We start from the raw sequence: 144,179 nt of genomic DNA, 5'->3' as shown, positions 1-144,179 counted from the left end.
TGATTATTGGAATCGCAATCCACCCGCGGCTGTTAACATGTTAAATCTCTGACAGTGGCATTTAACTCACGCTTCCGGGAGTCCTAAGCCCCGCCCATCAGTGACCCCGTCACGTGATCGCGGGTCACCAATGGGTGGGCATGACAACTCAGGGTCTGCAGCAGACGCCTGTGGATGTCATGTCTCAATTGCTATGAGCGCCACCTAGAGGTCAGCGCTCATAGCAAGTGAGCATTTCTCCTGCATACAAGCGATCTGCTCATCGCTTGTATGCAGTAGAAGCAATCAGACAACTGCTGCTTCTAGTCTCCTCTGGAGACTATAGAAGCAAGCAGAAAGTGTAAAAAAAAAAGTTTTTAAAAATATTAAAAAAATAAAAAATATATAAAAGTCTAAGTCACCCCCCTTTCGCCCCATTCAAAATAAAATATATATATATAAAAAAAAAAAACACATACACATATTTGGTATCGCCGCATTCAGAATCGCCCGATCTATCAATATAAAAGAAGAACTAATACAATCAGTAAACGGCGTAACGAGAAAAAAATTTTAAACGCCAGAATTAAGTTTTTTTTGGTCGCTACAACTTTGCAATAAAATGCAATAACGGGTGATCAAAACATCGGATCTACCCCAAAATGGTATCAATAAAAACGTCAGCCCGGCACGCAAAAAATAAGCCCTCACCTGGCCCTAGATCCCAAAAAATGGAGAAGCTAAGGGTCTCGGAAAATGGCGTCATTTTTTTTTGTTTTTTTAGCAAGCTTTGGATTTTTTTTTCACCACTTAAATAAAAAAGAACCTATACATGTTTGGTGTCTATGAACTCATAACGACCTGGAAAATAATGATGGCAGGTCAGTTTTAGCAATCTGTGAACGTGGTAAAAAAAGGACCCAAAAAACAACTGTGGAATTGCATTTTTTTTGCAGTTTCACTGCACTTGGAATTTTTTTCCCATTTTCCAGCACACGATATGGTAAAACCAGTGATGGTGTTTAAAAGTACAACTCGTCCCGCAAAAAATAAGCCCTCACATGGCCATATTGAACGAAAATTATAAAAGTTCTGGCTCTGGGAAGAAGGGGAGCAAAAAAGAAAAACACAAAAACAGAAAGACCCATGGTCGTTAAGGGGTTAACATATTTCACAGGAAAGCACTTTCACTTTCGTTTTTGAACGTTTTATTGTGAGCCTGTAAAAGTGGCTTAATAACTCTGACCACATTGTTGACAGCACTGACCTGGGGGTCAGAAATGCTTCCAGGGGCGATCCCCATGCTGTCCCCATGTCATTTGAGCACTGTCACTATCGTTTTGGGCACTTTTTAGGCTTTCTACAGACTGCCGGGGGAGCCGCCGCAAAAATGTTCGGGTCTCCCATAGACTAACATTGGGCTCGTTGCTCGGGTCGAGCACCCGAGTATCACAGTGAGCTCGGCCCGAGCTTCGAGCACCCGAGCATTTTAGTGCTCGCTCAACACTATCTACTACCTGTGTCTTATTTAATTATGTAATTTTGTAATTGTACCTAATAAAATATACCCTCATTACCGTTAGTTCTCCGTTTTTTCCAATTTTTTGATAGGTCAAATATGTAGGGGGATAGTCTCAATGTTTTTAAATACTATTCCTAATTATATGTAGGTTGATGGTCTCAAATAATAGTGTTGTCCAGAGGCAAACATCCAAAGTGCTTTGGCACAGAAACAATGGATCATTATAATTTCTTATCATAATCACTTCTCACCGCATTGCTATGCTGATAAAGTGCTATATATATTGATAATCCTTTGAGTAGACTAATTTATGGCTTATAACTCATACGTCATTGAGAATGTATTAAAATACCTTTAGTGGTTTGATGTTGATTGACTTTGACTGCAACTATCTAGAATTCCAGTGTAGCGGAAATAATACATGTCTGACCCACTGATCACCTTTATAGACATGGCCACATCTGGGATCAGGGCTGTCACCAGGAATTTCAGGGCCCCATACTGGCAACATTTTCAGGCCCCCTTGAGACTCTGCCCAGGCTCCACCCCAGCTCCGCCTCCACCCCTCGAAACTTCCACAGTCCCACCTCCAATTCTTGGAAAAACTCCACTTCTCTCACCAATCACACAAAATAACAGTTCCCATGAAACACCATATACATAGCCATCAGATTTTGTTTTGGCCAAAAGATTTTTTATGCCGCCACCACAACAAGGTAGACTCTTTTGTCCGGGCCCTACTCTGCTCTAACCAATTAAACATTTTTTAAAATATCCAATACTCTTTTTAGGTATATTGGTATATTTTTATTTATTTTTCTTTAAGGGAATGTGTCGCAAACATTTTTTAAAATGACCAATAATACCACATACAAGGCATAAAAACTGTCACACCATGACCAGATCACATATTACCACAACATAGTGACCAAATATTACAATACTGATTATTAATAAAAACACAATGCTAATATTACCTTAAGTGTCATTATACACAGGAGCTCTATATATGGTGTAGAGTGTACAGGTAATACAGGGATCACCAGTGACATACACCAGAGCTCTGTATGTAGTGTCAGTGTACAGGTAATACAGAGATCACTGGTGACATACACAGGAGCTCTGTATATAGTATATAGTGTACAGGTAATACAGGGATCACCAGTGACATTATACACAGGAGCTCTGTATATAGTGTCAGTGTACAGGTAATATAGCGATCACCAGTGATGTTATACACAGGAGCTATATATATATAGTGTCAGTGTACAGGTAATACAATGATCACCAGTGCCATTATACACAGGAGCTCTGTACTTGGTATACAATGTATAGTGCAAGTGTACAGGTAATACACTGACTCACCGGTGACATCTCTAGTTGAAGTCCTTCACCTTTGCTTTTCTTCATCAAGCGCAAAGTGCCATCACTTCCTCCAGCCAGCACTTGCCTCTGCATAAAATAACACAGTTATCTAGAACACCGCTTCCAGAACACCTTACCCACTTTTTCCCCATCGTCTACGCTACGCAGCTGAATACAGACGTGCACCTGCCATTAATATATAATTAGTTATTATGCAACCCACCATTCCAAATATAAATTGTAATCCACCACTGCACTCCCACTAACAATAAATAGCCACGTTCCCTACCCAATAAATATATCAATTAATTAGAGCCTGTACTCTTTCCCCAATTCATTACCAGTCACACTCCTGCATCCTTAACGCCCCCTATTCTGTACCTCCCGTTCCCCCCGATTCATTATCTTTACATGCCCCCCTCTGCCTCAATTCATTATGTCATGTCCTCTCTCTCTCCCATCCCCACTTCATCATCATTTTTACTCACCCCCATCCTCCAGTCTCAATTCATCATTTGCTCCCCCACCCTCAATTCATTATCATTTGCTCTCCCCATCCCCAGTCTCATTTCATCATCCTTTGCTCTCCCAAACCCTCAATTCATTAGCATTTGCTCTCCCTCACCCTCAATTCATTATCATTTACTCTCCCCCATCCCCCAGTCTCAATTCATCATCATTTGCTCTCCCACCCCACCCCACTAACAATTCATCATCATGTGCTCTCCCTTCCCCCTCAATTCATTACCATTTGCTGTACCTCACCCTCAATTCATCATTTGCTCTACCCACCTTCCCACCCTCAATTCATCATCATTTGCTCTTCCCCCACCCTCAATTCATCATTATTTGCTCTTTCCACCCTCCCCCACCCTCAAATCATCATTTGCTGCCTGCACCCACAATTCATCATTTACAGTCCCTCATCCCCCACCCTCAATTCATCATTTTCTGTCCCCCACCACCAATTCATCATTATTTGATCTCTCACCCACCCTCAATTCATTATCATTTGCTCTACCACCCACCCTCAATTCATTATCATTTGCTTTCCCCCACCCCCAATTCATCATTATTTGAGTTACCCCTCCTCAATATATCATCATTCACGGTCCTCTGCCCCACACCCTCAATTCATCATCACTTCCTCCCCCCCCCAAGCTTAATTCATTTTATTAAAAAAAAAAGTTTTCATACTTACCTGTCACGATCCCCTGCAGGCTCAACTCCACTTCTAGTGTCCTCCTGTAGAGTGGCTCCTGTATATGTCAGTGCATACGGGATGACGTCATTGCGTACACACAGTCACCAGCGCGTCAAAGAAGAGGGGGAGGGACTCCCTTGGAGCTGCACAGCTGTTCAGTGCAACTCAAAGGAAGGCTCTCTGCACTGAGATGTGCGCCCTCGATGGTGGTGCTCTGGCACACATTATGTTATTATACCCTGGGGCCCAGTGAGCAGAAGCACAAGAGGGTTGGGCTGGACTTGGGCACCTCTTTACTTTACTTCTGCAGTAATACCCTTATGGGCTGTAACAGAATTTGTACAAACTTAGCTATTACAGGGCAGACTACTTATGAAATTTTTTAGAGAGCTTGTCTCATCTTCTTAAATGGGTACAATTGCAAAGTATGTGTAAAAACAATCAACTCTGCATTTTACTTCTTCTTAAATATCCTCTACGTTCCCGAGAATGGTGGGGGCTATTCAGAGGAAATGTCCTGTGTACATGTACTCTAAGTTTCTAGGCGTGTATTTTCGACTTTGTGCTGTCCATGTATAGCACAGACTGACACAGACCAATGTCTATATTCACTAAATTCAATGACACATATGATAGAGTAACTGGTGTTATATATGAGGGGAGATTAACATATTCTCCAGCATGTTATATGTTGGGGGTTAAATCACCAAAAGGGAGTGTTTTTTTGTGAATGACCATTGTGAAGAGTGGGAGGTCATTCACCATACTTCTCCAATCAGGAGAGTGTCTGAGCTTTAAATAGCCAGCCTTGACACTCAGGTGTGTTCAGTACATGGAGGCTAGCTCCAGAGAGGAGCTCGTGTTTGTTTGTGGTAAACTGAACCGTGTGGGTCTCTATTGCTGATCCTGAGTGGCCAGACCCAGGCCGGGTGCAAGGACTTTGCTGGACACTTTCTTAAGTTTGTTTTGCCTTTATGCCAGATGGGTTACGTTTATGTTTCATGAACTTTGCTTTGGTTTATGCTACTAAATAAACAAACTGAAAATTTAAAAAGACAGTGTCACTTGTTTACCTCTGCATACAGCCAAGTAAGTCGCTTTACCACAGTTGGTGTGAGAGTGCGTGCAAGATTCCAGGAACACGTGTACCTGCCACAGAGACAGGTGGATGTCCTGGGTAAAGGCTGCCAGCCAGCCATAGAAGTCTGACAACATGGAGGACCTGCTTAAGCATCTGCTGCGGTACAGCAGGTGCAACAAACGCAGAACCATCAGCAGCAAGCGCAGTTCCAGCAGCAGCTACAGCAGCATCAGGAGCAGCTACAGCAGCAACAAGAGCAGGAGCAGCTGAGTCAGCAGGTACAGCAGGAGACAAAAACTCCTGATGCGACAGATGGAACTCCTAGCAGGGGAGATCCATGGTAGGACAACCGCCCCACCCCCAAGTCCAGGTGATGACTCACACGTCAGGAAGACAGTAAGAAGAGAAATACAAAAGATGACCCCGGGGGATGACATTGAGGCATTCCTGACTGTGTTTGAAAGGATGGCGGAGTGGGAGAGATTACCTCCAGAGCAGTAGGCAGAGCTTCTGGCACCATATTTAACAGGGGAGCCATAGAAGGCCTATTATGATCTGGCTTTGCAAGACGCAAAGGAGTATGCCAAATTAAAAACAGAGATATTGGCACGCTCAGGAGTGACTATGTCTGTCAGAGCACAAAGGGTCCACCACTGGGGGTATGCTGGTGACAAACCACTGCGCTCAAAGATGTTTGACTTACTACATCTAGTCCAGAAGTGGCTGCAGCCAGAGTCTTCCTCTCCTGCCAAGATGGTTGAGCGCGTGGTGATGGACAGGCTCATCCATTCCCTACCCAGGCTGGTAAAGACCCGGGTTGCCAAGGCGACCCTCGGAATGCGGACGACCTCGTGGGCCTGTTAGTGAGGTACCAAGTGGTCGAAAAATCCCCGGTGAAACTTGACATAGTCAATTCCCCATACTAGAGTACCTAAAGAGGGGCGGTCTCACCACGTAAGGATCTAGAGTCACAAACGGGGGTTATCTCAATCCCACTCAGGGCCCTGCAAAGACTGCTGGGAGGGATGTGGTGTGTTGACGATGTCATAGTCCTGGACACATAGCCGCCCGGTGCCATATATCCCCTGAACCAATGGACTGCAGCCTAGGCCGGTGTTGTTCCTATTTTGCCTATCTGGCCTGTAGCGTGGATGGCCAACCTGGTGAGGGGCCACAGGCATGTGCCATCTCCATTCATGGAGTGATAGTGCTTGAACTATTGAACTCAGGGAGTCAGGTGACTCTGATCAGTGCTACCCTTCCCCACCAACTGATCCCTGTCAAAACTGTGGGCGTTCGTTGCATACATGGGGATGGCAAGGACTACCCGGTGGCCAGATTGTCAGTGGGAACAGACTGTGTTGTCCAATCTCACGAGATCAGGGTGGTCAAGGACCTGATACATCCCGTCATGTTGGGGCGCGATTTCCCATTGTTCTGTGACTTGTGGGGGAAGGGAATTGGACTGAGTCATGTGAACAAAAGCCCGGTCCCTAGGGAAATACCCCTGTCGACAACTGACGTAGATGAGTTCCCACTGTGTCCTTGCCGGTGACAAGGACGAGACTGTGACCGAGGAGACCGACCTCCCAGATTTAAAGGTGCCCAGAGAGAACTTTGGGTCTGCTCAAATTCGGGACTTGACCTTAAAGGGGGCGTGGGACAATATTACTGTCTGTAATGTGGTTGCTCAAGAGCTGAGGGTAGACACCAAGTACCCACACTTCAAAGTTCAGGACGAATTATTGTATCGGATGACCAAACCAAGGGGTGATGAGGTAGTGGAGCACCTGTTAGTTCCAGGGCCATACCAATGGAGGGTATTAGATATGGCCCATTCACATGTTCAGTGGGGACACCTGGGGGTCGAGAAGGCATCAGGAGAGGAAATTGAGGAGGTTTTATTGGCCAGGGTGTTATTGGGAGATCCTAAACTATTGTAGGTCCTGCCCCACATGCCACATAACCACCCCCTCTCCCCACTTCCGTAGTCCTTTAATCCCACTACCTGTGATCAAAATTCCCTTTGAGAGGATTGCCATGGACCTAGTAGGGCCCTTAATTAAATCGGCACGGGGCCACCAATACATCCTGGTGGTCATGGACTATGCGACCTGGTACCCGGAAGTGGTACCACTAAGGAGCTCACCGAATAGGAGCATAGCCCGGGAACTGGTCCATATATTTGCCAGGACAGGCCTGACGAAGGAGATACTAACGGACCAAGGAACCCCATTCATGAGCAAGGTAATGAAGGAGCTGTGTAAGGTGACGCGCCCCTGGGCCTGCTGTGTCGCGCAGCGTCTCGCGCACGGGGGCTTACCCGGAACCGGATCAGATGAGGGTTGTAGTCTCCGAGTGGCGGGGACCCGGTCCGTGCCCAGGGAGTCAAACTCAGTGTGTGGCAGTCTTGATAGATGTTATTTGAGTGTCGACTACGCCACCCGTTGATTTGCAGCTATGGAGCTGCCGCTGCAGGGCAGACCGCTGAGGCCGGTGTAGAATTGTGCAGCGTGATAGTATAACCCCCAACGGGAGGGGTATGGCCTCAGGGCAGCCGACGTGGAAGATGGGGGTAGCAGGAACCACTCAGAGACGGTGCGGTGTAATTCAGGGTCTTTACTGGTAACAACGATAGACCCTCCCGGAGTACTTGCTAGCGAACGGGGCCTGGTCAGTCCTTGAGCAGATGGGATCTCCCCTGGCCAGGCGGAATTGTAGGCCTCCCAAACTGACTGTACTCTTCTGGCTACCTTGCTAGAAGCGGATATAAGTAGCCCACGTCCCTGAGTGTACCGTGTGGTGCTCACCCGTATGGCCGGTGACTCGGGGCCTTCTATTGGCTTCCGCTCCACGATGGCGGTGCTGGTCCCACACGTGTGACCGTGCCTTCGGGTTTCTGGGCCTGAGGACCTGAAATCCCCTGCCGGTCGGCTTCTGCTGCTGGGTAAGAGTTAGTCCCCACAGCCTCGGACGCCGGGTCCGGTAAGAAAGCTTCTCAGTCAGGGCGAGCTCTGCAGCTGCCAGCCCCTGACTCGTAGTAGTATTGCTCCCACTGAGCTCCAGCTGTTTCTTCCTATGACTGTCTCTTGTCTCTACTCTCCTTGACTCCTAACCCTGCTTCAGCCCCGGGTTTATCTAGGGGAAGTTCTTCCCCTCCCAAGACTGGGCAGGAGGTGTGGCATGCACAGGATCCCTGACCAAAGGACCTCCCACCTGCTCTCAGACATAACATCTCTATCACTGTGGCAACCAGACCCCTGGGGTGTCACATAAGGTCCTTCAGATGACCCAGCTGTGAACCTCCATTTACCATCTGCAGACAGATTGCCTGTTGGAGCGCTTCAATAAGACCTTAAAAGCGATGCTCAAAAAGGTCATCAAGAAGGATGGTCGTGACTGGAACTACCTGCTACCATTCCTGCTCTTCTTGGTCAGAGAAGTTCCTCAAGCCTCCACTGGCTTCTCACCATTTGAGCTCCTTTATGGCGGCATGCAAGAGAACTCTTGGACATTGCCAAGGAAACCTGGGAAGCCAAGGTCACGCCCCACCAGAGCATCATTGAACATGTTACACAGTTGCAGGAGAGAATTGTGAAAGTAATGCCTATGGTGAAGGCACATCTCCTCCAGGCACAGGTGGCCCAGGCAAGGGTCTATAGCCGATCAGTGAGGCTGAGGCAGTTCCAGCCTGGGGACTGTGTTCTGGTTCTAATTCCCACAGTCGAGAGCACGTTTCTGGCCAAGTGGCAAGGCCTGTATGAGGTGGTGAAGAAACTCAGCAAAGTTTATTATAGGGTCCTCCAGCCAGGCTGAAGAAAGCCGCACCACATACAGTACAGACCAAAAGTTTGGACACACCTTCTCATTTAAAGATTTTTCCGTATTTTAATGACTATGAAAATTGTACATTCACACTGAAGGCATCAAAACTATGAATTAACACATGTGGAATTATATACTTAGCAAAAAAGTGTGAAACAACTGAATATATGTCTTATATTCTAGGTTCTTCAAAGTAGCCACCTTTTGCTTTGATGACTGCTTTGCACACTCTTGGCATTCTCTTGATGAGCTTCAAGAGGTAGTCACCGGAAATGGTCTTCCAAAAATCTTGAAGGAGTTCCCAGAGATGCTTAGCACTTGTTGGGCCTTTTGCCTTCATTCTGCGGTCCAGCTCACCCCACACCATCTCGATTGGGTTCAGGTCTGGTGACTGTGGAGGCCAGGTCATCTGGCATAGCACCCCATCACTCTCTTTCTTGGTCAAATAGCCCTTACACAGCCTGGAGGTGTGTTTGGGGTCACTATCCTGTTGAAAAATAAATGATGGTCCAACTAAACGCAAACTGGATGGAATAGCATGCCGCTGCAAGATGCTGTGGTAGCCATGCTGGTTCAGTATGCCTTCAATTTTGAATAAATCCCCAACATTGTCACCAGCAAAGCACCCCCACACCATCACACCTCCTCCTCCATGCTTCACGGTGGGAACCAAGGCATGTAGAGTCCATCCGTTCACCTTTTCTGTGTTGCACAAAGACACGGTGGTTGGAACCAAAGATCTCAAATTTGGACTCATCAGACCAAAGCACAGATTTCCACTGCTCTAATGTCTATTCCTTGTGTTCTTTAGCCCAAACAAGTCTCTTCTGCTTGTTGCCTGTCCTTAGCAGTGGTTTTCTCGCAGCTATTTTACCATGAAGTCCTGCTGCACAAAGTCTCCTCTTAACAGTTGTTGTAGAGATGTGTCTGCTGCTAGAACTCTGTGTGGCATTGACTTGGTCTCTAATCTGAGCTGCTGTTAACCTGCGATTTCTGAGGCTGGTGACTCAGATAAACTTATCCTCAGAAGCAGAGGTGACTCTTGGTCTTCCTTTCCTGGGGCGATCCTCATGTGAGCCAGTTTCTTTGTAGCGCTTGATGGTTTTTGCAACTACACTTGGGGACACTTTCAAAGTTTGCCTAATTTTTCGGACTGACTGACCTTCATTTCTTAAAGTAATGATGGCCACTCGTTTTTCTTTACTTTTTTGCACTGTGCGATCTATACACTAACTTTCAGTTATTTGGGTATTTTTCTTGTCTTTGGTTTCTCTCTGTTTAATGGCCTAAAATTATGTTAACTAAATACCCTTTATTATTTATTATTATTTTTGCACTGTGCGATCTATACACTTACTTTCAGTTATTTGGGTATTTTTCTTGTCTTTGGTTTCTCTCTGTTTAATGGCCTTGTGTGAACATGCATTTACATTTTGCATGCACATCAACTTACGTTTCAGTTCAGACCTTCAGGTTTTTTCTTTACTTAGCTGCTTTTTTCTTGCCATAATACAAATTCTAACAGTCTATTCAGTAGGACTATCAGCTGTGTATCCACCTGACTTCTACACAACACAACTGATGGTCCCAACCCCATTTATAAGGCAGGAAATCCCACTTATTAAACCTGAAGACTTTTGGTCTGTATTGTATATCAGATATATCAGAGATCGGGAACCCGTGGAAGTTCCTTGCTTGAAAGTCGCTACCGAAGACAAGGTGGAAGATGTCACAATAGCAGAGACTCTATCACCGGCCCAGAAGTAACAGTTTCAAGAACTGCTACAGCGGAATCGTGACCTGTTCTCAGAGTTGCTGGGGCGTATGCAGGTGGTAGAGCATGATGTTTTAACAGAGTCGCATGTAAGAGTGAACCTGAAGCCCTACAGGATTCCTGAATCATGCCAGGAGGTGATCTCATCCCATGTGAAAAGGATGTTAGACCTCGGCATGATAGAGGAGTCAAAGAGTGGGTGGTCGAGTTTCATCGTTCTCGTGCCAAAACCCAATGGGGAATGGAGGTTTTGCAATGGCTACCGTCGGCTGAATGAGGTATCCAAGTGTGATGCATACCCGATGCCCCGCGTCAATGAACTCATCGAGAGGCTTGGACCTGTGAGGTATATTACCACTCTCGACCTGACGAAGGGCTATTGGCAGATCCCCATGTCCCAGAGGGCCAAGGAGAAGATGCCGTTCTCGACACCTGATGGGTGTTTCCAATACACCCAATTGCCTTTTGGACTGCAGGGGGCCCCAGCCACTTTCCAGAGGGCCATAGATCGGATCCTAGCCCCACATTAGAAGCATCCTGCAGCCTACCTTGACAATATTGTAGTCTTTAGCCCAGACTGGGCTAGTCATCTGCCAAAGGTACAGGCGATTCTGGATGCTGTGAGGAAGTCGGAGTTTACTATAAATTCGAAAAAATGTGCCGTTGGAAAGGAGGACTCCAAGTACTTGGGCTATGTCGTCGGGAGAGGCGAAATTAAGCCACAAGTCAATAAAGTCGAGGCAATTCAGAACTGGCCGCAACTACTCTGCAAGAAGCAAGTGGGAGCGTTTCTGGGAATTGTGGGGTATTACCGGCGGTTTATCCCAAATTTTGCCATGGTGGCGGCACCACTTACGGATCTCCTCAAAGGCACTAGGTCAACGATGGTGAAATGAATGGATGAAATGGAGACGGCATTTCAACAGCTGAAGCAGCCGGTCCTGATCGCACCAGACTTTGAGAAGGAATTCATGGTCCAGACAGATGCTTCAGAAGTTGGCCTAGGAGCCGTGTTCTCTGAAGAGATAAATGGGGAAGAACATCCCATTCTCTATCTGAGCCGGAAGCTCTCTTCCTGTGAGAAGAACTACGAGATAGTGGAAAAAAAGTGCTTAGCCATAAAATGAGCCGTAGATACACTGATATATTACCTATTAGTCCGGAAGTTCAAGCTCGTGTCAGACCATGAACCCTTTGAGTCTTAGGCCTCCAGGACTTTAATTACCACGTGGAACATAGGCCCGGGAACTTACACGGAAATGCTGATGCCCTCTCTAGAATTCCCAGTCTGGTGTCTGAAGGTGCCCAAACACCCGGCTTTGGGCAGAGGGGGGGGGATATGTGACAGAGTCACTGGTGTTATATGTGAGGGGATGTATGTTTAGCTACGGTTGCTAGCCTTAGCGAACTGAACCTACAACTATTCTCCAGCATGTTATATGTGGGGGGTTAAATCACCAAAAGGGGGTGTTTTTTTGTGAATGACCATTGTGAAGGGTGGGAGGTCATTCACTATTCCTCTCCAATCAGGGGAGTACATCTGCTACCAGCACATTTGTGGAAACCTTTTACAGTTAGCAAAGTAGACGTTGGGGCGGATTGTTTCAATAAGCTGGGACACAGCATACAGTGCTGGCCAAAAGTATTGGCACCCCTGCAATTCTGTCAGATAATACTCAGTTTCTTCCTGAAAATGATTGCAATCACAAATTCTTTGGTATTATTCTCTTCATTTAATTTGTCTTCAATGAAAAAAACACAAAAAGAATTGTCCTAAAGCCAAATTGGATATAATTCCACACCAAACCTAAAAAAGGGGGTGGACAAAAGTATTGGCACCCTTTGAAAAATCATGTGACGCTTCTCTAATTCGTGTAATTAACAGCACCTGTAACTTACCTGTGGCACCTAACAGGTGTTGGCAATAACTAAATCACACTTGCAGCCAGTTAACATGGATTAAAGTTGACTCAACCTCTGTCCTGTGTCCTTGTGTGTACCACATTGAGCATGAAGAAAAGAAAGAAGACCAAAGAACTATCTGAGGACTTGAGAAACCAAATTGTGAGGAAGCATGAGCAATCTCAAGGCTACAAGTCAATCTCCAAAGACCTGAATGTTCCTGTGTCTTCCGTGCGCAGTGTCATCAAGAAGTTTAAAGCCCATGGCACTGTGGCTAACCTCCCTAGATGTGGACGGAAAAGAAAAATTGACAAGAGATTTCAACGCAAGATTGTGCGGATGGTGGATAAAGAACCTCGACTAACATCCAAACAAGTTCAAGCTGCCCTGCAGTCCGAGGGTACAACAGTGTCAACCCGTACTATCCGTCGACGTCTGAATGAAAAGGGACTGTATTATAGGATACCCAGGAAGACCCCACTTCTTACCCCGAGACATAAAAAAGCCAGGCTGGAGTTTGCCAAAACTTACCTGAGAAAGCCTAAAACGTTTTGGAAGAATGTTCTCTAGTCAGATGAGACAAAAGTAGAGCTTTTTGGGAAAAAGAGTCAACATAGAGTGTACAGGAGAAAAAAAGAGGCATTCAAAGAAAAGAACACGGTCCCTACAGTCAAACATGGCGGAGGTTCCCTGATGTTTTGGGGTTGCTTTGCTGCCTCTGGCACTGGACTGCTTGACCGTGTGCATGGCATTATGAAGTCTGAAGACTACCAACAAATTTTGCAGCATAATATAGGGCCCAGTGTGAGAAAGCTGGGTCTCCCTCAGAGGTCATGGGTCTTCCAGCAGGACAATGACCCAAAACACACTGGAGACTTCTAAGGTGGCCAGCAATGAGTCCAGACCTGAATCCCATAGAACACCTGTGGAGAGATCTCAAAGTGGCAGTTCGGAGAAGGCACCCTTCAAATATCAGGGACCTGGAGCAGTTTGCCAAAGAAGAATGGTCTACAATTCCAGCAGAGCATTGTAAGAAACTCATTGATGGTTACCGGAAGCTGTTGTTCGCAGTTATTTTGGCTAAAGGTTGTGCAACCAAGTATTAGGCTGAGAGTGCCAATACTTTTGTCCGGTCCTTTTTTGGAGTTTTGTGTGAAATGATCAATGATTTGATTTTTTTTTCATTCTCTTTTGTGTTTTTTCCTTGCAAGCAAATTAAATGAAGAGAATAATACCAAAGAATTTGTGATTGCAATCATTTTCAAGAAGAAACGGAGTATTATCTGACAGAATTGCAGGGGTGCCAATACTTTTGGCCAGCACTGTATTGCCAAGTGTGAGTCCTCTCCTGGCAACACATCTGCAACCATCATCGATGATTTTACGTAAAATGTTGTCCTGATTCATTATAGGTAAATATTTAAGGATAATTATTTTTATTTCATTAAATTGAGGGCTATTAGCAGCTGAGAATGTAATGGGAGACAGTGTGTTAATAGTCGGAGGGGGATCCTTGTATAGTAACTGAGATCTGAATTTGCTGGCAATGTTATTGAAAGCATGTTTAACATTGAGACTATTGTAGCCTCGATTAATTAATCTTTTGCTGATAATTTCACTTTCTTGAGTAAAGGCACTGTGTGTGGAGCATACAGTGGGTATGGAAAGTAATTCAGACCCCTTTAAATTTTTCACTCTTTGTTTCATTGCAGCCATTTGGTAAATTCTAAAAAGTTCATTTTTTTTTTCTCATTAATGTCCACTCTGCACCCCATCTTGACTGGAAAAAAAACAGAAATGTTTGCAAATTTATTAAAAAAGAAAAACTGAAATATCACATGGTCCTAAGTATTCAGACTCTTTGCTCAGTATTGAGTAGAAGCACCCTTTTGAGCTAGTACAGCCATGAGTCTTCTTGGGAATGATGCAACAAGTTATTCACACCTGGATTTGGGGATCCTCTGCCATTCTTCCTTGCAGATCGTCTCCAGTTCCGTCAGGTTGGATGGTGAACGTTGGTGGACAGCCATTTTCATCTCTCTCCAGAGATGCTCAATTGGGTTTAGGTCAGGGCTCTGGCTGGGACAGTCAATAATGGTCACAGATTTGTTCTGAAGCCACTCCTTTGTTATTTTAGCTGCGTGCTTAGGGTCATTGTCTTTTGGAAGGTGAACCTTCGGCCAAGTCTGAAGTCCAGAGTAGAGATGAGCGTTGTTCTACTCGAACTGTTCGCCAATCTCAAATTCGAGCTGTTTTTGGCGGTGTTCGAGCCGTTCGGCGAACACGAACAATTTGAGAAAAATTCGGCTGTTCGAGGTTCTGTTCGATAACTGTTCGTGCACCAAAATCATAACTGGATTTTTTCTCAGTAATGATGAAAATTAATGTTAATACGCAGTTTGAGTGTACAGCGGGGTGGGGGGAGGGGCAGGGGATGGATCTCTGCAGGAACAATGAAGATCTCCATTTTTTTTTTCTCTTTCCCGCATTTACAGTGGGGAGGTGCAATCTGTCAGCCTATCAGCAGCGCACACACGGAGCGAAGTGCTTTTTTTCACACAAGCAAGGGTATGTGTCATTGGCAGTGTATGTCACATGTCCTTGCCCTATAAGACCAAGCCATTTTCCCCGTCGCCACCATTTTCTCACTGCTGCAGCTGCGTGTTAGACGGCACCGCTGTTGCTGTGTGCGCTATACCTTGTTAATTTCAAGCCAATTTTCGCACAAATCTACAGATAGCTTGGGAGTAGGGAATAGTTGTGATTGCAGTCCTTTTAAGGACTAGGTTACAGCATTTCCTACGACTTTTATCAGGCAGGTCTGTGCTCTTAAATAGATAGATTGTGGGAGTAAAGACTAATTGTAATTGGAGTCCTTTTCAGGACTAGGTTACATCAGTTCCTATCAGTTTTTGCCAGGCAGGTCTGTGCCAGTGCTGTGCAAGTTTTTTTCACAGCATTTGGCTGAATCTAGCAAAGCTAATCCTTTTTGGCCTATTGCAGAGTGTGTTAGTCAGTGGAGTAGCCTATCTGTTTTGCAAGATATACCACCTGTGTATAGAATACCAATTTTTTTACTGCACCTAGTGAAGTAAAATCTTTTGGGCATAGCATCATTCTATTAGTCCATCTATACTGACCTCCATCAGGTTGCAAATTGAATATAATTTTTTTCTGCATCTAGCTCTGAAAAAATATTGGGCTTCTAGCTGTGTGTGGGACTTGTTGTATTAGTCCATCTATACTGACCTCCATCAGGTTGCAAACTGCATATATTTTTTTCTTCATCTACCTCTGAAAAAATATTGGGCTTCTAGCTGTGTGTGGGACTTGTTCTATTAATCCATCTATACAGACCTCCATCAGGTTGCAAACTGAATATATTTTTTTCTGCATCTACCTCTGAAAAAATATTGGGCTTCTAGCTGTGTGTGGGACTTGTTCTATTAATCCATCTATACAGACCTCCATCAGGTTGCAAACTGAATATATTTTTTTCTGCATCTACCTCTGAAAAAATATTGGGCTTCTAGCTGTGTGTGGGACTTGTTGTATTAGTCCATCTATACTGACCTCCATCAGGTTGCAAACTGAATATATTTTTTTCTGCATCTACCTCTGAAAAAATATTGGGCTTCTAGCTGTGTGTGGGACTTGTTCTATTAATCCATCTATACAGACCTCCATCAGGTTGCAAACTGAATATATTTTTTTCTGCATCTACCTCTGAAAAAATATTTGGCCTTCTAGCAGTGTGTGGGACTTTCTCTATTAGTCCATCTATACTGACCTCCATCAGGTTGCAAATTAAAAATAATTTTTTTCTGCATCTAGCTCTGAAAAAATATTTGGCCTTCTAGCAGTGTGTGGGACTTTCTCTATTAGTCCATCTATACTGACGTCCATCAGGTTGCAAATTGAATATAATTTTTTTCTGCATCTAACCCAGCCAATAGTTTTGGCCTAATACCACAGTTTGGCCACTCAGCTCTGCTCGGTTCCCATCCATTGTTTTTTTGTGCAAACAACTCCAGAGTTGTTAATTAGTTAACCACCAAAATGAGTGGAAAAAGGCCTGCTGCTGGTGGAAAGGGGAATAGGCGTGTTGGGAAGGGGAAAAAAGGTTGTGTCCGTGGGGTAGGTGTTAAAGCAACAGTAACATCTGCAGAAGAAAGACCATCTTCCAGCCAAACTAAAATGTCTACTTCTTTTAGCGGACAATGTGATAAGATCCCCTTCTTACGGCCACGCCAATCGCTACAAATTCCAGATGAGGCACAAAAACAGCAGGTGCTTCAACGGATATCAAGTGCTCCTTTAAGTGGGCTCTCCTCCACATCAACTTCAACATCACAAATACTCCAGTCCTCAAAGGTGTCACCCCAATCGCACTTGCTTCCTCACAGCTCCCAAATCTCCAGCTGCCCATCTGAGTATGAGGTAGAACAGATGGTTGAGTCTGCAGAGCTGTTTACTCATACTATAGCCTGGGAATCAGAGGTCGACTCCAGCGCTTCTGTGAATCCAGACGAGGAAATGATCTGCACTGATGCCCAGAATCTTTATGAGTCGGATCCAGGACCAGACGCAGAAGGTTCTGACCATAATGTAGACTCTCATTCCCAAACTGTAACTCCTGTTGGTGGAGACAATGAGGAAGACGATGATAAGACTCAAATACCTGATTGGAGCGACAACTTTAGTTTTTTGTCAGGGCAGGAACAGGTTGGCTCTGAGGACGACGGGTGTGATAACGCACAGGGTGATGATGATGAGGTTGGAGATCCCACTTACTGTCAACCCACAGTCAGCCAAGAGATGAGGTCAGCAGAGGAGGTGGAGGAAGATGCTAGTGACGACGAGGTCAGGTTGCGCCTTCCTGGACAGAGACGTAGTACTGGAAGCACGTCAACAACTGCATCCTCAAACACAACTCTGCCTCTCACCACAAGTCGTGGTGGCTCTTCAGGTCGCATGGGTGCTAAGCCTTGCATAGCCTGGGCATTTTTTCAGATCGATAAAGATGACCCAACTCGTGTTATCTGTAACATTTGTCAGCAAAAGCTAACTAGAGGCCAAAAAATACATAGTTTGAGTACTTCATGCATGAACCGGCACATGGACATGAAGCATAAGTTGCAGTGGGAAGCTCAGTGTGCTACAATGCGGCCTAGCCGGCCGGACCAACCACCGTCTGCCATATCTTGTGCATCCGCGGCCTCTTCATCCTCTGTGACTGGGGGGACAGCAGTCACACCTGTTTTGGGGCGCAGACCTGCCACCTCTTTACCCGCAACAGCCAGCGTGATTGGCAGGTCATCATTTTCTTTGGAGGTGGTAACACCAGCTGGTGTTGAGCGCTGTCCGACATCGATAGCACCACCTTTGGATCAAGGCAACCTAACATGTCCGCCTGCATCTTCCTCACAGACCGGCAGTTTGCCGGGGACACCCTTATCAACCCCGTCTAAGCACAATAGCCAGCCCTCGGTCCCTCAGATGTGGACAAGTAAAAGACCATTTCCTCCTAGCCATGAGAAAGCTAAGAGGTTGAATTTCACCATCTGCAAGTTCTTGGCTACAGAAATGCTGCCTTTCCGCCTGGTGGACACAGAGGATTTTCGAGACCTTATGTCCGTCGCAGTGCCCCAGTACCAGATGCCCAGTCGGCACTACTTCTCAAAGAAAGGTGTGCCTGCGCTCCACCAGCATGTCGCACACAACATCACCGCTTCTTTGAGAAACTCTGTGTGTGACAGGGTGCATTTCACCACAGACACTTGGACGAGTAGGCATGGACAGGGGCGTTACATGTCGCTGACTGGGCACTGGGTAACTATGGTGACAGCAGGACAAGGGGCTGCTGTCCAAGTCTTGCTGTCCCCACGAGTTGTGCGTCAATCCTCTTTATGTCAAAGTTCCTCCACTGCTTCTGCCTCCTCAACCTCCTCTCGGTCTTCCACCTGCACCCAAAGCCTGTCTGGTCATGCCACAAGCTTTCTAACTGCGCAGAAGGGATCCTGCACACCTCCTTACTATGCTGGCAGTAGGGCTCAACGTCATCAGGCGGTTTTTACATTGAAATGTCTGGGAAATGTGAGTCACACAGCTGAGGAGTTGTGGTCAGCTCTGGAGAACCAATTTCATGAATGGTTGTCTCCAATGGACCTGAAACCAGGGAAGGCCGTGTGCGACAATGCTGCAAACCTGGGTGCGGCCCTTCGCCGGGGCAATGTCACACACGTGCCTTGTATGGCTCACGTGTTGAACCTGGTTGTCCAGCAATTTTTAGCCCACTATCCCAGACTAGATGGCCTTCTGCAGAGGGCACGGTCGCTGTGTGCTCACTTTCGCCGTTCGCATCCCGCAGCTCAGCGACTTACATCTCTACAGAAGTCGTTGGGCCTGCCACTTCACCGGCTAAAATGCGATGTGCCTACCTGGTGGAATTCAACTCTGCACATGTTGCAGCGACTGTGGCAGCACCGACAAGCCCTGGTGCAATACGTTCTGACGTATAGCCTGGACCAACGAGATCCAGAGGTGGGGCAAATCACGCTGGAGGAGTGGTCTCAGATCAGGGACCTATGCACCCTTCTGCACAGTTTTGAAATGGCGACGAAGATGTTTAGTGCTGACGATGCCATTATCAGCATGACTATTCCGGTGATTTACATGCTGGAGCACATGTTAAACAGAATTCGGAGTCAGGTGGTGGCACAAGAGGAGGTGGAGGAAGTAGAGGAGGAGGAGTTGTATGCGGAAGGGCTAACATCTGCAAGGTCCAGACGGTCAGCAGCACCAAGGCGGCAGGCATGTGAGGGTGGGGGAGATGGTTTTACCAGGGCGCATGGTAGCAGCCAAACTAGTGAGGAAGGTGCAGGAGCCCAGGAAGAAGTGGAGGACGAACTGATGGAAGACGCATCAGATGAGGGAGACCTTGATCACATTTCTGTTGTGCGAGGTTGGGGGGAGAGGACAGAGGAAGGAAGCATGATTGTTACCTCGCCACCAACACAACAGGGACTTGGTGCTCCTGGATGCGCAACACACATGAGTGCCTTCTTGCTGCACTACCTGCAACATGACCCTCGAATTGTGAGAATTAGAAATAATCCTGACTACTGGGTTGCCACACTGTTAGATCCCCGGTACAAAAGTAAATTTGCAGAAATTATTCCTGCCATAGAAAGGGATGCACGCATGCAGGAGTATCAGCAGAGACTGTTGCAGAATCTTACATGTGCTTTTCCACAAAATACCAGTGGTGCACGTAGTGAATCTCACAGTTCCAACTTGCCAACCGTGGGACCGTCAAGTGTTCAGCACTCAAACCGTAACAGAACCACAGTATCTGCTGGTAACATCAATTTTTCGGAATCATTTCACCACTTTTTTAGCCCATCCTTTGCAAGGCCACAGGAGACAAGAAGTCTGACACATAGTCAACGCCTAGAGACGATGGTACAGGAGTATCTCCAAGTAAACATTGAAGCCATGACTGTGTCACTGGACCCTTGCTCTTTTTGGGCTTCCAATCTGGATAAATGGCCGGAGCTAGCCACTTACGCCTTGGAGATCTTGTCATGCCCCTCAGCCAGCGTTCTGTCTGAACGTGTGTTCAGCGCTGCTGGTGGTGTGCTGACAGATAAGCGCACGCGGCTCTCCACTGATAATGTAGACAGACTCACGTTCATAAAGATGAACAAATCATGGATCCGAAACGACTTTTCTACCCCTGTGTCATCCTGGGGAGAGTAAAAGCTTGATGATTGGTTAAAATCACCCTACCAACCGTTTTAAGCTTTCAAATTACTAATCATGTTTATCTGTATCTTGGCTGGAAAATAATTTGGGCTTTGTAGCAGTGTGCAGCACTGATTCTATTAGGCCATCTATAATAAGCTCCACCAGATTTAAAATTACTAATCATGTTTATCTGTATCTTGACTGGAAAATAATTTGGGCTTTGTAGCAGTGTGCAGCACTGATCCTATTAGGCCATCTATACTAAAGCTTCACCAGATTTAAAATTAATAATAATTTTTAGCTGCATCTAGCCCGGAAAATAATTTTGGGGCTCCGAGATGCGCAAGACACATAAGTGCCTTCTTGCTGCACTACCTGCAGCATGACCCTCATATTGTCAGAATTCGAAGTAATCATGACTACTGGGTTGCCACACTCTTAGATCCCCCAAACTTTTCGATCAACCTTTTCATTTTAATAAAGACCAAAAAAATGGTCATTTTTGAAATTATAAGCATTAGCAGGTTGTTAGAAACTGAAATCAAACAGTTTTCAACTCAAAACTTTATTCTAGGTGATGTTACATTTTCACATAGGACCCCTTGTTCGAAAGGAGCTTCTGAACTCTCTCGTCCATTGAATTTGTCAGGTTTTGGATGGTTTCTGCTTCAATTGTTTTGCATGAGGACAGAATACCAGAGCTGTTGCTTAGATGTGAACTGCCTCCCGCCATCATAGACACTCCTTTTAATGATGCTCCAAAGGTTCTGAATGGGGTAGAGGTCAGGGGAGCATGGGGGTCACACCATAAGTTTGTCCCCTTTTATGCCCATATCAGCCAGAGATGCAGATGTTTTATGTGCAGCATGAGATGGTGCATTATCATGCAGAAAAATGATCTTCGTGTGAAATACACGGTTCTTCTTCTTGAACCATGGCAGGAAGTGCTGTTTGAGAAAATCCACATACATTATGGCCTTCATCTTTAGCGCCTTCAGGGATCCTAAAGGGGCCGACAATCTCTCTCCCCATGATTCCAGCCCAAAACATTACTCCACCTCCTCCTTGTTGGCGCTGTAGCCGTGTTTGCGTGGGGTGTCCATCAACCAGCCATCCTCCACTCCATCCATCTGGAACATCGAGCGCTGCACGGCACTCATCCGTGAACAAAACAGTTTTGAAATCAGTCTTCATGTAATGTTTGGCCCACTGGAGCCGTTTCTGCTTGTGTGAAGTGGATAGAGGAGGTCGACAGGATGGCGTATGCACAGCTGCAAACCTCTGAAGGACCCTGCATCTTGTTGTTCGGGGGACGTTGGAGGCACAAGCAGCTTCAAAAACTTGTCTGCTGCTATGACGAGGCTTTTTTGCCGCTGCTCTTTCAACCTGACGTAATTGCCTGTAGGAAAGAGTCCTCAATTTGCCCTTATCAGCACGCACACGTGTGTACTGTGAATCAGCTACATACTTCTTGATTGCCAAGACACTTCATCCTGATCATCGCACAATGTTGATTGTAGTCATGCCTTGACCTAAACACTCCACAATTTGTTGCTTCTCAGCAGCCGACACATCCTTTTTCTTTCCCATTTTGGCAGAAAATGTAGGCTGCTTAATAATGTGAGACAGCCTTCTTAAGTAGTCTTGCCTTTCATTGGACACACCTGCCAAACTAATTAGCACAGGTGTCTGCAATTGCTTACAGTGATATAAAGAGCCCTGACACACATCACCATCAATGAGTTTAACTGACAAACAAACAAATTCTTCCCTTATCACTCCTAAACACTTTTTGCATAATAATTTGGAACACAGTGTACATGTGCTTTTCCACAAAGCCCCAGTGGTTCACATAGTGAATCTTACAGTTCTAACTTGCCAACCGTGGTCTGTATGGAGTTGTTCAATAAAGGGCCCAAAATTAAGATAACATAGATGGGAGAGGTCTCTATGAATAGGAATTCCTAAGTATTTGATACCCTGTGAGGGCCAGGCAAAGGGAAAGTTGGACTGGATGGAATCCTATATGGATTTGGGGAGGGAGACATCGAGGGCCTCAGACTTCGCTGCATTGATTTTAAAATTTGACCATGTAACAAAGTGATCTATTTCAGCCATAACAGCATGGATGGATATATGTGATTGAGTGATATATACTAGGACATCATCAGCAAATAGAGAGCACTTGTACTCGGTGCCTCCCACCTCAATCCACCTAATATTGGGGTTATGGCGAATTGATGAGAGCAGGTGCTCCGTCACTAGGATGTATAAGAGAGGGGACAGAGAACATCCCTGCCTTGTCCCATTGGTGATTGTGAAAGGTGATGAAAATGTTCTGACGCGCCCCCTGGGCCTTGGGACACCCGGAGCCGGTCCCTTTTTGGTGGATGCTGGTGGTTGTAGTCTCCGTGGCGGCGACCCGGTTCCGTGGCTCAGGGCGGTCAAACCAGTGGCGGAACTATTTATGTGGTTTTGATGTTTAAATGTCCGACTACGCCACCCGTGGATTGCGGTCAGAGTGAACCGCCGCTCCAGGGCAGACTGCTGAGGCTGGTGTTGTGGGTGCAGCAGAGCGTAGCATAACTCCCCACGGGAGGAGTATAGCCTCAGGGCAGTGTATGCGGAGGATGGGGGTGATGGTGCAGGGCAGCAGCAGTAACAACACGGAGTCAGTGATGCAGTCCAGGGCCTTTACTCACAGTTCTTATTATCCAGACCACGTCTGCAGGTAACGGCTGCCCACGTCGTACTGTGCTCACCAGGTGAGGGGCTCAGACAACTCCCAGATAACTTTGGAGCGCTTCACAGGACCCCCTTTGTGTGTCCTTTGTCTGGCCTTTCTTACCAACCCTTCTGTCCGGCTGCCTCGGGCCTCCTCTTGGTAAACTTGGCGCCAGTTTCCCTGACCCTATGTGGTGCCTTCCTAGCGGGTGTAGCGAGGGGCTGCGCCACATAAAATGTCACAGCCTCCTGTTTCTAGCTGAGGGTCGTTTCCTGCCTCCACTAGTTTCGGGGACCGGTCTCCCCCTTTGGCCTGACCCCTCCACGCAGGTGGATTCGGGCGTGCGGTGGCGACTCGCCCCTCCGCACCCCTGGGATCCCTTCGTTCCTCGTTCCTGGAGCCTTCTCCGCTCCTCTTCCTTCCTTCTCCCTCTTCCAGGCCTGGGCCTCTGTTACTAGGCCCGCCTCCGGAGCAGAGCTCATGCAGAGCCCCTGCTCCTTGCCACTTCTGCTCAGGCTTCTCTGCACTGAACTAAGATGGTGCCCACCTTTTATACTCCCTTCTCAATGCACCCAGGAACTGCTTCCTCCCTGCTCCTGCACTACAGGGTTCCCCTTCCTCAGTGTTCCCTCCCCCCACTCCAGCCAGGGACAGGGACTGTCGTGCCCATCTCAGGGGCATATTGGTCGCCCTGCCCCACGGCAATGTGGTGTAATGCATGCAGGTGTCGGGTCCTGATCCACACTACATCCTTACCTGAGAGTGAGATATCACACCTCTGGGTGAGGTGCAATACCTCTGTAGCAACCGAGCCCTCAGGGTGCTACAGTTCCATTTATCTTCAGCCTAGGTGACGTATTGCGATACAGGGCCGTGATTTTGGCTATAAAAGGGTCCCCTAGACCCCTACCCCAAGCTTTTTAAGAGAATCATATATGGCGTGCCAGGAGACTCTATGGAATGCTTTCTCAGCATCCAACGAGAGTATCTAATTACAAATTTTTAACTGCATCTAGCCCAGGAAATACTTTGTGCCTAGTAGCAGTGTCTGCTAGTCAGCGGATTATCCCGGCTGTTAAGCAAGCTACACCACCTGTAGTTTGGACACTTAATTTTTTCAAAGGAAATGCTTCGGGACCACGGGATACTTAGTGAAGAGCATCAGGAGGCACCCCAAGGCATAGGGGCTGGGACTGGCAGTAGGATGCCTTGCGGTGGACAGCCGAGCTCGATCCTTATAAAAGCTTTTTAACTGCAGCAGCTTTAGTGGACGCTACTGGAGCTGGAATTACGCGGCTGCTGGCATGAGACTTGCCCTCCAATAGATCCTTGTAAATGGATTTAAAGTGTATTCATTCAAATTAGAGAGACAATTTAAATTAAAAAGCTTAGAGCTGCCTCCACCACAGGGGGGCTCGCTCGACCCACCAGCGGACAGGCACCAGTATTGGTAGAGGGGGGCTGGCCGTCAGGGTTCACCGCGGCTCTGGCACGGGCAGGAGCGGACTGGCCGTCTCGGCTTCTCACTTTTTGGATTTTAGAAGGGCATGACATGCCTATATCTGTGTCTCCCCCTCCTTTTACTCCTCCACCTCTTTTCTTTTCGCATGACTATATGTACTTGTCACTTTTCCATGTGTTAGTTGTGTCTTCTGAGCAGTTTGTCAGCTTTTGGACACCTTTGAAGGTGTTTTCTATGCGTTTTTGTTTGCCTGCCATTGGTTTTAACGGTGTTCTAAGGTGTTCGACGAACAGTTCGGCGAACACACGGGTGTTCGACGAACCGAACTCGAACACTACGGGGGTGGCTCAACACTACACACGACCATGCCTGGATGTAGGTTCAGCGGTCTCAGTCACAGATCTGCCTGCTCTTTCACAGCTGTCCACAACTCACAAGCAGTGTGAGGTTTCTCACCTAAGCTTATGAGTGGTGGATGCAGTACTGCGGTGCGTCCAGCTTGTAACTGATGTGGTGATATAGGAGATGGAGGCTGAACATGAGGAGAAGGAGGAGGAGGATGCGCAGGAGCTGTACACTGTGGGGGCAACTCTGACTGACATAGGGCCTGCAATCCTCGGTGTGGGGAGGATGTGTTCTGTCCCAAGGTCCGACTGGGTCCCGGCTTCAACTATGTTTACCCAGTGTGCCGTCAGGGAGATGTACTGTCCCTGGCCACAAGCACTTGTCCACGTGTCCGTTGTCAGGTGGACTCTCCCAGTAACTGCGTTGTTGAGGGCACGGCAGATGTTTTGGGACACGTGCTTGTGTAGTGCGGAGATGGCACACCGGGCAAAATAGTGTCGGCTGGGGACCGAGTACCGAGGGATGGCCACCGCCATAAGGTTGCGGAAGGATTCCTTCTCCACCAGCCTAAAAGGCAGCATTTCCAACGCAAGCAGTCGTGAAATGTGCGAATTTAGGACTGTGTCCTGTGGGACATCGGCTGCGAATTTCCGCTTTCGTTCAAAGGTCTGGGATATGGACAATTGAACGCTGCGGTGGGACGTGGACGTTGATGCTGTTTCTTGAGAAACTGCCATAACAAGTGAAGACTGAGAGGAGGGGGCATCTTTGCATGCAGTATGGACAGGGGATTGCCTTGCACACACAACAGGTGGTTCTATTGCACGCGCAACAGCGGAAGAAGCAGTGGTGACACCCGCTGACACTGGTCGTGGACCCTGGGGTTCACCTCACAAAAAGTCGGGTGCTTTGCTGCCATGTGCCTGATCATGCTGGTGGTGGTCAGGTTGGTAGTTTTGTCACCCCTGCTGATGCTGGTATGGCAGGTGGTACAAATGGCCTTTTTGAGGTTATCAGCAGAGTCTTTAAAAAAATTCCAGACTCTGGAAGACCTACCGGTTGTACTGGCATCGTCCCTCGTGTGGGTGTTACTGGGAACTGTTGCCTGCCTTCTGTGTGAGCCACCACACTGCTTCTTCCTGCTTGTTGGGGTACTCTGCCTCCCTCACCCTGTGTGCTGCTGGCCTCGCTCTGCATGTCCTCCTGCCACGTTGCGTCAGTTACTAGATCATCCACCACCTCCTCCTCTTCCACTTGCGCACCACGATCCTCCTCCTCACTTTCTGGCAATTGTGTCTCGTCATCATCCACCTCTTGTGACAAATTGCCAGCGTCGACTTCCTGTGGCCGTGGCTGTTCAAATATTTGGGCATCGCTACATGGGATCTCCTCTTCCACCACTTCAAGCGGAGTAGGCGAGGGGCACAAATCTGGAAATGGACCAGTGAACAGCTCTTCAGAGTGTCCAAGTGTGGGATCAGTTGCTGTCTGACGACACTCGGCATGGTGGGAGAAAGGAGCATCAGGGTGAGGAGGAGTATGCGGTCGAGACTCACAGCTACTAAGATTTGACCGTGTGGAAGACAGACCGGTGGTGGTGGTGCCCAGGTAACTGGAAGTATTATCTGCTATCCAATTAATAACCTGTTCACACTGATCACTTCGCAATACTGGTGTTGTTCTGTGCTTCCCTAGTAATTTGGTCAAGAAGTGGGAGCGAGAAGATGTGGCAGTTGGTTGTGGCATATTTTCACCTTGGCCACGGCCCCGTCCTCTGCACGCACCATCACCAGAACGTCCAGTTCCACGTCCCTTGCCACGCGCCTTGCCCATTGTAAAGGAAGTAAAATAGCTTAAACTCGCACTATCGATGTAAAAAGTGTAATAAAAAGTAGATTAGAACCGTGGAAGAGGAAAACCACAGTTCTATTCCTCTGGCCTACACCCGACTCTTTTAAAGAATCTGAACAATCAGGGAGAAACTATTACTGTTTTTCTTCACGGAAAAAATACCATAAGCTGAATAATAGAGATTTTTTACAGTGGAATGGCAAAACCACAGTTATTGTTTACTGGGGTATACCAGACAATTTTAAATAGATCTATTTGCCGCTGAACAGTGAGCGACACACTCCAACTGTTTTTTTTAGGTAAAAATGGCCCAAAAGTGGATAATACAGAGGTTTGAACCGTGGAACTGCAAAACCACACTTCTATTTCTCTGGCCTACACCAGACTATTTTCAACAAATATATTGGTGTCTGAATAATCAGGGAGACATTATTACCGTTTTTCTTTACGGAAAAAATACCAAAAGCTGGATAATAGAGATTTTTTACCGTGGGACGGCAAAACCACAAAGTTCTGTGGGTTCTAGAGTCCGTCTCATGCTACCAGGAGTGTGAAAGCACAACCAACTGTAACATACCTGGCGGCGTCCTTGCATAGTGGTCCATCTCCCACTGTGCACGAGCGCGCACTTTATCTCCAATCCAGAATGTCTCTCTGGCTTCCCTCCATGCTGTCTGTTTGCTTCTGTTTCTGCTGCTTAAGGGCAGCGCCTGATCACTTCCAGCTTTTTGTACCTGCTGCAGGCACACCCCTTGTGCGTCCTCAGCCTATTGCTGTCTGTCACCTGGTATTTAACCCAGCTGCTCCAATGAATCCCTGCCTGAGCATTGTGTTTCATTCAGTGTGCTCTTTCACTCTGAATGTCCTCCTAGCCTGTTCCTCCCGCCTTCTAGGGGCTGCATACCTAGACCTGCTCATGTATCTTGCTACTGTGTCTGTTCTTGTCTGTTTACTCTACTAGCCTGTTTCCTGTGTTTCTCTATGTTCGTACCTTTCCTTTCTCTGCAGAGTCTGAACTCGTACCTAACTCCTGCTCGTTGTCACTGTACTTCCATTTGTGAGTTTGTGGTCCACTCGCTACTTCACTGTAAGTACCCTGTGGGTATCTGGTTCTGCCTTTCCCTTCCTGCCTGTTCCGTGTGTACAGAGCCCTGTCCCCCCTGCTCTGCCTCGCTCACCGCTCCGGCGGTTCTAGCCTGCTCTGCCTTGCTCACCGCTCCGGCGGTTCTAGCCTGCTCTGACCCTTTGCTCACTGCTCCGGCGGTTCTGGCCTGCTCTGACCCTTTGCTCACTGCTCCGGCAGTCTTGCTCCGCTCTGACCCTTTGCTCACTGCTCCGGCAGTCTCGCTCCGCTCTAACCCTTTGCTCACTGCTCCGGCAGTTTCGCTCCGCTCTGACCCTTTGCTCACTGCTCCGGCAGTCTCGCTCCGCTCTGACCCTTTGCTCACTGCTCCGGCAGTCTCGCTCCGCTCTGACCCTTTGCTCACTGCTCCGGCAGTCTCGCTCCGCTCTGACCCTTTGCTCACTGCTCCGGCAGTCTCGCTCTGCTCCGACTACTCTTGCTCACCACTCCAGGTGGCCTCATCCTGCTCTACTCTCACCCACCGCTCCAGGCGGCCTCGTCCTGCTCTACTCTCACCCACCGCTCTAGGCGGTCTCGTCTTGCCCTGCTCTCGCTCACCACTTTGGGCGGCCTTACTCTGCTGTGTTTGTCCGCCACATCTGTGGTTCTGTTCCTGAGTCCCAGTGTGTACTGGGTCCTATCCCACCTGTGTTCCTACCTGCTAGTGCCTCCCTGTCTGCACTCTAGCCGTGCTTGTCTGTACCCCCCTGCCTGCATACCTGCCTGCCTGCATACCAGTCGTGCCTGCCTATACCCACCAGTCTGTGTGCCAGCCTAACCAGTCTGTTCCTGTATTCCCCTATGTGGGTCAACAGCCGTGTCCGGGGTCTGTCCTGGAGTAGCACCTGGTCCCTCTGCTCGGTTCCTCCTTGGTGCACTGGCGTCGTATGCAGTCGTGCGACCCTGGTCGGATCGGGTGAATACCTAGTTACGCCCCTCCAGGCATTCACTCTCCGGCACGGTCCAGTGGAATCACACGCACACGCCGCTCAGCCCGGGCGTGGGCATTACACCAACATTCAAAAGTAACCAAAACATCAGCCAGAAAGCATTGGTACTGAGATGTGGTCTGTGGTCCGTACCTGCAGAACCACTCCTTTATTGAGGGTGTCTTGATAATTGCCAATAATTTCCATCTATTGTCTATTCCATTTGCACAACAGCATGTGAAATTGATTGTCAATCAGTGTTGCTTCCTAAGTGGACAGTTTGATTTCACAGAAGTTTGATTTACTTGGAGTTATATTCTGCCGATGTTTATGGGGTTGCATTATGCTACTACTATGGATGCCTGTGGGCTGCATTATACTACTACTAGTATGGATGTCTGTGGGCTGCTTTAGACTACTATGGATGTCTGTGGGCTGCATTATACTACTATTGTTAACTATGGGTGTGCATTATACTTTATAGATGACTATGAGCTGTGTAGTATATTATATGGAGGACTATGGAGAGTTGGTTTATACTTCTATGTATGCCCCTGGTGAGCAGGGGTGGATTAAGAATAGCCAGGGCCCCGGGCAGTTTAGAAGGCGTGGGCCCCCACCGGTACCTGATGAATCACGTGACATGTCACATGATTCCCGTTGATAAAGCATGTGATATGTCATGTGAGCAACACACAGGTGGTTTGGTACATACCTATAGATGGAAAAGACCGAAAGCAAATTTTTCCCTTGTGCACAGTGCTACGCATAACATAGCGCTAAACAAAATATAGCAGGGTGGGAGATCAATTTTCCCAAGGGGCCACATTAGAGACCATGACTGTTATGGAGGCCAAACCAATAGGCTGAATTTAATTCTGCTCAATATTAATATATTAAATTATAATTAATTGTATGACCTAATATTGAGCAGAATTAAGTATGCTGACATCCCACTATATACAGTATGGGCCCCAACGTAGCCACCTGGGTGCAGTACAGGGCCTCAACGTAGCTCCCTGGGTGCAGTATGGGGCAGCACAATCATACATGCACATAGTCACACAGGGGGTACATTGGGAAGCAGTCACTCACCATCCCCCGGCTTGTCTCTGGTCCAGGTCCTCTCTGGTGGTAAGCACGCAGCAGTGCAAGCCAGGTGCACACTACGTAACGTAATTTCTGTAGACACGGCCACGCACAGGGCCGTGTCTGCTATCTGAGGATAGCTGCTGGGGGGGAGGGGAGTGGCCTAGGAGCTGCAGGGGGGGGGGGCCTAGGCGCTAAAACAACCTAAAGCTTGCTGTGACACTGGTATTGGCGCCCTTTACATTAATTTAGTATGGAAACACATTTTGACTTACCTGTGGTAAATCACAAGAGAGATTCTCCTGTGATTAATTGTTGGGCCCATGTGACATGAATTAGCCAATGAATGATGATGTCAGTGTTTTAAAAAGCCAAAATGGTAGGCCCTGTTCCTTTGTCACAATGGTGAAGACAAAGGGGCTGTGAAGACATCAGAACTGCTATTAGCAAACACAAGACTTCCAAAGGGTATAAGGCCATCTCCAAAGACCTTGGTATCCCAGTTTCAGCGCAATGTTAAGAAGTTTGCCAAGCGTAGAATCGTCAAGAACCTCCCTGGACGTGGGGGGAAAGAGGAAAATTGATAAGCAATGTCTTCGAAGGTTGGTGCGAATGGTGGAAAAAACACCACGTCAAAACATCCAAAGACCTGAAGGCCAACCTGGAACAGTCTGGAGTCATGGTTTCAACAAGTACCATATGCCGCACACTAAACCAAGAAAGGCCAAGGAAGAAACCATTTCTGATGAAAAGACAAAAAGGAACGACTAACCTTTGTAAAGAGTACCTTGACAAACCACAATACTTCTGGGAAAATGTTCTGTGGACAGATAAAACAAAAAGTCATAAGCTACTTACCGGTAACGGGATTTTTTGGAGACCATGACAGCACCACCAGAGAGGGGATCCGCCCACCAAGGACAGGAAACCTACAGGCTTAAAAGGGGGGGCCCTCCCTCTCGCCTCAGTTTGGATTACAGAGCATTGAGAGGACCGCCAGGTTAGTAGACATAGCAAAACAATCATAAAAATAACATTTTTATACAACACCACTAAGTGAGAAAAGGTTGTAATTAATAGATGAGGAGTGCTCCCATAAGGTGAAGGGAGGGAATATAAGGGTGCTGTCATGGTCTCCAAAAAATCCCGTTACCGGTAAGTAACTTATGACTATCGGTCGACCATGACAGCACCACGAGAGAATTGCAGAGATGAAAAAGTCTAGGGAGGGACCACAGCCTGGAGCACCCTTCTCCCAAATGTGAGGTTGGATGAAACACCCAAATCCAGTCTATAGTGCCTATAGAAGGTAGATGGAGAAGCCCAGGTAACAGCCTTACATATGTCTTCCATCGAGACACCAGTCTTCTCCGCCCATGAGGTTGCCACCGCCCGGGTAGAGTGAGCCTTCAACCCCTGTGGCGCTTCCTCACCGCTGGAGACATAGGCTAGAGTAATAGCCTTCCTGATCCACCTAGCTATGGTGGATTAAGTAACCTTAAGCCCCTTCCTCACCCCTTGGAAGGAGATAAATAAGGAACTATCTTTACTGAAGGCCTGGGTGACCGACAGGTACTTAATCACACATCTTCTAACATCTAAGGTATGGAACTCTGCTTCTTTTTGGTTACTTGGATTAGGACAGAACGAGGGAAGTATTTCCTGGAGTCTATGGAAACGGGAAACTACTTTAGGGAGATATGCCGGGTCCCTTCTAAGAATTATTCTATCGTCCAGGATTTGAGTGAAAGGTGGGGCTGAAGACAGAGTCTGGATATCACTAACCCTTCTAGCTGATGTTAGAGCTATTAGAAGCGCTGTTTTAAGGGAGATGGACTTAAGAGATGCCGACTCTATTGGTTCAAAAGGTGAACCGGTTAATGCTTTTAGAACTAAATTTAGATCCCAGGGTACCAAATTGCTTTTGATAACCGGTCTGGATCTAAACCCAGCTCTGATAAAGCGAGAAATCCAGTAATTCCCTGCCAAGTCACAGTTATATAGAGCACCTAAGGCAGAGACTTGGACTTTAAGGGTGCTTGTCACCAACCCCATCTCGAGGCCCTTCTGTAAAAATTCTAAAATTTTACTAATTGGAGCTCCCGTACCAACTGTAGAACCAGAGAAAGATTCAAAATTTTTTTTACAAGTTATAGCGTAAATCCTGGTCATGACAGGTTTTCTACTATGCATTAGTGTAGTCACTAGATCTCGGGAGAATCCTTTGCGTTCTAACAGGGACCTCTCAAGTTCCCCGCCATCAAGTGGAGGCCAGGAGCTTGAGGATGGAGTATCGGACCCTGGCTGAGGAGATCCGTGATTTCTGGTAGGACCCAAGGATCGGAGATGGACATGTTTCTCAGGCATGAGAACTAGGGCCTCCTGGGCCAAAAGGGGGCGACCAGAACGACCCTCGCCTTGTCTTCTCTGATCTTTCTTAGAACCATGGGAAGGAGATTGAATGGGGGGGGAAGGCATAGGCCAGACTGAAATCCCAAGCTATTTGGAGAGAGTCTACTGCCATGGGGTTTTCTCTGGGATTTAGGGAGCAAAAGGGCTTTGTCTTTCGATTTAGCCTTGTGGCAAAGATATCTACCACCAGAAGACCCCATTTCCGGACTATTAGGAAAAAAAAATATATATCCTGCTTTAGTTCCCATTCGCCCTGTCTCAGAGAAAAACGGTTTAAGTAGTTTGCTTTTACGTTTTCTTTTCTTTTGATGTAGAGGGCCGTTAAGGAAAGGAGATGGCATTCCGAAATCCAGGTGGCTCAAAAGGCTGGTACCGATTTGGAGGAAGGACCCTTCTCAGCCGGGGGATCATCCCTGGAGGCTGCAGATTCGTCCATCCTGCTGGAGCCATGATGACTGGACTTAGACGCCGAACCTCGTTTTCCTGAGGACCGGGCATTACCAGAAACACGCGGGCCATGCACCTTTTGGGACTCCCCAAACCGCCGCTGAGATGGTGGAGATGGCGGCTGCTCAACTTGCTGCTGCAGTAGCTGCTGCTGTTGTTGCTGTTCACTATCAAACTCCATGATAGGGAGAATGAAGCTGGGAAGCCCTGAACAGTGGTGCCTGGCCGGTTAAATAGGCCTTGATCCACCCCTCCGCCACCAGATTTCAATCAAATTCCTCTTTTTTTTTTTTTTTTTCCAGTACCTTTACAAAGAGAGACTATGAGGTACAGACACCCTATAAAAGCACTACAAGGCACAGGGAGATACTATGAGGCCCCATTAGGTACTAAAAGGCACTGTGAATCGCTATACGGCACTATGAATGCACCATAGGGCACTATGGTATGCTATGAGTCACTATGATATGTTATGCTATGAAGAGCCATAAGGCGCTATGAAGTGCTATGAGGCACTATAAAGCACTATGAGACGCTATACTCCACTATGATGTGCTTTGAGACACTAACATGCGTTATGAGGCACTGTGAAGCGCTATGCGGCACTGTGAAGCGCTATGTGCCACGACGCACTATTAAGTGACATGAAAAGCTATGCCATGAGGCACCATGCTATAATGTGCCGTAAGGCACCATGCCATGATGCGCCGTGAGGCACCATGCTATGATGCGCCGTGAGGCACCATGCTATGATGTGCTGTGAGGCACCATGCTATGATGTGCCAAGAGGCACCATGCTATGATGTACCAAGATGCGTTATGAAGCGCTATGCTATGACGCACTATGATGTGCCATGAGGCGAGGCACTATGATGTGCTATGAAGCGCTATGCTATGATGCACTATGATGTGCCATGAGGTGCTATGCTATGAGGCACTATGATGTGCCATGAGGCACTATGATATGCCATGAGGCGCTGTGAGGCACTATGATGTGCTATAAAGCGCTATGCCATGACGCACTATGATGTGCAATGAGGCACTATGATGTGCCATGAGGTGAGGCACTATGATGTGCTATGAAGCGCTATGCTATGATGTGCCATGAGACACTATGATGTGCTATAAAGCGCTATGCTATGAGGCACTATGATGTGCTATGAGGCATTAAGATGTGGCATGAGGCACTATGATGTGATATAAAGAGCTATGATGTGCTCTTTGTGAAGCGCAAAGAGGCTTTATAAGGCACTGTGCTCAGATTTATATTTAAAAGAGTAATCCATCTGAATGAAGGATAAACCTTTCCTTTGGGTGGTAAATCTCAATTGTCAGACTAGCCCCACCCGAAGGAGCCAACTGATGAGACGCAGCTGGACAGCAGACCTTCACAGAGACCATGTGCTGTATTAACACCATGTGCCGTCCTATGGATGGAGTAAACAGACTGGAGAACAACAGTAAAACCCTCAGTGTTAGTTTAACATTTACTGAGCAGATTGAGGCTCATTTTTGTGGTAAATTCTGAAGGCCAATCATGAGGCTCTGTGTGGCCCAGACATGTGGCTCACTTTAGCCTAGAGGTCTAAGGTCCAGCTTCCATCCTGAAGCCAATTTTACAGAGCGCACACACACCCATTTTTGAGTTTTGCGCAAACATCCTTCAGCCTTTCCTAGTATCCATAACAAGGAAAGGGCCCCATAATCAAGGTAAACATTCACGAAGATCACTCACCACCAGCTATACGGATTTGGAGGCAGGAACGAGTCACAGGCCTGTTCCTCTCCATCCGTCCATGCATGAGCAATACTGGGGTGGTCAATCCCAGGCAGGGCTTCTCCACTGATGCACGGAACTGGAGCTGTCGACCCCAGACAGGGGCACAGGTCCACAGCAGCGTCTCCACTGATGCACGGAACTGGAGCTGTCGACCTCAGACGGGTGCAGGTCCACAGCAGCTTCTCCACTGATGCAAGGAACTGGAGCTGTCGCCCCCAGATGGGCGCAGGTCCACAGCAGCTTCTCTGATGAGACGCAGCCTTCTCCACTTATGCACTGCATCGCGGTTAATACCGCACTAACAAACAGATGCCAGTAACCCAACTTCCGGGTTCCGGTCACATGATGTCCTCGAGGCGCGGTGACGTCATCAGGCCACGACTTACAGGAGGACGGAAGTGCGCGCCTGCACGAGCCTCGCGCGAGGAAGCCTCATACACTACCGGTGCTCCCAGGTAGGCCCTGCCCATAGCAATGGCCTGCTACCTCTGAACGGGGCGCCGCTCTCCCGTGGCACGCTCCTGGTCAGGGCGGAGGTTCGCAGACGGCCTCAGACCCGGCGCGCCGACCTCCGCCGCGTGTCGATGGGGACAACACCCCACGCAACTCGCATCTCCAGGGCGATGGTGGGCTTGCCACCCCAGATAGGGGTGCAGTCCCACGGCAATCCGGATCCCAACAAGAGCAGAATCCTCTACAGAAAGCGCAATCTGGCTGAAGCAGATAAAAGGGCTGCCACCCCAGATAGGGGCGCAGCTCCCCTGCATATTCGGTGCAAAAAAATGCTGTGCCTCTCCCAGATAGGGGTGCACTCGCATAGGCAGAACGCTGGAGCTGCAGATCCCAGATAGGGGCGCTGCTCGACAGCCGTCGCCATCCAGATCTTTCACGAGCCTGCAATAGGTTCCCTCCATCAAGGACAGGAAACCAAACTGAGGCGAGAGGGAGGGTCGCCCCCTTTTAAGCCTGTAGGTTTCCTGTCCTTGGTGGGCAGATCCCCTCTCTCGTGGTGCTGTCATGGTCGACCGATAAATAGAGCTTTTTGGCAATGCAAGGAGACCGTTTGTTTACAGACGGCACAATGAAGCTTATAAGGAAAAGAACACCTTGCCAAGAGTTAAGCATGGTGGAGGATCCATAATGATGTGGCGATGCTTTGCAGCGTCTGGTACTGGAGGCATTGTTCGTATCATAGGAATCATGAAATCAGAGAATTATCAAGAGATTTTAAGCAAAATGTCCTACCCAGTGTAAGAAAATTTGGTTTGAGTCGAAGATCATGGGTCCTCCAGAAGACAATGACCCAAAGCACACATTCAAGAGTATACAGGAATCGTTGAAAAATAAAAAATGGACTGTTTTAAAATGCCCAGCAATGAGTCCTGACCTCATTTCCATTGAAAATCTTTGGGCTTTTCAGCTGAGAAGTGCAAGGAGCTTATAGATGGCTACAAGAAATGTTTGGAGGCTGTCATCAATGCCAAAGGGTGTGCAACCAATTAATTAGGGAGTGCCTTTATTGATGTAAATGCTGTTTATTATTTGTTTTTCAACTTCCATGTTGCAATTTCAATATCTTATTGTTGTATTACTTTGGATCACTAATTAAAAATCTTGAGGATATAACTTTGATGCATTCTGACAAAAATGAATGGGTGCCAATAATGGTGAGCAGCACTGTACACACCTTTTCTGAAAGGCCATAGAGGCTATAACACCATTAAGCAAGAGGCACCACTAAATAAACACCACCATGAAGACCAAGGAGATCTGCAAACAAGTCAGGGATTAAGTTGTTGATAAGTACAAGTCAGAGTAGGGTTATAAAAAAAAAAAAAAAAAATATCCCAATCTCTGATTTGATCGATTTGATGATGCTCAAGGAGATCATCAATCAGATGGAAAGAACATGGTACCACAACAAACCTGCTAAGAGGGCCACCCACCAAAATGCTCAGCTCAGGCAAAGTGGGCATTAATCAGAAAGACAGCAAAGAGAGCAAAAGTAACCCTAAAGGAGCTGTAGAGTTCCCAAGCAGAGACTGGCGTGTTTGTCAATACGACCACAATAAGCTGTACACTTCATAGAGTTGGCTTTATGGAAGAGTGTTCAGAAAAAAAGCCTTTACTTACACAAAAATTTTAAGGCTCATTTTGAGCTTGCCAAAAGACATGTGGTAGACTCCCTAAATGAATGGAGTTCACCTTCCAACAAGACAATGACCCAAAGCATACTGCTAAAGCAACACTCGAGTGGTTTAAAAGGAAAGAGAGTAAATGTTTTGGAGTGGACTAGTCAAAGCCCAGGCCTTAATCCAATTGAGAATCTGTGGTCATACTTGAAGATTGCTGCTCACCAGAGAAATCATCTAATTGGAAGGAGCTGGAGCAGTTTTGCCTTGAGGAATGGCAAAAATCCCAGTGGCAAGATGTGGAAAGCTCATAGAGACTTATCCAAACTGACTTGCAGCTGTAATTGCTGCAAAAGGAGGCTCTACAAAGTACTGACTTTAGGGAGTAAATAGTTATGCACACTGACGTTTTTAAGTTATTTTGTCCTATTTTTTGTTTGCTTCACAATAAAAAGAAAACCAAAATGTTCACAGTTGAAGGCATGATCTTTTCATAAACTGATGCTAAAAAAAAAAAAAAAAAACCTCTGAAATTTCAGGTTGGGAGGTAGCAAAACATGAAAAATGCCAAGTGGGGTGAATTACTTTCGTAAGCCACTGTATGTATAAATACATTATTTCTGAGTATTCTAGTGTTTTAGTTCAGACTTCTTGCTATTACATTGCTCAAATGGAAGTCTGTTTTGAAGATAGCAAGCTGTCATGATTGCTTTGCTCTAGGCAAATCTGCGTCAAAAAGCATACTTCTTCCACTTTTACAAAGTGTCCGGTTACTTCCTTCCACTGCACCATTTTGTTCAGGGTTGTATGGCACAGTGAATTGGCACAGTGACGTGGTGGGATGGTGTTTACATTTTTTTCAGCACCCTATATTATTTTCATTCACTGTCGCGGTTTATTTACTGTAGGGTATTTGCTTAAGTTTTTATCTTGGGTTTTGTTTTAGTGGCCAGTGTGAACATGCGCTTCCTCTTTAGGTTTTCTGTTTCAGTTTGTTTGCACCATGTGCATATAAAGGTGTGGCCTGCCTTTTCCTTGAGCTGGATCACCTTCTCTTACTTTGGTCAAGGTTAGGCTAAGTGCCCACCATGCAGAAATGCTCCGGATTTTTCCTGAGTGTTTCTGCATCTCCCTGGCAGAAAAAATGCATGCGGATTTTACATCCGTTTTTCCTGCCAGGGACAAGCGTAAGTGAAGCGTTTCTCACATGCATTTCTGATGCGGGATGTCAAGCGCTTTCCAAGCGATTTTAGCATCACTTGGAAAGTGCTTGACAACTTGGTCACACTATATAAATCCATGTAACCGGCATGGATTTATATAGTGTGACCAAGTTAATAGTTGAAAAAAAGATTAAAAATGATAAAAAAAAAAAAAAACAACATTATACTCACCTTCTGATGGCCCCCGGTCTTTTCTCTGCTGCGTCCGGTCTTGCCGGTGTCTCGCGGTGGTGTGAAAGGACCTGCCATGATGTGATTTAGTCATGTGACAGGTCACGCGACCGCCGAAGTCAGCGGTCGCGTGACCCGTCACATGACTAAATGACGTCATGGCAGGTCCTTTTAGACTGTCGTGAGCCGTAGAAGAGACTGGACGCTGCGGAGAAAAGACCAGGGGCCATCAGAAGGTGAGTATAATGTATTTTTTTTATTTTCATTTATTTTTTTTTACAGGTACTATGGTACCCGGGTCTGGAGGAGAGGCTCCTCTTCTCCAGACCTGGGTACCATCCGCACATTGAATCGCTTAATTTCCGCAGCATGTGCACAGCACGTGCAGATTATCATTGGGGAACATTGCAGACCTTCTACCAAGCGTTTAAGCGTTTCTGCAATGGAATTGCCGCTGCGGAAACGCTTAAAAAACGCATAGTGGGCACACAGCCTTAGAGAAGAAGCTTCTGTCATTAGTCATATGACTAGTTGCCCCAGAGTCTATACACCATGTATGCCTTGATGTACTTGAATTAAGAGTAAACACAGCTTCAATATTTGAAGTGTTATATTCTTTAGTAATGGCACTTTTAACCCTTTGATGATTTTTCTTTTTTTTCAGCCGATTCATTCTAGCTTTCTCGACTCTACAGTTAGCCTTTAGGTTCCCTGATTTCTTGCTGACAAAACACTCACGTGTTTCCTTCAAAAGACTTTTTTTAGCGTAGATCTTGGGTTTATAAAGCAGATTCGGCTTTGGATACTCCACTGCTGCTTGTAACTGGGCACACCTCTACTGCAATTACAAGTGTGTCATAGTTTTCTGGTAGATCCCTTAGTAGTAGTGCAGCAACAAGGAAATTCTGGAACTTTACTTGGTAACTGGTAGTATTTACAATATTTACAGGCAGGTATAAAGGATAAGGCCCAAAGGGTTGTTAACTTTCCCACAGGTACTTGAAACAACTTCAGCCCTGGTTCCCAATTTAGGTGAAGCATCTCTGTTGCTTTGTTCTCTAGCCCTAGGGAGTCTTCCTCACCAAAAGACAGTATATCCAGATCTTAGTTCTCCTCACATTCTAGACTTGAGTTCTAACTTATTCTGCAAGCCTGCAGACAGAATGTGTTCCCTGGTCCTTAACGATTCTCCCGTGGTTCCCAGACCAGCTAAGGGGACTTTTTCTCCCAGAGTTCTGTCTGACTAAAGTGCTGGTATGGCATGTACTCCACCATGTGTTATACATTGTGTAGAGATGGCGATTTCTTAGGTCCAGCTTCTGAATTAGGCAACAGTATTAACATTGGAATGTCATGAAAGCCTTACTCATGTCCGTGAGTAGTGATTCGGTGTCACAAGCAGTGAGACAGAGTAATCAGGAGGTCCGAGGTCAGATACCAGGAGGGTACGTAGTATAGAGGGGCAAGACAAAGGCGTGGTCAGGTAACAGCAGTCTAGGGTCAAATGGTCGGAGGGTACATCAAGACAATGGAGTAAGATAAAGGGATGGTCAGAGGCCAAGTCCAGGGTCAGGTACTTAAAGTCAGAAAGCGTCAAGAGCAAAAGGGATAATCCTCACATATAGTCACAACAAATCCTAGGTCCAGCAACAAGGTCAGAGAAACAGATACAATGCTAAGCACACACACCAAACAAAGCTACGCTACAGCTGATACTGGACTGCTCATAGCTAACAAATCACTAAGGACAGGAGGCATCTAGGGAAACGATGGGGTGACTAGACTGTCACTCACAATACTGACAGTCCAGCACACTCCAGATCCCATAGGACGGCTGAGATGCGGGAAAGACTAAGTGCAACACAAAGGGAAGAGGGGAAGGGAGCCCAGACTGTAGGGAAAGGGGAGGTAGAAACCTCCTAGACTGATCTGATCTCACCCTGTCTCCCCCAACATCCCTATATTTGTTCTTCACCAATCTCCGCAAGAAACCTAAACCCTGTATTTCCCTAGCGCTTGGCCCTGCATAGGGAAGGGGGGGTGAACTCTAGTCAGTCCCCACTAACAACTAAAGACAACAAAGGAGACAAACAGGGGGAATAGTAACTTAGCTTGAGCCGACTTCAGAGCAATAACTCCTAACGATCTCCAAGCACCGAAAGGAAGTAATCCGACAGCAACCGCTCCAAGCCTTCACTTCAGAGTACAAATGAATATCACCAGCACCTCCCTATTGCAGACTGAAAGTATTTAAACACCCAGGCCAGGTTGTTAATCAGCAAGAGGGAGGTAGCCACTGGGTCCTAGAGTGAGACAGATCTAAGAAGTTGTCTGCAATGCCAAACAAAGATCTCCTGCAACCAACTGCAGGGCGACTGTCTGTCACATCTGAGACACCCGTGACACCACAATGATGAAACCGCGACAACTCACATGTCAATTTGTGTCATGCAGGTTACGTTTTTCATGGATAGAACATGTATCCTTTATACGAACGACATCTCACAGGCATGATTTTTTTTTTGCAAATTATTAGTCTGTAAATAAAAAATAGATGTCAGATTTTGATTCACACTACCCATTCAGCCACAACCAGGTTAGAACACTACCTTCTACCAGGGGCATAACTACAGCGGATGTAGGGATTGCAGCTGTTCCTGGGCCCTGGAGCCTAAGGGGGCCCTCAAAAGATCCCCTTTATAAATATAAGACGACCGATTTTACTGAAGATCCATAATAATTGGGGACTTCATGGGAGATTTTGAATTGGGGTCTACAAACTCCACATTGCAGGAACTAAGGAGGCCCTGGCACAATCAGGAAAGCAATTGCCACTTTGGTGGTGACTGGGTCCAGAAGTATTGTATGAAATTTATTTCATTTCTTTTGGTGTCATAAAAATGGACTTACAAAAAAAAAAAAATTCTTCATTTGTTTGACGTGTTGAAAGGAGCCGAGGATTGTGGCTGAGGTCTCACAGACTTAGAATTCTGACTTTTCTGACTCCAGGGATCTTCCTTAAAACCTCACTCAGTGCATGGCACTACACATGCAAAATTGCAGTGCTCTTAGTATTTGGCGCCATCTAGTGTACCAAAGTAGTTATAAAGACAGCAGATTTCTAGCAATATCATTTATTTTAATTCCACATTATATTTATATATTTTTACAAAGCCAAGTCTATTTGGAGCATCCATGGGAGTGATCATGACTGTAGCATCTAAAGACCTATATAGTCTCTACTGCAAACAGCAAAATGTTCTCAAATATGCAGCAGTCATAATCACTGACAAGTTTAGCGCTCGTCAGAATAATTAATGTATACTTTAATTGATCTGTATTTGTGACATTGTTAGTTATCTGACAATTGTACCTATAAAAATCAAAATAAATATCAGTAACTATTGAATTGAAGTACAATTAGACATTTACATGGGTTAGATAATTACAGTACAAATCTTAAATAATATTTATAAGCCATATTATACAGTAAGTTGGTTTCACTTTTCAGTAAGTAGTGTCTCCTGGAAAGACAAAAACAGTTAAGTGAAGAGCATGGTGCTGGATGTGCAGCGCTCTGATGTGCAGCGCATGGTGCTGGATGTGCAGCGCTCTGATGTGCAGCGCATGGTGCTGGATGTGCAGCGCATGGTGCTGGATGTGCAGCAGGGTTCTCAGGATTACAAATGATCTGTGCATAATAAGGGATATTACTGAGGCTGGGGTCATATGTTGCGCTCTACGCAGGCATAATACACATCCGAGGAGTGTCTGCTGAGATGCCGCTTACTAAATATTGTTGCGGCTTTTTGCTGCATCACTAGAAATTAATGCAAATTGCTTTTCTATTGTTATTGGCAGCACAGTTGCTGCAAAACAATAGGCAATCCATTAGCAATTAATTTCTAGAGATGTAGTTGAAAAACTACTGGGACACTTAGGACGACTTCTCAGCAAACGCATCTCATTCGTGTGCAAGACATGCCCACAAGCGCCATGAGCGACCCCAGAGTAAGATTCCCTGTAGTGCTACATTTTAGTTATAACTAGAGCAACAGGTACAGTCCAGCAGATTGCATATGACTCAATATATTCCTTGGGACTGCAGGCAGAGCTAAATAACTAAATTCAGTATCAGTACAAAGTTTGTACAGCCCTAGTTGTGCATTAAAGGGAACCTTTCGTCATCAGAATCATGTTGCCCAAACCAGGAGCAGTATTAATCAGAGCCTGGCTAGACCGTTTTAGTGAGAAATATACCAGGCTCCAATCATGCAGTCAGGATCGGATTCATACTGTCCGTGGTTTGGGCAGCAGGAATCAGGTGACAGGTTGCAGTTAAGGTTGTTCTTTTGTTTGTTTTTTTAAGTGAATTTTGTGATTATTTAGAAGACTAAATTTCAAGTATAAGATTATAACATGATGTTTTCTTGTTTTTTCTTCAAACACTTAAAAATGTACAAGAGGAATTTACAATAAAGTTGTGCAGACCTTGGCGGTCTCTAAAAAATGAATACAAGATGATGCAGTCTCCTGTATAGAATTGGACCAGCCAGTGAGATTCTCTTCAATGTATGGCATAATGCCGGATGTCAGCTGGTTCACGTAGGTCACCTGTAAAATTAAATTATATCATTATTGGAAATGCCATTCTAAATCATGTTAAATAGATATAGGATTTTCTATCTTGTGAACAGATTGGCCCTGCTGCTGGTCATACACAACATCTGTCTGCCATATTGGCTTCCTCCCCTTTGCTGCCCCAACACACCTGGCTGCTCAGCAGGGTTCATGTATTTTTAATAGGAAGAGAGAAGGATGTCATGCTCAGACCAGGATTGCTAATCCACTGTTTTATTTACATTTTTTTCATAGAAACCCCATACCTACCTCAAACCATTTTCTTTTAACAAACCACACCTCTCTCACTCAAAATGAAGCAAAAGTAAACAAAATTTGAATGCGCCTTACCCGGCCATCCTATGTTACACCACGGATAGCAATGATAATCGATAATGTAGTCATCTCTGGCGTTGCATAGGACTGCAGGTAACATCTGTGATATCAGATAATGTAGTAGATGCTACCTGCAGTCCTATGTAACACCACAAATAATATGGTGATAGCTAGTACAACTTTGCTTGCTTCAGTGACAGGCCTGTGAGAGTCCGTTTAGGTTGCGATGGCACAAAGGGTCTGATTCTTTAATGCAGTTGCACTTTTTTTGCCTAGTTTTGATGTTTTTCGCCTGTTTTTAATTTGTACTTTATTCTCTTAATTTGTGCTTTTTTAAAGTACATTTTATGTGTTTTTCCTTTTTTTAATTTTTGTCACTGTGGGCAGGGTTTGGTATTTTCAGATGTTTTGGGCTGGTTCATCAATTGAGACTTTTCAAAAGCTTCTTGCAATTATTACTTTCTTTTAGCATTTGTTGACTTTTTTTTTTACATCAAACTTGTTAAAATGGTTTGCATCGTTCATGAAGCTTGCTCAAAACCAAAATTAGTCTTTAACTTGTTTTGCAATTTATTAGCGCAAAAAGTCATATGTTCCACTAAAAATGTCACAAGATTTGCTCAAATTCCAGACAAACAAACACCACCACCACACTTCAGTCACAATTAATAAATTAAAAAAACATATGGAAATCTCCAAAGAGACCATCCGAGAGGTTGGCAGCTTTCAACACATGGACAATTCAAGAAGATGAGGGCAAAGAATTCATAGCTTTGAGCAGAATGGAGAGAAATACCTGCTTTGCGAGTGAACAGTGCAAGGGTGCTTTCACATTGTGTTCTGTGTCCCCGTCGGGGCATACGCCCTAAAATTCCCCGCAAAACGGGATCTGGACGTATGCTCCGACAGGGCCATACTTCTGAGAACAGACACTGCACTTCTGGGTTTCTTTCGGTGCACAAGTAGGACCCCAATCCGTAAATAGTAAAAGAAAAACTTGGCACTTATTCTTCGTGCAAAACAAATGAATTTTTAATTGTTCAAAAAAATTCCAGAAATAAGATGTTTCGGTCAGACATTCAGTCTATCCGGCAAAAACAAAAACAGTATATACAGAAATAAACAAAAAGTTATATATACAAATATATAAAGACATTATATATATATATATATATAAAGACATTATATATATATAAAGACATTATATATATATATATATATATATATATATATATATATATATATATATATATATATATATATATATATATATATATATATATATATATATATATATATATATATATATATATATATATATATACACACATACACACATACATATACATATACACACACACAACAAAAAAGTCGTCCTGTGTAGTTGACCTAAGAGGAAAACCCCATGGTGACAAGGTCTAACCAGGAAGAGGTGATCTTCAGCTAATCCCACAAGATTGAGAATGTTGATGGGAGGAGGAAAATCAAGGAAAGAATGGGAGAAAAGTATAGACAAACCAGGAGAAAAAAAAAAAAAGAAGAGGGAAGAAGGGAAAAGGAGGGAAAAATAAGACAAAAAAAGGAGAGAAGGGAAAAGAAGGGGAAAAAGAGGGAAAAGGAGGGGGGGGAGAAAATGAGGTGAGGGACAAGAAGGGAACAAAAGAGGGGGGAGAGAGAAAAAGGGAAAGGGGAGGAAAGAGAAAGGGGGCAAAAAGGGGGAAAGAAAGGCCAATTAAAAAAAAAATTAGAATATAGTAAATGAAGCTGTAAACATTCATCAGGTAACAATAAACCCTAATCTTACATTATCTTAGTCCCCCCAGAAGTAGGGAGTGAAATAAATTAATTATGTTAATATTGCACCATAATTTACAGGGTATCAAAAGAGGGGTGTCAGGTACTCTAATGGGGTAGGACCGGCGCGAGACAGGGAACAGTCAAAGGAATGCCTGTAGGTCATAATCTTTGAGGCCCCTAGGGGCCACTGTCTAACGCATGGATCCAATAAGCTTCGCACTTTAAAAATTAGGGTTTATTGTTACCTGATGAATGTTTACAGATTCATTTACTATATTATTTTGTTGTTGTTTTTTCATGACATGTACTAAAAATACAATGTATATACAGTACAGACCAAAAGTTTGGACACACCTCATTTTAAGATTTTTCTGTATTTTCATGACTATGAAAATTGTACATTCACACTGAAGGCATCAAAACTATGAATTAACACATGTGGAATTATATACTTAACAAAAAAGTGTGAAACAACTGAATATATGTCTTATATTCTAGGTTCTTCAAAGTAGCCACCTTTTGCTTTGATGACTGCTTTGCACACTCTTGGCATTCTCTTGATGAGCTTCAAGAGGTAGTCACCGGGAATGGTTTTCACTTCACAGGTGTGCCCTGTCAGGTTTAATAAGTGGGATTTCTTGCCTTATAAATGGGGTTGGGACCATCAGTTGTGTTGTGCAGAAGTCAGGTGGATACAAAGCTGATAGTCCTACTGAATAGACTGTTAGAATTTGTATTATGGCAAGAAAAAAACAAATAAGTAAAGAAAAACGAGTGGCCATCATTACTTTAAGAAATGAAGGTCAGTCAGTGCGAAAAATTGCGAGTCACCAGCCTCAGAAATCGCAGGTTAACAGCAGCTCAGATTAGAGACCAGGTCAATGCCACACAGTATTCTAGCAGCAGACACATCTCTACAACAACTGTTAAGAGGAGACTTTGTGCAGCAGGCCTTCATGATAAAATAGCTGCTAGGAAACCACTGCTAAGGACAGGCAACAAGCAGAAGAGACTTGTTTGGGCTAAAGAACACAAGGAATGGACATTAGACCAGTGGAAATCTGTGCTTTAGTCTGATGAGTCCAAATTTGAGATCTTTGGTTCCAACCAACGTGTCTTTGTGCGACGCAGAAAAGGTGAACGGATGGACTCCACATGCCTGGTTCCCACCGTGAAGCATGGAGGAGGAGGTGTGATGGTGTGGGGGTGCTTTGCTGGTGACACTGCTGGGGATTTATTCAAAATTGAAGGCATACTGAACCAGCATGGCTACCACAGCATCTTGCAGCGGCATGCTATTCCATCCGGTTTGCGTTTAGTTGGACCATCATTTATTTTTCAACAGGACAATGACCCCAAACACACCTCCAGGCTGTGTAAGGGCTATTTGACCAAGAAGGAGAGTGATGGGGTGCTACGCCAGATGACCTGGCCTCCACAGTCACCAGACCTGAACCCAATAGAGATGGTTTGGGGTGAGCTAGACCGCAGAGTGAAGGCAAAAGGCCCAACAAGTGCTAAGCATCTCTGGGAACTCCTTCAAGATTGTTGGTGTTGGCATATGCAACAGATTAGGACTTATTATAAGTGAAAGGAGGACTTTATACTAACCAGACAGCAGATGGCGATAGTGAGTAAAGTTATATGCTTGCTGTAAATGTGGGAGAAAAGCTCTCAATTGTTGGTTGTTTTTACTTCCTGTCATTTTCTTTCTTTCCTGAATGTGTTATGTCAGAAGCACACGGACTGTGTGACACTGAATTGTATCTCATGTTTAACCAGTATGAAGTAAATACGGTTTACTCAAGATATCTTGCTGATTGAAGGTCTCGTAAGTACAGTGGTGACTCTAAGAAGATGCACTCTGCGACAGGTTATGGGCCCAGGCAACCCAGACACTAAAGCCCAGACACTACAGGCCCGCACTACAAGAGGATCCTGGTTTATAACCCCAGATAACGGAGCACACAGATAAGCTCTGTAAACAGAAGGAAATAAAGCCAGATACAGAGTGACAGGAATTCATGATCCCAGGAGCTGGATATAATTACAGAGAATTCAACACAAGCAGGACATACAGTATAGGAACTATCAGCAAGAAGAAAAAAGCAGGAGAATATCTTCAGTACAACTCTCTAAACTAGTAAGACTATATAAAGATGATGAGTAACACAGAACTGAAAGTCACAGTAGCTAAACTGAATAGTGAAAATTATCAGTTATGGAAATTCAAAGTAGAGATGTTGTTATCTAAGGATGATTTATGGGAAGTAATTGTTACAGAAAGACGAGATCAAGATAATCAGACATGGGATAAGAAGAATAGACAAGCGAGAGCCACTATTAGCTTATTAGTGGATGATGCTCAATTAATACATATAAGAAATGAAGAAACAGCTAAAGGAATGTGGGAAGTATTAAGAAAACTGTATGAAAAACCTAGCTTGAATCACAAGTTATTTTTATTAAGAAAGCTTTACAGTATGAGATTGAGTGCAAATGACGACATGCAGAAGCACATTCTCAATGATGGAAGTGATATCACAGCTAAGATCTATTGGTGAAGACATTAAAGATAGTCATGTAGCAGCTATATTATTGTGCAGTTTACCAGATTCGTATACAGCCTTGATAAATGCCCTTGAGACGAGACCAGAAACTGACATTACATTAGATTTTGTGAAAACAAGACTAATAGATGAATATCAGAGAAGAAAATAACAAAGAAATGATTCTTCTGCTGAAAAGGACAGTGAAAACGCTCTTAAAGCTACAGAATTTAAAAAACCCTATAATAAAGAGACAAGAGAATGCTTCAGATGTAAGAAAAAAGGTCATTTAAAGAAAGACTGTACCATATGGAAAGCAGAACAACAAATATTACAACATAAAAAGCATACACAGAAAGTAAAAAACACAATTTCCGATTAATGTGAGAATAATTGGAATGGCACATTTAAAGTAACAGACAAGAAATCACTTGGTTGGTTTATTGATTCAGGAGCAACGAGTCATATGACAAGTGACAAGAATTTCTTTACTGATCTTGATTTAGATAAGAAAGAAGCCATTTATCTTGCAGATGGAAGCAAAATAACCACAGAAGGTATCGGACAAGGTATGCTAAATTGTTCAAACAAGTTCGGACAAGATTCAAAGATACTTGTACAGGATGTGTTGTATGTTCCAAAATTGGAAGGCAGATTATTATCTGTGAAACGTTTAACCGCAAAAGGACTTACAGTAAAATTCAAAGACAATGAGTGTGCAATTATTGCAGGAAACAAGGTGATAACCAAAGTCAATGCAGATGAACAATTATATCATTTTGACACACCAAAGGAACAGATGAAGGTACAGTATGTACACATGATCACAAAAACTGTATTCACATGTGGCATAGACGTCTAGGACATAGACACCCTGACAGTTTAAGGGAACTACAGAGAAAAGAATTGACAAAAGATTTAAAGATATCAGATTGCTCAATTACCATAAGATGTGAATGTTGTATAAAATCCAAAGCCACAAGGATATCTATTCCAAAAGAAAGTGAGATGAAAAGCGAAAGTCCACTTGATTTGGTGCATACCGACGTATGTGGACCCATGAAAGTGACTACATCAGGAGGCAATAGATACATGTTGACTTTTATGGACGACTACTCAAGATACACAGTCACATACTTAATTAAAAACAAAAGTGACGTTTTTGATAAACTTGTAGACTATGTAACAAGATCAAGTAACAAATTTCAAAGGCAGCCAATTGTCATCAGAAGTCATAATGGAGGTGAATTTACAGGTCACAGAATAGAAGACTACTTAAGACAAAATGGAATAGAACACCAGAAAACTGTTCCATACACACCTGAACAAAATGGAGTAGCAGAAAGGAAAAACAGAACTCTAACAGAGATGATAAGATGTATGCTGACGGATTCCAAACTACCAGAGAAATATTGGGGTGAGGCAGCAATGACAGCTACGTATCTACAGAACCGACTTTTTTTCCAGAAAACTGACGAAAACTCCATATGAACTGTGGCAAGGTATGAAACCAAGTGTCAATCATTTAAAAGTTTTTGGATGTAAAGTTTTTATATTCATTCCAACAGAAAAACGTTCCAAACTTCAAAACAGATCCATGGAAGGAATATTCGTTGGATATAGTGAAAATTGCAAAGGATATAGAATCCTAGATCCCAAAACAGACAGAGTTACGGTGAGTAACAGTGTGGCATTCATTGAAGATTTAAATGAAGACCTTATGATTTCAGTTGAAACAAAAAATGAGAAAAACAATAGTGACCTAACTGAAGAAATATCTGATGAGAAAGAAGTAGAAATTAATGAAGAACAAAATACTGAAAGTGAAGAATCACAACTACAGACACAGAACCAAGACGTTCAATGAGAGAGAACAAAGGAAAACCACCAAAACGTCTCTCATACAAGACAAGCATAAGAAAAATCTATGAGCCTACCTCTTGGGAAGACATATCTAAACTTCCTGAAGAAGCTAATAAATGGATAGAAGCAACAGAAACAGAAAATTAAATCCATGCATGATTCAAATACATGGACACTAACAGAGTTGCCAGAAGGAAGAAAAGCCATAGGATGTAAATGGATGTTTAAAGTAAAATACCAAACAGATGGCAGAGCTGAAAGATACCGAGCAAGACTCGTAGCTAAAGGGTATTCTCAAAAATATGGAGATGACTATGATAAGACATTTGCTCCAGTTGTCAAACACACTACAATAAGAACTTTACTTACAGTTGCAGCAATGAAACAGATGGAACTGAGACATCTGGATGTAAAGACAGCTTTTTTGAATGGAGATTTAATAGAAGACATTTACATGGAACAACCTCCAGGATTCAAAGATGAAAGAAATCCAAACAAAGTTTGCAAACTACAGAAAAGCATATATGGTTTAAAGTAAGCAGCTAAAGCGTGGAATGACAAAATCACGGAAGTACTTACAAATGAAAAATTTCAAAGAAGCAAAGCTGATCCATGCTTATGCACAAAAAGGCTGAATAATAGATGAATTTATGTACTCATATATGTAGACTACATTTTGATTTGTTTTAAACAAGAAAGGGATAAAGAAAACATTCTAAAAATCCTGAAGCAACATTTCGAAATCAAAGACTTGGGAAATGTGAAACAGTACCTAGGAATACAGGTAGAAAGAGAAGACGACAGAAGTTTCCTACTGAATCGAAATCACATGATTCAAGACATAACAGAAAAATTTGGATTAAAGGATGCAAAAACAGTAAAGTCTCCAATGGAAACTAATTATGTCAAAGAGATGAACAGTGAAAAAAAATATGCTACCAAATAATGAAGAATACAGAACAGCGATAGGAAAACTACTGTATCTAGCGACCGTTACAAGACCAGACATCGCAGCAGCAGTAGGAATCCTGAGTAGAAAGGTATCAAAACCAAATAAAGCTGATTGGAATGCCGTGAAGAGAGTAATGCATTATTTGAAAGGAACTAGCAATGTTAAGCTGAAATTACCCACAAGTGATAATTGCATTTTAACAGGATATGTTGATGCAGATTGGGCTGGAGATCCAACTGACAGAAGATCTACCAGTGGACATATTTTTTTTCTCTCAGGTGGACCAATAAGTTGGACAAGTAAGAAACAGTCAATTGTGACACTGTCTTCAACAGAAGCAGAATATGTTGCCACAGCACATGCGAGTCAAGAAGTACTGTGGTTAAGACAATTGTTGACAAAATTAGGACAACCACAGTTGGAACCAAAAAAACTGAAAGAGGACAATCAAGCATGTCTTGTTCTTGCTCAGATGGAAAGAGTCAATCCAAGAACCAAGCATATTGATGTGAAATATCATTTCTTGAGAAATCATCAGGAACAAGGAGTCTTGAATTTAGAATATTGTCCTACTGAAGAAATGACAGCAGACATCTTCACGAAGGCGTTGAATGCTGATAAACACCAGAGACTAATAAAAAGTTGGGTTTGATTGAATAAGTCCTTACTGTTGAGAAAGGGTGTTGGCATATTCAACAGATTAGGACTTATTATAAGTGAAAGGAGGACTTTATACTAACCAGACAGCAGATGGAGATAGTGTGTAAAGTTATATGCTTGCTGTAAATGTGGGAGAAAAGCTCTCAATTGTTGGTTGTTTTTACTTCCTGTCATTTTCTTTCTTTCCTGAATGTGTTATGTCAGCAGCACACGGACTGTGTGACACTAAATTGTATCTCATGTTTAACCAGTATGAAGTAAATACGGTTTACTCAAGATATCTTGCTGATTGAATCTCTCGTAAGTACAGTGGTGACTGTAAGAAGATGCACTCTGCGACAGTTGGAAGACCATTTCCGGTGACTACCTCTTGAAGCTCATCAAGAGAATGCCAAGAGTGTGCAAAGCAGGTGGCTATTTTGAAGAACCTAGAATATAAGACATATTTTCAGTTGTTTCACACTTTTTTCTTAAGTATATAATTCCACATGTGTTAATTCACAGTTTTGATGCCTTCAGTGTGAATGTACAATTTTCATAGTCATGAAAATACAGAAAAATCTTTAAATGAGAAGGTGTGTCCAAAGTTTTGGTCTGTACTGTATGGGGGTCGACTGACCGGGAACAATCCATTGTCCAGTACAGTATCTAACATGTTTTCTCTTCTTTTTAGACTCTAAATCAATGAGGTCGATGGTTTATGTTATTTATGCTCCGGTTGACTAACAATACTTATTAAAACTGACATCTTTTAGTCTCCCCAATCCTGGTGAACGTTATTTAAAAAGATGCTATACTGTTTTTATTGGATATTTTGGGTTTCTGATGTATGCATCCATGTTAATAATGGTTTAAATGTTTGTTTACGTTACCAGCTGCCATCAGGATGCAGTCTGCCTATCTGTGTTGTGGTATCTATGATGACTCCTGCCCCCCCCCCACCGAATCCTTACATGTGACTTGGCAACTCCTTATTGGCCCCAAGGGAGGGGGTCTGTGAGTGGCCCATGCGGGGTCGCGTCATTGGAAGGCGGGAGGAGTATTATCTATAAGAGTTCGGCGTCTGTGTCGTCGCATGCGGCTCTCATAACACCTGGGAGCAGAGACTCCGGCAAATGCATTATCAAATAATATAGTGTCTTAGCCTTCTGATGAGCCTATAAAAATATTAGATAGGTGAAACGCGTAGAGGCGTACTTGTATGTTTTGGGGCATGTATGTGGAGATAGGGACATACATGCTAAGAGGCTGCTGTGATACCCTGAGTTACAAATAAAGGGGCAGCAATTCTTAAAGGGACAGCGTAATGACAGACGATTCATTAGGTCTATAAGTGAAACAAAAAGAGCTGTGTCCTAGGTAGATGTAGAGCTGCCATCGAGTCATCTGTGATTCAACAGAAATTTATAGGTAGTAAACCGATATTGCAGACCAATTGCTTTTAGACAAGAGCACAATATAGATATAATCGTGCTATCTGTATCCTCTATTAGTGAATTGTAGTTTATAAAAGGGATTAGGGGGGAAAAATCCATCCTTCTTTGTATAACTACGACAACACACAAGATGTGAGGGGGTCTACAGTTTTATTTTCTGCAGAGGGCAAAGTGCAATAATAATTCTATGCTCCCCCTGTGGAAATAATTGAAACCTCCCCTTTTTCATATAACCCCGACCATATACAGGATGAGAAGGGGTTTGTAGTTTGATATTCCGCAGAGGGTAAAGTGCAATAATAATCCCATGTTCCCCCTGTGGAAATAATGTATATTTGTCCGAGGGTTTGCAACTTAGGATACAGATGTATTGAGATAAGTCTAGACATCAGTTATTACACATTGGGTGATTGGTTTTAGGGAATATTAATATCCTGAGTATGACCCGTGTGATAAAATAGGGGACATACAGGATAGACTGCATTCAGTACGGTGGTTTTGTTCATAGTATTTCAAATATTTATAATAAAATATTTTTTAATTATTGCTATTCCACCTCAGTCAGTGAGTTTTATGCTCCGGTTATCAAGAATTCTTCAGTCCAGTTAAGTGGTTCTTGCTCACACTTATTTAGTCACAAGTTGTCTATATCGTTATTGGACTCTCTACACTCCTGGTATTCTTATTTCTATAGGCACTGCATTTATACACTATGCCTATGGATCTTAGACACACTATCACTGCTACATTTTGAAGCTTTCCACTTATTGCACAGCGTTGCCGGACCCAGGACATGCCCCACTGCAGCGTCAGGAGATTGTACCGCCTCTTATCAGTGGTTGTGCTGTTAGCCACGCCCCCCAGATTCCTATTGGACAGCTAATGGACGCATCGTTCCTCCTTGTGTTCCCAGAGTAACAGTCTTCCATCAACCTTAAAAACTAAGTCCATCTAGTTCAGCCCATAGCCTAATATGTTGATCCAAAGGAAGGCAAAAAAAACTCATGTGGCAAACACTAAGCTCCACATTGGGGAAAAAAATTCCTTCCTGACTCCACATAAGGCAATCAGACTAGTTCCCTGGATCAACGCCCTATCAAGGAATCTAGTATATATAACCTGTAATATTATACTTTTCAAGAAAGGCATCCAGGCCCCTTTTAAATTTTAGTAGTGAATCACTCATTACAACATCATGCGGCAGAGAGTTCCATAGCCTCACTGCTCTTACAGTAAAGAATCCGCATCTGTATTTATGATTAAACCTTCTTTCCTCCAGACGTAGAAGATGCCCCCTTGTCCCCATCTCAGAGTAAACAGATCAGTAGAAAGGTCTTTGTACTGTCCACTCATATACTTGTACATAATAATAAGATCACACCTAAGCCTTCGTTTTTCCACAGTAAATAACCCCAAGTGTAATAACCTGTCTTGGTATTGCAGACCCTCCAGTCCTCTAATAACCTTGGTCGCTCTTCTCTGCGCCCGCTCTAGCTCAGCTATGTCTTTCTTATACACTGACCAGAATTGTACACAGTATTCTAAGTGTGGTCGCACTAGTGACTTGTATAGAGGAAAAATTATGTTCTCCTCATGAGCATCTATGCCTCTTTTAATGCATCCCATTATTTTATTTGCCTTTGTAGCAGCTGCCCGACACTGGCCACCAAACGTGAGCCTGTCTTCCACCAATACACCCAAGTCCTTTTCAGTGACAGTTTTGCCCAGTGTTTTACAATTAAGCATATAATTATACATTTTATTTCCTCTGCCCAAGTGCATTAACTTACATTTATTCCCATTAAAGCTCATTTGCCATTTATCACCCCAAGCTTCTAGTTTGCATAGATCCTCCTGTAATATAAAATTGTCCTCCTCTGTATTGATTACCCTGCAGAGTTTAGGGTCATCTGCAAATATTGAAATACTACTCTGTATGCCCCCTACAAGGTCATTAATAAATATGTTAAAAAGAAGAGGGCCCAATACTGACCCCTGTGGTACCCCACTGTTAACTGATACCCACTCTGAGTGTGTTCCATTAATAACCACCCTTTGTTTCCTATCACTGAGCCAGTTCTTAACCCACATACATATATTTTCCCCTATCCCCATTGTTCTCATTTTATGTATCAACCTTTAGTGTGGAACCGTATCAAAAGCTTTTGAAAAGTCCATATACACAACATCCACTGCATTTCCTTGGTCCAGTCCGGAACTTACCTCTTCATAAAAGCTTATCAGATTAGTTTGACAGGAACGGTCCCTCATAAACCCATGTTGATATTGAGTCATGAGGTTATTCTTCTTCAGATACTCTAGTATAGGATCTCTTAGGAAACCCTCCAGGATTTTACCCACAAGCTTACTGGCCTATAATTTCCAAGTTCGGTTTTTGTCCCCTTTTTGAATATTGGCACCACATTTGCTATACGCCAGTCCTGTGGCACAGACCCTGTTATTATGGAATCTTTAAAGATTAAAAATAATGGTCTATGACTTTACCTAATTCCTGCAGTACTTGCGGGTGTATCCCATCCGGGCCCGGGGATTTCTCAACTTTAATGATTTTTACACGCCGCCGTACTTCCTGCTGGGTTAAGCAAGTGACATTTAGACTGAGTTCACACGATGCGTATTTAATGCGTTTCCGCGGCGTTTTTGCAGTTGCGTAAACGCCGCGGAAACGCATTAAATACGCATGGTAGAAGGGCAGCAATGTTCCCCAATTGAAATCCGCATGTGCTGTGCCCATGATGCGGATTTTTCCGCAGCGTAAACGCTGCGCTCAAAAATCCGCAGCATGTCAATTCATTTTGCGTAAATGCGGCGTTTTCGCCGCCATTGACTTGCATTAGAACGTGCCAATTCCGCAAGACAGCATCTGTACTTGTGTAATTGGTCAGTTCTAATGTGCGGATGGTACCCGGGTGTGGAGGAGAGGAGAGTCTCATCCACACCCAGGTACCATTAAAAAAGCTGTAAAACAAGAATAAAATATATATATATATATTATATATATATTATATATATATATATATATATATATATATATATATATATATATATATATATATATATATATATATATATATATATATATATATATTCTTACCATCTGTCGGCCCGCGCAGCGCTCCTGCTTGGTTCCCGGCACTTGCAGTGAGTTGAAGGACCTGCGCTGACGTCAGAGTCATGTGACGGGTCACGTGACGCTGACGTCGGCAGGTCTTTCAATTCAAAGTTGCGGGCAGCCGGGAGAACGGATTGAGCAGGACAGCGCGGGCCATCAGAGGGTAAAGTATACATGTATTTTTTATTTTTACCATTCTCTCGGGTCACACTATATAAATACATGCTGTTCGCATGGGTTTATATAGTGTGACCTAGTCGTCAAGCACTTTCCAGGTGATGCTAAAATCGCCTGGAAAGCGCTTGTCAATCCACATGCGGAAACGCATGTGGAAATGCATGTGAATCCGCATGTATTCCGCAGGAAAAACGCATGCACAATCTGCATGCGTTTTTTCTGCCAGGGAGATGCAGAAATGATGCAGAAATTTTCTGCTTCATTTCTGCATCGTGTGCACATACCCTTAATGGAGAATTTTTGTTATCACTAATCATGTTTTCGGTCATGCGATATTCTTGTGTAAATACTGTTGAAAAAAAATCATTTATAATATTGGCTCTTTCCTCATCCACCATTTCACCCAGACTATTTTTAAGGGGGCCTACACTATCATTTTTTTAATTTCTCACTATTTATGTACAGTACAGACCAAAAGTTTGGACACACCTTCTCATTTAAAGATTTTTTTTGTATTTTCATGACTATTAAAATTGCACATTCACATTGAAGGCATCAAAACTATGAATTAACACATGATGAATTATATACTTAACAAAAAAGTGTGAAACAACTGAAAATATGTCTTATATTCTAGGTTCTTCAAAGTAGCCACCTTTTGCTTTGATGACTGCTTTGCACACTCTTGGCATTCTCTTGATAAGCTTCAAGAGGTAGTCACCGGAAATGATTTTCACTTCACAGGTGTGCCCTGTCAGGTTTAATAAGCGGGATTTCTTGCCTTATAAATGGCGTTGGGACCATCAGTTGTGTTGTGCAGAAGTCTGGTGGATACACAGCTGATAGTCCTACTGAATAGACTGTTAGAATTTGTATTATGGCAAGAAAAAAGCAGCTAAGTAAAGAAAAACGAGTGGCCATCATTACTTTAAAAAATGAAGGTCAGTCAGTGCGAAAAATTGGGAAAACTTTGAAAGTGTCCCCAAGTGCAGTTGCAAAAACCATCAAGTGCTACAAAGAAACTGTCTCACATGAGGACCGCCCCAGAAAAGGAAGACCAAGAGTCACCTCTGCTTCTGAGGATAAGTTTATCCGAGTCACCAGCCTCAGAAATCGCAGGTTAACAGCAGCTCAGATTAGAGACCAGGTCAATGTCACACAGAGTTCTAGCAGCAGACACATCTCTTCAACAACTGTTAAGAGGAGACTTTGTGCAGCAGGCCTTCATGGTAAAATAGCTGCTAGGAAACCACTGCTAAGGACAGGCAGCAAGCAGAAGAGACTTGTTTGGGCTAAAGATCACAAGGAATGGACATTAGACCAGTGGAAATATGTGTTTTGGTCTGAGGAGTCCAAATTTTAGATCTTTGGTTCCAACCACTGTGTCTTTGTGCGTTGCAGAAAAGGTGAACGGATGGACTCTACATGCCTGGTTCCCACCGTGAAGCATGGAGGAGGAGGTGTGCTGGTGTGGGGGTGCTTTGCTGGTGACACATTTGGCGATTTATTCAAAATTGAAGGCATACTGAACCAGCATGGCTACCACAGAATCTTGCAGCGGCATGCTATTCCATCCGGTTTGCGTTTAGTTGGACCATCATTTATTTTTCAACAGGACAATGACCCCAAACACACCTCCAGGCTGTGTAAGGGCTATTTGACCAAGAAGGAGAGTGATGGGGTGCTACGCCAGAAGACCTGGCCTCCACAGTCACCAGACCTGAACCCAAACGAGATGGTTTGGGGTGAGTTGGACCCCAGAGTGAAGGCAAAAGGGCCAACAAGTGCTAAGCATCTCTGGGAACTCCTTCAAGATTGTTGGAAGACCATTTCCGGTGACTGCCTCTTGAAGCTCATCAAGAGAATGCCAAGAGTGTGCAAAGCAGTCATCAAAGCAAAAGGTGGCTACTTTGAAGAACCTAGAATAAAAGACATATTTTCAGTTGTTTCACACTTTTTTGTTAAGTATATAATTCCACATGTGTTAATTCATAGTTTTGATGCCTTCAGTGTGAATGTGCAATTTTCAAAGTCATGAAAATACAGAAAAATCTTTAAATGAGAAGGTGTGTCCAAAGTTTTGGTCTGTACTGTAGTTAAAGAATATTTTGGGATTATTTTTACTTTCTCTGGCAATGAGTCTCTGTGTCTCAATGTTTGATGCCTTGATTTGGTTTTTACAGAATTTATTTAAGTTTCTGTATTTATTTAATGCCTCATCACTACCTACTTGCTTTAGCTCTATAAATGCTTCCTTTTTGTCACTTATTGCGCCCCTTACAGCTCTATTTAGCCAAAGTGGTTTCCTCCTATTTCTAACATGTTTATTCCCATAGGGTATATATTGTAAACAGGTCCTATTCAGGGTGCTAATAAATGTCTCCCATTTGCTTTGTGTAGTTTTAGGTATCAGGATATCGTCCCAGTTTATTGCACTAAGATCATCTCTCAACCGTTGGAAATTTGCCTTCCTAAAGTTTAGTGTCCTTGTAACCCCTTTACTACACATCTTTTTAAAGGATAAATGAAAACGTATTATTTTGTGATCACTATTACCCAAGTGACCCCCAACTCGTATATTTGATATGCGATCTGGCCTGTTGGTTAATATTAGGTCTAGCAGTGCCCCCCTTCTTGTTTGGTCCTGAACCAGTTGTGAAAGGTAATTGTCTCTCATAGTTGTCAAAAACCTATTACCTTTGCTGGAACTACAGGTTTCTGTTCCCAATGTATTTCAGGGTAGTTGAAGTCCCCCATAGTAATGACTTCTCCTTGAGTCGCTGCTTCATCTATTTGCTTTATGAGGATATTCTCCGCTGCTTCCATTATTTTTGGAGACTTATAACAAACCCCTATCAGTAATTTATTCTTTTTCCCCCTTCCCTTATCTCCACCCACAGGGACTCTACATTTTCATTAGATTCACATATATTCTCACACAAGATGGGTTTTAAGGATGATTTTACATATAAACACCCCCCCCTCACTTTTTTGTACGGTCATTTCTGAACAGACTATAGCCCTGTAAATTAACTGCCCAGTCATGGCTCTCATCCAGCCATGTCTCAGATATCCCAACCGTGTCAATTATTTTCCAACAAAATGAATTCTAACTCCTCCATTATGTTGATGAGGCTTCTGGCATTAGTGTACATGCATTTTATGTATCTCTCTGTACCTCTATTCCTTCTTACTATATTGACTGATCTAACCCCACCCCCCAATTTCTTTATTTGTGCCCAGGTCACTATCTGCACTATCTTTCCCACCTATGAAATGAATTCCCTCCTCCCAATCCCTAGTTTAAACACTCCTCCAACCTTCTAGCCACTTTCTCCTCCAGCACAGCTGCACCCTCCCTATTGAGGTGCAGCTCGTCCCTAGCGTAGAACCTGTAGCCAACTGAGAAGTCGGCCCAGTTCTCCAGGAACCCAAACCCCTCTTTCCTACACCAATTCCTGAGCCACTTATTTATCTCTCTAATCTTCCGTTGCCTCTCTGGCATGGCACGTGGTACAGGCAGTATTTCAGAGAATACCACCTTGGATGTCCTTGCTTTAAGCTTGCAGCCTAATTCCCTGAAATCATCTTTAATGACCTTTCACCTACCTCTAACTTTGTCATTTGTACCAATGTGCACCATGACCGCTGGGTCCTCACCAGCCCTTCCCAGTAATCTGTCAAACCGATCAGCGATGTGCCGGACTCAAGCGCCAGGTAGGCAGCACATTGTTTGACGATCCCTGTCTTTGTGACAGATTGCCCTATCTGTTCCCCTAATAATTGAGTCCCCCACCTGCCTGGTCTGCCCTGATCTCCTATTTCCCCCCTTACTGGAGCTTGCTTTTTTTTCCCCTCCCCGTTTTGTTCCCTTCTTGTCCCTCACCTCATTTTCTTTTCTTCCTGCCCCCCCTTTTCCTCCCCTTTTCCCTCTTTTTGTCTCCCCCCACCTCCTCTTTCCCCCTGCTTTGTCTATCCTTTTCTCTTATTCTTTCCTTGATTTTCCTCCTCCATCAACATTCCCAATCTGGTGGGATTAGCTGAAGATGACCTCTTCTTGGTTGGACCTGGTCACCACGGGGTTTTCCTCTTATGTCAACTACACAGGACAACTTTTTTGTTGTATATATTTGTCTTTATATATTTGTATATATGACTACGTCTGAGTGTCCGCCTCCTGTGGGAGTACACTCAAAAAAAAGTGCACGGCAGAGAGAACGTTTGCTCTGCCGTCACCATTGCTGTGTATGGTCCTGTCAGAGCATATGTCCAGACCCCGTTTTGCGGGGAACTTTAGGACGTATGCCCTGACGGGGACACAGATCGCAGTGTGAAAGCACCCCAAGAAGAAAGCGCGCTTTTTAGCGCATATGCAGTGCAAGCTAACCAAAAATAAAAACTGTCAACATTGAGCTGGCTGTCAGTCAGTTTCAGGGTGTGGCTTCAGCTGCCACTCACTATGCACTGAGTGTTGACTGAAGCTGCACTGGCCCATCCCTTTGACTGAAAGCACGAGGCTGCCGAGAGGAATAAAGTTAATTTCCTCCCGGCAGCGGGGCTCTCAGTGCGGGCAGCTACAGAACGCAATTAACCTGCAAATTAACCCCCTATCTGCAGGTTAATAGCATATAAATATATCAGGTCCCTTTAAAAAGGACCTGTAGAGGTACTTAAAAGGTGTTCTCTGTCTTATTGTCAGGGACCCTTCATGCAAAGATTCTGCTAGCATGTCCAATATTTAGTTGTAAAGAGTCAGAGAATCAGGCAGTAAGTGTGTGACTTCTCTACAGCACCACCACTGTGAAATAACACATTAAATAAAAATCCATGCCCATGCTCCAGAACAAAAAAAATGATAATGTTGAATGAAAGACCCCCCCACTATTACCTCACAATCTCCCATATTAATATTTAGATCGGGTTTAAATCCCTTTTAAAAGTGAGAAGATGGTAGAATAAAAAGCTCAAATTCACATGTAGATTCTGAGACCATTTACCTGGCATTCATCATTATTCTGCAGGTAGATGAGGAACCCTGCACACTGCACCTCACTTCTCAGGTACTGGACTGAGGGCGGGCAGCTTGACAATGTTACCGATCTCATGGCAACCACATAAGGATCTCTGAAAAATAGGCAATTGCAATGATAAACATGACTACTACTTATCTACGGGTGTAAATGGGACTACTAATCTGGTTTCATAATTTCACAATTTGCAAGAATTTAGCCCCTGTACACAGATGGTTGTGGTCCAAATTATTGCTCAGCCGACCACTACCTCCCATTTCGCACATTCCAGCCGGGCAGAGACGCCATTCCCCTCACCGCCGCATTCCAGGTCAGGCATCCTCCCGCTCCCCTGCTACTGTGGCACGCTCTGCATGCAGCTTCCCGGGCTCTGTGCTTAGGGCGCGCGTGCGCTCCCTCCCTCTTAAAGGGCACCGCGTGCCGTCCTATAGAGTACCCGGCCAATGGCCGGAGGACTTCCCCTATATTAGGCACCTCCTCCAATATAGAGGTGCCTGTGCAAGGTTGTTGCTCCGTGTGCTAAACACTTGCTCCAGCCCTCAGGTCCCGCTGCCTGTCAGTCCCGCCTGCCAGTCTTCTGTCAGTCCAGTCCGCCAGCCTGTCTAACAGTTCTGTTCTCCAGTCTGTCTACAGTTGTGCCCGCCAGCCTGCTTACCTGGAGCACCTGTCTGTAACCTGCCATGCCCACCAGCCCGCTTACCTGGAGCACTTACCTGTTACGTGCCATGCCCACCTGCTCGCCTACCCGGAGCACCCGTCTATCTGCCGAATCAGCCTCCTTATCTACCCGGTTCACCCATCAGCCTTCCTGCCGTCCTCATCCACTGTACCGGTCATTTTCTGCCATCTGACCCGTGGGAGTCACCTGCTCTCACACTAGGTCAGTCCCAGAGTGGCACCTGGTCCACCTGCCCAGTTCCTCCCTGGTTCACGGAGTCGACTAAGCCGCCGTGTGACCTTGGTCGGGCCGTGTAGGCACTTAGTCACGCCCCTCTGGTCCATCCTTGCACAGAAGCACAGAGGTTCCACCACCCGGACCCGTAACAGTTTGCACAGGCCATGGAACAAGGTGGCCCCCAGCCTCCTTCACTCTTTGACATGTACCAGGAAGTCTCACGTCAGAGATCCCAACAGGAGACTATCCTGTCCTATCTGTGGACTGTCAACTCCCACCTGGACACGCTGTCTGCCCCATCTGTGTCAGTACCTAGCCGAGCGGCACCTCAACCTACTGGCGCTATGGCACCCGGCTCTGGACCCCGGCTCTCTGTGCCTCCACATTTTGGTGGTGACACCGTCTTATGTCGGGCTTCTTAAATCAGTGCACGGTGCACTTTGAACTCCTGGCACATCAGTTTCCCTCCGACCAGGCCAAGGTAGCGTTCATCATGTCCCACCTCACCGGGGAGGCATTGGCATGGCTAAACCCTCTGTGGGAAAGAGGGGATCCCCTGGTGTCCGATCTTCCGGCTTTCCTCGATGCCTTCCGGAAGGTCTATGATGAACCCGGACGAAAATCTTCTACTGCCTCCTCACTTCTCCGTCTCCGCCATTGGAATCTCTCCGTGGGCCAGTATGACATACATTTCCGAACCCTCGCATCTGAGCTTGCCTGGAACAACGAGGCCCTGGTGTCCACCTTCTGGGAGGGTCTTTCCGGACGGATCAAGGATTAGCTAGCTGGTCGTGACATCCCTTCCACTCTGGATGACCTGGTGTCATTAGCTACCCAGATTGACATCCGTTTTCTGGAACGTGTTAAGGAGACTACCCGGGAGAGAAGATATCCGTGTCTCGCTCCTGTATTCCAAAAGCCAGCCTCGCAACATGCAATTCCCCGGGCATGTTCGCCTGAGCCCATGCAAATTGACCAAACCAGGATGGTCAAGTCTCGACAGGAGACGCACCGAGCCAAGGGAAGTTGCTTCTACTGTGGCAGTAAAGAGCATCTGATGCGTTCCTGGTGAGGCCGGGAAACTCCAGTGTCTAGGACCGCTCAGAGAGGTCGTCCTAGGCAAGAGTAAATCCTCTCCGTCCTTGACTCTGTCTGTTTCTTTTTCCAGTGGGGAGACCCGCTTCTTTGAGATTGTCCATCTGGATTCCGAAGCTGCTGGGAATCTCATTCAACAGGCTGTTGTGGAGCGGTATCAGATTCGTACTGTACGCCTGGCTGAACCGTTGTCGGTTGCCTCCGTGGATGGGAGGCTTCTTCCCGGAGACCATCTTACACAGAGCCTGTAACCCTTCAGGTGGGAATGCAGCACTCAGAGAAGATCTCCTTTCATGTGATGTCCGGTCTCTCTCACCCCCTCTTGCTTGGTCTACCCTGGTTACAAAGACATGAGCCTGTCCTGAATTGGAGATCTGGTGAAGTGCTCCATTGGGGTCAGGAATGCCATGAGTCCTGTCGACCTCAGTCTACTCCGGATAATCTACCTGGTCTGCCGGCACCCTACTGGTCCTATGCAGACGTCTTCGACATAAAGGAAGCAGAGACACTACCACCTCATAGGCAGTATGATTGCCCCACCGACCTGGTGCTTCTCCTCCCCGCGGGTGTATCTACCCTTTGTCGCTGTCTGAGACCCGGGCCATGTCTAAGTACATAGAGGAGAATCTTGCTAGGGGATTTATCCAGAAATCCACCTTTCTAGCTGGTGCAGGATTCTTCTTCGTCAAGAAGAAAGACGGCTCCCTACGTCCTGTATTGATTACAGGGGTCTTAGCCAGATTACCATCAAAAATAAGTAACCCTGCCTCTCATCTTGGAGCTGTTTGACCGCCTTAAAGGCTCAAAGATCTTCACTAAGCTCAATCTTCGTGGGGCGTATAATTTGATCGGGATCCGCCAGGAAGACGAGTGGAAGACGACATTCAACACCCGGGATGGTCACTACGAGTACCGCGTGATGCCATTTGGTCTCTGTAATGCTCCAGCCGTCTTCCAGGAGCTGGTTAATGACATCTTCCGTGATCTTCTGTATTCTTGCGTAGTGGTATACCTGGACGATATTTGGTCTTCTCTCCAGATCTGCCCTTACACCAGAGGGATGTTCGTCAGGTTCTTCTAAGGCTCCGGCAGAATCGCCTATACGCCAAGTTTGAGAAATGCCTCTTTGAGCAGACCTCTTTACCATTCCTGGGCTATATTATCTCCCAGACTAGTCTGCGTATGGATCCCGAGAAGGTCACTGCCGTCTTAAAGTGGCCCCGACCGGAGGGGTTGAAGGCGATTCAGCGATTCCTGGGCTTCGCAAATTATTACCGCCTCTTCATTCCTCATTTCTCCTCACGGACTGCTCCCATCTCCGCGCTCACCATAAAGGAGCAAATCCCAGGGAATGGACTTCTGAAGCGGAGGAGGCCTTTGTCTCCCTGAGACAAGCCTTCTCTTCCGCCCCTGTGCTACACCGTCTGGATTGCAACAAGTAGTTCTTCCTGGAGGTTGATGCATCCTCCTCCGGAGCCGGGGCGGTGCTTACCCAGAAGTCCTTGTCCGGGAGAATGGTAGCCTGCGGCTTCTTCTCCAAGCTCTTCTACTTGTCGGAGCGCAATTACTTCATAGGAGATCGTGAGCTGTTGGCCATCAAATTAGCGCTGGAGGAGTGGCACTACTTGCTGGAAGGGGCTCTGCACCCGGTGGTCATCTACACTGACCACAAAAACCTCGCTTATTTGCAGAACGCCCAAAGATTAAATCCGCGCCAGGCCAAGTGGTCTCTTTTCTTTGCCCGATTCTGCATTACCTCCCAGCAGACAAGAACATTAAAGCTGACGCTCTATCCCCCTCATTCCTGTCTTCCGACCAAGAGGAGGAACCTCTACATATCATCGACCCCTCCAAAGTAATGACTGTGGCACCGTTTGACCTGTCTCATCTTCCACCCGGTTAGACCTTTGTAGCGGTTCCGGATTGTAAGAAGGTTCTACTCTGGGGACATTCATCCAAACTAGCCAGTCATGCTGGCCAGAAGACGACCTTTTTGCATCGCCCGACATTACTGGTGGCCTTCCCTGCGCAAGGATATTGCGGACTTTGTCGCGGCTTGCTCCTCCTGTGCCCGTAACAAGGTTCCCAGGCACCTTCCATCCGGCTGTCTTCTTCCTCTGCCTGTGCCTTCCGCTCCGTGGCAACACATTGCAATGGACTGCATTACGGATCTCACTGTTTCTGCCGGTTGTACTGTTATTTGGGTGGTCGCTGACCCCTTTTCTAAAATGGCCCACTTCATCTCTCTGCCTGGTCTTCCGTCTGCATCTGTGCTGTCTAAGGACTTCATTTATCACATTTTTCGCCTCCACGCCCTACCCCTCCACATTGTGTCTGATCGCGGGGTTCAGTTCACTTTGCACTTCTGGAGAGCTACATGTAAACTGCTGGATGTCTCCTTGGATTTCTCCTCTGCTTATCATCCTCAGTCCAATGGTCAAGTGGAACGTATCAACCAGGTTCTTACCAGTTTTCTTCGGCACTTTGTCAACGCTCACCATAGCGATTGGGTTGAGCTCCTGCCCTGGGCCGAGTTCTCCTATAACAACCATGAAAGCGATTCCTCTTCCAAATGGCCGTTCTTTGTGGTCTATGGTCAACACCCCCAGATTCCGTTTCCAGTATCCTCTTCAGTGGACAATCCTGCTGCAGAGTCTCTGGTCAGTGAATTTTCAGCCATTTGGGAAGACACTAGATCTTGACTTCTTCAGTCCTCCGAGCGGATGAAGAAACATTCTGATAAGAGACGCCTGGATCCGCCTCAATTACGTCCGGGAGACAAGGTCTGGCTTTCCTCCAAATATGTTCGTCTCAAAATACATAAGTATAAGTTGGGTCCACGGTTCATCGGTCCGTTCGAGGTTCTGAACCAAATCAATCCCGTGGCTTACAAGCTGAAACTCCCGGTCACCTTACGGATTCCCAACTCCTTTCATGTATCCCTCCTCAAACCTGTTGTCCTCAATTCTTTCTCTGACGATCCAGGTACCGCTCCTGCTCCTGTCTCTGCTGAGGACATCTTTGAGGTAGAGAATATTTTGGCCACCAAGAGGGTAAGAGGAAAGACTTTCTTTCTTGTGGATTGGAAGGGGTTTGGCCCTGAGAAGAGGTCTTGGGAACCCAGAGAGAACATTCATGCCCCTCATTTTCTTAAAAAATTTCTTGCGGGCTTGAAAAAGAGGGGGCGTAAATGGGGGGTGGGTACTGTAGCATCGGCGTCTCTGCCTCCAGCCAGGCAGAGACGCCGTTCCCCTCACCACCGCGTCCGGCGTCCTCCCGCTCCCCTGCTGCTGCGGCACGCTCTGCACGCAGCTTCCCGGGCTCTGTGCTTAGGGCGCGCGTGCTCCCTCCCTCTTAAAGGGGCCACGTGCACAGTCCTATAGAGTCCCCGGCCAATGGCCGGATGACTTCCCCTATATTAGGCACCTCTTCCAATATGGAGGTGCCTGTGCAAGGTTGTTGTTCCATGTGCTAAACACTTGTTCCAGCCCTCAGGTCCCGCTACCCGTCAGTCGTGCCTGCCAGCCTGTCTAACAGTTCTGTTCTCCAGTCTGTCTACAGTTATGCCCACCAGCCTGCCTACCTGGAGCACCTGCCTGTTACCTGCCATGCCCGCCTGCTCGCCTACCCGGAGCACCCGTCCGTCTATCTGTCGAACCAGCCTGCTTATCTACCCGGTCCACCCGTCAGCCTTCCTGCCGTGCTCATCCGCTGTACCAGTCAGTTCCTGCCATCTGACCCGTGGGAGTCACCTGCTCTCACACAAGGTCTGTCCCAGAGTGACACCTGGTCCACTTGCCCGGTTCCTCCCTGGTTCATGGAGTCGACTAAGCCACCGTGTGAATTTGGTCGGGCCGTGTAGGCACTTAGTCACGCCCCTCTGGTCCCTCCTTGCACAGAAGCACAGAGGTTCCACCACCCGGACTCGTAACAGCAATCCTGGAGGAAACCTGTTATTAGCTGCAAAAGACTTGAGACTGGGGTATAGATTCATCTTACAGCAGGACAACGACCCTAAACATACTGCCAGTGCTACAATTGAATGGTTTAGATCAAAGCATGTTCATGTTTGTGAATGGCCCAGTCACAGTCCAGACCTAAATCCCTTTGAGAACCTGTGGCAAGACTTGAAAATTACTGTTCAGATTCTCACCATCCAATCTAACTGAGATACAGCGAGTTTGCAAAGAAGAATGGACAAAATGTCACCTACATGTGCAAAGCTGGTAGAGACATACCCCAACAGACTTGCAGCAGTAATTGGAGTGAAAGGTGGTCCCACAAAGTATTGACTCCAGATGGCTGAATAGAAATGCACATCTCGATTTTCAGAATCAGATTCATATTTTTAGAATAATTAGACAACCATGGATCATTTTCGTTTGATTTTCATTTCATTTAAGTTTGTGGGTGTAACGTGAAAAATTGCAGAAAAGTTCACGGAGCATGAATACTTTTCCAAGGCACTGTATGTCCGTTGGATTGATTTGTGCCCTCCAAGTAAATTATCGACTTCTTGGGTCATCTCTGTTACACTACATGGCAACTGAGCCCATCTCCTGCTGCATATTTGCTTGTGGAAAATCTGGGTTTTACAATGCTGGCACAGTGTGAGATTTTAAGAAATCTCACGCACAGTCTTCAAAAATATCCAGAGTGTAAAATCGACAAGAGCTGAGGGTTTGAGATCCGCAATATGTAAATTTAGGCTGCAGATGTCAGTGCGAATTTCACCCTTTGTATTGCAGAAGGTGAAATGTGCAGCTCCCCATCACCTTATTCACACATGTCTGCAGCAGTAATCACCACTGCTAATATCACTGTGGGAGGTTCACAAGAAATACTTGTGTGGACTTAGCCTAAGGAGTCCGTTTGGTAGAAGGAGCTTGTAAGTTATTTAAAATATTAAAGAGGTTGTCAAGGACTTAGGATAGGTCATCAATGTCTGATCATTGGGGGTCCTAAACCTGGTACCCCCGCAGATCAGCTATTACTGGTGTTTGCAGCCGCCAGAACTGCTCAGTAAAAGGAGTTGCGCAGCTCTGTCAACTGTATAGTGGCCGCGGCTGGATATTGCCTATCTGCCGCTATTCTCACCAATAGGGGACAGATGTGCAGAACCCACTATTCCATCCCCCCCACATATCAGATAGGCCAATGTTAAAGTCCCTGACAACCACTTTAAGTCATTGTACCCCTCCTTTTAAACTGGTAAGGGATGGACCACCACGATTAGGTATAGCGACTATACATTTAGAAAGGTTTAGTAATTTAATGTTGAGGATGGGGGGGTTCACAAAAGTGAAAAGGTTTTGGATTTCTGGGAAGAGCTTAGAGTACCTTGTAATTCAGGATAAGAGAGTGGCGTGTGTGTTCTAAGGGTTTACTGGGAAATCAATTTTTATTATTAGGCCAGTATAGTAAGTATCCTACTCAGCTGCTTGTTTCCTTTGGTCCCTACATTTGTTAGCTTTTAGGACAAGGTATCATTCATAATGGCGACATATCAAAAGATTGATTTCTGCAGACAAGATGCGATTAGTATAGGTAATGGCGGACTGCCACGGTGAGGTTCATCATCGATAATTATCAGAACAAGCCTTGTCCATATGACCCCTAGGGCATATAGATCTCGTGGTGGTGGGGTACCAGAGGTAATGTATGCCTAGATGCAGATTTCCTACATCCCAGTAACACTCTTGTTGTTATTTAGGTAGTTGCATTTTTATCACAGCAGATAACCCCATTTTCCAAACTCCATGATGATGAACATATATAACTCACCAGTAGCGTAGCTACCGGGGCGGGCAGAGTGGGCGGTGTCCCCGGGCCCCGTGCTCTGAGGGGGCCCACCTGGAGCCACGCTTTGCAACTGTATCCAGCGTGTGCAGCACACCCAATACAGTTATACTCCGGGCAGAGCAGGGAGACTCTGTCCCTGCACTGCCCGGGGCCGCTATGCAGGAGGGCTCCTAGTGCCAGCATCAGGGCCCCCTGCTAGTCACTGTCACAAGTTCACTGATGAGAGGGAGCGTGACTCAGTCCCCTCATTATATTACAGACTCTACCTATAAAGGGGGGCATTATACTACAGACTTTGCCTATGAGGGGGGTATTATACTACAGACTCTGCCTATGGGGGGGGGGCATTATACTACAGACTCTGCCTATGAGGGGGGGGCATTATACTACAGACTCTGCCTATGAGGGGGGGGCATTATACTACAGACTCTGCCTATGAGGGGGGGGCATTATACTACAGACTCTGCCTATGAGGGGGGGCATTATACTACAGACTCTGCCTATGAGGGGGGGCATTATACTACAGACTCTGCCTATGAGGGGGGGCATTATACTACAGACTCAACCTATGAGGGGGGGGCATTATACTACAGACTCTGCCTATGAGGGGGGGGCATTATACTACAGACTCTGCCTATGAGGGGGGGCATTATACTACAGACTCTGCCTATGAGGGGGGGCATTATACTACAGACTCTGCCTATGAGGGGGGGCATTATACTACAGACTCTGCCTATGAGGGGGGGGCATTATACTACAGACTCTGCCTATGAGGGGGGGGCATTATACTACAGACTCTGCCTATGAGGGGGGGGGCATTATACTACAGACTCTGCCTATGAGGGGGGGCATTATACTACAGACTCTGCCTATGAGGGGCGGCATTATACTACAGACTCTGCCTATGAGGGGCGGCATTATACTACAGACTCTGCCTATGAGGGGGGGCATTATACTACAGACTCTGCCTATGAGGGGGGGCATTATACTACAGACTCAACCTATGAGGGGGGGGCATTATACTACAGACTCTGCCTATGAGGGGGGGGCATTATACTACAGACTCTGCCTATGAGGGGGGGGCATTATACTACAGACTCTGCCTATGAGGGGGGGGGCATTATACTACAGACTCTGCCTATGAGGGGGGGCATTATACTACAGACTCTGCCTATGAGGGGCGGCATTATACTACAGACTCTGCCTATGAGGGGCGGCATTATACTACAGACTCTGCCTATGAGGGGAGCATTTTACTATAAATAGGCTATTTGTACAGTGTGGGGATTACAGTTAGGGTCATACAGTGTGGGAGATAATGTCGGGTCTTTGCACAGTGTGGGAGCCATCATACAGTGTGGAAGATAATGTGGGGGCCATCATACAGTGTGGGAGATAATGTGGGGTCTTTGTACAGTGTGGGGGCCATCATACAGTGTGGGAGATAATGTGGGGTCTTTGTTCAGTGTGGGGGCAATCATAAAGTGTGGGAGACATCAGTTTGGAGGTTACTAAGAGGTCAGCATACTGTGTGAGGGGTACTATACAGTGAGGGGGCATTATACTGTGTATAGGAGAGCATCATACTGTGTAGAGGGGAGCTGTACATGGGGGGCGACTGAGGACATTATTAAATGTTAAGTGGGCATTTATCGTTATAGGGGAACTCAGGTTATTATGACTGTCAGAGGGGCACACAAAGGGCATTATTACTTTTTAGGGGGCACAATGTGGGCACTGTTTTCTAGGGCACTTGTGTGGCGCCCGAGGGTTCAGTTGCCACAGATGTACTGCATCTCACCCAGAGGTGTGGTATCCCACTCTCAGGTAAGGATAGAGTGCTGCCCGGGACCCTAACACCTGCATCCAACACATCCACTTCAGTAGGGCAGGGCGAGATTGCTCCTAAGGGAGAGCACAGTTCCTGGTCCCTGGCTGGAGTGGAGGGGAACCAAGTGAGGGGGAACCATGTAGTGGGTGTGGGTGGAGGCAGCAGATCAGGGGAGCACTTGTGAAGGAGGTGTATAAAATGGGGAGCCATCTTGTAAAGACAGCTCAGTCTGAGAGGAGAGCTGAAGGGAGCAGGAGCTCTGCTCAGGAGGAGGGCCTAGCAGAGAGGCCCAAGAGTGAGGAAATGAGAGGAGCAGGAAGGAAGGCTCCAGGAGGAACGAGGGGATCCTAGGGGTACGGGCAGTGCTGGAGGCCACCCGTACGCCTGAATCTACCAGGTGTGGAAGGATCAAACCGCAGAGGGGACCGGCCCCTAAACTAGTGGAGAACTACAAGGCTCAGCTAGAAACCTGAGGCTGCTGTACTTGCAAGGTGCAGTGGCCACAGCTACAATTACATCGCCAAAAAGGTGGCCACAGAGGGTCCAGGGGACTGCAGGTCGCCCGACAAGACCCTGATTGTGAGGCGCAGGGCAGGAGGATGAGAGCCAGCGCAGGAAGACGGGTGAGGAAGGCACACAGAAAGGGATCCCGTTAAGTGCTTTGGAATTACCTGAGGGATTGCTGAACCCCTGCCTGGTGAACGCAGCGTGACGTGGGAGGCTGTAACCTGTACAGTGCAACCTGAGGAATTTAACAACTGTGAGTAAACTCTGAAGACTGCACCCCACTGTCTCTGTGAATTACTGCTGCGCCATCACCCCTGCACTACAACGCCCAGCACCACCTATAACATCCACAACTTCTCTACACTGCCCTGGAGCTAAGCTCTGCTTGTGGAGAGCTGAACCAACTCTACTGCGCTAACATCAGCTCCAGAGGTTCTGCACAGCAGCGGCGGCTCCATATACCCGCTTACCACAGGTGGCGTCACGAACTATATACCTACCACACAGTAGGTGCAGTAATAGGGACATGTATAGCAACAGAGGTTCAGTATTGGATTATCAGCAGGAGGAAGGGTTTGTGCAGGTTGGGAATAGATGGGAATGGTGCCTGAAATGTAAGGAGTCAAATGTGTCTTTGTTGTGATCTCTGCAGACCTGAGACTCTTAGTACTGGATGAGACGTTGTCGTGTTGGTCTGGGCCAGATGGAAAAAAGTTAACAAGTTAATCAGAAAGAACGTCACCTGTAAGTTACTATATATAACTGTACTGTAATCTCCTATATGTTCTGCAGGACTGGTATCTATCAATATATGTCAAAATATGGCGGTAATAGCAGTGCTATATAGAGATTATTTTCAGTAACAGCGCGGTCATCTGCTGAGGTTCCCCTACATCCACTATCTATGTGTGCCACCATAGCTGTAATCAGGATTACCTGGTTAGGGGCCCACTCAGAAGTTTCACCCCCCCCTGAACCAACACACTAGCTACGCCTCTTTAACTCACCCATTTTTACCTGGATACCTCCGGGACATCAGCATCACAAAATCTCTGGTCTTGCTTTGCTTTACAGGTGGGCAGGTTACATAAAATATTGTGTCATCTTCACCAGCAGATTCCAGAATATCACAGCTTCTAGAAACACAGAAAAAAACAAAAAAACTGTACACTAAAATATATACCGAAAATAAAAATAGGAGCAAAAACCTAGAAAACCAAAGACATACTGATAGGGAATTTAGATTGTGAGCCCAAATGGGGACAGCAATGATAATGTATGTAAAGCTCTGTGGAATATGTTGGCGCTATATAAAAATAAAGATTATTAAAACCATAGTAGTGTGGCGCCCCTGAGGGTTCAGTCGCCACAGAGGTACTGCACCTCACCCAGAGGTGTGGTGTCTCCTTCTCTCAGGTAAGGAGGGAGTGCTGCCCGGAACCCCAACACCCACATTCAACACTACACTGCTCCAGGCCGGCTGGAAGGGAAAGATGCATTGTGTTCCTGCTGAGCCCTGTCCCTGGCTGGAGTGGGGGGAACCAAAGGTAGTGGGAACCAGTAGTGGGTGTAGGTGGAGGAAGTAGAGTAGGGGAGCACCATAGTAGGAGGTATATAAAAAGGGAAGCTATCTTAGGGTGGGAGTTCAGTGAGAGGAGAGAGTGAAGACAGTCGGGGAGAGGAGTCTCGTTAGGAGCTCTGCTCCACAAGTGGGGCCTAGTGATAGAGGCCCAGGAGGGGAGCAGAGGGGAAAGGCTCCGTTCTACAGAAGGGATCCCAGGGGGTACGGCGAGTGCAGGACGGCACCCGTATCCCCCGAATCTGGCAGGTGTCAGAGGAATCAGGCCGCAAGAAGGGGACCGGCCCCTGGACCAGCCGTGTTACTCCAGGTCTCGGCTGGAAAAACCGGAGGTTTTTGACTTTTATAGTGCAGTTGCCACAGCCTCATCTTAGTCACCGTGAGGGTCAAGTAGGTCCGGGAACTCCAAGTTGCCCAGAGGGACTTCAGAGCAGGAGGGAGAAGACCCAGCGTGAGAAGTCGGTCTAGTGAGGAACATAAGAAAGCAGGGTTCCGTCAAGTGCTCCTGACCTATCTGAGGAACAGCTGAACCCCTGTTCTGGTGAACACAGCGCGACGTGGGAGGCTGGCACCCATGCAGTGTACCTGTGGAACTTACATGAGAACTGTGAGTAAAAACTCGGATGACTGCACTGCACTGCTCCGTCAGTTATTTCAGCTGCGCCATCTCTCCCTCTGCACTACAACGCCCAGCATCACCACCATCTGCACGTACACTGCCCCGGGGGCCCGCTCCACCTGTGGGGAGCAGAAACATCCCAGCTGCCATCCCATCACCCCCGGAGGACTGCAGCAGCGCTGGTAATCCTTACCAGGTACCACAGTTGGCGTCACGAACACTTCCTAAAACTACAAACCCCAGATAAATAACATTCCCCTTTTTGTTGACCGCCCTGGGCCACGGACCGGACAAGCCACTGTGACATATCCCCCCAGCATCCATAGGCCCGGCTGCCGAGTACCCCACAGCCCTGGGGGCGCGTCAGTGCCATAGCTCATAGTATTGTGCTGTCGCCAGTTAATGACGTCATCACACATCAGAGGCGTCTGGAGATCCCCTGGAACTGCGCCGCCATTCAGCATTGCCGGCAGCACAGCGCCAGGAAAACTCCCTGCCAAAAGATGTGCACCACTGCCGGTGGCAACACACAAAACATTATAATGGGGGCAATCTGGCCGTGGCTCCCCCCGGAGCCTCGGACCCCAGGCGGTAGCCCAGATTGCCCTCATTATAATCCGCCTATGGGTGGAGCATGCAGCAATAAACCACCCTACCCTGACCATGACATTCAGATATTTAACATGGATAAAACAGAATTCATCATCTTTCCACCATCTCATTCATCCCCTCCATCTTAACTATCAAACGTTAATGGCTGTTCACACTCCCCAGTCCTGCAAGCTCACTGCTTGGGGTAACCCTGGACTCTGATCTCTCCTTCAAACCACATATCAAAGCCCTTTCCACTTCTGGCCGACTCCAACTCAAAAATATCTCCCGGATCTGCACATTCCTCAACCATGAATCTGCAAAAACAAAAGTGCACGCCCTCATCTCATGCCTCGACTACTACAACCTCCTGCTCTGTGACCTCCCTTCTAACACTCTCGCATCCCTCCAATCTATCCTAAACTCTGCAGCCTGACTAATCCACCTGTTCCCCCGCTATTCCCCGGCTTCTCCTCCCTGTCAATCCCTTCACTGGCTCCCCATTGCCCAGATACTCTAGTCCAAAACCCTAACCTTGGCATACAAAGCCATCCACAACCAGTCTCCTCCATACATTTGTAACCTAGCCTCCTGGTACTTACCTACAAGCGACCTCCGATCCTCACAAGATCTCCTCTTCACACAATCGCATACAAAATTTCTCACGTGCATCCCCCCTACTCTGGATCTCTCTACCACAACATATAAGACTCTTGCTTTCCATGGAAACCTTCAAAAAGATCCTGAACACCTACCTCTTCCGACAAGCCTACAACCTGCAGTAACCCACGCTCCACCATACAGCTGTATACGACCAGCTCTACCCTCACCTTCTGTATTCTTACCCATCCCTTGTAGTTTGTGAGCCCTCGCTGGCAGGGTCCTCGCTCCTCCTGTACCAGTCGATGACTCATTTTGTTCAAGATAATTGTAATTGTTTTTGCTATGTATATCCCTTTTTCCCATGTAAAGCGCCATGGAATAATAAGAATAATAATGGGATAGGGCAGCAAACAATCTTTACCTCACGATGACAGAACATTACAGGAGTGATAGATATAAAATAGTGCTACAATATATTAAATAGTGATGGATTATAATACATTTTTCTTACAAGTAGTGCACATCCCAGCGTGGCCGCAGCCCAAGGTCCGATAGCAGCAGATAAGCCTGACTGGCTTGAACCTTCACCTGCATTTCAATTTTTATTGTCAAAATGTCATTTTCTTCATGTGTAAATACCTGGATCTGAAAAAAGGCAAAAAAAAGGTGAGGTGATAAATGATCTATTATAAGGCCACTATTTCTAGACATCCTAAGAAGGAAGTGTTAGGAGAAATTCCCCTAAATTCCTGTGTCAAAAGTGAATATGATTTGTATGCTATCCATCTGCATAACCCTTTACACTGCAGTGCAGGTTGTTGCCCTTAAAGAGGTGTTTTCAACTTTGAACATTATCCTTTATCCATGGGATGAGGAATAACTTCCCGATCGCTGGGGGTCCAACATCTAAATTCCCCAGCCAACTCACAGAAGCGGGGCTCCGGTTCATTTTTAATGGAACTTCACAATGAATAGAGCAGCGGTGTGCATGATTGACCCCGCACCATGGGGCTCTTCAAAGGCATAGTTCTTGTGATCAGTAGACATGCCAGCGTTCGGGGTGGCTAGGGGACATCTGTCAAGCTTTAAAACTGCCTTTTTACATTTTATTCTTGTTGTGTGGTTTGCTGCAACAATGAATACAAATAATGAGCACAGTGGCACTATCTCCACCCTTCTCTGGCTCTGTAGGGGCTGTCAATCAAAATAGAGGAGGGACAGAGGAAAAGCCAAGCAGGTGGGAAGGTGCACTTAAATATTTGGGCACGTCAAAGGTGCACAGAGCACCTGTACTTTGTTTTTAAAAGTAGTATCTGCACAAAATGACTGTTCAAACAAAGTTTGGTATCAGCTTGCATCTGATTTATTACATTTTGAACATCTATAGTTTTCTGGGAACATGCAGTGCTAAAGAGGAAAGCATACTCAACCATATGTTCAGACTACAGGCTTAACCATGTTCATTCATTCCATCTGCAATTTGTTTTTTTTCTATCAAAATTAAAGTTATGCAGAGTTGTGCATGGTTCTTTTTAAGAACTGACAGAATGAATACAACTTGGAGGCATTTTTTGAAGAAAAAAAAAAAAGCGTTCCAATAAATGTTCCTGTAATTGAATGATTTATTTCCATTTTTAAGCTCCTCAAATGGATCAGAACAATAGAAATTCAAGTCGACATGTGAACAGAGGCCAACCGCCTTATTAGTTCATTTTGTTCACTTTGTGACAAACATTTTATCATCATTAGTTTTGGCACAGTCACTAATAATGTGCTTCCACTTTAGTATATCTTGTACACTTCTGAGGAATGACACCATGAACAAACTTTGGTGGCATCTTCACATACTGCATGCACAATTGGACAATGTCTCCACTTCTGTAGCCATCAGCTTTTTTTTCTAGGACTGTCTGTCCCAACCAAAAAAAGCGTAAAAGAACCCCCCTATGCTTTTTACATGTATTTTTATTTATTTACTTACTGGAGTGCGTCTACGCATTAGGTTTTTATTCTAGGTTATATTAGATACAAATGCATAATCAAAAAAATGTATCCATTGCTCTACATAAAATTTGCAGGTGTATCTGGATGAATGCATTTGAAGATGACTTGCAGGTACACTAGGGGGCACTATTGACCTTTGGAATAAGAATAAAATGGGCTTTGGATTCTTATGAGCATTTATTTTAATAACCAATAAGCCTTAAAATGAAGGTAACAAAACTGTTAGCCTTCACCATACATGTATTTGTATGCCTGGTGATAGACTGAGAAATTTCAGGATTCATCGTTTTAAGGCTCTCCTTTCATAACATTTCTTTTTGTTTATCAGATTTTAGTTTCTAATTATAATCCAGTGTTTCCCGGTGCTGGTCCACACGAAACCACGTCCTAAGTTTCCTGCAGGAATGGATAGGATAGGCAAAGCTGTAATAACCTCCAACCTTAGCGCATCATCACTTCCTGTGCCTCCCTGTTGCATTCAGCATGCCTCACAGATCGGGGGTGAGGTGGGGGAGAGGGCAGCGCAGTGGTTAGAGACATGCAAAGCATCTTAGTACAACAGAGCCCCCTATGAACCGCGCTTTCAGAGACTGGCACGCAGTCCGCTTTTCTGAACGCGGGGCTGGGTAAGAGTTTTTCCTTCAATCTTCACAGCAGGATATCAGCACAAGGTTCGCATCAAGGACAGGAAACCAACTGATGAGGGGGGGGCCCTTTTATTTCAGTAGGTTTCCTGTCCTTGGTGGGCGCATCTCTCTCCCAGGTGTTCTGTCATGAGTGAAGGGAAAACAGAAAACGGCTCTAAATCAGAAGAGACGTTAGCGGGAATTTCCTGGATGTAAGTATTATTTTGTGTCTGCACTGTATGACTGAGTGATAATGTTATTTGTAAAATCCCTTAGGCCACATTCTCACATCTGTGTGAAATGTCCGTAGGCTGCCAGATTTTTTTTTTTTTTTATCGGACGGCACATACTCAGTTTTATAGGTCCATTCACACATCCGTAAAAATCACGGATCTGAGAATGAGATCTGTGAGAGAATGTCCTGTTCTGATCAGAATTTGAGGATCAGTATGATCTGCTCTGTAAAAGCAGGCAGCACACAGACACTGCACGCAGATACAGGAATGCAGCCTTATGTATAGCACCATCCCTTAGTATATAGTGTACTCACTTATGTATAGCACCGTCCTTAGTTACATAGTTTCCAGTTTTATTATGTATAACACTGTCCCTTATTACGTACAATCCTCTCTTTATATATGGTGCTGTCCCTTATTACATAGCTTCCTCTGCTGTTATTTACAGTGTTGTCCCTTACATAGCGCATTCTTGTTATTCACAGAACCCTCATTACATACAGGAATGTAATATATTATTCCTCTCTTGTTAGATATAAAATGACTGCTGTTGGAGCAGCATCTTAACAGAAGACGGGTTCATCAGCTCCTCCATTAGAAAATAAGCTTTCCCTTGTTCCATCAGCAGTGACTGCAAAATATTATATATATAAATAATCGGGAGGACACTATGTAATAAGGAATAGGGCTCTATATAATCCGATATGTAAGGGATGGTGCTGTACATAAGAGGGCTCTGTGTAATAAGGGATGTCAATATACATAATAAAGGAGACTAAGATATATATATACAGTAGTGTTCAAAATAAAGGCAGTGTGTTCAAAAACATGAGTTAAGCACAAAATCTTTATACTAGTTTTTATTTGTATGCATTGGAAACATTGCACACTTTTCTAAATTTAAAACATGAAGAGAAATGTATATAATGTTAACTACTTTACAGAAAACAAAAAAAAATGAACTTTGGGCTGTTCTAAAAAATAGTTGTGTCTGCATGGTCTTTACAAACTCACAATATGTACTCTCTTTTGAGGATTTAGCATTCCTGTGAATCATTAACCTAATATTTAGTTGTATAACCACAGTTTTTTAGAACTGCTTCACATCTATGTTGCATAAAGTCAACCAACTTCTGGCACCTGTCAACTGTTATTCCAGCCCAAGATGCTTTGACTACATCCCACAATTTTTTGGCATTTGTTGGCTTTGCCTTAGAAACTGCATTTTTTGTGTCACCACAAGTGTTCTGTTGGATTAAGGTCCGGAGATTGGGCTGGCCACTCCATAACCTCAATTTTGTTGGATTAGAACCAAGACTTTGCTCATTTATTGGTGTGTTTAGGGTCGTTGTCTTGGTGAAAAACCCATTTCAAGAGCATATCCTCTTCAGCGTAAGGCAACATGACCGATGTAAGTATGTTAAATATATGCAAACCGGTCCATGATCCCTGGTATGCGGTAAATAAGTCCAGAACCTTAGTAAGAGAAACATTCCCATATCATGATGCTTGCACCATGCGTCACTGTCTTCAGAGTGTACTGTGGCTTGAATGCAGAGTTTGGGGGTCGTCTGACAAACTGTCTGCGGCCCCTGGACCCAAAAAGAACAATTTTACTTTCATCAGTCCACAAAATGTTTCTCCATTTCTCTTTAAGCCAGTTGATGTGCTCTTTGGCAAATTGTATCCACTTCAGTACATGTCTTTAACAGTGGGACTTTGCAGGGACTTCTTGCTAAGAGATTATCTTTATACAGGAGTCTACTAACTGCCACAGTACTCACAAGTAATTTGAGACTGTCTGATCATCCTGGAGCAGATCATTGGCTGAGCCTTTACCATTCTTTGACCCATTTGAATGGTAGTCTTCCGTTTTCTTCTACTTTTCTCTGGTTTTGCTTTCCATTTTAAAGCATTGGAGATCATTTTAGCTGAACAGCCTATCATTGTCTGCACTTCTTTATAAGTTTTACCCTCTCCACTCAACTTTTTCATCAAAGTATGCTGTTCTTCTGAACAATGTCTCGAACAACCCATATTTCTCAGGCTTTCAAAGAAATGCATGTACAACATGTGCTGGCTTCACCCTTAAATAAGGGCCACCTGACTCGCACCTGTTTCTTCACAGAATGATTGACCTCACTAATTGACCTCCACACTGCTATTATTTTGAACACACACCCTTTCAATTAATTATTCAAATACACAGACCCAAAAACATGCAGATCATGAATGTTGAGTGTATACACACACACACACAGAATATATATATATATATACATACATATACACACACACACTGCACACTTACTATAGGAGGTGGGAACTGCCTCCTGTTTGACCTTGCACTCCCCCCATTTAACCAGCAGGTCATGTATATTCTATTCTACCAGCCCACTTAAATTGTAGGTGTTTCAGCCCAGAAGTGACATGTTCTGTCCAGAGTTATAGGCTTATAGCCCAAGAGAGGCATGTAGGCAGAGTAGTACCCATCACCTTGCAGCGGTTGATGGGCAAACATGAATTGGCCAATTTATGCGCTAAGAACCTCCATTTTTTGTAAGTAAAGCTTATTGAGTAATAACACAGTTTAAATTAAATGGTTTTATTGTCTTTATGTATCTTGGCCATAATGGAGTGCTGCTGCTATATATATATATATATATATATATATATATATATATATATATATATATATATATATATATATATATATATATATATATATATATATATATATATATATATATATATATATATATTACATACAGTACAGACCAGAAGTTTGGAGACACCTTCTCATTTAAAGATTTTTCTGTATTTTCATGACTATGAAAATTGTGCATTCACACTGAAGGCATCAAAACTATGAATTAACACATGTGGAATTATATACTTAACAAAAAAGTGTGAAACAACTGAAAATATGTCTTATATTCTAAGTTCTTCAAAGTAGCCACCTTTTGCTTTGATGACTGCTTTGCACACTCTTGGCATTCTCTTGATGAGCTTCAAGAGGTAGTCACCGGAAATGATTTTCACTTCACAGGTGTGCCCTGTCAGGTTTAATAAGTGGGATTTCTTGCCTTATAAATGGGGTTGGGACCATCAGTTGTGTTGTGCAGAAGTCTGGTGGATACACAGCTGATAGTCCTACTGAATAGACTGTTAGAATTTGTATTATGGCAAGAAAAAAGCAGCCAAGTAAAGAAAAATGAGTGGCCATCATTACTTTAAGAAATGAAGGTCAGTCAGTACGAAAAAATAGGAATTATTCCTACCGTTAATTAAGTTTCTAGGAGTCCATCATAACGGCACGACAGGAGTTAAGTCCTCTGTTCCTCTAGGGACAGGAAACATGAGAGGTTAAAAGCCCCCCCCCCCCCCATCACACCCTCAGTGTTAGTACTAATCACCAAAACCAGGATGGATACAACTCTATTTTATTATATACATATACCAATGTTACATTCACATTAGTGTCAAGAGCAGGGGCGGGAAATATGGTGCCGTTATGATGGACTCCTGGAAACGTAACTAACGGTAGGAATAATTCCTATTTTACCAGTACGTCCATCATAACGGCACGACAGGAGACATACCAAATCAAAGAAATGGAACATTTAGGGCGGGACTACTGCCTGAAGGACTTTACGGCCATAGGCTAATTGTTGACTGGACAATACATCCAATTTATAATGTTTACTAAATGTGGATATATTGGACCAGGTTGCTGCCTGGCAAATTTAGCCCACTGACGCTCCAGCTTTCTCTGCCCAAGAAGCGGAGATTGCCCGAGTAGAATGAGCTTTAAGCGAAATTGGTGGATCCTTCCCCTCAGATTCATATGCGAGGGCGATAGTCCTTGTCAACCACCTTGCTAGAGTCGGCTTAGAAGCTTTCTTGCCCTTATTCACACCCGAAAATTGCAGAAAAAGGTTTGAGTCTCTCCTCCAGGGGGCTGTGACTTCTATATAACGAACAATTGCCCTCCTGGCGTCCAAGGTATGGAAGGATTTTTCCTTTTCATTTTTGGGGGACTGGCAGAAAGACGGCAGTATTATCTCCTGATTCAGGTTTGAACTGGACACCACCTTAGGGAGAAAGGAGGGGTCCAGTTTAAGAACCAATCTGTCTTCCAGAATCTTATGGTATGGGTCCAGAACTGAGAGGGCCTGGATCTCGCCTACCCGTTTCGCTGTAGTAACTGCAACAAGAAAGGCTGATTTCATAGAGAGCAGGTCTACTGATGTTACTTCTAGCGGTTCAAAGGGAGACTTACATAAAGCCCTCAACACAAGGTTCAGATCCCACGGCGGTTCTAGACTCCTTATCGTGGGTTTTAAACGAGAAGTTGCTTTTATGAACCTTGATATCCATGGGTGGTCTATTAAGGAGTAGTCCAAAAAAAGCACTCAGGGCCGAGATATGAACTTTTAACGTATTTGGCCTCAGACCCTTATCAAATCCCTCTTGGAGGAAATCCAATATCGTTGGAATATTGGGGTGAGACGAATTTCCCACAGACTGACCTGCAAAGCTACAGAACTGTTTCCAAATCGTAGCATAGATGGCTGACGTTACTGGATTCCTACAGGCTTGTAGAGTCGTAATTACCCGATGGGAAAGGCCCTTAGAGGCTAGGATCCGCCTCTCAGGTTCTATGCTGTCAATTGGAGGAATTGGATGTTCGGATGTAACAAGGGACCCTGCAATAGAAGAACTCTCCTGGCTGGGAGTCTGAATGGGAGATCCACCGCCATCCGGTATAGCAGAGGGAACCAGCTCTTTTTGGGCCAGTAGGGGGCTATCAGAATAAGAGCTCCCCTCTCCTGTTGGATTTTCCTTCATACTCTTGAGATGAGAGGGACTGGAGGAAAGGCGTACACCACTTTTGTCCCCCACGATTGAGAAAGGGCATCTATTCCTTCTGGGCTGTCGGCTGGGTCCAAGGAAAAAAAGCGCTGCAGCTTTCTGTTTTTCCTTGTTGCGAACAGGTCTATAAACGGGGTGCCCCATCGTTGAATGATTTGATGAAACACCTCCAGATTCAGCTCCCAATCTGAGGGACCAACTGTTGCTCTGCTGAGAAAGTCTGCTACCACATTTTCGGACCCCCTTAGATGAATAGCCGATATTGAAAGGACATTTCTCTCCGTCCAGTAGAAAATTCTTGCCGCCAAGGATTGTAACCATTTTCCTCTTGGACCTCCTTGTCGACGAAGAAAAGCGATGGTGGTGCTGTTGTCTGAGAAAATTTTTATATGATTTCCTCTGAGCAAATGCTGACATCTTTGAAGAGTCTCCCAGACCGCCTTTAGCTCTCTGAAATTTGACGACCTGTGTTGTATCTCCTTGGGCCACATCCCTTGTAGATATCTGTTTCCTATGCTTGCTCCCCAGCCTCTTTGGCTGGCATCCGTATGGATCTGGATTGAAGGAAGAAGGATCCAGTCTACTGCGTTTTCCAAGTTTGAAAGGTCTGTCCACCAGGAAAGGGAGTTTTTTAGCTCTCTTGACAGTCTCATTTTCTTGTCTAACCCCGATGGTCGTCTGTTCCAAACTGACAGGATCGACTTCTGTAACGGCCTTGAACAGGCCTGTGCCCATTTCACGCTTGGAATGCATGAGGTCATCAGTCCTAAGACCCGCATGGCGTATCTGATTGAGGTGGTCTTCCGTTTCTCGAAGTTGTAAATTTCCAGTTTTATTTTTTCTCTTTTCTCCTGGGGCAAGGAAGACTTCTGAAGACTGGAATCTAAGAGTACCCCTAGAAATACTTTTGTAGTACTTGGATGGAGGTTTGATTTTTCCCAATTGATGTTCCATCCCAAATACTCCAGGGTTTCGATCGTATGCTCTTGTTGAATAAGAAGAAGAGACTCTGACTCTGCCACCAACAATATATCTTCCAGGTAAGGGATGATTATAATCCCCTGTGTTCTTAAGAAGGCCGCTACTTCTGTCATAACCTTTGTGAATATTCGAGGGGCCGAGGATAGACCGAAGGGTAGGCAAGTGAATTGAAAGTGGTGTACTATGCCCTCCTGTTCTAGAGCGAACCTTAGGTATTGCTGGTGACTTGGGCGAATTGGAACATGGTAATATGCATCCTTGAGGTCTAGGGTGCACATTACCGATCCCTTCTCTATCAATGGAATGCTGGTTTTTATAGTTTCCATTTTGAATCTTTTGTATTCCACCCACTGGTTTAAGGGCTTGAGGTTTATAACCGTATGGCGTTTGCCCGAGGGTTTTAACACCGAGAAGAGGGAGGAATAATGGCCTAAACCCTGCTCTGAAGGGGGAACCTGTCTCACCACGTGTAGGGATGGAAGGACTAATATATCCTGCCATAGACTTTTGAGATCTACGGGGGAGCGAGGACGAGTGATTTGGAAACGACGAGGGGGGAGTATGGGAGAAGTCTATTTTAAAACCTTCCCCTAAGGAACGTAGGATCCATTGATTTTTTGTAATGGATGCCCACTTGTCCTGAAAGAAAAGAAGCCTGCCCCCTACTCCAATGGCGTCATGGTCTAGCTGGGGCCCCAGAGGCGACCTGATCTGCTCTGTCTTTTCCTCCTTTCCTGTAAGACCATCTCCCCGTCTTACCCTTACCCCTGTAATCACGTTTAGGGGATCAACGGGGTCCACGAAAGGGCCGGTATCTTTTAACCCTATCTTCGGGAAATCCTTTTTTCTTGTCGGATGCTCTTTCTAGGATCTCGTCCAACGCTGGACCAAAGACCCAAGCACCCGAAAAGGGAATTGAGCACAATTTATTCTTTGAGTGGCTATCCCCCGACCACGTCTTTAGCCATCTATCCAGAGAAGGGCTTTAAGCCTGTACTCACACTGCCCAGGGACTCTGAGGGGGCTTCTGACCGTGAAGGATTAGCTTCCATGGTGTCAGTGTGTGTGTGGCTGAGGTGTACCTTTTAATAGGGTCTTACCTGATCCAGGTGGTAGCCACGCCCCAGCGATAAGCATCCTCAATGCCTTGGAGGTTCATCACTGCCTCCGGGCACCTGTGCGTCGAAGCCCCTCTCCTCATGCTAGAAGGAGAAGCGGCGTGCGTTCCACCCTGGAACGCACGAAGGCCAAAGCGGATGTCCGCTCTTCTGACTCTGCCTCCCGGCCGGAAGTCTCGCACAGCGTGGAACGCACGCCGACCCCAAAGCGGATGTTCCTGGATGACCCCAGCTCCTGCCGGAAGCCATACACCGCGCTCCTCCGTGGAGCTCACGCCGGCCTTTCAGCCGGTGGTACTGCGCAACGCTCAGAGCCCCCTGTCCGGGGGATACAGCGGTAAGCGGCGGTCTTCTGGCTGAGGGACCCCGCAAAGGGGTATCAGCATGGAGCCTCTGGACCAAAGGAAGGGGAAAGTTCTGAGAGCCCTCCAATCCCCCTGGCTCTCAGGTAACTCTATCTTCGGAAACCTCCCATAGCGTCCTGTCCTGCCAGGGACAGGAAAAACACTGAGGGTGTGATGGGGGGGGGCTTTTAACCTCTCATGTGTTTCCTGTCCCTAGAGGAACAGAGGACTTAACTCCTGTCGTGCCGTTATGATGGACGTACTGGTAAATTGGGAAAACTTTGAAAATGTCCCCAAGTGCAGTTGCAAAAACCATCAAGCGCTACAAAGAAACTGGCTCACATAAGGACCGCCCCAGGAAAGGAAGACCAAGAGTCACCTCTGCTTCTGAAGATAAGTTTATCCGAGTCACCAGCCTGAGAAATCGCAGGTTAACAGCAGCTCAGATTAGAGACCAGGTCAATGCCACACAGAGTTCTAGCAGCAGACACATCTCTACAACAACTGTTAAGAGGAGACTTTGTGCAGCAGGTCTTCAAGGTAAAATAGCTGCTAGGAAATCACTGCTAAGGACAGGCAACAAGCAGAAGAGACTTGTTTGGGTTAAAGAACACAAGGAATGGACATTAGACCAGTGGAAATCTGTGCTTTGGTCTGATGAGTCCAAATTTGAGATCTCTGGTTCCAACCACCGTGTCTTTGTGCGACGCAGAAAAGGTGAGCGGATGGACTCTACATGCCTAGTTCCCACCATGAAGCATGGAGGAGGAGGTGTGATGGTCTGGGACTTACAGACACTAATCGTTTTTTCCCTGAGCTGCAGTGGACTACAATTCCCATGGACCCTTGCTTCAGTCAGATGACACAGCCTGGAAAGATAGGAGGGAGGAGGGACTTGGGGGAGGGAGCTGGAGAGAAAGTGAAAGTAAAACTAGAGAGGAAAGTATGTGTGGCGGCTTGTTGTTGTGAAGGATGGAGCGCTGTGGACTTGTATCCCTCTACGCTGCGGAGCGTTGCCGTCCCCTCGGATATACCCGCGCTGCTGGAGAGAGCACGGCCCTGTCACCCCTTGAAGCAAGTGACATCAAGGACTCGGAGAGTTCTGCCGGCACTCCCACCGTATAAAGGCCTGAATCCTGCCGCCCCCAGCTGGTGTCCAGGGAAACATACGACCGGTTGAGACGCACCGTGGGTGCCCTTTTGAGACTTGTGGTTCTACCAGCGCCAGTTACAGTGAGTACCCTACGCCCCAGACTTTTACGTTAATGTTCATCTAAGTGCACCAACGGTTATAAATTTGCGCACCAACATCGGCGGCAACTGGGCCCCAACGTTTGGACTGAGTTAATACAAGAAAAGGGAAACCCTGCTACGTTATATTTGCAGGGTTGGGGAAGAATTAGATTGTGATGTGTATATGATCTTTATAGAGCACCGTTACCTGTATTGTATGTTAATTCTTTAAATCCACCTTATTTCTGCTGCATAGCAATAAACCTGTTAAACCGTTTTACTCCTGTCCCTTATGAGTGTGTACTGAGCTGTGGCAGGGGCTTCCCGAATCAGCCCCTGGCAGAAGATACCAGTCCTTCTGCAGTCCCAGTGAGAGCTCCAATCAAGATTCGGGTGGAGGCACTGCGCTCTAGAGAGGTGAGACCCCCATAACACCCAGCCGTGGTAGCCCAAAAGGGGTGTTACATATATTATATACATACATTCACAGATAATATATTTATATTATCTGATCTGTAGCTTTGCCACCATAAAAGGAGGGGGGGGCCCAGACATTTCTTACACAGGGACCCTGACTGTCAGTTCCGCCCCACACGTGTTATACTGTCATTTGCCGCAGAGTCCACTAAATCTGCACTTAACCTGTTAAGTTTAGTTCAGTGGTAAAATTGCATTACAATATTTTTTTTCATTCTTTAGCAGAGGCAAGAAAAGCATCCAATTTGAAATGAAGAACTTACATTTTTCTTTGTGCTGGTCAGTTCCCATCCATCACTGGAGGCCAAAAAAGCGAGTGTGGCGACATTATTGTAACTGAGATAGGCCTAAAGTAGAAACAGAAGAACATAATTGCCTTAATCAGCCAACTTCCTGATTGTACTTTTATTCATTCCAGGAATCCACTAAACTCCCCACAAAACAAAATGACTGAAAAACAAGCACAATGACTAGGTAAAGCGAGGAATGCTATCGTCTTATCAGTACGCGTAGTTGCAAAGTATAAAACAAAACAAACAAAAAAAAAAAAACAATTTCACCTACCTGATTACATTTGTCCCATGGAATCGAGATCGGCTTTTCTGGTTTGTTGGACAAAATGTATTTTCTGGAGCATAAAAAAACAAAAATGGACATTATTTCAAAATGCTCTCTCCACTTAGAGACCCTCCACCCTGAGGCTATGTGCCCATGCAGCGTTTTTGTAGCGTTTTTGCCGCCGCAAAAAACGCTTGTAAAAATGTCCGTCATGCAAAGCAATCTGAATTTGGATGTGCTGTGCACATGATGCGCTAATTAGCGCGCCGAATTCGCATTGCGTTGCAAATCGCAGCATAACCATTTCTACTGCGATTACGCCGCAAATTCGCGGCCATTGAGGAACATTGAAATGCAGCAAACCTTCAGGTATATGTGGATTTGCTGCGTTTCAATTAAATTTAATGGCCGAGAATTTGCGGCGTAATCGCGGTGCGTGTGGTTCCCAGGATGAAGACACTACAACTCCTCTTCATCCCGGCTACCACGCGGTGGAAAAAAGAAATAAAGTTAAAAATAAAAAAACTGTATACTCACCTCTCCAGTCTTCTCCCGGACGCGTCCTCTAAATGATGTCACCGCAGGTCTTGTAAGTACACCGCGGGACGCCGAGGAGAGAGGATCGCAGCCGGGAGGAGGCCGGAGAGGTGAGTATACAGGTTTTTTTTATTTTTAACTTTTTAATTTTTTTTAACTATAGATGCAGCATTTAAAGCATCTAAGTTGGTCACACAATATAAATCCATGCCAGTTGCATGGCTTTATATTGTGTGACCAACTTGTCAAGTGTGGCGCCCCTGAGGGTTCAGTTGCCACAGAGGTACTGCACCTCACCCAGAGGTGTGGTGTGGTGTCTCCCTTCTCTCAGGTAAGGTGGGAGTGCTGCACGGAACCCCAAACACCTGCATCCAACACTACACTGCTCCAGGCCAGCTGGAGGGGCTCCAGGCCAGCTGGAGGGGTAACATGCAGAGCGCAGCTGCTGAGCGCGGACCCTGGTTGGAGTGGGGGGAACCCAAAGGTAGGGGGAACCAGTAGTGGGTGTGGGTGGAGGAAGTAGTTAGAGGGAGCACTTTGACTCTAGTATAAATAGGGAAGCCATCTTCAGGTGGCAGGTCAGTTCAGTTCTAAGGAGCAGTTCAGAAGAACAACTCGGGACAGTTCAGAAGAACAGTCCGGGAGCAGAGGCTCATTAGGAGCTCTGTTCCAAAAGTAGGGCCAGGTCAGGAGGCCCAGGAGGGGAGCAGGGAGTAGGCTCCGTTCTAAGAAAGGATCCTAGGGGGTACGGCGCGTGCAGGACGGCACCCGTACACCCCGCATCTGTCAGAAGACAGAGGGATCGCAGCCGCATTGTAGTCCCCTGAGGGTCAAGCAACTCTGTGTAACTCCGACAGACAGGAGCGTCTTCAGAGTACCCGAACAGGACTGAGAGTGGGCAGCGCAGAGCAGGAGGGAGAAAGACCAGTGTGAAGACGGTCAAAATAGGAACACGAGAAGGTGGGGTTCTGCCAGGTATTCCCAAGCTGTCTGAGGAAGGATTGAACCCCTGCCCGGTGAACGCAGCGCAACGCGGGAGGCCTGCACCTGTACAGTGCACCTGTGGACTGTCTGAAGAACTGTGAGTAAACTCTCGGATGACTGCACTGTACTGCCTCAGTCCCTTCTTTCATCGGCGCCATTGTTCTCCCCTCACTACAACGCCCAGCACAACCCACACTTCCTCCCCTTCACTGCCCTGAGGCCTGCTCCACCTGTCGGGAGCCGTCCCTTCACAAGCTGCCCTAACATCTGCCTCAGAGGACTGTTGCAGCGCTGTTGATCCTCACCAGGCACCACAGGTGGCGTCACAACAAATTCCCCTAATAATTCCCCTTTTCAGTAACCGCCCTGGGCCACGGCCGAGTACCCCACGGCCCTGGGGGCGCGTCACAAGCACTTTTCCAAGTGATGCTCAAAATCGCTTGGAAAAGTGCTTGAAAAAAAACTCTCCTCTCTGGCAGAAAAAAATGCATGTAAATCTGCATGCATTTTTTTCTGCCAGAGAGAGGCAAAAACGCACTGCATCAAATCTGCTACATGGGCACATAGCCTGAAACTGAAAAGTGACTATACATTTTTCATGCCTACATGGCACCCTCTGTTTTGCCTCCTGCTGCCTCTTCTGCACAGATTGGCTCTCCTTTTTCAGATTCCAAGTTGGCTGTTTCTATATCATATGGAGAGGGTGAGTTCAATGGCAAGTCGAAACCACACCTTTTCTATGCTGTGTGATATGGAAGTCAGGGGAGGAGTGGTTTAGACTTATCATTGCACCCCACCTCCCTTCCCCATGCCCCAGTGGCAGCCACTTTGGAAGCAGGAAGAATGAGATGCCTATGTGAGCGGAGGGAGGCAAACATGGTGTGCCATATAGGGTGACTAAATGAGAAATATTAAGTCACTTTCCAGCACCAGAGTGGAGGGTCACTTAAAATAAAAACCAACATCACAGACCCATACTGAAACAACTGTGAAATGCATCACCACCACTCCGCTTTTATTGGTCATCGCCATTACTGCAGGAGGTAGGATTACTAGCAAGTTATGCAAACATGTTATTGTCCTGACGAAGAAAGAATGAACGTTCCTCCTAAATTAAAAAGATTATTTAACTGAACGATTAACAGTTCTGCTTTAATTTAAATTTACTGAACGGCAGCAGAAAAATAGTAACAGTGGGAGGCGTCAAGCAACTTGCGCCAGCTTTTGGCAAAAAAAACCTATAAAATTGTAAACTGTGGTGCACATGTTTTGCAATCTCTTTACTTTTCACAATAAAGTGGCTTCCAAATGTGCAACAAGTTAACTATAATTTATACCAGAAATTGATGTACAGGTAAAGATGTGCTCTTTTTTACTACAGTGCATTTTTTTTTTTTTTTTTTTTTTTAAATGCTGGACTTAAATATCCCTCACAAAGTATAGCATAAACTTGCAAAGCATTCAATTATTATAAGGACTTTGTCTACTTCGGACAACCTATATGTTAAAACTGTCCCCAGGTGATTTGATAATAACGGGATGTCTTGCTGCTGAGAATTCCACATCAGCCATCATTTCTGAAGTAACTGACCCACAATTGATCATTTTTCCCTGCATCACTTCAACAGGGGAAATGAAGCATTACAAAGACTACATTGAACCCGAGACCAATGGGCTGTCCAGTGTGTGCCGTGTCCTCCAAAGTCAGATGCTCATTAAAGTACCAGATGGGATCTTGAAGAGAGTACTTTATTAGTGCAAAATTCTAAAATTTTTAAAGAAAATATATTTTTTTAAGACAGACACTATAAAAGTCACTTTGTACCTTGCTACACGAATTTTCCTCCGTGCAATTGCTCCACGAAACCTTCTGAAGCTATCCTGAAATAAATGCAGGTGTAAACTTTGTGTTTATTATTTAAAATGTGGACACTTGCTCATAATATGGTCCTATACTTGTCTATCAGGCACCATGCATGTGAATTTAATCATTGGTACAAGACTGATTTAAAGCAACCAGTCACTGCCATCTTCCCAATTTTGCCATCTTTAATTACTTTGAGCCAAGGAACATGAACCTAGACCAATTTTTCTTAAAGGGGTAATTCCACTCTGCTCACTTCCACATTAAAAAGTTAAGTAGGGCTGGAGACATATCTATAAGGGCATGATTGCTTGCGCATGCGACATTGCTTTCTTCTCTCAGCTCCTGATGCGGACATGAAGTGAGCCGGATTACCCCTTTAAGATCTAACTGGTTTAATTATGGTCTTACAAGCATACACAAGCGAGGCTCAGGCGGTCTATACACCACTATAGTTTTTGCAGACCATTTTTATGACAAGATCTTGGAATGATTTTAAAGGTCTAAAAGGATTAATTAAAACCTTTTGATAAGAAAATAGTTACCGTAATTTTCGGACTATAAGACGCACTTTTGTCCTCCAAAATTTTGGAGGAAAATGAGGGGTGCGTCTTATATGTGTGGGGGGAGCGGTAGCGGTGGAGGAGCGGGGCACAGGAGGCAGCAGCCGCCCGCTGCAGCCTACACTGTCCCCACTGCTAAAGAAAGTGAATATTCACTGCTCCCCACGCCCATGGGCGTGGGGAGCACAGAATATTCATGCTCCTTAATAGCGGCACACAGTGTAGCCGAGCTGCGGCTCCGGCTGCTGCTGGAATCGCCTGTGCCCGCTGTTAAAGGGTATGAATATTCAACCTCTCTCCACCCCATGGGTAGTGGGGAGGGGGTGAATATTCATGCCCTTTAATGAGCAGGCACACGAGATAGCCGGCAGCAGCACTGCTCCGCTGTGTGCCGGCTATGAAGGAGTGTGAAGTCACTGCTCCCTGCGCACACAGACCCGGCGTGGGGAGCAGTGATTTCCGGCAGCTGATCTCTCCTTGTGAGCCGTGGAAGTGACGTCATGCACGGCTCACATGGAGAGATCAGTGCAGGCAGACTAGATGCAGCGCTGGAGGAGAGAAGAGGGGCGAATAGGAGTGTTTATTTTTTTTTATGTGCAGCATGATGGGGATTAGGGGGACCATGCATACTAGGATAGGGATTAGGGGTGCCATGCCTACCAGGACAGGGATGAGGGGTGCCATGCATACCAGGACAGGGATGAGGGGTGCCATGCCTACCAGGATAGGGATGAGGGGTGCCATGCATACAAGGACAGGGATGAGGGGTGCCATGCATACCAGGACAGGGATGAGGGGTGTCATGCATACAAGGACAGGGATGAGGGGTGCCATGCATACAAGGACAGGGATGAGGGGTGCCAAGCATACCAGGACAAGGATGAGGGGTGCCATGCATACCAGGATGGAGGGGTGCCATGCATACCAGGATGGGGACCACGTATAAAAGGAAGGGAGGGGGCATATATACCAGGATGGGGGATATTGTCAGAATTGGGGGACATTACCCCTATACCAGTGTCAGCAGAAGACCCCCTCCCCCTTAAAAGTGCATCATGACCACATTTTTTGCTTAAATTTTTTTTTTTTATTTTCCTCCTCTAAAACCTAGGTGCGTCTTATGGTCCGGTGCGTATTATAGTTCGAAAAATACGGTAATGGCAAGGTAGATGTGGGTTATCACTGCAGACATCTTTATCTTGGCAGAACACTAGATTCATCTTTGTACCTTTGAGAGTAAAGTTCTAAGTTCAAATGGGATAACCTCAGATTTCTTTCTCGAATTAGAATATGCTGTTTAAATTGAAGGCACATGGAGGTACATTACAGCACATTAACCTATAAATGACCAAGTACATCAGGCCTGGAAAAGTACACAATTGCCAAAAAAGATAAGCCCCGATTCATCAAAGCATGGTCACCAGAATTCTGGCATAAATTGCTTGAAAAAGTTGCAACATTTTTGCACATCTCTTGTTGTTTTCACACCAGTTTCTTCCAGCGCCAAACTGAGCGGAGATTGAACGGGTGAATATCTGGGACATGACAAAAGCCTAATTCTTGACAAGCTGTGGTATTCCTTACGCCAGAAATCATACTCCAGTCAGTGACTTGAGTGAGATTCCTGGCATATTCAAAACCACAGATAGTCATGAATTAGACGAGCTGTGGTGTCATGCCCCAGCTGTTTCCGTGTCCCACATCAGCTTCGTTTAATCTGGTGGAGTTGAAAGAAACTGGTGTGAAAACAAAAGTCGCGAAATTTGAGCACAACATTCTACATATTTTCAAAAGCTTTTATCCCAGAATTCTGGTGTGAAAGCTTTGATGAATCGGGCCCAATGTCTTTCTGCTTTTCCTCCACTCTGGTCCTTCCCTCTCCTCCCTCCTGCATAGGCTTCAATGGGAATCTGTAATCTGATCCCTCAGTGAGCTGGCAGTCTGTTTTGTTTTTAGCAAGACAAGTTTAAACCGTTTAGCAGGGTAAAGGAAAAGTTCAGGAGGCAGAGTGGAGAAGTGGCTCATAAGTGGAGAATGAATCATATGTCTCTGAAAAGATAAATGAAAAAGTTTCTTATATTTGCTTAAATATAGGTAAAGTTTGCTGGAACGATCGAAACCATGCAAGTATACATAGTCACTAACCTTTGTAGAGGCTTTGACTCTAGGGAATATTATATACTCTTTGTTGGAATCAAAGGCTTGGTAAATCAGGAAAGCGCTATTAATGTGACGTGGTTTGCCTTCCGTCCACTCCTCACAGTTATAGGCTTCTACACGGACACCAACCTCCACGCTGAAAGAAAGAAAGAAAGAAACCATTGGCAATTATGGATAGCATTATTACATATCAGTGTCCAAATGTCTCCTTTAATAGGTACTAATCTAGGACCAGACAATACAATTTTCAAAATGTCAATTTCCACCATATACCCATTAGATGACTGTACACAGTGTAGATTGTCCACAGCTACATGAAGATATTCTACTTTATTCAGGGTCTGTTCACAGACATCCCAACACGTGATAACCCAACTGACACTTTTCTTTCTCCATGTGTTTGTAACACTTGAGTAGTGGTGAGATGACCAGACTGAAAGCCAGTAATAGCAGTATGCCAGACACACTTGGCGCAAGCCGTCACGCTTATGCACACCCTTGAGGGCCGGGAATACTCTTCACCAGCTCCCACTAAAAGGAAAAGGGACTTTTGCAGAATCCTTCCCAGGTGCCAATAGCTTGGTGGCTGGGCACACCAATAAACTATACTGGAAAGGCAGAGACGAACCTAGCAAACCAAACTTGGAAGTTCGGTGATAATAAACAGGGATGTAGGAACCAGAGGGCACTATACACCAGAGCCAGAGACCAAACAAAGAAACAAACAAGAACTCCCAGCCGTACCACTGAAGTGCAACTGAATAATCAGAGGTGAACAAGAGGATATGAGGGGGTTAAATATCTGTCATGGATCACCTGACACCGCTGAGGCAACGTGAGGAGCAAGGAGGGCGGAGAGAAAGGAATAACCCACTGCATACCTGAACCAGGAGATATGGCGTCCCATGTCTCCTGGCAGGAGCTTGCGCTGGGGAACCCAGCGACAAGGGACCCCTGAATAGCATCAGGACTGGGAGCGACGGCGTCCCGCCTCCCGACCACACCACGCCCCCTAAAGCCAGTCTCCTGGAGCGGAGTAGACGGGCAAGGTGGGGCCGCGACGGAGACACCACACCCCTTCCCGGGTGTCTGACAGTTTTTTTTAAAAGTTATGCATTTTCTATTAAAATGATTGTTTGAACAGTCATTCTGCACCATGGCGTGGACAATCTACATATTTTCAAAAGGTCTGGCCTCCACAGTCACCAGACCTGAACCCAATCGATATGGTTTGGGGTGAGCTGGACCGCAGAGTGAAGGCAAAAGGACCAACAAGCGCTAAGCATCTCTAGGAACTCCTTCAAGATTGTTGGAAGACCATTTCCGGTGACTACCTCTTGAAGCTCATCAAGAGAATGCCAAGAGTGTGCAAAGCAGTCATCAAAGCAAAAGGTGGCTACTTTGAAGAACCTAGAATATAAGACATATTTTCAGTTGTTTCACACATTTTTTTTAAGTATATAATTTCACATGTGTTAATTCATAGTTTTGATGCCTTCAGTGTGAATGTACAATTTTCATAGTCATGAAAATACAGAAAAATCTTTAAATGAGAAGGTGTGTCCAAACTTTTGGTCTGTACTGTATAAAGAGAGAGAGAGAGAAGTTTCAGTACTTTGAAACATTATTATGTTGGCAAATATAAAGATGCAGAATATTTTATTATGCCCATTTTCTCATATTTAGAGGAAGTTTAGCAACAATTCAAATAAACTAAAACATGTCTAAATACTGTTGCCAATTATGAACAGTTGCAGAAATTGCAATACAAGATTTGGTCCTTAGTCAGTGACAACTCTTTTGCTTGTCTCTTGTCTTTCTGAATCTGATCATCTCTTACAATTGTTAATCTGCAAGAATTGATGGATTCTAATTTATTTGATATATTTTCTTCATAGCTGCAATATCTTGGTGAAATCTCTCACCGTACTCATCACGCACTGCTCGGTAGTTTGGTGGAAAAAGTCTAGATGTCAATGTAAGAAATTAATCTTTAAGGACATGTTACAGCCAAAATCATTAGATGTTTTGTGGAAATTTTCCACCAACTCTTCATAGTAATCTGCTCTTGAGTTTCCCAAAAATTAGTTACCACTATTGTGAATGCTACCCTTGCAGCCTTTCCTTGCCCTGCAACAAACTGAGAAACTTCTCATCTTGAAGAAGCTTACGAATCTGAATTCCAATAAAGACTCCTTCCTTTATCTTTGCTTCACACAACCTTGGAAATTTATCAAAGATACTTGAATGCTTTTGGATTTTTATCCATTGCCTATACAAAGTTCTTTATTAGGCCTAACCTGATATGCAATGGTGTTAACAAAATCTTATGTGGGTGAACAAGTGCAGGACATTTTTATTCCCTGGCTGAAGTGAATGTCGGAGAGGCCATCTTTTATTGTAGTGATATTCTCTTGAACAACTGTTCTACCTACACAGAAAGCAGCAGTACTTTGTGTATCCACCCTGGAGACCAAGTAAGAGGGCAACCACCTTTAACTCACCACGGAGGGGCCACAAATGTTGGTCATAGTTCAGGCACCTCAACAACTGTTTCATGAGGTCATAGGGTTCTTTTGTGTGGACTGCAGAACCAACTGGAAGTGAAGGTAGCGCATTGCCATTATGCAGCAAAACGGCTTTTAGACTTGTTTTGGACGAATTGATGAAGAGCTTCCATTCCTCTTGATTATGATTTTGCTTCAGAGCTTCTATTAAACTGTTGATGTTTATGTTGCATGCCACAAGATCGATTGTCCTCCATGAAGTATTGGACAAGATCTTTGCGGAACAAAGAAATCCAAACATCACCCACTAGGAGATTCCACTGCTGTAGACTGCAACCTAAGAGCTCAGCCTTACTCTTGGGAAGATCCAAATCTCTAACAAGATTGTTCAGTTCACTTTGCATTATAAGGTGTGGTTCAGTTGAGGTTGCTGACAAAGTCTGTGTCAGGAGAGGAAGATGCTTCATGACACCAAGCGCCCTCTTATTCTTCACTTGAGTCAACTGAAAGAGTTTCTGGTGCTTTTGGAACTTACAATTATACTGTATGTGGTACTGGACATATTGCAGATGTAATGTTTGGATACTGTAAAGTCCACTTCATCCTTGAAACTCTTTTCCTAATGGGGGGCTCCATGCAGAAATAGCAACAAGGTAGTGTAATCTGTTGCCTCTCTCCAGATCATTGGGCCTACTAAAGACATAGATTGCCTCTTTTCATGCAACCACTGGATGCACATCTATTGTAGCATATGTGTGGAGCCCAACGATTGTGCTGATCTCCTATTCTGCAGCCAAAATACAGGTTGTAGACTTTCCTTATCATGGAAGTCAAGTTTTGCCTTTGTGATGCAAAAGTGCCTTCTCCGCATATGTAGCAAAAACTATCTGCTTTGTTAATGCGAGGCATATCTGAAAAAAAACAGAAACCTGTTGATATGCTAAGAAATCCTAAAACTGTATACTTTACACAGAGAGCATGTATAAAAGTAGGTGATGCAACTTAGGATTACATCATTGGAGCAGAGTTGGCGTTTTTTTGATTGTAGCTTGTCTATTACATAGGGTGACCAAACAATGCAATAATGAGGAGGAAATAAAAATGCAATTTTTCTATAAGCCTGCATGAAAGGTGTCATAAGTAATTACAACCTCCTCTGGATTTTGAAAAATTACAGCCAAATCAGAAAATTTAAGAATCATATTCCTTTTCAGGACCACAAAACTAGTTCTGTTCAACTGTTTTAGTCTCCGAACCAATTTTACTATAGAATAGGGTAATTTCTCTGGCTCTATGAAGCCAGAGGAGATGTCAATCGAAGAGGGGAAGGTAGAGATTGAGGAAAAACAAGCAGGTGGAAAGGTGCATCTAAATGATTGACCCCGCCATGATGCACCGAGCACCTATACTTATAAGTAAGGCAAGTACCTTAACCTTACTTATACTTACCTATGTTTAGACAGTCATTCTGTGCTGACAGATTGACTACTTCAGAATCTATTCTGATAACAGTCAGCTTGGTTATTGCATTATTTGGATGTCAGTGTGAACAACCTACCCAAAAAAGTAACAGAAAAATACAGAGGAGAAGATATGAAGACTAATACACTCATCTAAAAGTCTACATAACTTCTCTTCTGGATAAACTGATCGTTTTTAATAGATGTAGAGACCAATCTTCTGCCATTTAGTAAAACATAGAAAAGGAGAACAGCCGAACATATAGTCCATGGATCAATAGAGAATAGCAGAACAATTTATCAATGAAAAACACGTCTATTACTTACCGGTAATGTATTTTTTCGGAACCCATGACGGCACAACGAGAGAGGGGATCCGCCCTTCAAGGACAGGAAACCTTCAAGATAAAAAGGGCGGCGCCTCTCCCCGTTTCAGTGAATTACAGAGCATGAGAGGACTCTCCGGTTAGAGCACACAATTTTAATAACTATAACGAATTTCACCCACGTGAACACTCAACACCCACCCACCAGAAGGTGTACACCACAGTGACAGGGAGGGAATATAAAGGTGCCGTCATGGGTTCCGAAAAAAAACATTACCGGTAAGTAATATACGTGTTTTTCTGTCACCCATGACGGCACAACGAGAGAATTACAGAGAACTAAGTATGTGAGGGAGGGACCACAGCCTGCAGAACCCTTCTCCCAAACCTGAGATCAGAGGAGGCAGAAAGGTCAAGTTTATAGTGGTTATAGAAAGTGGACGGAGATGACCATGTGGCCGCCTTACATATTTGCTCAATGGGCACGTCCGCCCTTTCTGCCCAGGAAGCATCCATGCCCCGAGTAGAGTGGGCTTTCAAATTGTCAGGGGGATCTCTGCCTGACCCCCTGTAGGCCTTCGCAATGGCTTCCCGGATCCACCTTGACAGAGTGCCTTTTGAGACCCTCAATCCCTTTCGGGAGCCCTGGAAGGAGATAAAGAGAGACCTATCCTTCGTCCATGAGCTTGTGGATGCTAAATAATGTACAAGGCATCTCCTGACATCCAAGGTATGAAACCTTTCCTCCTTGCTATTTTTGGGTTCAGGACAGAAGGATGGTAGGGCTATCTCCTGAGACATATGAAACCTAGAAACCACTTTAGGTAGGAAAGCAGGGTCTGGTCTCAAAACTACCCTATCGTCTAGCACTAGGGTAAAAGGTGGATCTGCCGACAAAGCCTGTAACTCACTAACCCTCCGTGCTGATGTTAAGGCCACCAGAAGTACTGTTTTAGGGTGAGTAGTTTTATGGACCCTGAGCTAAGGGGCTCAAAGGGAGAACCTGTTAATGTGTTTAGCACAAAGTTTAAATCCCAAGAAGGGACCCTAACTGTAGGGACTGGATTAGCTCTACTACATGCCCTCACGAACCTGGAAACCCACTTGTTGCTGGCCAGATTATAACTGTATAAGGCTCCCAAGGCAGAGATTTGGACCTTTAAAAGGTGCTCACTGCTAGACCCTTTTCTAGCCCATTTTGAAGAAATTCTAAAATGGCTGTAATGGGAACCCCCCCCCCCCCCCAGAGAAACTCCCGGAGATGACGACAAAAAACTTCTTCCAGACTCTACTGTAAAACTTGGTAGTGATTGGCTTAGTACTCTTTAGAAGAGTAGTGACTAGATTTGATGAGAAAACCCGACCTTCTAGCAATGACCTCTCAAGTTCCAGGCCGCTAAGTGCAATCCTTTCACCTGAGGATGGAATATAGGCCCTTGAACAAGAAGGTCGGGAATCTCTGGAAGAATCCAGGGGTTCGTGATGGACATGTTTCTTAGCCAGAAAAACTATGGCCTCTTGGGCCAGAAGGGGGCTATGAGGACCACTCGAGCCTGATCCTCCCGAATTTTCTTCAACACCGCTGGAATGAGGCACGTTGGGGGAAAGGCATAGGCCAGACTGAAATCCCACCTGCACTGGAAGGCATCTACCACTAGCGGGTTCTCTAAGGGATTCAGTGAGCAGAACTTCTTTGCCTTGCTGTTCTGACAGGTTGCAAACAGGTCGACCTCTGGAGACCCCCACATGGCCACTAGCTGGCGGAAGATCGAGAGATTTAAAGCCCATTCTCCCTGCAATAATGGCCTGCGACTTAGAAAGTCTGCCTTCATGTTGTCCTCTCCTCTGATATGAAGGGCCCTTAACCAGAGAACTTTTCCCTCCACCAGCGAAAATATTCTCCCCACAACCTGCATTAGTGACCTTGACCGTGTTCCCCCCTGGTGGTTCACATAAGCCACCGCAACCTGGTTGTCGGACAGAATCTTCACGTGATGACCTCCTAGTAGGGGCAAGAAGCTGACCAGTGCTTTCTCTACCGCCTGTAACTCCCACAAATTGGAGGACTCCAGACTCTCCTCCTGTGACCAAGTCCCCTGTATCGGGTGGTTGTCCAAGTGCGCCCCCCACCCCCTGGGGCTGGCGTCTGTAGTAATCACCCTGGTGAATTGGGGAACCCAAGAAACGCCTGTCTGGAACGTGCTTGTCTCCAACCACCAATACAGAGACTGAATCACATTCTGGGGGAGAATTAGCCTGCTTTCTAGATGTCCTCTCAGGATCACTTTGTTTCTTAGTACATCCCATTGGAACTCTCTTGAATGATATTGGGCCCAGGGTACTGTGGGGATGCAGGAAGTGAGGGATCCTAACAGAGACATTGCCCCCCTGAGAGTCATGACTGGGTCCGCTATTGCTGCTGAAACTAGATTCTTTATTTTCTCCCTCTTTTGGTCGGGGAGGCGGCATTCTTGCCGAATCGAATCCAGCGTAAGGCCCAAAAAGATCTGAGTAGTTAGAGGGATCAATTTGGATTTTTCTAGGTTTAAACACCATCCTAAGTCTTCTAAGATGGTGCATACCTGATCGACCTGGCCCAGACAGTGATCGTATGTTTTGCCCACTATCAGGAAGTGGTCCAGATACGGAATGACCAGTCTGTCTTCCTCCCTGAGATGGGCTGTAACCTCCGCTATCAGTTTTGTGAATATGCGGGGCGCCACTGCCAGTCCGAAGGGAAGCGCTCTGTATTGGAAGTGCTTGATAATTCCCTGCATATTTACGGCTACCCTGAGGTATTTCTGAAAATTGCGATGGATTGGCACATGATAGTATGCGTCCTTTAGGTCCAATACTGCCATGTAGCAGCCGGGAAATAGAAGGGTTATAGCTGATTTTATTGTCTCCATCTTGAATGATGGAATGTTCAGGAACGCATTTAGTCTTCTCAGATTGAGGATGACTCTGTATGAATTGTCCGGCTTTTTTATATAAGGAATAAGGGAGAATAAAACCCCCCTCCCTCTTCTTGTGGAGACACCTCTAGCAGGACATTCTTATGTAGGAGAACTGATATTTCTTCCTCTAGTGCCCGTTGTTCTGGTAGAGAGGATCTTGGGGCAGTCAGAATAAACTTGTCTGGTGGATTCCTCCGAAACTCTAGCTTTAGCCCTGATTTCACTAAATTGAGGATCCACCTGCTGGAAGAGATCTTTTCCCAGGCTGGAAGGAAGAGAGAGAGCCTCCCCCCCCACCCGGGATAGAGTGTCACTTCGGCGGCTTGAGACTATCCTGGGAGGGCCCGCCGAACAAAAATCCCTTCCCTTTCCTGGAACGATCCTCCCATCTAGATTGTTCCCCGGATGCCCTCCTGTGGCCAAATTTCTTCCTCCGAAACGACTGCTTGAAGGATAGGATGGAAGGCTTGGGGAACCCTTCCTTACTGTCCCCCGCTTTCTCTAGAATTGAGTCCAGAGAGGTACCAAACAGAAAATCCCCCTCACATGGAAGAGAGCATAGTTTTCCTTTTGCTTGTATGTCCCCTGGGCAACACTTCAGCCAGACCGCTCTACGGCCGGCGTTAGATAGGGCCGCAGATCTTGCCGCTAGTCTGGCGGAATCTGCCGAGGCGTCTGATAAGAAGGCCGCCGCTCCCTTCAATACCGGCAGAGAGGCCAGAATGGAGTCCTGTGACTCATTGCTTTTAATCTGGTCCTCTAACCTGTCCAACCATACCATAAGGGACCTTGCTGTACAAGTTGCCGCTATGGCTGGCTTCAATGCCCCCGCCGACGACTCCCAAGTACCCTTAAGGAAGGTATCTACCTTCCGGTCCAGCGGGTCTCTCAGCATCCCTGAGTCCTCAAAAGGGAGGGAAGATCTCTTAGAAGCTTTGGATACTGCCACATCCAGCTTTGGGGCCTTACTCCAGGAAGCGGCATCCTCCTCACTAAACGGATATTTCCTTTTGAAGGAGGATGGAAGGGGGCCCTTTTTATCCGGCCTATCCCACTCTTTCCTGATAAGACCCTGCACCTTATCATTAACAGGAAAAAAACTCGTTGTTTCTTGCGATCCAAGGTGCCAAACATAATATCCTGCACTGACTTCTTTGTTTTATGGTCAACCAACCCCATTGTGGACCTGACGGCTTTTACTAAGCCATCCACACTTTCCAGGGGAAAACAAGGACCTGGCCCTGCTTCGCTATCCGAGGAGGAAGAGTCAGTGGAGTCATCCAACATTCCCTCGTTGGACTCAGAGCCTGAAAGTGGGGGTGGAGTTTTTGCTCTATGGATCTGGGATGGTTGGGAAAGGGATTTTAACGATATCTCTACCTCAGACCTAACCAGAGTCTTTAAATTTGAAGAAAAAGTTGGGGCTTCCTCCGCAATTGTCTCTTCAATACAGGACTGGCATAATTTTTTGGGCCAATCATTCGTTAGGCCCCGTTCACACAGGGCACATACTCTATGCTTGGACTTCTCTTTATACTTCTTAGGGACATCATGCCCATTTCCAGAGGAAGGAGAGGGAGAGAGAGAGAGACAAAACAGAAAAAGTCTACATTAATACGTCGACTTTCACGTAGCTCACTCACCACCCAGTAAACAAAGACAGGGTAACAGAACGGGAGGCAGGACGGTATCCGATACTTCTCCTCTGGAGACCGCGGAATCATCAACCCTGCTGGAGCTATGCCAGCTGGATCTGGAATCCTGGGCGCTGCGTGTCCCAGAACGTCCACTGCTTCTACTTTGCGCTGGACGCTGCTCCTGGGTACGCTTCTGGCGCCGAGGCTGCTGTGGCTGCTCCATCTCCCTGGGCTGCTGCAGCTGCAGCATGGACTGCTGCTCTTGCTGCTATTGCGGTGGGGAGGGCTGCTGTGAGGCCATTACTTCACTGCGCCGCTGCCTGGCCAGTGACCTACCCTTAAGTACCTCCATTGTGCTAGGGAGATCACCGCCGGCGTCCCCGCAGCTTCCGGTACCGCCCCCCACAGGGGTCAGGAGGCCCCGGCGCGCGTCATCGGGGCACGACTTCCGGTTTCGTCACTCCCATCGCGCCCCGTGACGTCACATCCGGGGCGTGGGGTTGCCGGCCACCATGCTGTGCAGGTGCCGCAAGACCACCGCCCGCACACAGGGAGACCACATGTTGGCGCCCCCCGCGGAGCTTCCAGGATTCACGGGACCGGCCGCAGCAGAGACTGTGGCCTGCCAAACCCGATCGGCCCCAGCCCAGGTAAGACGACTGTCATTCTTGCGCCCGACGAGAAGGAAGGTCCCCCATCAAGGACAGGAAACTTCTGAAGCGGGGAGAGGCGCCGCCCTTTTTATCTTGAAGGTTTCCTGTCCTTGAAGGGCGGATCCCCTCTCTCGTTGTGCAGTCATGGGTGACAGAAAAAATACCTTTATTAAATAGCACAAATGGTGCACTATACACAAGGAGAGAAATACGTGCGCAGAACCTGGCAAATTAATTCATAATTTAGGCACGTAAAGCAATTGACCAGACAAAAAGGTGTACAAATAAAGTAGTACAAATAGGGTAGTACGTCCCATATCTACCCACTCCTCATAAATGAAGAGGGGTATATGTAATGACAATGAATACCATATAAAAGCATAAATATCTCAATACCACATGAAATATGTGTGAAACATACAAGGTACTCCACAAATGTGTGCAGTCATATTCCCCAAAACCAATAGTCCCAGAGCCACAGCATGTCCTAGGCATGTGCAGGAGTGGACAGAGGTCAATTGATCGATATGTCAGTTTAATCGTGCCATATCATACCGGTGGGTAGAAAGCCAGCCGTGTAGCATATACCCCGACGCTCGTTTCAGACTGCCTCCTGACGAAGGACGGAGGTCCGAAACGTGCGTCGGGGTATACGCTACGCGGCTGGCTTTCTACCCACAGGTATGATATGGCACGATTAAACTGACATATCGATCAATTGACCTCTGTCCACTCCTCCACATGCCTAGGACATGCTGTGACACTGGGACTACTGGTTTTGGGGAATATGACTGCACACATTTGTGGAGTACCTTGTATGTTTCACACATATTTCATGTGGTATTGAGATATTTATACTTTTATATGGTATTCATTGTCATTGCAAATACCCCTCTTCATTTATGAGGAGTGGGTAGATATAGGATGTACTACCCTATTTGTACTACTTTATTTGTACACCTTTTTGTCTGGTCAATTGCTTTATGTGCCTAAATTCTGAATTAATTTGCCAGGTTCTGCGCACGTATTTCTCTCCTTGTGTATAGTGTACCATTTGTGCTATTTAATAAAGGTATTTTTCCATTGATAAATTGTTCTGCTATTCTCTATTGATCCATGGACTATATGTTCGGTTGTTCTCCTTTTCTAAGAAATTTATACCGAATGATCCACCATTCTATGGTCCTTGTGCTGATTTCCACAACTTAGATTTTATGCCAGAGACTGGATTCCAATACATTTTCATATCTGTATAGTTTTCCAGTGTTTTTTTCCTCTCTGCTCTGCCATTTAGTAAAACAGCATAGTGTACACCCTTGTGTGCCATTTGCAAATGGTTTAATAATGACAAATAATAAAACCAATGGGTACAGACAAGAGGGGGCTGTGGATAAGTTATGGAAGACCCTTTCAGGAATATAAGTCCTCTCCAGATTCTCCTGCCTCCATCACGTCAATGCTATACAAGTGCTTCCCTCTTACACGTTGGGCCATATTTATCTATATTGTACAATTCTTGAACAGTTCGGCCATAGACTAGACAGATTTAAATGCTCCTTGATGAATCATCCCTTAGACTAGACATGCATAAATACGCCAGATTTATCAAAGGTTTTACACCAATATATATTCTGGCCTAAACAGCTAAGAAAAATTGCAGAATTTTAGTGCAACAAGACTGCACTAAAATTTTTCAACTTTTGGCATTGTGTTATTTTGGCCTACAAAGTAGGCAGAGCTAGACTTGAGCGAGGCGACTGCCACTTGTCAAATTCATGACAAGGGCTGTGCTCACTACTGTCAGGAATGTCATCGACAACACCAGAGAGATCACACAATATCCCACCACTGCCGTCACTCGGTCAAGAATTCACAGAATTGAGCAGGAATTCGTGAGCACATGATCCCGATTGCTCACTACGTAGATATCGGCAAGCAAGCAGAAAGCGTATGGTGTCACAGCTCCGGATTCCAACACATGGAATATGTGCATACGCCCCCGTAGGTTACTGCCAGCTTCACAATAGCCCAATTAATATTCGCTGCCATCAGCGGCCAGTTTGAAATGTAATAAAGGCTTGGTCGGACACCTATGTTCTGATAGCGTATATGGTTTCGGGGGAAGGAACGATTACAGAGCAAAAGAAACAGGACTATTAAATTTTATATTTAATCCAAAAGGAAGGCAGTGTTTAGGAAAAATGTACAAGATTTTACAAATGGAGACATTACAATACAGAATATATAGTTACACAAAATAAACAGGATTAAAGAAGAAACTTACTATATAGTTCGCAGAGACGACTCCGTATAGCTGGAGGGGAGCTCACCTATGACCGTTCCGCGAACGGGATCCTTTGCTATTATAAATATATACTCCCAGCAATGAATACTGATCCATCCTCAGTGGATTCTTTTATGCTGAAGAGAGAGACCTGCCCCCACTCCCCTGTGCTGACATCACGTGTGCTGGTCTCTAACTGTGTGACGCTCGCAGCCCTACCCTTGGAGATGGGGGACTCGGAGCCGGGTCCTATGTTGTCGGTGGGGTGCAGCCGTGGCCTGGACCCGCTCTGTGCCCAGGGCCGTCACATTAAAAAGGTGGTACGGGTTTATCAGGGTTGAGTGGCTGCTATTGACTACGCCACCTGTGGTACCTGGTGAAGGCCACCAGCGCTGCTGCAGTCCTCCGAGGCAGGATGTTATGGCAGCCGACGTTGATACTACCCACAGGCGGAGCAGGGCCTCAGGGCAGAGAGGACAGGATGGAGGGGGTTGTAGTGTAGGAGGTCCAGTGCTAAGTGGTGCGGTGCGGTGCAGAATAAAGAGTCCGGAGGCCATAGGGGTTGACTTCCATGGCTTTTTTTACTCACGGTGGAGAGTACAGCTGCAAGGTTTCTCCCTGCTCCTCGCGGAGTTCTGCGGTCACCAGGAACGGGGGTCCGACAACCTCCGAGTGATGCAAGTGCTCGATCAGGACCCCGCACCAGAGTGTTCCTAGACTTCAGTCCGAGTCCTTTCCTGTCTGTGTGTGTGTAGATAGGCCGGGTCTCCCTCTGGACTACGCTCAGAAAAAGGGTACAGGTGGCTGCTCCGCTCCGTCCGCTACCCGGTGGGATCCTCTGGGCCTACCGGGCTTCCCTGACCAGGACGTAGAGTAGCAAGGTCAGGTGTCGGGGGCCGGTACCCCTCTTGCAGCCGGAATCCCTCTGGCTGGGCCAGAATAGCGAGGACAGGTGGCGTATACCGCTACGTCTGCATCCCCCTGGGATCCATTTGCGGTGTAGCTACACTCCTAAGCTCCGGGCCTTCTTGGTCATGGTCCTTGACCGGGCTGAGACATTCATTATCTGCAACCTGCCCCTCGACCCAAGGCCAGGGTACGAGGGACGTGTCCCCATCCGCTGCAGGTCCACACAGGATCCACGTTCAGGGAGGGAGATCACAATCAAAAGACCTTGAGCCAAGATGGCTGTTTGTTAAATATGAAATATTAAGTGTCACTAAATGTGAGTCCTCCACCCTCACCCACTAATTGGTTCCCCCTATTTCTTGGTTCCCCAGTCTCCCAATTTCCAGTAGGGGCAGTCCCTAGTGCCTATTAGCCCCCTCTGGTGGGAGAAGTGTGGTGTTAGATGTGGAGGTGGGGTCCTGACCATTGCACCGTTCTTACCTCAGAGGAGGAACACCACACTCCATTAGAGAAGTGCAGCATCCCTGTGGCGGTCGAACCCCCCAGGGGCGCCACATAACCTTCATAATTTTATTAGAATCTCCACTTCTGGGATAATTTCTCGCTGTTCGACAGCAGAAGCCAAAAAATGATACCATATTTTCAGTTATGAACTTAGCTTTATCCAGAGACCACACACGATATTGCTTCGGTCTGTTATTTTGTTACTTTTGCACTACAGCTCCACAGAGGAGCTTACGGTTGCGAAAAATAAGCATATTGTTCCTTAGTTGACCCTGTCACTAAAAATATGGGCCCCATTATTAGCAGACGTATGGAACTTTAGTTATTCCATATTTCACATCGGCTCCGGCCCGGCTACAGACCTCTGTTAAATTCCCTTTGACGTCCTGGGGATAAGGCTTCCTCAGAGAGATGTAAATTGTCACAAGTCTGTGTCAGAGGAAAGTGCACTCGCATACTAATTGGGTTTGTAGTACCTCTCTTGGTGCTAGCATTTGCTTACAAGTCACTACTGCTGTGTGTGTTAATTTGCATAGGAGCAGATGGTAGATTGTCAGCTCTTCTCTTCTGACAAATACTATAGGGGAGGGGGGAGAAGAAGAGGGGTCTGGGAGGGAGAAATTCTTAATATTTTTCTGACAACTACTCTAGCAGAGACTGAATGCATACACCTCTTCATGAATCAGGAGCGAGTGACTCCAGCCCATCCCCTCATCAAGACAGACGTGAGCAACGCCGCTCTTTATAAATTGGGCTTTAAGCTTACACTTCCTATTCTACTTAGACTACTTTATGCCAGAAATATTTTGAAGCTTTTTTTGGTGCACTGTGTCACATTAGGCCATCCCCCTTTCCCTTAAAGCTCACCCATTTCCAGTAAGATCATGCCTTCTTGTAAAGCAAGGTACAGAAAGTGTCTAAAATTAAAGTATGATGCATGTTATGAAAGTTTTTTTGTTAAATTATGCCACAACTTGGAGTATTTAGTTACATAAATGCCTCACTGTCTGAACAGTCTTATTTAAACTTTCATTCCTACCCTGCAAAGGGTCTCATACTAGAGTAACAGTAATACACTATAGGCTAGGATGAAGAAGGGGTAAAACTTTCTAATATGCCAATTATCTTTTCACTAACAAATTAAACCAAAAAGGATAGGACAAGATACCGATGACTTTTTATTCATTGCATCAATATTTCATGTAATTTTTTTTATGATCTTGCAATTATGGAAATGTAGCAAAAAATAAGAACTTTTCAGTGAAATGAATACCAATACTAAATCAAAGTTTTGAGAACGGAATTATTCCCTCACCTCTTATCTAATTATTCAAAATGGCTGACATTACCTTTTTTGAAATGTGTTATTCACAATCGCCCTAAACACCAGTCTGTCTCCTACAGTGGATGGGCCTCTGAATTTGAACATGTCCACAGACTTCAAAATTGCATGTGTTCGACAAAGACGGCTGTTGAGGAAAATAATAAAAAATTTAGTAAAACTATACATTTTCTAAAAAGACCAGTCTAGCTGTCGTTCAATGACTGGCAAATAGTTCTCCAACTTTCACCTTTGGGTCTTTTATCCATCCTAAGAATCATGGGGCAGAGTGGCAATAGTACATCACCTGAATGCAGCCGCGTGGCACACCAGATTGCCAAGGTTAAAAAAATATATATATATACAAAATACAGTGGCTTGGAAAAGTATTCAACTTTTTTTTGAGAATTTGCATCAGTTCATGTAAAGAACATGCTTACAACTGTGAGCATCTCTCCCCCAGAACTTCGATCATTGCAACAGACTTCCGAGGAAAGTCAGTGTTCGGAGTTTTGCACCGGACATTCACTGTTCAGTACGAACTTACAAGTTCGGATTCGCCCATTTCTAGTCAGTACTTTGTAGAGCCTCCTTTTACTGCAATTACAGTTGCAAGTCGCCATGAGCTTTCCATATATTGCCACTAGGATTTTTGCCCATTCCTCAAGGCAAAACTGCTCCAGATTTTTCAAGTTAGATGGTTTCCTCTTGTGAACAGCAATCTTCAAGTATGATCACAGATCCTCAATTGGATTAAAGAAGTTGTCCACTACTTTGACATTGATGCCCTATCCTGGCTCATCGATGTATGATCGGCCAGGGTCCCGTACGCGGCACCCCCGCCGATCAGTTGTTATCGGTGACGGTGGCCTCCGGCCAGAAGTCCTTGCCTGCGGTGCTTGGCCATCCATCTGTAGTGGTCGTCGCTGGTTACTGCACATCCACCTCCTATGCAATTGAATGGGAGGCAGATGTGCAGTAACAAATGCCAGCCACTACAGATGGACGGCCAAGCACCGCAGGTAAGGACTTCCAGCCAGCGGCCGCCGGCACCAGAGAATCAATGTCCAAGTAGTGGACAACCCCTTTAAAGTCTGGCCTTTGACTAAGCCACTTCAAAACATTTACACATTTCCCCTTAAACCACTAGAGTGTTGCTTTAGCAGTATGCTTTGGGTCATTGTCTTGTTGGAAGGTGAACCTCCGTTCTGAATCACCGACAGACAAACAGGCTTTGCTCAAGAATATCCCTGTATTTCACACCATCCATCTTCCCCTAGACTTCCATTTTCTTTGTCCCAGCTGCCGAAAAACATCCCCACAGTGGAACATGGTGGTAGTAGCATCGTGCTCTGGGGATGCTTTTCGGCAGCAGGGACATTGTATTCTTGGGGTGATTAGCTGTACTCGTTTGGTGCCAGACATAGCATTTACCTTAGTAAGTAGTTAGTACTTAGTAAGTTGTGGCCTTTCTTCATACATTTGAGGAGACTCCCACATGTCTTTTGGCAAACTCAAAATGAGCCTTGCAATTTTCATGTGCAAATAAAAGCTTTTTTTTCTGCCCACTCTTCAACAAAGACCACCTCTATGAAGTGTATGGCTTATTGTGGTCGTACAGACAGATCCTCGTATGACTGCTTGGGAAGGTTGCACCTCCTTTAGGATTACATTTTGTGTCTGTGCTGCCTCTCTCATTAATGCCCTCCTTGCCCAGGTTGAGAGTTTTGGTTGGCGGCCCTCTCTCAACAGATTTGTTGTGGTACCATGTTCTTTCCATTTGATTATAATGGATTTGATGGTGCTCCGGGGGATCATCAGAGATGTTTTTTTTTTTTTTTTAGTAACCCAACCCTGACTTGTACATTTCTATATATCTACAGTACAGACAAAAAGTTTGGACACACCTTCTCATTTACAGATTTTTCTGTATTTTCATGACTATGAAAATTGTACATTCACACTGAAGGCATCAAAACTATGAATTAACACATGTGGAATTATATACTTAACAAAAAAGTGTGAAACAACTGAAAATAGGTCTTATATTCTAGGTTCTTCAAAGTAGCCACCTTTTGCTTTGATGACTGCTTTGCACACTCTTGGCATTCTCTTGATGAGCTTCAAGAGGCAGTCACCGGAAATGGTCTTCCAACTATCTTGAAGGAGTTCCCAGAGATGCTTAGCACTTGTTGGCCCTTTTGCCTTCACTCTGCGGTCCAGCTCACCCAAAACCATATCGATTGGGTTCAGGTCTGGTGACTGGAGGCCAGGTCATCTGGCGTAGCACCCCATCACTCTCACTCTTGGTCAAATAGCCCTTACACAGCCTGGAGGTGTGTTTGGGGTCATTGTCCTGTTGAAAAATAAATAATGGTCCAACTAAACGCAAACCGGATGGAACAGCATGCCGCTGCAAGATGCTGTGGTAGCCATGCTGGTTCAGCATGCCTTCAATTTTGAATAAATCCCCAACAGTGTCACCAGCAAAGCACCTCCACACCATCACACCTCCTCCTCCATGCTTCACGGTGGAAACCAGGCATGTAGAGTCCATCCATTCACCTTTTCTGCGTCGCACAAAGACACGGTGGTTGGAACCAAAGAACTCAAATTTGGACTCATCAGACCAAAGCACAGATTTCCACTGGTCTAATGTCCATTCCTTGTGTTCTTTAACCCAAACATGTCTCTTCTGCTTGTTGCCTGTCCTTAGCAGTGGTTTCCTAGCAGCTATTTTACCATGAAGGCATGCTGCTCAAAGTCTCCTCTTAATAGTTGTTGTAGAGATGTGTCTGCTGCTAGAACTCTGTGTGGCATTGACCTGGTCTCTAATCTGAGCTGCTGTTAACCTGCGATTTCTGAGGCTTGTGACTCGGATAAACTTATCCTCAGAAGCAAAGGTGACTCTTGGTCTTCCTTTTCTGGGGCGGGCCTCATGTGAGCCAGTTTCTTTGTAGCGCTTGATGGTTTTTGCAACTGCACTTGTGGACACTTTCAAAGTTTTCCCAATTTTTCACACTGACTGACCTTCATTTCTTAAAGTAATGATGGCCACTCGTTTTTCCTATACTTACAATTTGTATTATGGCAAGAAAAAAGCAGCTAACAGTCTATTCAGTAGGACTATCAGCTGTGTATCCACCTGACTTCTGCAAAACACAACTGATGGTCCCAACCCCATTTATAAGGCAAGAAATCCCACTTATTAAACCTGACACTGCACACCTGTGAAGTGAAAACCATTTCCGGTGACTACCTCTTGAAGCTCATTAAGAGAATGCCAAGAGTATGCAAAGCAGTCATCAAAGCAAAAGGTGGCTACTTTGAAGAACCAAGAATGTAAGACATATTTCCAGTTGTTTCACACTTTTTTGTTAAGTATATAATTCCACATGTGATAATTCATAGTTTTGATGCCTTCAGTGTGAATGTACAATTTTCAAAGTCATGAAAATACAGAAAAATCTTTAAATGAGGTGTGTCCAAACTTTTGGTCTGTACTGTATATTCTTATTCATACATCTCTATATATCCCTACATCCATCCATTCACACAGACATTTCTAGTTATTTGATCCCATAAATTTAATTTATGCCTATAATTCTCACTTCACCAACTTAGACTATTTAGTGCTGATGCATCTCACAATTCGGATTTCAAAAATATTTAAACACAGCAGGTTGTAATGTAACAAAATAGGTAAAAAGTCAAAGGGGTGAATACTTTCGCTAGTAACTGTATATAGCACTGTTGCCCCTTCAATTCTACGATCATAGGGGTCACAGATTTTGGATCACCGATACAATTACTATGGCACAAGAAATTTTAAGTTTTACGTAATAATCCACTCATGATTTTTGAGCAATAGTCTAACAATTACATTTCAAAAAAAAGTTTTCCAAAATCTCTCAGCTTTTCACCTCGCAGAGATGTTGGCTACAGTTTCCATCCATGCCATGATTTGCCCTCCGAATGTATTTCCCTGATGGTTTGCATGGGGTGGAAGAACCAGTTCTATACTTTCTACTCGAGTGCAGTCTGTAGAGATCTTGTTATTGTCTTTTTCCCAGTCTGCATCTGAAAGTAAAAGGACAATAATGTGTAACAAAGTCAATGTATTGAAAACATTCTACACCAATTTATGCTGTATACATGATAAAGTTGTGTACAATATAAACATTGTTTATATTCTTCCTTATGCAGCAAGATTGCCAGGGGCATAGCTATAGGAGGAGTAGAGATAGCCGTGGTGTGCACCCTGAGGGTGCATAAGAAAACAGCAGCATTTTAATGGCACATAGGCAGGGGGCAAAAGCCTTAAGCTATGCCTTTGAATAATGCATTATCTGCCTTATTTTTGTACCAATTATTTATTCTATAAATTTAAGACACGGGAGTAATACATGAGACAGACTCCTCTATACCAGCAGCTGTAAAAATGACAGTGATCCCAGCAGTTTGGACAATCATAATACGTCCACATTTTGTAACAATTTAACATTTCTTTAGAAACAAAAACTAGTAAGATTCATTAATACATTCTATATTTAAGAGTTGTACTATATTAGAAAAGGAATCAGTTTTCCTCTAAAAGCCGCATTCGTCCACTTTAGGGAACATTAAAAGTCCCTATTCCAATCCCATACAACTGTATGGGATTTTGTTTTTATAGTGTAAAATAATTATGCTGCTTTGCTTATATAGCACTATCATATTCCGCAGAGCTTTACATACATAGTGAATAATATAACTATATATATATATATATATATATATATATATATATATATATATATATATATATATATATATATATATATATATATATATATATATATATATATATATAATTATTTTTTTCCTTTATATTTCTGACCTACATGAGACAGGACCTGACTGCAAATGCGTTAGTTGACGAGGTTGATTTAAGGAAACGCAAAGTGCACAGAGCATTTGCACTGTATTGGTTCTGCATCATATGCAATGTTGCATACATGCTCAAAAGTTCCACAACATTATGTTTAGCAAAAGCTAGGGGCCCCATATAAGAAGTGCATAGGTGCCTTGTGCCACCCCTTTTATTTCCTAAGAGTAAAAGTAGGCAAGATTTGTTTATAATACAACTGTAACTAATTCTAATTATCTTATAATTTCTTAGAGATAATAATCTCTAAGAAACAGAGTAAAGGCCAATATTTGGAGGGGGGGGGGGGCGATAATAAAGATGTTCACAGTGGAAATAGGTATACCATGGCTCCATCGCACAAGGTCGCTTTACTTATTTTTCCATGTGATCATATTGTTAAACACATTTATCTTACAAACCATAAAAGGTGCAGCCATCTTCCATCAGATTGTTATAGGAGTCTTCATGATAAAGTCGTATACGCCTCCTCTCCGTTGCCAGGCTGTATTCCAAGTGATCCTGCGCACACTGAAGCCTCACTGGTTTTAGATTAACCTGTAAAAAAAGATGTGATAACATTTTGTTCCATGTAATAGCCATAAAATATACACTGATAACTAATAACTTGTTGCATAATGCCTCCATACCAGGTGGCTATCTTGTACCTAGTAGGTTACTACTGATGATCTCCAAAATGAAGATGGTTTGGAGACAACCATATAAAGAGGTTGCACATTGATTGAGGGGGCACTTGTTTGATGCCTCTCCTGGGCAATGAAGAGCCATGTTATATGGTCCTGTGAAGTCCGACAACTTGGGAATCATCCAGCATTATATTTTTGCTGTTGCGTTGGCATTAGGGATGAGCAGACCCGTGGAAGTTCGGGTTCATTCGAACTTTAGTCAAAAGTTCAGTTCAGGTACCAGAACTTAAACCTATATAAGTCAATGGTGACCCGAACTTTGGTGCAATAAAATGGTCATAGTAAGGGCTAGGGGGCTGTAAAAGGAAGCAAAATGGGGATAAGAGCAGGACAATTGCCCTGCAAACAAGTGGATAGGGAAATTACTTAAAATAACAGAATGAAAAAAATATAAAATATAATAATCTTGAACCAGTACGTGGAGGTCCACGTGGAGGAGTGGTGGAGTGGTGCAATGCCTTGCATGTGTAGTTTACTGTACTTGTTAATAAATGAAAAAAAATGATGTGGGGTCCCCACTGTATTAAATAACCAGCCAAGGAAAAGCAGACCGCTGTGAGCTGGTCTTATGCTGGGAAAGGGCCAATATCCATGGAGGTTCTCAGCCTATTTATATTGGTCCCCAGCTCTCTGCTTTGCCTTTGTTGGTTATTAAAAATGGGGGCACCCAAAAAAAAATGATGTGGGGTTCCTCTTATTTTTAATAACCAACTACGGCAAAGCAGACAGCTAGGGGCTGATAATAGGCTGGGAAGGTCCGTTGATATTGACCCCCCTTCCCAGCCTAATAAGACCAGCCCTCAGCCATCCCAGAAATGGCACATCCATTAGCTGCGCCAATTCTTGCACTTAGCTTCAGCTCTTCCCGACTGCCCTGGTGCAGTAGCAATCGGGGTAGTAGTTTTTGGGGTTGATGTCAGCTGGCATCTGAAGCCCAGTGGTTAGTAATGTAGAGGCATCTATCAGACACCCCCATTACTAAGACCGTATTTAAAAATAAAGACACACACAGAAAATAGTTTAATTGAATAAAGACTCCCCCCACACATTTCCTGGTTTACCCATTATTAAAAAATAATCCCAGCAGCTCCAACGTAATCCATTGTGGTTCCCACAATGTTCAGTGATTCTCTACTGCAACCTATGGAGCGTCTTTCTGAGTACTACATTTCATAGGTTACTCGTGGTCATGTCTCACGGACAATGACACCAGTAACGTGGCATTCGGGAAGAGCCAAGGCTAAGCGCCAGAACTCGTGCATCTAACGGTTGTGCCATTTCGGGGAGGGCTGAGGGTTGTCTTTGCTGGTTATTAAAATTAGGGAGGACCTTGCATAGTTTTTTTTTTAATTATTTATTTTACACTGTCCCTATGCTAATCAGAGCACAATGGCGGCGCCACCCGCAATCCGGCATTTATACAGGCTGGGTCACGTGCTGCGCCGGCCAATATTTAGCATGGCTGTGATGGTTCCGGAAGTGCCCACAGCCTAAAAGCTTGTTGATTGGCAGCACTGCAGCATTTCAACAAACTTTATTCGGCACCGAACCAGAACAGTAAAACAGACTTCCGGGAAAAAGTCAGTGTTCGGAGTTTGGTACCAGACACTAGGTGTCTGGTACGAACTCCGAACTATACAATTCGGGTTCGCTCATCCCTAGTTGCTATGCAATGAGGTTTGCCTTTTAGAAGTTTGTCCTCCCTCTCTGTCTTCCTCCCTATTTCTGATGTCAGTAACCCCTCCCTTCGTCCGCATTCTGTGTATGTCAGCCATGTTAAGAAGCTCATGTCTTTGCATTTCTGGTTCAGAATAGTCATTACCTAATGTAATTGTGACTCGCCCCCTGGGCCGTGGGGCACTCGGAGCCGGGCAATCAGGAAACGATGGGGGTAGTAGTGGCAACCCGGTTCCGTGGCTCAGGGTGGTCAGACCAGTGGTAGTCTGCTACGTGCTGTTGGTAATGTCCGACTACGCCACCCGTGGATTGCGGTCAGTGCGAACCGCCGCTGCAAGGCAGACCGCTGGGGCTGATGGTGTGTGCAACTGGGGTAGTGTGACTCCCCACGGGAAGAGTGCGGCCCCAGGGCAGTATAGTAGAAGATGGGGGTGATGGTGTAGGGCGTCCCAGTACCGTTAGTGCAGGAGGAGCAAGGAGCACACAGACAACAGGTTGCAGTCCAGGGTCTTTACTAGAACAGGTGAACTGACCCACAAACAGTCCCGGCTAGGAGGGGACCTGGATGTCTGAGAGCAAATGGGAAGTTGGCCCTGGTCAGGGTGAGGGTGTAGGCCTACCGTGCTCTCTGTGCTCCTTCTGGCTATCTCCTCCTTATAGGGTAACAGCCCACGTTCCCGAGCTCACCGTGTCCTCTCGCCCGTATGGTTTGCAACGTGGGTCCCTTTTTACTCCCGGCCTGATACGGCTTTGCTGGTCCCTTCTGCTGTGGCGGAGCCTCCGGGCTTCTTAGGCCAAGGAGCATACAGTCTCCTGCGGACTGGTTATCTGCTGTAGGACGTGGAATCCTCACAGCCTCAGACACCAAGTCTGTTAAATATGGGTCTCTGTCTGCCAGGACAGGCGTATTTCACCTCTTGTCCCTGGCTTGTGGCTCTCCTACTGCCACACGTCCTCTTAGGGTGCAATACAACTGTCCCTCTCTGCTCTGGGACACCTCTCAGTCCTGAGACAGGTTGTCCAGTTCTCTCTAACCCTGCCCCCAGTTCCAGCTTTTATAGGGGCAGCCTGCTCCCCCTACTGGCCTGAGACAGGAGGTATTGCATGCTAATGTTCCCTGACTAGAGAACCTCCCCCTTGCTCTCAGACACAGCTTTATTACATTTGTGGCATCCAGGCCAGGGTGACAATTGCATTTAACTACAATAATTCAGCTTGAAAATAAACCATCTGGAGTCTTTATATGTGCCTCCTGCTGTCGAGTTAAGCTATCTGATGAAATCTTTTCGCATGAGTCAAGGTTCATAGAGGCAGCCATAGAAACTGTCTCAAGCACCCTACACTCGCAGCCTAGTTATGGAGTCAGAAAGGGTCCCGTGAAGAATATAGCCCACCACCCTGCTCATGGCCATATACTGGTGCTGTCCTGTCACTAGTCACAGAGTTTGTTTTACCCTGGCATCCTGGGGACTGTTTACTTACGCCCACTGCTAGCCTTGGTTTAACCTCTTGTTGGTAGCCAATTTTCCTGCCTTCCCTCCCTTTTAGATGGCTTCTCCCTGTCTTTCAAATTTTTTCTGTTCAATGATTATTATTTTACATACATTATATGTCTCTTTTTCTAATTTCCTTATATATCAGTTCTCTCAAATTTGAGGTCACAACTTGTAGTCTGGCAGATTCACAGGTAAACTTGCCCACCAGGAGCCTTGTGGTCGGCATACTACCCTGTAGTCGGGCTGCTCTAAATATGTGACGTGCCTTTGAAAATTGGTTGCTTATACTGCATAATAGAAGCGGTCTGACCCTATCCAGCAAAAAAAGGTCTTATGCTCAAAGAGTTTATTTCTGGATCTTTTCATGGTGAAAGATGCCTACTAGCAAACTGTATTTAGGAGTACTCCTTTGCATTGCATCCCTGAGAACTACAGTTGTGCTCAAAAGTTTACATACCCCAGAGGAATTTTTCCTCATCTGGCCTTGTTTCAGAGAATATGAATAATGATAAAAAAAAAAAAACCTTTTTCTCCACTCATGGTTATTGGTTGGGTGAAGCCATTTATTGTCAAACTACTGTGTTTCTCTTTTTAAATCTTAATGACAACCAAAAACATCCAAATGACCCTGATCAAAAGTTCACATACCAAATTTCTTAATACCATGTATTGCCCCCTCTAACATCAATGACAGCTTGAAGTCTTTTTGTGGTAGTTGCGGATGAGGTTCTTTATTTTCTCAGATGGTAAAGCTGCTCATTCTTCTTGGCAAAAAGCCTCCAGTTCCTGTAAATTCCTGGGCTGTCTAGCATGAACTGCGCGCTTGAGATCTCCCCAGAGTGGATCAATGATATTGAGGTCAGGAGACTGAGATGGCCACTCCAGAACCTTCACTTTGTTCTGCTGTAGCCAAGGACAGGTCGACTTGGCCTTGTGTTTTGGATCGTTGTCATGTTGGAACGTCCAAGTACGTCCCATGTGCAGCTTTCGGGCTGATGAGTGCAAATTTTCCTCCAGTATTTGCTAACGTGCTGCATTCATAGAATCATAGAATCATAGAATGGTAGAGTTGGAAGGGACCTCCTGGGTCATCTGGTCCAACCCCCTGCTCAAAGCAGGATTCACTAGATCATCTCAGACAGATGTCTGTCCAGCCTCTGTTTGAAGACGTCCATTGAAGGGGAACTCACCACCTCTCGTGGCAGCCTGTTCCACTCATTAATCACCCTAACTGTCAAAAAGTTTTTTCTAATATCTAATCTGTGTCTCCTCCTATTTAGTTTCATCCCATTGCTTCTAGTCTTTCCTTGTGCAAATGAGAATAAAGATGATCCTTCTACAATGTGACAGCCCTTGACATATTTGTAGACAGCTATTAAGTCTCCTCTCAGTCTTCTTTTTTGCAAGCTAAACATTCCTAAATCCTGCAACCGTTCCTCATAGGACATGGTTTGCAGACCAGTCACCATTCTGGTCGCTCTTCTCTGAACTTGCTCCAGTTTGTCTATGTCTTTTTTAAAATGTGGTGCTCAAAACTGTACACAGTATTCCAGATGAGGTCTGACCAAAGAGGAGTAAAGACCGATAATGACTTCACGTGATCTAGACTGTATGCTTCTGTTAATACATCCCAGAATTGTATTTGCCTTTTTTGCTGCTGCATCACACTGTTGACTCATGTTCAGTCTATGATCTATTAGTATACCTAAGTCTTTTTCACATGTACTGTTGCTTAGCTCTATTCCTCCCATTCTGTATATGCTTTTTTCATTTTTATTGCCCAGATGTAGTACTTTGCATTTTTCCCTGTTAAAAACCATTCTGTTGGTTTCTGCCCACTGCTCCAGTTTATTTAGGTCTTTTTGAATCCTCTCTCTCATCTTTCCTTCAACTTTTACCAAGTAGCTCACACATCCTCAAAACATCAGCGATCCACCTCCGTGCTGTACTGTAGGAATGGTGTTCCTTTCAACATAGGCCTTGTTGACCTCTCTGCAAATGTAACCTTTATGGTTGTGGCCAAAAAGTTCAATTTTGATCTCATCACTCCAAATTACCTTGTTCCGCAAGTTTTGAGGCTTGTCTCTGTGCTGTTTGGCGTATTGTAGGCAAGATACTTTGTGGCATTTGCGTACTAATGGCTTTCTTCTTGCAGCCCATTTTTCTTCAAGTGCCTGCTTATTGTGCATCTTGAAACAGCCACACCGCTAGTTTTCAGAGAGTCCTGAATTTCAGCTGATATTATTTGTGGGGTTTTCTTTGCATCCCGAACAATTTTTCTGGCAGTTGTGGCCGAAATTTTTGTTGGTCTACCTGACTGTGGTTTGGTTTTTACAGAGCCCCTGATTTTCCATTTGTTATCACAGTTTTAAAGCTGCTGACTGGCATTATCAATTCCTTGGATATTTTTTTGTATCCCTTTCCTGTGTTATACAGTTCAACTACCTTTTCCCATAGATCCGTTGACAATTCTTTTGCTTTCCCCATGACTCACAATCCAGAAACGTCAGTGGCTGGATGAAAGATGCAAGAGTCTGTCTGGATCCCAGAAACTCCCTCAGCTTTTATGCACACAAACTGATTACAAGCAAACAGGTCACAGGTGAGGATGTTACCTTTAGTAGCCATTCAAACAGATTTGTGTCAAATTCTGTGCATGTTATCAGGCCAAAATCACCAGGGTATGAACTTTTGATCAGGGTCATTTGGATGTTTTTGGTTGTCATTAAGATTTAAAAAGAGAAAACACAGTAGTTTGACAATAAATGGCTTCACCCAACCAATAACCATGAGTGGAGAAAAAGGTTTTTTGTTATCATATTCTCTGAAACTAGGCCAAGAAAGGAAAAATTCTGCCGCAGTATGCAAACTTTTGAGCACAACTATACATAATATATATATATATACACATATAGAAACCTTTAATATAACAAGATAAGAAAATAACCCCTTATCTGCAACTTGCCCATACAAAGCAGAAGGGGAGATAATATTTATGGAGAAAAAGAATGTAGTATGGCCAAGTTTTACATAAAAGACATTGAGTAGTTTGGTTTTCATTTTTAATTTTCTGTGCATAACATTACATTTACATTCATTTGTACGTAAAAACATTCTTTCCTTATTTGGATAATTTAATCCATGAACCTCAAATGTAATGGACTTCGATTTATTCTTAAACTGACTCCTAAAGTATTTATGTAAATATTTGTCTTTTTGGGCATAAAAGTATTAAGAGTGATACCTTTATTGGCCAAACAGAAAAAGTATATTTGCAGCTTCAGAGCACAGAGGCTCCTTCATCAGGCAGGTTTACAGATGAATTACTGAGAGAAGAACACAACATTTAAGAGACGTTACAACAGTACATTTGTGTATGTGGTGGATTGGACGATGGCTCCTAGAGATAAGCCAAGGTTATAAAATTAATTTTGTTTTTAAGAAGGTTACGTTCTTGTTTTAGTACTTATTTGTAAACTTGCCTGATAAGTAGCCTCTGTGCTCTGAAAGCTGCAAATATAATTTTTCTAGTTGGCCAAAAAAGGCATCACTCTTAGAATACTTTTGTCTTTTTGGGCATAAAACTATTTACATAATTTTTTCTGGCTAACATGGTACCAAAATATAATAATTTTTTTTTATTGTACATCACAACTCCTGAAGTATAAAATACTTCATTTTCTGTAATGTACCTTCCCCATAACGGCTTATAGGAGTTTGCTATATAGTCGCCAAAAAATGTTGCTTTTTTAATCTGCCACTTAGCAGATATGCTCCTCGTACCAATTGCATAAAACCGCATACTCATTCACAGCCCAAGTGTGTCACCGTTAATGATTACAGCGCTTGTCCTATAGTAACACTTTGTAAACTTTGAACACAAACTATAAAGCAAAGATGACCAGAAGATAGCTGAACCCATTGACTGACCTTTCCCATACTAAGATAACAGTCCAATAGTGGGCAAAATAAAATGTAAACTCAGACTGTGACACCATAAGTGACGTTCGATTGTAAGCTCCTCTGACCGCATATTCTGCACTACAAATTAAAACAAAATGGAATGGAATACTACTGTGTGTAAATCAGTGAAGATACTGATCAGAGCAGACGAAGCAGCCAACCACTACCTGTAGGCTCTGTGCCCACGATGCAGAAATGCTCAGGAATTTTTCCTGAGCGTTTCTGCATCTCCCTGGCAGAAAAAAAAAAAAGCATGTGGATTGTACATGCGTTTTCCTGCCAGGGACAAGCAGAAGTGAAGCGTTCTTCACTTGCATTTCCGCATGCGGGTTGTCAAGCGATTTTAGCATCACTTGGAAAGTGCTTGTCAACTTGGTCACACTATATAAATCCATGCAAACAGCATGTGAGGAGGCATGTGAGGAGGAGCGCATCGGGGGCCGCCGGAAGGTAAGTATATATTTATTTTTTAATTTATTCTTTTATTTTTACAATTTTCTATGGTACACAGGTCCGGAGGAGAGTCTCCTCTTCTCTAGACCTGGGTACCATTCGCACATTAGAACGCATGGAATGCGCATCTACATATACAGTGATGCGTAATCCATGCGTTCTAATGCAAGTCAATGGCGGCTAAAACGCAGAGCTTCCGCAAAATAATTGGTAGTGCTGCGTTTTTTTCCGCAATGATAATCCGCAGCGGAAATTTCCGCAGCATGTGCACAGCACATGCGGATTATCATTGGGGAACATGGCAGGCCTTCTACCAAGCGTTTTTTAAGCGTTTCTGCAGCGTTCTTGCCGCTGCGGAAACGCATCGTGGGCACACAGCCTTACATGAATTTTCATCCCACATTGTGCATCATTATTAATATAAGTGTTCAGCTCACATATTTTATTATTTTACCTTTTTTGCTTTAAGAGGCTTAACCACATATGTTGAAAAGGCTGTGCAAACATGTTTCTGGCTACTTATAAATGGATCTTCCACTGCAACCTTAATGCCGACCTGAAAATTAGAAGACACACCAGTATAATGCTCACATCTCATTTCAGAATTACTATTTAAAATAATGAAAAAACAATATAAAGAGCAGGTTTACCTCCATGCTCGTGTTAAAAGCTCTGTTCACTTTTGCCTTAATGCATATTTGTTGTCCGATCCTAAGAGAACAAATTCCAACATGGTTAAAAAGAGAATAAATTCTAGCTAGAAATTAACAAACTGTATAGTTGACCTCAAACTAGAATATTTGCTGTCCTGCATCCAATTTTTTTACTAAAATGTAAAGCAACTTCGCAAGTCATATTAATTAAAAACATACCAAAATTCCCCTCCCCCACCCAAAAATAAAAAAAGTAGAAATTTGGACAGACGAAGGGCAAAAAAAAAAAAAATCACAGCATGTACTATTCTCTTGAGCGTCTCAGATGAGACTAGCCCATTCAAGTCTATGGGTACGCAAAAAAATATATATATATTGGATCCCATAAAGTACTTACGTGTGGGATTCGATTTTACGGATATATTTCCATTATTAACCTAGGAAACTATTTGATCATGCACAGTTTTTAATGTAAAGTATGAAAAAGATTGCACAAAGATATCAGATGGATGTTTTTTTTTTAAAAAAAATGAAGGACGACAATATGCAAGAAAATAATCAGTTTTCTGGATGAAACAAAATTCTTCATATGCTCATCCTAACCCTGCCTTACACTTAGGGCTCTTTCAAACGTCAGTGTGTCCGGTACGTGTGGTGACAGTTTCCACACATACTGGAGACACTGACACATGCAGACTCATTCACATGAATGGGTCTGTTCACATCTCAGTTTGTTTCCACGGACCGTGTGTCCATGCGCGCCACACATAGATATTCCGTTTTTGGACGACAGTACGGATCACACAGACCCATTCAAGTCAATGGGTCCGTGTAAATAAGTGCTGCACACGGATGCCATCTGTGTGACATGTACCAGCGATTGGGAATCAACAGTACAGTTAGCGCTGTTCCCAAGCGCCGGGTGCTTAACACTGCCCTCATCTTATTCCCCTGATCAGCACCAGCAGGGACAATGATGAGGGTAGTATTCTGCTCCCGGTGTCTCCACCTTTAAAAATAAGAATAAAATAAAAAATCCTTACACTCACCTGTCCCAAGTGTACCCCCACTGTAATCCTTGCGACCGATCACGCCAAAGAGCTGGGGAGAATGACTCCTGCAGCGAGTGGGCCCCGGAGTTGCACTCAGTGAGTGACATGACACCGCTCCTGAGCTCAGCAGAGGTCCGGGCCGTTCGTTGGAGCGAGTCATTCCCCTGGCTCCTCTGTCGAGCTGTCACATGGATTACAGCGGGGGACACTTAGGACAGGTGAGTAGAAGGATTTTTTTATTTTATTCTTATCTTTACAGGTGGACACTGCGGGAGCAGACTACTACTACTCTCATCATTGTTCCTTCTGGTGCTGATTACAGTTCAGCACCAAGTGCTTTGGAACAGTGCTAACTGTACACTGATTCCCAAGCGCCGGTACGTGTGATCATGATGCGGCACACGGGACACTGATATCTCCAGTACCAGTTTTTCCGGTACTGGAGATATATAGACGTGTGAAACCGGCCTTAGGCATGTTTAGGCTGCAGATTTCCTGAACAAAACTCAGTCTAAGGGCTCGTGCACATGACAGTATTTTCGGTCTGAGTGTGATCCAAAAAAACATTGGAATGCACTCGGACCAATGTTATTCTATGGGACCATGTACATGCCCGATTTTTTCCCCGGACCAAAGTGGTCCAAGAAAAAAAGAAAAAAAAAATCATAGCATGCCCAAGTTGGATCCAATATTCGGATTGAACTCGGTCATCCAAGTCAGTGTATCTATTGAAAACATCGGACTTCACTCGGATGACATCTGAGTGTAGTCCGATTTCCATGGACTGACAGAATGGAAAAGATGAATTAGTCTTTCCCCCTTCCCTATCGTCTCATCTGAAAAAATCAGATCACTCTGATCAGAGTGTGATTAGTATAATCAGCCCCATTCTCTCGGATGAGAAAAGCCTTAGTTACTTACCGGTAACGGGATTTTTCGGAGCCCATGACAGCACCACGAGAGAGAGGATCTGCCCATCATGGACAGGAAACCTTACAGGTTAAAAAGGGTAGCACCTCTCTCTCGCCTCAGTTTAGTTAACAGAGCATGAGAGGACCGCCAAGGTTAGTTACAATAAACACATCATTACATTAAGTACATTACTTTCACCAACTTCTCCCAAAAGGTGCACAAAACAAAGGAAAGCCAACTCTACGGGAGTGCAAAACACCAGTGAAGGGAGGGAATATACGGGTGCTGTCATGGGCTCCGAAAAATCCCGTTACCGGTAAGTAACTAAGGCTTTATTCGTTCTCCCATGACAGCACCATGAGAGAATTACAGAGACGAAAGGAAATTAGGGAGGGATCACCGTTTGAAGCACCCTTCTCCCAAAGGTGAGATCAGCAGAGACACCCAGGTCCAATCTATAATGCCTATAAAAGGTAGAAGGAGAAGACCAAGTGGCAGCCTTACATATCTCTTCGATGGAAAGCCCCGTTTTCTCTGCCCAGGAGGTTGCTATCGCTCTGGTGGAATGAGCTCTCAACCCCTCCGGAACCCCCTTATTCCCTGAGGAGTAGGCGAGGGATATGGCCTCTCTAATCCATCTTGCAATCGTAGACTGAGGCCTTACAACCCTTTCTAGCCCCCTGATGGCATATAAATAGGGAATTATGCTTCCTAAAACTGCGTGAAATCTGTAGGTATTTGAGTACGCACCTCCTCACGTCTAAAGTGTGTAGCCTCTCCTCTCTTTGATTTTTGGGGGGAAAGCAAAAGGTTGGAAGAACTACCTCCTGAGTTCTATGGAACCGAGTGACTACTTTTGGAAGAAAGGCTGGGTCAGGTTTTAATACAATCCTATCATCCAGAATCTGAGTAAATGGCGGACATATGGAAAGAGCCTGTATGTCACTCACTCTTCTGGCTGAAGTCAGGGCCACTAACAGGGCTGTTTTTAGGAGAATAATTTTTGGGGAGGCTAAATCTAGGGGCTCGAAGGGAGGATTAGTTAAGGCCTATAGGACCAAATTCAAATCCCAAGGAGAGGATTTTGCTTTGATAATGGGTCTACACCTAAAGGAAGCTTTCATAAATCATGCTATCCAATAATTAGCTGCAATATCGGAAGAAAACAAAGCTCCCAAAGCCGACACCTGTACTTTTAAGGTACTAGTGGTAAGCCCCAATTCTAAGCCCCGCTGCAGAAACTCTAGTATTTTCCCAATAGGGGGCCCCTCCTCTGGTTTAAATTCAGTAAATGATAAAAACTTCCTCCAGGTCCTAGCATAAATGCGGGTGGTAACGGGTTTTCTGCTAGACAAGACAGTATTTACTACATTTGCGGGGAATCCCTTGTTGGTTAACAGCACCCTCTCAAATTCCACGCCGTCAAATGGAGACTCGAGGCTGGAGGATGGGAAACCGGACCCCGAGTGAGAAGGTCCGGAATCTCCGGAAGGATCCAGGGATCTGATATGGACATATTTCGGAGACAAGGGGACCAAAAGGGGCATATGAGTATTACTCTGGCCTTGTCTGCCCTGATCTTCCTTATAACTGCTGGAAGCAGGATCATGGGAGGAAATGCATATGCCAGAGGGAATTTCCAGGGAACCATAAAGGCGTCCACTGTCAGGGGTTCTTCTCTGGGGTCTAGGGAACAGAATGTTGTCACCTTCCGGTTGAATTTTGTCGCAAATAAGTTCACTGTCGGAAGACCCCACATTGCCACAATTCTGGAGAAGATTTGAGGATTCAAGGACCATTCTCCCTCTTTTATGGAAGTACGGCTTAGGAAATCCGCTGTGACGTTTTCTTTCCCTTTTAGATGAATAGCCGAAAAGGGAGAGACAATGATCTTCTGCCTTCTGAAGAAGTCTGTCCGCTACCCTCATTAAGTCTCTTGAGCGGGTTCCCCCTTGGTGATTTATATAAGCTACCGAGACTTGATTGTCCGAGAGTATACGGACATGCTGGCCCTGTAAATATATAAGGAACTTGTTGAACGCATAATCCACCGCCAAAAGCTCCTTAACATTTGATGACAACTGTCTCTCACTCCTTGACCAGGTCCCCTGAACTAAGTTCCCATTGAAGTGAGCTCCCCAACCTGCAGCACTCGCATCTGTAGTTAAGACTGCCATCGGTTTACACTCCCAGGGGACCCCCCTAGAAAGATTATCGTGTCGTAACCACCAATGAAGGGAATGTATGGCCCGAGGACACAGGGTAAACTCACGGTCTAAATGTCCCTCTAGGACTGAGTTGTTATACAATACATCCCACTGAAGAGCCCTTGAATTAAATTGTGACTAACGAACTGCGGAAAAACTCGAGGTTAAGGTCCCTAATAGTGACATGGCTTTACGGAGTGACAGAGGGTTTATCCATACACTGTCTTACCAAACCCTGGATTCTTGTAATTTTTTCTTCAGATAAATAACATAACTGTTTATTAGAATCTAACATGACCCCCAGATACTGCTGAGCTTTGAGTGGAGTTAATCTAGATTTTTCCAAATTTAGAAACCACACCAAGCCCTCTAAGACAGACATGGTCACCCAAAGGTGGGCCTCGCATTGAACAAAAGAGTTTCCCACTATCAGGAGATCATCTAGGTAAGGGATTATTAGAATGTCTCTCTCTCTTATATGGGCCATAACCTCTGCCATTAATTTGGTGAAAATTTGCGGGGCTATTGCTAACCCAAAGGGAAGTGCAGTGTACTGAAAGTGTTAAACCACCCCCTCAATTTCAATGGCCAGCCTCAGTTATTTCTGATAATAACTATGAATGGGAATATGGTAATACGCATCCTTGAGATCGAGAACTACCATATAACAGTGGGGAAAAAGCAACTTTATTACTGTTTTCAAGGATTCCATTTTGAAAGTGTCTACTTTAAGGAAACTATTTAAAGATTTTAGATTTATAATTGTCCTGAAACTCCCATCCGGTTTTGGGACCAAGAAGAGCGGGGAGTAGAATCCGAGACCCTTTTCTGAATCCGGAACCTCAGTCAGGACGTTTTTCCTTATTAAGACTTGAATTTCCGATACGAGGGCAGTCTGGCGTTCTGGGGAGAAAGTAGAGGGAACAATGATGAATCTCTTGTGAGGAAAAGCTTGAAATTGAAATTTTAGACCATATTTAATCAGGCCCAAAATCCAATTACTATGAGAAATCTGTTCCCAAGCTGGGAAAAATAATGACAATCTCCCTCCCACCTGGGCTGATTGGTTCATCTCCAAAAATTGAGCAGAAGCCAGGGAATGCACAAAGAGAAGGCCTCTACCTTTTCGACCTCTTTCTTCGGACTTGTCCGGTTCCCTGAAGAATCTTCTTCTGATGAATTTTCTTTTCCGAAATGATCTCTTAAACGAGGGTAGAGGTACTGATGGAAAACCCTTCTTAGGATCTCCGGCCTTCTCCAATAATTCATCCATAGTCTGGCCAAAGAGATATTCCCCTTCGCAAGGGATTGTACACAGCCTGGACTTTGTCTGTACATCCCCAGGCCAGCATTTAATCCATAGCGCTCGTCGAGCCACATTTGACAAAGCTGATGACTTTGCTACCAATCTGACTAAGTCCGCAGACGCATCAGCAAGAAAGGCCGCTGCACCCTGAACCAGTGGAAGGGAAGAAATAATCTCCTTCCTAGAGACACCATCCCTTAGCTGACTGGTTAACTGTTCCAGCCAAACCATCAGGGCTCTAGATGTGCAGGTGGCTGCTACTGCTGGTCTCAGTGCTCCTGCAGCTGTCTCCCATGCACCTTTTAAGAAGGTATCGGCTCGTCTGTCCAGGGGGTCTTTTAATGCTCCCATGTCATCAAACGGGAGGGAAGTCTTTTTAGCCACTTTAGCGACAGCAACGTCCAGCTTTGGTGCTTTTGACCAAGAGGAACATGTGGCATCCACAAATGGGTACCTCCTCTTGAAAGATGGAGGAACACTGCCCTTCCTGTCGGGTTTTTTCCACTCTCTATCAATGAGGTCTTTAACTCTTGCATTCATGGAAAACCTTTTCTCTTTTTCTGACCTAATCCACCAAACATTACGTCCTCCACAGATTTTTCTGCCCTCATGTCTACAATGCCCATGGTAGACCGGACAGCTTTTACCAAGGCATCAACCTCCTGCAGAGGAAAACACTGTCTATCCGATTCACTATCAGAAGAAGAGACAGCGGAGGAGGAAACGTCAGATATGTCAGAGTCTGAACCCGGCTGAGGTTCCCGAGAAATATAAGTAGATTCTGAGTCTTGCAAAGCCTTGCCTATTTCCTCTCTAATTAAAGTCTTTAGGCCCAGGGAAAACCCCGGGGTTTCCTCCGCCATTACTTTGTTAATACACAGCTGGCACAATTTCTTATTATATGCATCTGGGAGCGGATTGCTGCATAAGGCAGTTGTTCTTGCGGAGGTGAAAGCTGCTCCTGTGAATCTCCCATGTCTACCAAGGTAACAATGGGCTGGGAAGCACCTCTGTATGTTGCCAGGACTCTTTTATACTGGCCATACCAGGTACCATGTGTGGGTTTGTTTTTTTGTTTTTGTTTTTGAACCCAGGAGGGAGTTAATTGTTCCCACGTGGTTCCCCTCCCCCCTGGTGGCCTGCCCAGCTGACGCTGTCCTCCTCGTGGCTTCGGCGTCCTCATGCTCGCGCGCACTTCCTGGTTGCGCGCGAGAGCTCCGCCCACTTCCGGTGACGTCCCCGACGCACCGGAAATACGTCACAGGACCGCGCCTGTCATGTGCCCCGCCGGCGCGGCCCAGATCTCCTGCCTCGTACAGCGGGGGGGGGGTGAAGGATGTCCACTAGCGGCTCCACACATGGCGGACATCTACCTCCCGTGAGGGGATGTCACGCCTGCTGCAACGCACACGGAGGTGCCCCAATGAGCCCCGCCGTGGCGTCTCCAGAGGCCCAGGACCGACAGCTCCATCCAGCGCCCTGTGGCTCCCTCTGGGGCAAGAGACCATCTTCTGCAGGCAAGCCTGCGAGGTCTCCCATCATGGACAGGAAACCTAAACTGAAGCGAGAGAGAGGTGCCACCCTTTTTAACCTGTAGGTTTCCTGTCCATGATGGGCGGATCCTCTCTCTCGTGGTGATGTCATGGGAGAACGAATAAAAATACGCTTCTGTGAACCCGGCCGTATGAGGCGGTTCAGTTTGGTCAAGAGACCTGAGGCTGTTTTAGACATTAAGGTCCATAGTCAAATTGTGCATGTCGGATGTGTGAAGCCAGGCTTGGGCCTCATTCAGATGTTTATTTTGTTTATTTTTTAAGACACAAAAACAGACAGATCGTTTTATCATCTATGTAATGGTTCACTTTTCATGACTATGGCCCTGACTCAAAGCGATTATGCCAAAATTCTCTCATCAAACGCTTTAAAAAGTCACTAATTATTTGCAAACTGTTGAGCTGTGCAGAATTCAGTGACTTAGCATTTTCACACCTGTTGTTGCCAGCTCCAGCAAAATGGGTAGGGCTCGGGAGGGACGATGTGCGGCAACACCTGCTTGTCAAACTCATGGCCAGCCATGGTGCACCTTACTGCACAAATCTTACTTGAGGTACTAGAGTAAGACCCGTGGGGAAGTGTAAGAAAGCACATGACAGATGCACCTCTAATAAATCAGACGTTTCTCACTCCAACAATACTGGTGTTGATGAATTGGGCCTTTATGTACAGTTTATCATTATTTTCTAACCCTTCACCACCTTGGGTTTTTCAGTTTTTGCTCCTCTTCTTCCCAGAGCCATAACTTTTTTATTTTTCTGTCAATATGGCCATGTGAGGGCTTGTTATTTGTGGGATGAGTTGTACTTTTGACCAACACCATTGGTTTTACCATATATACTGTACTGGAAAATGGAAAAAAATTCCAAGTGCAGTGAAATTGTAAAAAAAAGTGCATTTCCACAATAGTTTGTTTTTTTTACCATGTTCACTAAAAATTCTAAAACTGACCTGCCACTATGATTCTCCAGGTCATTACAAGTTCGCAGATACCAAACATGTATAGGTTCTTTTTTTATTTAAGTGGTGAAAAAATAATCCAAAGTTTGTAAAAGAAAAGTTGCCATTTTCAGAGATCTGAGGCTTGAGTTGACGTTTTTATTTATACCATTTTGGGGTAGATCCGATGTTTTGAACGCCCGTTACTGCATTTTACTGTAATGTTGCGGCGACCAAAAAAAACATAATTCTGGCGTTTTGATTTTTTTTCTCGTTACGCCGTTTACTGATCGGATTAATTCTTTTTATATATTGATAGATCAGGCGATTCAGAATCCGGCAATACCAAATGTGTATTTTTTATTTGCTTTATTTTGAATGGGGCAAAAGGAAGGTGATTTTAACTTTTACTTTTTTTTCATTTTACACCTGCTTCAATAGTCTCCATGTGAGACTAGAAGCTGATCATCTGATCGCTTCTGCTGCACATAGCAGGGCTTCTGCTCATCTGCTATGAACACCAACCACCAGGCGGCTCTTATAGCAGATCAGCTATGAAAACTACAGGGGTCTTCTGCTGATCCCAGGTTATCATGCCAACCCATCGGCGACCCGCAATCATGTGATGGGCGGAGCTAATGCCTCGCTACCGGCGCGGCCATGTTAAATGCTGATGTAGGAGTTAGACAGCGGCATTTAACATGTTAACAGCCGTGGGTGGATCACGATTCCACCTGCGGCTGTTAGGGGCACATGACAGCTGATCAGATCAGTCATCATGTGCTGTAAAAACGCGGGCTCATCGCCGGAGCTCGCACCAAAAAGGGAGAGGTGACCTTGGACGTAAGTCGTTAAGGGGGTTAAAAGGAAATCTGTCAGCAACTTGAGGTAGTGACAGAGACTCTTATTCCAGCAATGTGTCACTTTATTGGGTGCAGCAGTTACGATACAATCACTGCTTCCTCGGCTGCAGATGTAGCAGAGCTCAGTTGTTGAGCCGTGTATAACCCCGTCCACACCACTGATTTCTGTGTACATTATAAAGTGACACAGAACGCCTATTCAGTGTTGGGGGCATGGTGAGACTAGGAGGCACGAGACAAGTTGTCTTGCATTGATAATCTCCTGCTGATAAAACACTGATTGTAATGAAACAACAAAACACAGTCCAATAAGTGCTTCCCATAGACAAAACGCTGACATCTGAAATAATGGTTGCAAAAGAGCACATAAACTTTAAATGCGCTATATTATACATACTTTTTTTTTTTGTTAAATGGGCCGGCCCCAAGAACAGCTGATCGTCACGGGTGGCAGGTGTAGCACCCCCGCCAATCAAATATTGATGATTTATCTTAAGGACAAGCCATCAATATAAAAGTCCCAGACAATCCCTTTAAATACTCCAATTCTCCTACTACCCTAACTCCCCCCAGCATATGCAGAATTTTGCTATATTTGTAGCTAAAGTTGTATAATGGAACAATTAGATCTGGGCCTTGAAGTCTGACCACCACAAGAGACATTCTGTTACATATAATAGCATGGTGGGGGTGCTGGTAAAGGGGCTGTGTTACCATCCCCATCCAAAAATGGGTAAAATTGCTTACAAACAAGAAACTGAAATGTACTCAGTTTTCTCTGCAGTCAAGAGCAGAGGGATTTTAGACTCCTAGGAGGGGAGTGCAGCGCTTTCAAGCTCTTTTCTATAGAACTTCTTATGCACTGCTTGGAAGCAAAATGGATAGATGGATCAGACCACCTTCGATGCAGCAGCGGCAGAGCTACGTGAGCTTGCGGCATCAGCGTGCACAGTCTGGACCAGTGGTGCAACAATGCTGCTGGTCCGAACTGTCAATCAAGAGTGCACCCCCCTTTTCCCATCCGAGCAGGCAGGAAGCTGGAAGGCTGGAGAGCTATGCACTGACTTTAGACCAGATGAGAACAACCCTTTAAAGATTTTGCATTATTGCCCAGGAGCTTCAAGCTACACCTCGGTATAATAAAGCTTTCCTTGTACATACAGGTATCGTCACATCAGTCTTTGTACATTATACTGACAGGTCACTGTTCTGAGGAGAACACAGAACATCTAAAAAGATGAAAACAAATGAAGTCGATTTCGAACAGAAGGAACATATCGTACCTAAGGAGACCACAAGAGCTAAAGACCCCGTGAACATTTTATGTAATTGGCCTAGATTGGATGGCACAACACTGCTCCCTGCTAAGCTGCACAATCCATCTTAATAAAGGGAAAGCTTTTGTGGCGGAAACGTCCCTGAACATCTATTGAAATCATTTACTTATTCCTGCTCCCATCCATTTAAAGTATTCATTTAGCTTGTAACCTAGAACAATTCTTGTCAGGAAGATAGAGAAGGTTCCTGGACTGAAAATAGGCCACTGCCAAGAGAACTTTTCCACTCTCTCGTGCCAGGGTCTCCTAATCCTGCGACAAGAGGACCAATGATCGGAGGGGAGTTCACTTCATATGATCTGCTAATGAAATTCCTGATGGCATCACGGAGAATGCTGCCAACTAAATATAGACAATAGTGACAGCATGGGAAAGTGACAAGACTGCTTAATGCGACAGTAACACCTTAAGATGATCCTGTAATTACGTGCCTATAAACTAATAAACTACAACCCGTGTAATGGAGGCCAGGTCTAGTGGGCAAAAAAATACAGGCAGAGCAGACCATCCTCACCAGGATACTATGGAGGATCGGATTTCTCCACTGTTGTCCTTTTCCTCGGACATACTCCGTAATGTAAAGGGAACAAGACAGGTCATCAGAATATATGTCAGGGCATTGCTGATACTGATGGTCACTTATTTCACTTTAAGGCCTAGCTCCACTCAGAACCCAACCACCCTGGTATGGCCGCAGTAAAGGGACTTGTGACAATTCTTAAAGTTATGACCTCCTCAGATAAAGAGAATCTGTCAACAGGTTTTTGCCATCTAATCTGAGAGTAGCGTAATGTAAGACAGAGACCCTGATTCCAGCAATGTGTCACTTATTAGGGTGCTTGCTGTAGTTTTAATAAAATCACTGGAGATCACTGGATGACTAGTAAACTTGCGGTCATTTAGTCCTCTATATTCATAAGCTCTGTATAAACCCACCCACACCACTGACAAATATTTGTGTGCATAGGCAGAAAGCTGCCAATCAGTGTTGTGGGCAGGGTTATACAAAGCTCAGCATTCAGAGAACTGGCAGATATGCAGCAGAATAAAAAAAACATTGATTTTATCAAAACTGCAGGAAGAAGCCCAGTAAGTGACATAGCTGGAATCGGGATCTTAGCCTCTACATCATCCTGCTCTCAGATGAGGAAGCAAAAACTTGCTGACAGATTTCCTTTAAGTTAGTAGATGAGAGCCACATTAAATGGAGCCTGTGCCCACTAATGTGGCTTCTTTCTTTTCTGCTGTATATAATTGTTTTGCTACATTGTATGCAGCACCCCTTATATATTTTAATTTATGGTGCCAATCATTCCTTTAATTTCATATAGATTTTTTTTTCTTTTTAAATTGTAGTGCTGGAATGGTGCTTCTAATTAAGGTCCCTGCCCCTAGTATTACTTACCCGCTGCCATCTTCACTTTCTATTGCCGCCGCTCCAGTTGGTCTCCATCAGTTTGTGACCTGCCGGATCCGTCCAGTGTTTCATGGAGCGAGCCAGAGGTCACTTTTTAATGCAAGTCTATGAGAGCGTCGTTCTGGCTCTTAGACTTACATTGAGTACTTGTGCCCGCGACTTCCGACTTCCATCAGTCAGAAGTTGCAGTCACAAGATGGCACAGTGGGAACGGAGCTGCGGCGATAGAAGGTGAAGTTGGCGGCAGGCAAGTATAAGACAACAGTCAGGGACCTTGGATTAAAAGCACCACTTCAGTGCTGATAAAAAAAAAAAGGAAAGGGAAAACGCTGGAGTGGTGTTTTACCTTTTCCTTGTCCCCTTTCCCAGACCCTTTCTGTATATACATTGTTTGTGTCAGCGAATGGAGCTCGTCTTGGCTTCTGAAATGAGCCACCTTCCTTCAAAACCAGCTCTGATAATACCAGCACTGGAAGCTTCCTTTGTTTAATACAAGATATAAAAATTGCTGCCAGCACAGACCAATATTTGCTCTTTTACTAATAAAAGTATTTTAGTAAATTCTGTAGCCCAGATTCATGAAGACCAGCGATTTTCATGGAAGTCTTGATGAGGGGGCATAATGGAGTCAGGCACTCCTGATTTATTAAGAGGCGCATTGTTTGATGAGTGGCTTGTCAGTCAGAGAATGGAATAAGATTTGTGGCGTAAATAACGCCACCACTTGTCATTAATTTGGTGAGTGGATGTTACAAACACTCATGTCCCACCCCAGCTTTTCCCACTTTGTCAGAGCCAAGTGAAAATGCTGTGAGAACCCCATAAGTTGAAAAATTTTAGTGCAGCCTCGCAAGGTGTCAAAATTTTGCTACTTTTCTAAGCTTTTTACTTTGATGATGAATGGGGCCTTATTTATTTATATTTCAGACATTGTAATGGATTTTTTTTTACTACAACACTTAATGAATCTATCCATTGTAAGCAATGTTTACACTCATTACATTACTCATTAGACCGGTGTTTGACAAGTTTTTTTTTCCCCCCAAACGAACCTTGATCTTTACAGCAATAAACATCTAATAGCAACCACAGATTATAAAGCTAGGCTTGCTCTTATTGGAGACTGTAGGACCAAGTACCTGGCTGTCTCTTCAATCTGAATATCATCCACAGATGCTGTAACACAGGCCACACCGGCATGTCTCTCAGCTGAAAATAAAGCAGACACATTAATGCCTTATGAACAGATCATATTACCAGACAGAATAGAATACTTTTAGACAAGAACACAAACATACAAAAGAAACTGGTACCAACAGAAAAGGTGCCAACAACGGCAGAGGAACGCTGGTCTACAAATTTATCAATTGACCACAACTGATTGGCCAAGCCAAGAATAAGGGATATATCTAACAGTTAGCCCCCAAAAAACCCTCCCGAAAATAAAATAAAAAACATTGCCAATAGTTTTTTATTTGGCATTGAGAGAAAAAGTTAGATATAATGTTAATTGAGTGTTGTTGAAACAAATCTGATCAACTTTAGACTGTAGGAAACTTTACATCTGGGGAATTTCAAGTGTTTCCATGTCCCATATCAAATCAAAGTTAGCACCTTAAAAAGGTGCAATAGGCAACTCAGGCACCCACATTCACACATCAAAATATCCCTTTAAGAATGATTCCCATTTAAGACATATCAAAAAGGTACGCCATCAAAGTCTGATAGATTAGTTCCCATTTCTAGAACTGCATCATTCTCCAGAATGGAGGTCCCGGACTCTAGTCTTTCTCAGATCTCATTCACTACTATAGGAGTTCTGAAAACAGCGCAGCAATGCTTAATATTTATAGCATTCACAATATTGGGCTCGGGGATCAGTGGGAACCACATGTATCATATATATGGCATATCTCGCCATAAATGTCTAATATGGTAATACACTTTAAAGGGCATGTCCACAATTATAGCATTTTTATTCTTCCAATAAGAAAAGGTTTGTCATTAAAACTTTTGCAAGCTTTACTTTTTTATTTTAGATGCAATGGACTGAGATTTGGTTCAAGTGCTACATAGCCTCCAGCCAGTCACCTCCTTATCAAGTAGCACGATAGAATTAGGCTATGTGCACATGTCCAGTAGTAGCAGCGATCATCCATTTACAAAATAGTTGCGCAGACATTTTTTTCCAGCAAAAAAACACTCATTTTAGATGGATTTTTAACATATTTAACATTGAAGTCTATGGAAAATTGATCCATTAATTAGCCATCCATTTCTTTTTTTGTTTTTTTTTCAAACAGATGGCCATTTAACAGATCAATTTTCTATAGACTTCAATGTTAGAAGAAAAAAGAATGGATCCAGTTGAAATCACTTTTTTGGCCGGACAAAAAAAAAGTTGTGTGTCACCAACTCTTGTGAACAGATTTCTGCTGGAACTAACGGCTGATTACTGGACATGTGAACATAGCCCAACTAGAATATGTGTCAGTATCGTGCCTCATTATTCCTAATAGCGATCATTAATAGGGTTTCCGGGATTAGAAAAATCTTAAATAGTCTTTTTTTCCCACAGAAGTATTGCCCTTTTCAAGAGAAGTTGTCTGTGCTGCAATACCAGACACCGCCTACAGGCCAGTGTGGCACTGCTTTTATAGATAAAAAAGAAAAAAAAAAAAAAAAAAGGTTTAAGAGAAGAACAAGATTAGGCTTAAGAGTAATCAGACATCACCCCAGTTATACTTTCTAGAGCAGCAGTTTTCATTGCTGAAGAAACAGTAGAGAGAAGTGATCCAATTCCTACCTGCCAGACAGGCGGTGGTATCAATCCAGGTGAGGAGCTGTCCAGCACTCAGCTCACCCAAGTGGTTGGAGTGCCAGGGGTAGACCGTGTGGCACATCTGGACTTCTCCCATCTCATAGCCTGATGCCAGGGCTGTGCCCTCTCTCCGGGTGTCACCTGCTGCATCAGCCGGATCCCCAGATAGCAGCATGCGGGTCACTGACACAAACTTCTGCAGGAGCTGCCGGGGGGCCGGGAGCCGAGTCCTGGATCTGCCAACAGCAAGGAGACACAATGCCAAGTGTGCGGAGAGCAGGAGGAGGGTGCGGAGGAGCAGCCTGACTGGCATGTAACCCAATACTGGCATGGGAGGATGCAGACACTGTGCAGCAGGTACTGGCACTGCACACTTTCCAGCAGGTGCCTTTCCTGCCTCAGCTGATACAAAGTGCACAGCTGTCAGGTCACATGAGTGGACCACAGTACCAGGGTCAGAGGAGCAGGCTGGCAGCTCGCCCAGGTGGCATGTAGCCACACCTTGCCTCCCATTCTCACACTGCTCAGTAATACTCAGCTGAAGTCTTAGGTCATCAGAGGAGCAGATTCAGCAAGATCAAAGAATACTACAGAATCCAGCCATTGTAGTCTGTACAATACTCCAAATCACTGCTAATGCCATACAAGTCCTAAACACCAGGAGTACAATGTGTGCTATACCACACAAGTCCTAAAATATGAGGACAGTGGATTTTATACATTCTAATATACTGTGTCACAACTACTAAAATGCCAAAAGTCATAACATGTTTGCACAGCGTGGAGCAGCACCAAAATTTTGCAACTTTCCAATGCTTTTTACTTCAGAATTGTGGAGTAACACCTGTGTTGTGGTCAAGGTTGCCCTATAGCCCCCTGCTTATAACTTCACATCCCCCACTACTACTCTGAAGTGAAGCGATGAAGTTCCATCCAACATTGCCTTGGTGGCGACATCTTCACGTAAACTTCCCACTTGTTGGCGCAGACCACAAAGGCAGCAGAAGTAAAGTAAAAAAGGGAGTAATGTTAATTTCAGAATTTTATAAACTACTTTTTGTGGACCGAAAAATCCCCGAATAATTTAATGACAAGCAAAGGACATCAATCACAGGCCACGTATTGTAACAGCAGAAATGACCTTTTAATCATCATCTTGCACCAACACAGGTTTAGGTAATTGCCGTCCCATAAAATTGGTAGAATTTTTCTTTTTTAACCCTGATAACATGATATGGTGCAATTAATGTAAGTAGGCTTTAAACCAAAAAACCTAATTTGTTAATAAAATTGTGCTCCTTTGAGGGCACGCTGCACATTATCTGATAGGATCTGTTGTGGTTGAGGTGCGGCTTTGCAGATCCGTTCATAGCAAAACCTTGGCCCAACCTCTACATCTGAATAACCCCTTAGATTTGACAAAGACGGCACAGATTGCATTGTAAAAAGTTCAGAAGCCAAATGTGGCAATATTCAATGGGGCAGATGGTCCATGTATGGATCATTATGCCTGGACCAACCATGGGTCTCCTGAAACAATCGGACTCATAGGTGTATAGGAAATTGTTAGTTTGAGTCAGAAGACCGGTAGTTGGTCCGGGAATTGCAGTTTCTGCCCGTGAAATAAATATGGCCGTCTGAAATCAGCCTGAGGTTAAGTTCACACAAATGTATTTTCGTATAGATTGCTGTGTGAATGGAAAATGGATCACACATGGCCAGCAGGTGAACCAATGTTAAACCATGTAGTAGTTTATGTAAATTGTTTTGACTAACAATCCATATGGAAAGAAAACTGCAACACCGTCTCATCTGGTTTTTGGATAAGACTCGATCAAAGATTTTATTGGGTGTGCAAAAATGAGACATGTTATATGCCATACACAGATGACACAGACCACCATACACATAAAAAATGCAGTGTTTGCCAAAAATGAAAGTTTTTTTCCATACACTAGAGTGAACTTAGCCTAGCTCAAAGTAAAAAAAAATTAGATTTCAGAAGCAAACAAGTTTATGTAACTCAGCTTTAACCCCTTAATGATCTGTGAAGTTCATTTTCAGCATGGATTGTGTGTACAAAGTGGGTATAGGTACTGAGCCTGCTCCATACAGAGCAGATGCTGGCTGTGTTACATAGCCAGCATCTGCTCTAACAGCAGCGACTGGAGCTAGCTCTCAATGCTGTTTAACCATCTAGATGCCACGGTCAATCACATACATGGGCTCCCATTGTCCTCTGCGACACAATCACAATGAGCTGATGGGTTACCATGGCTGCCATCTTGGTACGCATCATTTGCACTATATACTGCAATCAAGTTCCTTAAAAGGGATTAAAAAAAATAAAAAAATAAAAAAGTAAAAACTGAAAAGTTTAAAAAGAAAAAGTAATTCTCTGGAAAAAAAGATACAGCTCCAACAATTGGCCTTTGGTTCTCCAAAATAAATGAGGTGATGTTGAACCGCTACAGCTAATAATTTACAATCGCATTTACTGGCTCAATTTTAGATCCTCTGCCGAGTATCGGGCATATATTGAGGATCACTTAGTATGATCAATAATCCATCCCCTCCCTGAGCTTTCTCTTCTCTATCTTCTTCTCTCTTGGTTTACATCTTATTTTTGGTTGACGTCATAAAGAAACCTTGGATTGTTCTATTGTATAAATGTTGATAAGAATTTAGTACGGCTAATGCCCTCAATGTCAAGATGTTAGGTCACATTCCTTAGGACTACCTGTTTGGACATTGTACTATGTTACTTGTTGTTATTTATGAATGTGGCACTCTCAGTGCCTTAAGTTCTTGTTGTTCTTGTGCAATTTAATAAAGACATTTAAAAAAAAAAAACACCGTAAGAAGATGTTCAACAATAAGGATATTAAAAATGTAAAACAAACAAACAAAAAAAATTATTGTGTCCGTATCCAGCTGAGCTAAATAAAAGAAAATTTACTTAAACCATAAAAGTTAAAAGCCAAAAGGAAAAAAAAATTAAAACATTAAAATTGCATTTTTCAGTCTGCGGACTCATCCAAATAAATACAATAAAAAGTCAAAACACTTTATGTGCCCCAAAGAGGAATCAAAAACTACAGCTAAGTGGGCAAAAAACAAAAACAAAACACAAACTGAAGAGAGAGAAAAAAAAAAAAACACAACACACACACCCAACAAGGTTTAGTTTCAGTTGCCATAATCACACTAAGGGTTCATACCCATGTGTGTGAAAAAAACGTTCCGATATCTGGACCGAAAAAACGGACGAGTGCCATGCGACTGCTATGCGATTTTCTCACCTACCATCCGTATGCAATGCGATTTTAACATGGGCTTTTACACAATTTTCTATGGCAATATTCTTCAATACACATATAAATATGCTTGCGCTCCTCAGTACATGCGCGGTGAGTATTTTCCCATGCTAGCGCTGACGTCAATGAGGTGACATGAACTCAGCTCATTTTGATGCTGTCACAGTGAGTCAGAGGAGCGCACACATGCACTCCTCAGTGGCTCTGCAGGATGGCAGACTGGATGGTCGCGTCCAGCTACGATCCAGCCTGCCATCTAGATGTAGCAGACCCAGAGCCATCGCGGGACACGTGGATTCTGTTCTTCACGTCGGAAAGGTAAGGATGAGGTTGCTTTATTATTTTACTTTTCTTGCAGGCGACATTGGCTTCAGCTGGAATGTGCGTGATGGTCAGAGTTTAATTTAGAACATTAAAAGGTGTCTGTGTTTATTTCAAATAAAATATTTTATTCATGGTGTGGGTGTCTTTATTTTACATATCACTTCCACTATGGGGTTAGTAATGGGGGCGACTTATAGACGCCTCTCCATTCCTAACCTGGGCTTGATGTCAGCTGACATCAACCCCAGCCCTATAACCCCATCCTATGGATGCGACATTTCTGGGGCGGCTGAGGGCTCCTGTTTCTAGCCTTGGCCCCTCCCTAGGCTATTAATATCAGCCCCCAGCTGTCTGTATAGCCTTTGCTAGCTGTTAAAATAGGGGGACGCCAGGTCTTTTTTTTTTCTTTTTTTTGGGGGGGGGGGGGGGTCTTCCATTTTAATAGCCAGTAAAGACTAAGTATTCTCCTGGGGGCTGATATTAGTAGCCTGGGAAGCTCCGTGGGTGTTACCCCCTTCCCAGGCTTCAAACATATGCCCCAGCTGTCTGCTTAACCTCTGCAAGCCTATACAATTATAGGGGACCCCACGCCAATCTTTTTTTTTTTTTTTTTATAAAAATCTTTATTTTAACAATAAATGACAAGTACAGTAACCAACACTGTCACTGTACTAATGATATATGTGACTGACCTGTTTCTGTCTATCTATTCTATGTGTGTTGTTCTATTCTTTGTCGGGTACCGATGTATTGTAACTGTATGTGGCGAGTCTCGTCTGAGATACGTGGCAAATCGCAGCATGCTGCAATTTTTTTCTCAGCCCGATTTCAGCTGAGAAAAAAAATCACAGTTGAGATGTCACTCATTGATTAACATTGGTCCGAGTGAAATACGATTTTTTTATCGGATTGCATTCGTCCGTTTTTCTCGCAAGTGAGTATGAGCCCTAACCTGAAGAATAAGGTTGCCAAGTCGTTTTTACTGCATGGTGAAAGTTAAGAATCAAAAATCCAAAAGTGGCAGAATTGCATGTTTTCATCACTTCACCCTACTTAGAATTTTTTGCACTTTTTCAGTACGTTATATGGTAAAGTGAAGGTGTAATTAAAGGCTACAACTCATCTCACCTAAGAAAAAAAACTCAAATACAACATTGTGAGCAGAAAAATAAAAAAAATGTTATAGTTCTTGAAAAAGTGGGAAGAAAAAAAAAATGTAAAGAGCAAAGACGAAAAAAATTCCCTGGTTTTAAAGGGTTAAATTACACAGCGTATATAATACACAGCCACATACTGCTCATGATGATATAGGATGGGTATTAACTCACAGCTAAATGCTAACGCACTCCGCTTACACTTATCTGTACAGAAGCCCACGGCTCCACATTACCTTCCACCCATGTTTGGGAGTCTCCAGTCCATTTTCTGAAGTCTTTCCTTGTTCAGTGATTCCTCTTCAGTTGCAGTCTCATTTACATATTGTGCCATTACACCATCTCCCTATTGCAGGACCCACACCATTGAATGGAACGATGAGCTATTCCCTCTCAACTCTGGATTAAATACAGAGGAGATCAAGGAGTCATTTAATCCTGGGGCCTAGTTCCTCAACCTTCTCCCAGCTACCACAAGTGGCCATAAAATAGAGATTATTTTGGGTGAGAGACAGAGTAAAACCTCAAGAACACCGGTTTTGGTAACTGAGGAGAAGGCTCCAAAGAAAAAATCCAGTTACACAACACAAGGTGTCAAACCCTTCACATCATCTCCGCACAGACTTATATCAAACTCCAACAATGCACATGTGATCATCACTGACCCTGGGCTTGGAGTAACGAGGCCACCTGTGAGAAGCTGAGGTCCTCAAGACCTGGACTAGGAAAAGTTACTGCTGTACAGAAGAAGTGATTGGATGCAGGCGAAAAAGTGCCATCATTTATGGTTTGTAAACGATAATGTTTAGTGTATTAAAAAATAGAAAAACATTCCTGGAGGATGGAATTGAAGAAAAAAAAAGAGCAATTCTGTTTTGATCATGTTCACTGAGGTGTTTTAGGATGTTACTAAAAATAATAAGGGTCTCCTGACCTGAACTCAACAAACAAGAACCTGTGAATGCAGTCTAAGGCCACGTTCACACATTCAGTATTTGGTCAGTATTTTATTTTTTTTTTTTTATTTTACTCACTTATATTAATTCCACAGCGCTTTACAGACATCATCATCACCATCCCCATTGGGGTTCACAATCTACATTCCCTATCAGTACATCTTTGGAGTGTGGGAGGAAACCGGAGGAAACCCATGGAAACATGGGGAGAACATACAAACTCCTTGCAGATGTTGTCCTTGGTGGTATTTGAACCCAGGACCCCAGTGCTGCAAGGCTGCCGTGCTAACCACTGAGCCATCAGTATTTGTAAGCCAAAGCCAGGAGTGGAACAAATACTGAAAGTGGAATGATGTTTTGAGTGTCATGTATTAAATAAAGCTGCTTTGTTTTGTATACTTCCTGGTATTTGGCTTTGACAAAACTTTATTGACAGTCATGTGTGGATTACAGAAACACACTAAAAACGCATATGCATTTTTACTTGCAGATTTATCTCATCTAATACAAGTCTATGTGGAAAAACTGCACATAAAACTCAACAAGAGAAATTGGCATGTTGCGGACTTCAAGCACACACCTCAGCTCAGATTACACTGCATAATTAAATGCAACAGTGGGAATGCTTTCTTCTCTGAACTGACCGTTTTCACCCCACCTTTTTCTGTTTTATCTACACCCCCCCTCAAATGCCCGCCCCTCAACCTATATCCAATCCCTATCCTTTGAGTTCAAATTACACCCTCCTGTCCCCTCCCGGTCATGTGGGGCTTCCATCTAGGTTCCTTGCCTCCAGCCCCCTTCTTTCTTTTTAGACATAAGGTTAATTTCACATTTATTTTGTTTATTTATTTTACTTACTTATATAGCGCCATTAATTCCACAGCGCTTTACAGACATTATGGGCACTGTCCCCATTGGGGCTCACAATCTAGATCAGTATTTCTTTGGAGTGTGGGAGGAAACCGGAGAACCCGGAGGAAACTCACACAAACACGGGGAGAACATACAAACTCCTGGCAGATGTTGTCCTTGGCATGTAGCATTTTGGGGAAAAAAGGGACATAGGATTGTTTGTTTTTATTTGCAAAAATTGCTGTGTCATTGGGAGAGGCTGCACGGTGCCTTTGACCATTTCACAGCAGGTGACATAGCCAAAGATTGCAGTATGCCGCAGCTACATCGCAGCATAGTGCAAATATATGGGCTCACGTTGCGAACCACAAGGTACCTCGATTGCAAGAAGCCAGTCACAAAAAAATCCAACTAGTTCTAAATTTTTGCGACTTGCTTGTCGCAGTGCACTGTGGGTCACATTGTGACCCCAATAACATGCAATATGCTGGGATATAGTGGCAACATAAAGCAATCTTGATTGAGGCCAAAGTCGTCATGTAACCCTAGCCTTTATTAATGACCTGATCAGCACAGTAAGTACTGATGTCTCACACCTGGCAAAATTTTAATCAAGAAGGAATCAGGATCAAACACTGATTTGTCACGACTGCCCAAGTGACCACTGAGAATTGGGTGCGGGTTTTGTTGGGAATGGTGACTCAATGTTGTCAGTTTATTCATAGACTTGTAAGAGGAATATTACAGAAATGACTAAAAATGATCCGCAGTAAGAATAATAAAAAAGATGGTCTACAATTATCCTCATTAGGCCACGGCACCACTATGAGTATTTGGTCAGTATTTTTTCTCCGGAGTGGGTGATAAATGCAGAATTGGTGACTTGTTTCTATTATACCTTTCCTCTGATTTTTCCCCACCTGGTTTTGGCTCCCACTCCTGAGAAAATTACTGACCAAATACTGATAGTGGGGCCGTGTCCTTAAATGGGTTTATATTGATGGCCTAACCTTATGATAGGTCATCAATACCTCATCAGACAGTGGGGGTGCGACATCCGGCATTCTTGCCAATCAGCCGTTCCTGGCTGGATGTGCTGAATTGCAGAGCTGCACAGCACAGGTCTGTTCTGCAGAGACACCCCCTATTTGAATTAACATTTCTTTTTATAGGCAGCTTGATAAAACTCCCCCACTAAATATGTGCCATAATCAGAAATGCACATTGTCCTGTAATTATAGAACCCCCCGTAGACATGCCACAGAAATAATACTTGTACTGAAATGGCTGCGTGTTCTGTGGAAGAAAAGTTTTCCTGAGCTTTATCCATGTAGGTATATCAAGGTGACCTCTTGGATGCAAGAAAACTTTCCGTGCATATGAGATTTCATCGCCTTCTCAGCCAATGACGGTGTGAAATGTGAGCTCATTAAACACGTTATGTACTTTGAGATAAGACGACAGATTTACATGTAATCTAGTTAATAGTTTAATCTCACTACATATATTGTGTTATTGTATATTATGTAATAGGATGATCCCTGACTGAAGACCTGGACTACTGGAGGGGGCCTTCTGAGCAGCCGATCAGTAATACCACCTGTTCCCTGCTGTTTTCTGAGGGATATGTAGAGCTGTAACTTTAGCTCTTGGTTATCTTTTTCTGTGCATACAACAATCAGGTAAACTTATGTGTGACGCTCGAAAGCCCTACCCTGGGCGATGGGGGACTCGGAGCCGGGTCCTAATGTTGTCGATGGGGTGCAGCCGTGGCCCGGACCCGCTCCGTGCCCAGGGCCGTCACATTAAAAGGGATGGTACGGGCTTATCCGGGTTGAGTGGCTGATCTCGACTACGCCACCTGTGGCACCTGGTGAAGTCCACCAGCGCTGCTGCAGTCCGCTGAGGCAGTGTGTTATAGCAGCCGTCGTTGTTACTACTCCCCACAGGCGGAGCAGGGCCTCAGGGCAGAGAGGCAGGATGGAGGGGGTTGTAGTATAGGAGGTCTGGTGCTGCGTAGTGCGGTG

The 144,179-nt window shown here is 44.8% G+C and overlaps 1 protein-coding gene across 1 annotated transcript; it reads right to left on the bottom strand.

The window, feature by feature from the left end:
• Positions 1-41,214: 41,214 nt before the first annotated feature.
• Positions 41,215-135,985, bottom strand: ACOT12 (acyl-CoA thioesterase 12). Its single transcript, XM_073679209.1, has 15 exons — positions 135,532-135,985; positions 133,865-133,934; positions 121,136-121,196; positions 120,940-121,041; positions 112,612-112,747; positions 111,207-111,363; positions 107,312-107,431; positions 92,711-92,861; positions 89,964-90,019; positions 86,624-86,687; positions 86,323-86,406; positions 74,677-74,810; positions 71,781-71,909; positions 60,611-60,737; positions 41,215-42,704 (listed from the first exon to the last, which is right to left on the bottom strand). The coding sequence occupies exons 1-15, from the start codon at positions 135,875-135,877 to the stop codon at positions 42,561-42,563; spliced, it is 1,881 nt and encodes a 626-aa protein (XP_073535310.1). The 5' UTR covers positions 135,878-135,985; the 3' UTR covers positions 41,215-42,560.
• Between the last annotated feature and the right edge of the window lie 8,194 nt (positions 135,986-144,179).

Source organism: Phyllobates terribilis, unplaced genomic scaffold, assembly GCF_046119375.1.
Source record: "Phyllobates terribilis strain yellow unplaced genomic scaffold, ASM4611937v1 Scaffold_1__5_contigs__length_1240528914, whole genome shotgun sequence".
In the NCBI taxonomy this organism is placed as follows: Eukaryota; Metazoa; Chordata; class Amphibia; order Anura; family Dendrobatidae; genus Phyllobates; species Phyllobates terribilis.
Note: the sequence above shows the minus strand (reverse complement) of the source record. Positions and strands in the feature narration are given on the sequence as shown.

Excerpts from the sequence above, each read along its gene's own strand:
- ACOT12 (XM_073679209.1), bottom strand. The coding sequence starts at position 135,877 with ATGCCAGTATTGGGTTACATGCCAGTCAGGCTGCTCCTCCGCACCCTC. Across the intron at positions 107,432-111,206 it reads GTAGCCAACATCTCTGCGAG|CCGTCTTTGTCGAACACATG; the intron begins GTGAAAAGCTGA and ends TTTCCTCAACAG. Across the intron at positions 74,811-86,322 it reads TGACCAGCACAAAGAAAAAT|ATCCAGGTATTTACACATGA; the intron begins GTAAGTTCTTCA and ends GCCTTTTTTCAG.